Source organism: Caretta caretta, chromosome 11, assembly GCF_965140235.1.
Source record: "Caretta caretta isolate rCarCar2 chromosome 11, rCarCar1.hap1, whole genome shotgun sequence".
Classification (NCBI taxonomy): Eukaryota; Metazoa; Chordata; order Testudines; family Cheloniidae; genus Caretta; species Caretta caretta.
In genome coordinates this window covers 52,783,331-52,885,623 of record NC_134216.1, presented here as the reverse complement: position 1 = coordinate 52,885,623, position 102,293 = coordinate 52,783,331, and the positions used below count along the sequence as shown (strand labels likewise).

The 102,293-nt window shown below is 42.3% G+C and overlaps 2 protein-coding genes across 10 annotated transcripts; one reads left to right on the top strand and one right to left on the bottom strand.

Moving 5' to 3' along the window:
* Nucleotides 1-17,959: 17,959 nt before the first annotated feature.
* NEMP2 (nuclear envelope integral membrane protein 2) lies at nt 17,960-48,698 on the top strand. 7 transcript variants are annotated; one of them, XR_007359068.1, is made up of 11 exons: nt 17,960-18,136; nt 32,856-32,971; nt 34,431-34,659; nt 34,845-34,917; nt 36,361-36,454; nt 37,190-37,304; nt 38,950-39,175; nt 41,531-41,707; nt 44,855-45,253; nt 47,465-47,553; nt 48,133-48,698. XR_007359068.1 is itself a non-coding variant. In XM_048868819.2 (9 exons), the coding sequence occupies exons 1-9, from the start codon at nt 18,058-18,060 to the stop codon at nt 45,084-45,086; spliced, it is 1,341 nt and encodes a 446-aa protein (XP_048724776.1). In that variant the 5' UTR covers nt 17,960-18,057; the 3' UTR covers nt 45,087-48,698. The 7 variants fall into 7 exon arrangements, 2 of the variants coding, with proteins under 2 accessions (XP_048724776.1, XP_048724778.1); XR_007359069.1 differs by lacking the exon at nt 47,465-47,553; XR_007359066.2 differs by having other exon boundaries at nt 47,465-48,698.
* A 1,149-nt stretch (nt 48,699-49,847) lies between these two features.
* On the bottom strand, nt 49,848-91,385 carry MFSD6 (major facilitator superfamily domain containing 6). Of its 3 annotated transcripts, none has more exons than XM_048868818.2 (8): nt 91,143-91,384; nt 75,142-76,716; nt 66,853-66,950; nt 59,589-59,750; nt 58,816-58,914; nt 55,536-55,816; nt 52,372-52,390; nt 52,038-52,176 (listed from the first exon to the last, which is right to left on the bottom strand). In XM_048868818.2, the coding sequence occupies exons 2-8, from the start codon at nt 76,659-76,661 to the stop codon at nt 52,166-52,168; spliced, it is 2,190 nt and encodes a 729-aa protein (XP_048724775.2). In that variant the 5' UTR covers nt 76,662-76,716; nt 91,143-91,384; the 3' UTR covers nt 52,038-52,165. The 3 variants fall into 3 exon arrangements, 2 of the variants coding, with proteins under 2 accessions (XP_048724774.2, XP_048724775.2); XR_007359064.2 differs by having other exon boundaries at nt 52,050-52,176; nt 52,372-55,056; nt 91,143-91,385; XM_048868817.2 differs by lacking the exon at nt 52,372-52,390 and having other exon boundaries at nt 49,848-52,176.
* Nucleotides 91,386-102,293: the final 10,908 nt, after the last annotated feature.

The following is a 102,293-nucleotide window of genomic DNA, read 5'->3' as shown; positions in this document are numbered from 1 at the left end:
AATGATATAATTTTCTCCCCCGCATCTCTCCCACCATCTGCTTGGCTAAATCCAATGGCTGCTTTCTTGGGCAGAGGCCATGGCCCACCCCCTCAAGGAGTGTTCATGTCCATGAAATTCCTCCCAGCACTCCCTTGAATGCAGGGCCTGTGATTATACCCAGTGCTTGACTAGGATGTGCTGGGGGGTACACGATAGCTTCTTGTCTCTCTTCCCCTCCTGAACAACTATGCAAGCACAGGGTACAATCCAGCCCTAAGATTTCTATGAGAATATTTTTAAAAACCTTAGACCTTCAAGCAGGACAGCATAAAACAGGAAAGATCAGTAATTAAGTACCCAGGAGAGAATAAGATGTCCCTAGAACCTTTAACATACAGGCCAGATCCTGGTAGAAATTGTTGTAGTCCTGGGGGTGTGGGGGAGGGTTCACAGAGTCTTGGTTGGATAAAAAGTGCTTTGGTGTCTGCCAAACACATTCATGGCTTTCCAGAACTTTTGCTGTGGTTTCCATGATTTATGACATGGTTACCATTACTCCTTCATGACTTTTCCAAAAATGTATCTTAATCAACCAACACAACCCCAATGATAATTATAATGTATTATTTCAAAATAAGAGATGCTCTTTTCAAGAACCTCTTTACTACAAAACAACCTCCTTTGATCTAAAAATATCTGACAGCCTTCTTTGATAATGCAAAGATTAATCATGAATGTAGTCTAACACACTTGAGCTAAAATATAATCCCAGGAAATAAGGGATATTTGGAAAGACACTACAAATGCTCCCCGGGTTACGCAAGACCTGACTTATGCAAATTCGCACTTACGGAAAAAGTTCCATCAGCCAGAAATAGGATTTTCGAGTTGCGGAAATTTTTGTGTAATGTACAAGTATACGTTTTCAACTTACGCAAAATTTGTGTTACGTAAGGCTTTCCAGAATGGAACAATTGCATAAGTCAGGGGACGTCTGTAATTCTTTTCACATTTTTAAATATTGTTAGCAAATCATTTTTCCAAGCATGTAATGTCAGGCTCCAGAATAATTAATAAAAGCTACTACAGTAGAACTTCAGAGTTACAAACACCAGAGTTATGAACTGACCAGTCAACCACACACCTCATTTGGAACCGGAAATACACAATCACGCAGTAACAGAGACAAGGCAAAAAAAAAGCAAATATCGTACAGTTCTGTGTTAAACGTAAACGACTAAAAAAAATTTAAGGGAAAGTAGCGTTTTTCTTCTGCATAGTAAAGTTTCAAAGCTATATTAAGTCAATTTCAGCTGTAAACTTTTGAAAGAACCATAACATTTTGTTCACAGTTACGAACATTTCAGAGTTATGAACAACCTCCATTCCCAAGGTGTTTGTAACTCTGAGGTTCTACTATATATTGATATTATAATAAGCAAATCAGTTTATATGAATGCAAATCTGAAAATGCAAGGCAGCAAGCCATACAAATACGTCCATAAACAAGACAAACATTGTTCCTATTGTCTCTTAACAAAGCCAGACTATGTGTGATGTGAATTCTAATGGAAGCCAGGGTGGGTTTAGTTTTTCTGTTAGGTCTTTGTTCTTGTTTTAGACAATGTTTAAAAATAAACATCCTGTGAATATAGTGCTCCTGAAAGCTGTTTGATTGACAGGTCTGGAGATGAAATCCTCTGTTTATTCCCAGAACAGACACAGCATGATCAGTGGCCCTGCAAGCCACTGCCTAGCCTTTCTAACTCAATCATAAACAAGAGGGAACACCTCTAAGGGTGAAGGCCTTCAATTCCCATTTCTATTCAAGTGTTGGCCACTCTTCTGAGACTGCCAACAAGGGTGCCAACCAGGGTGGTGGAGTGTGATGTGGTTACTTATCAGCTAAAGCACCAATTCACACAGACCATCGAAAACCATCAGATAGTAACGGATTTTAGTAACTACTGGTTTGGCCTGGATTGAAACCATTAGCCTTGGGGCGAAAGGCTATATAATAGCACACTGACAATTCTCTGAGTCATCTTGTCTCATCTTGTGTCAATTTATAGCATCCCTATGCATTAGCCCAGTTTGTCTCCCATGAAGTTGAGGGTCACTCCATATACGGATCTCTCTTCTCCATTATACTCCTGCATGGAAGGGGGAATCACTCATATCCATGATACAATCTTCTTCTCCTATACCCTGCAGAAACCTCTCCATGGGACAATGCGCACCCCAAGGCAAAAAAGTTGGGATTGGGACACATACACATCCTCCTCCTCTGGGCTTATGAAGCTTAAAGAGAAAAGATAACACAACATACGCTATATTTGAGAAGTACCTATGTGGAATGGATCCATGCAAGGTATATGTATCCAGCACATGAGTGCAATACAATCTGACTATAGCTTCAGTATCAAATGGGTCACTTACCAGGAAATATCCCAGAGGTTCATTCTGGCGGTTGCAGTATGTGACATTAAGGAAGGAGGATATCAATGTGAGGACTTCTTCATTAGCTCTCTGAAGGATCATAGCCTCTGTTGAGATCCAATCCACTTTCTGACCAATACTGCTCTCACTTACACCCTGCTCCTAATTTAACTTATGAAATTATATTCAAAAATGACAAAATATTTGAAATACAAAGGAAGTATTACAGTCTTAAAATCTCTGCTGTAACTGTTCCTGAAAAAAATATGCAGCCCTGCATGCTTGAGGGACCACTTCTCCCACAATGTCCATCCAAAGTAACTGAGGTTTCCAAGTTGTCCTTACTCTTCATCTTGAGGGTTCAGGAACCCTGTCTCTGGAGGAAACTCCCTGGAGTCCTAGTTGTTTTCAAGGCCCAGTGCAAAACTTCTCTATTCAGATAGATTCTTCTGACCATTCTGATCTCCTTGTATTCAGCAGCTCTTCCTTTTTGCACTGTTTCCTTTGCCTTGTTTTATTGGCGGGAATGATTTTTTTTTCTAGGTACTGAGCCAAGTTCTTGTTTAACTCTGTGTAGAGATTGCACAGTGCCTCAGATAAAGTGGATGGGTTGGGCACTTCATAAATCAATCCATTCAAAGTGCAGAGAAAGAAATTAGTTATCTTATGTGCACTCTTGTTAAAAGAGACTTTGAAGGACTTTCAGACATTTTTTCCAAGTGTTTGTTTACCGTTTAAAATGTCCTGTATTAATAGAGCTGACCTATTAATCAACAGGTCAGTGCACTTCCGCCACTTTGTCTTGTGTGGGCACATATTGGAAGTGGATACCAAACTGTGAAAGATATTTTTTCGAGAGGTAATCAATGAATTTCCAGGGTATTATGTCTGAATGATCTGCAACTGCCTTGAGGGCTCTCATGTAAAGTGGCTGATGGACTTTCATGGCTGTCTTGTCTCCTTAGGTAGTATTCTTTGAAGGAGAAACAGGCTCTCTTACCTTTTGATGGGGACCTCAAGAAACTCACTTGAGTCCCGTTAGGGCTTCCCTATAATGACTTTGATAGAATGAAGACTCTGATATTTTCATCAATGAAAGATGCACATGGTAAATAGTAGCATTCTGGGTCAAAACATTCTGCCTCAGATCTACATCTGAAGCAGAGATGGAATCCAGTAAGATTTAGAATACTGCTTGCATGTCACAGAAAAAGCTAAATTTGACGTACTAAGAATAAACTAGATATATTTTAATGGCCCACTACTAATAAGATGCTTTAGAAAACATTGGCCTAATTCTGACCTTAATCATTACTATTTAAATCAGGAATAATTCCAATTAAGTTATAGGAGAATATATAATGAGATCAGAATCAGACTCAGCATGTTCCCAGCATTAGCATGAGCATATCCACCTGCAGAATATTTTTACACCATAGGCCTGATCCTGTATTGCTTATGACCCAAACTTCCCACTGAGGTCAATAAAAAATGTGGGTGTTCTATGAATGTGGGATCAGGTCTCAGGGATCTACAAAAATCAGAAGCCAAGCAAAATAAAAGGGGCCATATTATCCACACCAGCCTACTTAAAGAAACTTCAGATTGCTTCCCCCTTTCACTTGGATACATGCTAAGAGATGACAACCAAACACTCCTCACCTCATACCTATGATATAATTAGAAACCAGACATTTTGACACATCGTTTTTCAAATGTGCAGTTGGCCTGAACATAAGTATTTGGCACGTAGGTTAAATATGCAAAGAGTTAAGAAAAAAACCACAGGGCATAAGAGAGTGCAAAGAACATGATCCATTTGCCTAATCAGTAAAAAGCGACACTTTACTAGCCTTTCAAAAATCATTTCTATTGTTCAGTTCCAAACTGAACCACACCATGCATTATGAAAGATATCTAGAGTACTTACATTTTTGAAGTAGTAAATATTCCTAACAGTGCAGAATCTGGCCCTGTATCTATTAAATGTCAAGCATAGAAATTAGCATAAAACTACTATAACAAGTAGCTCTACCTATTTTCTTGCAGATAATTTTTTCTCCCACAAAAAAACCCACCATTTTTTGTCTGAAAAATATTTCAAACTAATGCACTTCTGAAAAGGCAGTTAGAGATTAACAAAATACTGTGAAATGGCTCTTCTGCCTATTTTCAACTCTGAGAACTCATTTAGATCAAATATAAAAAGACACCATAGTGTACTTGGTTATAAACTGTATTATGTGCAAGGGCACTTACCAAGCGTGAATGATTTGTATTGTCAGAATAAACATTCAACAGAATACACCAAAGCATGTGATGCTGTTTAAAGGGAAATAAAGTAGCTCTCAATTCCAAATTAATAAAGGCAAAGACAAAAGTGTGCTTAAGCACATACAGATACTGTGCTATTTTGATTACATGGGGCAAGCTAAAAGAGAAAGGCTGTCTGTTTTGCCATTTTCTCTTGCTTTTCTACAAAGCCAAATATTAAGTACTTGGGTTACAAATCTCCTCTCACAGTCAATCCCACTTCCTTTGACATTCACCTCCTACGAATGACACACAATCCAACACCCACCTGCCAGCCCTGAGAAAAAAAGAATAGCTGTAGATCTAACAAACCTGCACAACTGGCTCCAGCCAAAAAGATAAAACATTCTGTAAATGCAAACAAATTATATCATTCACTGATGTCAAAAGAGAAAAGGTGGAGGAAAGTGAAAAAAAGAGGAAATGACCAAAGAGCCCTTAGTCATCTTGACTTTGTGTAGAGATTTCAACTGAGTGTTGAGATTAGAATCCTCTACTAGCTTTTAAGAGCTATGCAATAGGCTATATTTTAACAAATCATGGCATCATAGTAGTTGGGAATGGACAGATTTATCAAATCCACCCTGCAAAGGCAGTTTATACTCGTCATCAGCCCCACAACAGAGAATGTTTCAGATTTTAAAATTTTATTAAAGCTTATATTAAAATTATCTAAAACACGGATTAATGAAAAAGTTTCTATTCATCTGGGTATAACGCTTAAATTATCCAAAAGTAGCAAGTTTCGTTTTAAAAGTCATAAAATGCATATAGTTCATAATCTCCAATATCCCAAATTAAGGATCTTAACCGAAAGGTCAAGAAGAGACGCTGGCGGAATGGCTGGGGTCTTTGAGGAAGAGTTAAAAGGGAATTCAGTGTTATACCAAAAATTGTATTAATTTTTCAAACAGGGAGTTTCAATATTGGGTGGTGTAACACAGCATTATGGAAGTTTCAGATGTGAAAAAAAAACCTTATTGTGTCCAGCTGCTGCAGGTCCCTGATAGAGGATGAACCAGACACTAAAACTGATGCTACATTTTATTGGGTACGTGCCCGCTGTTTGTTACTTGAGTTTCCCAACAGGGATTATTGTGGGATCCCCAGTTGCTTCAGAGGATCATATAACAGCAGTGTGTCCAGGGTAACTTAATCTTATCTTCATCTGGTCCAGAGGATTCTGAAAAGCAACAGTGAAAACTAAAAAGAAAAGGAGTACTTGTAGAGACTAACCAATTTATTTGAGCATAAGCTTTCGTGAGCTACAGCTCTCTTCATCGGATGCATAAAGTGGAAAGTACAGTGAGGAGATTTTATATACACACAGACCATGAAAAAATATACATGGTAAGGAGAGTGATCACTTAAGATGAGCTATTACCAGCAGGAGAGTAGGGTGGGGGGAGAGAAAACCTTTTGAAGTGATAATTAAGGTGGGCCATTTCCAGCACATTTCCAGGAGTTAACAAGAACGTCTGAGGAACAGTGGGGGGGAGGAATAAACAAGGTGAATAAACAAGGCTGCTCTCCAACACGAGTTTCTACAAGCCATTACCCTATGATCCCACTGAGAGTTACCAAAAGCAACTACAGCATTTGCTCAAGAAACTTCCTGAAAAAGCACAAGATCAAATCCGCACAGACACACCCCTGGAACCCCGACCTGGGATATTCTATCTACTACCCAAGATCCATAAACCTGGAAATCCTGGGCGCCCCATCATCTCAGGCATTGGCACCCTGACAGCAGGATTGTCTGGCTATGTAGACTCCCTCCTCAGGCCCTACGCTACCAGCACTCCCAGCTACCTTCGAGACACCACTGACTTCCTGAGGAAACTACAATCCATCGGTGATCTTCCTGATAACACCATCCTGGCTACTATGGATGTAGAAGCCCTCTACACCAACATTCCACACAAAGATGGACTACAAGCCGTCAAGAACACTATCCCCGATAATGTCACGGCTAACCTGGTGGCTGAACTTCGTGACTTTGTCCTTACCCATAACTATTTCACATTTGGGGACAATGTATACCTTCAGATCAGCGGCACTGCTATGGGTACCCGCATGGCCCCACAGTATGCCAACATTTTTATGGCTGATTTAGAACAACGCTTCCTCAGCTCTCGTCCCCTAAAGCCCCTACTCTACTTGCGCTATATTGATGACATCTTCATCATCTGGACCCATGGAAAAGAAGCCCTTGAGGAATTCCACCATGATTTCAACAATTTCCATCCCACCACCAACCTCAGCCTGGTCCAGTCCACACAAGAGATCCACTTCCTGGACACTACAGTGCTAATAAACAATGGCCACATAAACACCACCCTATACCGGAAACCTACTGACCGCTATTCCTACCTGCATGCCTCCAGCTTTCACCCTGACCACACCACACGATCCATCGTCTACAGCCAAGCTCTGCGATACAACCGCATTTGCTCCAACCCCTCAGACAGAGACAAACACCTACAAGATCTCTGTCAAGCTTTCTTACAACTACAATACCCACCTGCAGAAGTAAAGAAACAGATTGATAGAGCCAGAAGAGTTCCCAGAAGTTACCTACTACAGGACAGGCCTAACAAAGAAAATAACAGAACGCCACTAGCCGTCACCTTCAGCCCCCAACTAAAACCCCTCCAACGCATTATTAAGGATCTACAACCTATCCTAAAGGATGACCCAACACTCTCACAAGTCTTGGCAGACAGGCCAGTCCTTGCCTACAGACAGCCCCGCAACCTGAAGCAAATACTCACCAACAACCACATACCACACAACAGAACCACTAACCCAGGAACTTATCCTTGCAACAAAGCCCGTTGCCAATTGTGCCCACATATCTATTCAGGGGACACCATCACAGGGCCTAATAACATCAGCCACACTATCAGAGGCTCGTTCACCTGCACATCCACCAATGTGATATATGCCATCATGTGCCAGCAATGCCCCTCTGCCATGTACATTGGTCAAACTGGACAGTCTCTACGTAAAAGAATAAATGGACACAAATCAGATGTCAAGAATTATAACATTCATAAACCAGTCGGAGAACACTTCAATCTCTCTGGTCACGCAATCACAGACATGAAGGTCGCTATCTTAAAACAAAAAAACTTCAAATCCAGACTCCAGCGAGAAATTGCTGAATTGGAATTCATTTGCAAATTGGATACTATTAATTTAGGCTTAAATAGAGACTGGGAGTGGCTAAGTCATTATGCAAGGTAGCCTGTTTCCTCTTGTTTTTTCCTATCCCCCCCCCCCCGAGATGTTCTGGTTTAACTTGGATTTAAACTTGGAGAGTGGTCAGTTTAGATGAGCTATTACCAGCAGGAGAGTGAGTTTGTGTGTGTATGGGGGTGGGGGGGATGTGAGAAAACCTGGATTTATGCAGGAAATAGCCCGACTTGATTATGTAAAGAGTTGTCACTTTGGATGGGCTAGCACCAGCAGGAGAGTGAATTTGTGTGGGGGGGTGGAGGGTGAGAAAACCTGGATTTGTGCTGGAAATGGCCCATCTGTTGATCACTTTAGATAAGCTATTACCAGCAGGACAGTGGGGTGGGAGGAGGTATTGTTTCATATTCTCTGTGTATATATAAAGTCTGCTGCAGTTTCCACGGTATGCATCTGATGAAGTGAGCTGTAGCTCACGAAAGCTCATGCTCAAATAAATTGGTTAGTCTCTAAGGTGCCACAAGTACTCCTTTTCTCTTTTCAAGGTGAAATAGTTTCACTTAGTATAATGACTCAACCACTCCCAGTCTCTATTCAAGCCTAAGTTAATTGTATCCAATTTGCAAATTAATTCCAATTCAGCAGTCTCTCGTTGGAGTCTGTTTTCGAAGTTTTTTTGTTGAACGATAGTCACTTTGAGATCAGAAATCGAGTGACCAGAGAGATTGAAGTGTTCTCCGACTGGTTTATGAATGTTATAATTCTTGACATCTGATTTGTGTCCATTTATTCTTTTACGTAGAGACTGTCTAGTTTGACCAATGTATATGGCAGAGGGGCATTGCTGGCACATGATGGCATCTATCACATAGGTAGATGTGCAGGTGAACGAGCCTCTGATAGTGTGGCTGATGTGATTAGGCCCTATGATGGTGTCCCCTGAATAGATATGTGGGCACAGTTGGCAATGGGCTTTGTTGCAAAGATAGGTTCCTAGGTTAGTGGTTCTGTTGTGTGGTGTGTGATTGCTGGTGAGTATTTGCTTCAGGTTTGGGGGCTGTCTGTAGGCAAGGACTGGCCTGTCTCCCAAGATTTGTGAGAGTGATGGGTCGTCCTTCAGGATAGGTTGTAGATCCTTGATAATGCGTTGGAAAGGTTTTAGTTGGGGGCTGAAGGTGACGGCTAGTGGCGTTCTGTTATTTTCTTTGTTGGGCCTGTCCTGCAGTAGGTGACTTCTGGGCACTCTTCTGGCTCTGTCAATCTGTTTCTTCACTTCAGCAGGTGGGTATTGTAGTTGTAAGAATGCTTGACAGAGATCTTGTAGGTGTTTGTCTCTGTCCGAGGGGTTGGAGCAAATGCGGTTGTATTGTAGAGCTTGGCTGTAGACAATGGATTGTGTGGTTTCTGGGGAGTTTTCACCCTGCTGCAGCTTGGGAAAGCCATGAGAAGCAACCACGACTCAGGAGACATCATGGGACAGCACTGCACTGGTTTATATTTGGTTCCCAGTTGGAAGGTTCTCTTTGTCAACCATAAGAGATAAAACTCACTTTTTTCATAATAAAAGCTTAGATGCTGAAGAAGTTGATGGTTCTCACCTTGGAAATCTTCCAACTCACCATGGCATCTTAGGTTTTTTATGCCACACCTTAGGATCCTCTCTACCCACCACTGAAGGGCAGTCTTCTGCTACTATTTAACAGCACACCACACACAGTTAAGGACTGGAAGTGTATCTAACTAGAATTGTATAGGGAGTGTATTGAATCACAACAGAATGGTCCAAATTGGAATGTGTCCAAGATACCAGTGTTAACAATACTGCAAAATGTACCACAGAAATTTTAGTCACCACAGATAGTCTAACTTTCTAGTTTCTTTTACCATGCCTATCACTGTGGTATCTGAGCTCCTGATGCCACAGCCTTGACTTTGATTTTATATCTCATCAAAAAGAGAGCACAAGGTCTTCCTACACTGATGCAGTATTTGGCTCAGTACTAGCCGAGAGTCTACCGAATCATTAACATCATTGCCTGCAACATATAGATTTTCTCTAGCTGTATCCCAACCAAATACTAATCCTGCTCAGTCCTACTTACCTTATATGGTATGGTGAGGGAACATCTTCAGCTAGTATGGCTGAAACCAGTAAATAATTTCCCCCCTTTTTTTCATATCATATTTGTAAATAAATGAGGGCTGCATATGGGTGGGGAAATTGTATGCAGGGCCATGAATGTAGGGCTGGGGCAGGGGGTTGGGCTGCGGGAGGGAGTGCAGGGTGTGGGAGGGGATGCGGTGTGCAGAAGGGGCTCAGGGCAAGGAGTTGGGGTGCAGGAGGGGTGCGGAGTGCGGGATGGGGCTCAGGGCAGGGGGCTGGGGTGTGAAAGGGGGTGCAAAGCAGGCGGTTAGGGGGCTCAGGGCTGGAGTTCGGGGCACGGGCTCTGGCCTGGTGCTGCTTACCTCGAGCGGCTCCGGGGTGGCAGTGGTGCACAGAGGGGCTAAGGCAGGCTCCCTGCCCTGCTCTGGCCCCATGCTGCTCCCGGAAGCGGCCAGCATGTCCGGTAGTGGCTCCTGTGGGTGGGGTGGGACAGACAGCTCCACCGCGTGCTGTCCTCGCCGGTGGGGACCACCCCAGAAGCTCCCATTGGCCCTGGTTCCCCGTTCCTGGCCAATGGGAGCTGCGGGAGGCGGTGACTGCCAGCGAGGGTAGCGCATGGAGCCCTCTGCCCCCGCTCCCCAAGGGGCCGCAGGGACGTGGTGCCGGGTGCTTCCGGGAGTGGCGCGGGGCCAGATAAGGCAGGGAGCCTGCCTTAGCCCGCTGTGCCATGGGGCTGGCAATCCCGCAGGCCAGACTGAAAGCCCTGATGGGCTGGATCCGGCCCGCAGGCTGTAGTTTGCCCTCCCCTGAGCTACGGCAACATTACAACTGAGGTCAAACACCCTGAAAATAAGAGTTGGAAATAGTGACATCCTTAACTGTAACAACACTAGCAGGCACCACCATAACAACAGAAATTATAACCTCTTTTATCAAGGAATACTTAGTGTGGTAGAACACTGTCTAATAGATATTGTACCTTGCTTGATTGAATATGTTCTCCTTGGAAAGGTTTCTAATAGTTTCAAACAGAGTGTTGTCCCCTAAAGCTACATTCTACTTCCGTTTCATACTGACTGACTGTAACCCTAAGGCAGTTATTGAAAGAGAACTAGCAGTGAAGTGTAAAGAGCTCTAGGAATGAACATGCAAAGGCAGAAAATTGAACACAGATCTGCTCTCTCAGAAAAAAAAAAGTCTAAAAGGTTAACATAGAATATCTCAGATAAAAAATCTGAGAATGATTCCTTTAATAAATGTTGCTATTAACAAACCAGTTCTGTTAATAAATATAACTGAGAGGTGACATATTTATAGGAACTGATTCATTACATGAATAAACATAACTAACATGTCCAACATTTCAGCCATGACTTCAGTTGCAACAGAGAGGCTGGTAAAGGCAATCTTACAAGTATCCAAATTGGATAAAGACCACTGAAGAAACAAAATTGTTGGTGGCTCCTTTCTTTACAGTCTGAAGTTCATGCTTAGTAAATCAAAGATATTGCACATTGTATCTAATGTAAAATATTTTGGGCCATATTCACCACTGCCTTGCAGCTTGCAAGGTATAATCCACATTTATATCTGTGCTAAGTGGGTGTAAAAGGCTACCAAATCAGAATGACAGTGCTTAGCCACCCACTTGGCACAGGTGTAAATGACTAGACAAGGTGCAAGGCAGTGGGCAGGACTTGTACATGTTAAAAAAAGCCAAGATGAAAAACAATATTGTCCATGAAGGAAAAGGGTTCGCTATTCAAGGGTCGGATCCAATTCTCATTGAATGCAATGGACTTCCCACAGTGACTCCACTGGGAATTGGATCAGGTGCTAAATAATCTAGATTTAAAAAAAAAAGATGACCATCTGGCACACATATTAATTGTGCAGTGACAAAAAAAAGTATGAAGCCTGACAAAGCAGAATGTAAAGGACAAATAAAGGATCGGCTATAAAATTAGACATTAGTAATGCCAAAAAGTCTTGACATATTCATACTTATTGATTTTCACAGTATATGATAAAAGAAAACACTTTACAGACACATAAACAAATCCTCAAACATCCTTCTTGTTCTCCAACCACATCCTCACAGCTTGCCCTTATTTGCGGATGACTTGCAAAGCAAGAGAGAAGACTAGCACACTTGTGGTGGAGAACTCAGGCTGCATCTGACCTAGCAAAGGTTTTGATAAGTCAGACTAAACATTTTTTAGAAGTCCCTGGAGTCCAGTCAGGTGAGAGAATGGTCCCCCCTTGTCTCCCAAGACATCCACACACTTCCCTGTTCTAGCACTCTGAACCATCTCTGTTCTCTCTATCTCACTACCCCAATTAAAATCCTATAAGGAGAAACAGTAGACTTTGAACACGGGAAATCTGAGGTAAAGGTGTCTAAGGGGTGTGGGCCAGAAGGGGTAGGCAGGGCTGGGGATAACCCTGGCAACCTAGAAACATGCCAGGCTTTTTTAGTGGTATTTACTAGTTGTATTCAGAGAAGCTCTGTGTTAATTTTGCTTTGTAATTTACCAATCGAGCCTTTAGTATCGTAAGAGTAAATTAACAATGGGGGACAAAACTCTTTTTTTTTTCTTTGCTGTATAATACTTTAAATTGAAGAGAATCCCATATAGGTTAGAAGGAAGTGTGAAGTTTCATTTCTTGGGTACAGATATACATTTATTTTCTTTTTTTCCCCCTTTTCTTTGTTAGTCTTAAAAATGGTAATAGAACATTCAGGGGTGTTTGCAGTATCATAATCCGAGGAGTCCTTTAAGATTATGTAATATGAATATACTGTTATGAAGCTATTCAATTGATCAAGTTATCGTGGGGGCTGGAACAGGCCAATTCCTACAGACTACCTATATAGTTAATTGGTGTTTGGTTCTTGTATCACACCCACGACCATTTGAAGTGCCCTACAAATCTCTTAAAAGGAGCACAAGATCCGTGTCTGTGTGAATTTCTAGGTCACTTTTATTTATTGAGTAAGCTTTTATTTGTCATGGTGCATAGATGTTTTATTTGAATCCTGTCAGGTCAATTTTGCATTGTTGTGATCCCATAGTTTACAATTTGTGAATTCAGAAACTGAGCGACGCCATTGCTGTACAAAAGAGTACATTAAATACAAAAGAAAAGAAAAGCGTATTGGAGGCAAAATCCAAAAGGCTAAGGCACTGAATGAGTAAGGGAAAATAAGGCAAGAAGAGGCTGTATAAATATATTAGGAGGAAAAGGAAAGCCTAGATCCATTTACTTAATGGGGAAGGAGAGGAAATAATGAATGACACACAGAATGCTGAGTTGTTCAGTGTGTTTTTTTGAGGCTTCAGTCTTCACTGAAAATCTTGATTGTGACCAGATACTTAACAATGTGGGAAGGATCTCAGATCAAAATAGGGAAAGAACAAGTTTAAAGAATATTTAGATAAGTTAAATGTATGTAAATTGACAGAGCCAGATGAAATTCACCTTTGAGTACTTAAGAAACTAGCCAAAGCAATCTCTGTACTTTTAGCAATTGTCTTTGGGAGCGAATGGAGGAAGGGTGAGGTACTAGAGGGCCAGAGAACGGCAAACATAGTAGCTAACTTCAAAAAGGGGGAAAACCAGAACTGGGTAATTATAGACACATCAGCTTAACTTTGATACCCAGAAAGATACTGGGACAATCAGTTTATTGTAACCTAAAGGGTAATAAGGAGATGAGTAGTAGTCAACATGGATTTATCAAGAACAAATAATGTCAAACCAAACTTATTTTCTTCTTTGATAAATTAACTGACCTAGTGGATAGAGAGGAAGCAATAAATAGGACAAATACAGTCTTTAGTAAGGCATTTGACCCTGTCCCATATGACAGTCTCATAAACAAATTAGGGAAATGAAATTTAGATGGAAATATAAGATAGGTGCATAACTGGTTCAAAGGCTATTTCCAAAGAGTAGATATCAATGGCTTTCTGTCAAACTGGGGGATATATGTTTCTCTTGGGTCCACACTGTTCAGTATTTTCATTAACGACTTTGATAGAGTGGAGAGTATGCTTATGAATCTGTTGTTGTGATGTTTAAACCATTTCTTTGCCTGAAATGTTACAAATTAGTAATTGGTGTGTAGTTCATGACAAGATGACAGGGTGCTGCTAACCAAACTATTATGTAAGAACACAGGCTATCAGATCTCGGTGTGTTAATCTCTAATAACAAACACGTGTTATCTCATTGCTGTATATGTTGGTACCACTCACCATTCCAGGGGGAATTCTGCACCACTGCGCACGTGCATAATTAATGAGCCAGACATTTTTAATTTTTTGCGTAGAAAAAAAGCTTCTGCCGGAAAGTTGCTTCAGTCCTGCCTTTTGCCCACCAGAGAGTGCTATGGTGCTAGAACAGGGGGAAGGGGGTTTGAGCATTGGCCTGCTAAACCCAGGGTTATGAGTTCAATCCTTGAAGGGGCCATATAGGGATCTGGGGCAAAAATTGGGGATTGGTCCTGCTTTGAGCAGGGGGTTAGACTAGATGACCTCTTGAGGTCCCTTCCAACCCTGATATTCTATGATTCTGCTGTGGCTGTGAAGGAGGCAAAGAAAAGTTTCTTTGTCTACACCATAGCATCTGCGAAATCTCACATAGGAGATTGCTTCTGGGGGACAGAGGGCCTGGTTAATCTGTGCTGCCTCAGTTTGTTTCTTTCCAAAGAGAGTTGTGTGGAACCAGACCAAACTTTTGTGTCTGGAGAGGAAAGGAGAGAGTGTGCAGAGTAACAGATTGAGAAGACAAATACTAAATCCTCTATGCTTGAGTTTTGGCTAGTTTCTCAATCTGAGGTGCTAAAATGGTGGAAGCACCTCATGCCAGCTCCTGTGCTTTGGACCCAAGCCTAATCCTATTTTGGCTCTTGAAGACCAATTGAGAAGAACTGAGTCCACTGTTGGTGAAGATTGTCAACATTTCTTTGGGGAGGACAGAGTGGTGGTGACGTGCCTCCAGGAAGCTTTTGTATTTGACATTGACCATGTGGTCCATTATTACCCAATATGTGATCTGTTTTTAACATGAGTAATGTTAAGAATTTGCAGAATCAGGCTCTAAGAGGACCAAACACAGATGAGGGGAGGGAAATAGAACATAACATACAAGCAAATGACCCAATCCTGTAAATACTTACACACTTTAATGGGAGCTAACACGTGAACTCTTCACAACTTCAATGGGATTACTCATGAGAGTAGTTAAGCATGTGTGCAGGGCCTTACAGTGTAAAACCTTTGGTGCAAATTCTTTGATTCTTTCGTATACGTTTTAAAAGCACCTAATGAAACAGATACCTGAATAGGGCTTTTTGGTACTAATACATTATCAATGATAAATAATGAATACCCCATATTTCTTTTTTTAAAAATGCATTTAACACATAGGGAAACTGAGATACAGAGATAGAACCAAATCCTGTTGATGCCCTGTCCTGTGCTTTAACTGCAGGATCATGTATGCACCTGATTCTGCTCCACTAAAGTAGGGTTGCCAGGTGTCCATTTTTTGACCAGAACACCTGGTCAAAAAGGGACCCTGGCGGCTCCGGTCAGCACTGCTGACCAGGCCATTAAAAGTCCAGTGAGCAGCACTGTAGAGCTAAGGCAGGCTAGTCCCTACCTGTCCTGGCACAGTGATGCGCTCCAGGAAGCGACCAGCAGGTCCGGCTCCTAGGCGGGGGGGGGAGGGGTTGCACGGGGCTCCGCATGCTGCCCGAACCCCCCCAAACCCGAAGCCCGCTCCTCCACCCCAAACCCCTCATCCTCAGCCCCACCCCAGAGCCCGCACCCCCAGCCCAGAGTCGGTACCCCCTCCTGCACCCCAATCCTGTGCCTCAACCTGCAGCCCCCTCCCACACTCTGAATCCCTCGGCCCTACCCCCCAGCTTGGAGCCCCCTCCTGCTTCCTAAACCCCACACCCCCAACCCCATCCCAGAGCCTGCACCCCCAGCAGGAGCCCTCACCCCCTCCAGCACCCCAACTCCCTGCCCCAGCCTGGAACCCCCTCCCACACCCTGAACCCCTCATTTCTGGCCCCACCCCAGATCCCACAGACACAGTTAGAGCCCTCACCCCCTCCTGCACCCTACCCCCTTCCCCAGCCCAGTGAAAGTGAGTGAAGGGGGAAGAGCGAGCCACCGAGGGAGGCGGAATGTACTGAGTCGGGGCCAGGGCAGCAGGGAAGGGGCAGGTCTAGGGTGTTCGGCTTTGTGTGATTAGAAAGTTGGCAACCCTACAGTCAAAACGAGTTTTGCCATTGGCTTCACTGGGAGCAGCATCAGGCCCTATCTGAAGACTAGCCAGCAGGTAGAGAAGACTCCTGAGAAATAGCTATTCTATTTGTTCATGCAAGTGTCGCTATCTTGAAAAAAAAAAGAGGAAGAAATTCAAACTATGACGTAGAAAACAGAATAGCCCCTAAACAGAATGTTTTTCAAAGTTTTCCCTAAAGTATCATCTGCTCTTTAACCTCCTTATTACTACATTGTCTAAAGTTTAAAATACATTTAGCTAGATACTTCTTGCAAATTATTCCAATTCAAATCCAACTGTTTCCCAATGTATCAAAACAAAGTTAAATAACAAAACTAGAGTTAAATAACAAACAGTGGGACAGAAATATTAAAAGATTAAGACAAGAAAAGATATGTAATTGGGTGAGACTGAAGTAAACGGACAGTTGAGGAGACAAAGCCTGTTCCAGACGATAATAGCTGCAAAGAAAGTGGGTCTCATTTCAACAGTGACGAGACTCTCTCAAAAAAGACAAAGAGGAAGCCAGTGCTAAAACTGTGGAAAAAGGGAAGAAGATAGACAAGGTCCATGTGTTGCTATAGCACCATAGCATAGACACTTCCGACATTGATGGAAGGGGTTTGTCCATTGTTGCAGTTAATCGACCGCTCCACGAGGTGGTAACTAGGTTGACCGAAGAATTCTCCCACTGACCTAGCCCAGTCTACACCAGGAGTTAGGTCAACCTAACTATGGCAGACGGGGCACAACATCTTTTACAGCCTGAGCAATGTAACTAGGTCCATCTAATTTCTGAGTGTAGCCCAGGTTTGAGAAAGGCAGGAGCAACTTGTTAGATGATTTTAAACATAAGGAAGGAATTTTAAACTAGATCCTGAAATAAATAGGAAGCTGTGGACTGGAGCAAACCAGGAAATTCAGCAGACACATATAGATCTTCTGTTGAACAAAGTTGAGATGGATCAAACCCAGAACATCACATTCAACCCCTTCCAACTCCAGGGTATTGGGATCTGTTTTGAACACAGATCTAGGGTCGTCAGCCCTTCAGAACTGTCCTGGAGTCTCCAGGAAATAAAGATTAATTTTTAATTAAAGACTGTCATGGGATGAAACCTCCAGGAACACATCCAACCAAAAATGGCAACCCCAGCCAGATCCAAAGCCAACAGGGCCCTATTTTCTCCCTCGGCTGTGACCAAAACCTCAGGTGAGCAGCAGGGGAGAATTCAGCCCGGCCACATGATTCACACCCTAGCCCCAGTCTGCGCCTGCTCTGGAGGGACCTCAAACAGCGTCTGGGCCACTACTGTGAGGCGCAAAGCTTTAAACGTTTCCCACCCACAGCAGCTGCAGACACCTCTCCCCTCAGAGGCGCCCCGGGCACACTGGGTCCCCGCGCGCCGAACAGGGGAGCGCAATCTGCCGCTGAGGCAGCTCCCAGGGGAGGGGGAGTCCCAGCAGCCGCCCTCCTCCAGCCGCGCGACTCCTCGGCCCGCGCCTCCCCCCCCTCGCCCTGCCCCAGAGGCGGGGCCGCGGGGCCGCGGGGCCGCCCCCTCCAGACCCAGCCAGCCGATCGCCTCGGCCCGGCCTTCCGCTGCCGCCATTCTCCGCAGCCAGACGGAGAGTCAGGCCCCGCGGCGCCGGCCCATCCATCGGCCCGGGCTCGTGGCGTCTCGGCTGCCGGCTCCAGTTCCGACGCGGCCCTTCAAACGATGCAGCCCGCGGGCTCCCCACTGCGGCTCCTCTTCCTCCTCTCGCTGGCCAAGGCAAGCGGGGCGGCGGCGGGAACAGGTAACGCCTGGGGCGGCCGCCCCGTGGCCGTGCGGGGTGTCTTCAGGCTTTCCCGCGGAGCCGCCCCTGGGCCGATGTGGCCCCTCTCCCGGGAGCGCGATCCGCCTGGCGCGCGAACCCGGCCGAGGCGGCCAGAAGGCGGCAGCTGGTCGTTTGGCCGCTTTATGTTATTTCCTGATCCGTAGAGCAGGGGTACTGGGCATCCACGGGGTTTGAGCTCAGGGATTCTGCAAAGGTGGCTGGGACGTACCCAAGGACAAAAGCTGCGAGAGAAACTTTTAGTTTCTGTATACAGATGTCCGTGAAGCAGGGTTTTGGTGATTTCCCCCTCTTTTTTTCAGTCCACAAGAGTTTTATGAAACGAAACACAACCCGCGCTCCCTGAGTCACTTAGTCAATATAGGTTTCAGAGTAGCAGCCGTGTTAGTCTGTATTCGCAAAAAGAAAAGGAGGACTTGTGGCACCTTAGAGACTAACCAATTTATTTGAGCATAAGCTTTCCTGAGCTACAGCTCACTTCGTTGGGTAGTCATTCTTCAAAGGTAAAAAGACATGCATTGTTGGAAAGGAAAAATGGGCAGTTCTGTAAATAAAATGTAATAATGGAGTCTCCTCTCCACTCTTAGCTCTTTGAGCATTACACTTTTTTTTAATCTGCCCTTAGATGTACCCTAGCCAACTGATTTCCATTTTCACCACTGAACCAATTACACAGTTTTGACCAAACCAGTCTAACTGTAAAAAGACACACGGACTCAGTTGGGCAGGAGTCCTGGCCTTTGACTCATTAAAGGCCCCAGGAGAATTGTCTGTCTTCTAACTTCTGCAGACTTTCCACTTGTTTGTTCTTGATCTCTCCCACCTATTTTCACAAAGTGACCCAAGATTTATTCAGCCTTTTAGCGACGGATATTGTCATTGTCACAGAGCCTTTTGGTTTACAGGTTTCAGAGTGGTAGCCGTGTTACTCTGTATCGGGGGAAAAAACCAAACAAAAACCCGAGGAGTACTTGTGGCACCTTAGAGGCTAACAAACTTATTTGGGCATAAGCTTTCGTGGGCCAAAACCCACTTCATCAGATGCATGCAGTGGAAAATACAGTAGCAAGATATATATACACAGAGAACATGAAAAAATTGTAAGGAGACTAATCAATTAAGGTGAGCTATTATCAGCAGGAGAAAAAAAAACTTTTGTAGCGATAATCAGGATGGCCCATTTCAAACAGGTTTCAGAGTAGCAGCCATGTTAGTCTGTATCTGCAAAAAGAATAGGAGTACTTGTGGCACCTTAGGGACTAACAAGAAGGTGTGAGTAACAGTAGGGGAAAAACTAGCATGGGGAAATAGTTTTTACTTTGTGTAATGACCCGTCCACTCCCAGTCTTTATTCAAGTCTAATTTAATGGTATCCATTGGCCAAAGCGGACAATCTCTACGCAAAAGAATAAATGGACACAAATCAGACGTCAGGAATTATAACATTCAAAAACCAGTTGGAGAACACTTCAACCTCCCTGGTCACTCAATTTCAGACCTAAAAGTTGCAATTCTCCAACAAAAAAATTTCAAAAACAGACTCCAACGAGAAACTGCAGAATTGGAATTAATTTTCAAACTGGACACCATTAAAGCTGGAAGTTGAAGCTAGACAAATTCAAACTGAAAATAAGGCATACATTTTTGACAATGAAAGTACTTAACCACTGGAACCATTTCCCAAGGGTTGTGGTGGATTCTCCATCATTGGCAATTTTAAAATCAAGATTGGGTGTTTTACTATAAGATCTGCGTAGGAATTATTTGGGGGAAGTTTTCTGGCTTGTGTTGTACAGGAGGTCAGGTTAGATGATCACAGTGGTGCCTTCTGGCCTGGGAATCTATGAATCTATTTGATTCTGCCTAGGTGAGCTCCATGGTACACTGCCACTCTTCATACAATAGCTCCCATAAAATGGGTGCTGATAGTGGCAGCATTTAAAGAAACAGGAAAATGCAGTACTTCCTTACTTGACTCATTCCTGGCTCCTCCTTTCTGAACACTCAGTTTGCTATACACAAGACACTTGTTGCGCTGCATCCGAGAGTGCTAAAGGAGTTGGCAGATGTGATAGCAGAGCCGTTGGCCATTATCTCTGAAAACTCATGGCGATTGGGGGAGGTCCTGGACGACTGGAAAAAGGCTAATGTAGTGCCCATCTTTTAAAAAGGGAAGGAGGAGGATCCGGGGAACTTCAGGCCAGTCAGCCTCACCTCAGTCCCTCGAAAAATCATGGAGCAGGCCCTCAAGGAATCAATTCTGAAGCACTTAGAGGAGAGGAAAGTGATCAGGAACAGTCAGCATGGATTCACCAAGGGCAAGTCATGCCTGACTAATCTATTGCCTTCTATGATGAGATAACTGGCTCTGTGGATGAGGGGAAAGCAGTGGACATGTTGTTCCTTGACTTTAGCAAAGCTGCTGATACGGTCTCCCACAGTATTCTTGCCAGCAAGTTAAAGAAGTATGGGTTGGATGAATGGACTATAAGGTGGATAGAAAGCTGGCTAGATCGTCGGGCTCAGCGGGTAGTGATCAATGGCTCCATGTCTAGTTGGCAGCCGGTATCAAGCGGAGTGCCCCAAGGGTCGATCCTGGGGCCGGTTTTGTTCAATATCTTCATTAATGATCTGGAGAATGGTGTGGACTGCACCCTCAGCAAGTTTGCAGATGACATTAAACTGGGAGGAGTGGTAGATATGCTGGAGGGTAGGGATAGGATACAGAGGGACCTAGACAAATTAGAGGACTGGGCCAAAAGAAATCTGATGAGGTTCAACAAGGACAAGTGCAGAGTCCTGCACTTAGGACGGAAGAATCCCATGCACTGCTACAGGCTAGGGACTGAATGGCTAGGCAGCAGTTCTGCAGCAAAGGACCTAGGGGTTACAGTGGACAAGAAGCTGGATTTGAGTCAACAGTGTGCCCTTGTTGCCAAGAAGGCTAACAGCATTTTGGACTGTATAAGTAGGGGCATTGCCAGTAGATCGAGGGACATTATCGTTCCCCTCTATTCGACATTGGTGAGGCCTCATCTGGAGTACTGTGTCCAGTTTTGGGCCCCACACTACAAGAAGGATGTGAAAAATTGGAAAGCGTCCAGTGGAGGGCAACAAAAATGATTAGTTTCAGAGTAGCAGCCGTGTTAGTTTGTATTTGGAAAAAGAAAAGGAGTACTTGTGGCATCTTAGAGACTAACAAATTTATTTGAACATAAGCTTTTGTGAACTACAGCTCACTTCATTAGATGCATTCAGTCCACTTTTTAAAAATGATTAGGGGACTGGAACACATGACTTATGAGGAGAGGCTGAGGGAACTGGGATTGTTTAGTCTGCGGAAGAGAAGACTGAGGGGGGATTTGATAGCTGCTTTCAACTCCCTGAAAGGGGGTTCCAAAGAGGATGGATCTAGACTGCTCTCAGTGGTAGCAGACGACAGAACAAGGAGTAATGGTCTCAAGTCGCAGTGGAGGCAGTTTAGGTTGGATATTAGGAAAAACTTTTTCACTAGGAGGTGGTGAAGCACTGGAATGTGTTACGTAGGGAGGTGATGGAATCTCCTTCCTTTGAGGTTTTTAAGGTCATGCTTGACAATGGGATGGGATGATTTAGTTGGGGATTGGTCCTGCTTTGAGCAGAAGGTTGGACTAGATGATCTCCTGAGGTCCCTTCCAAACCTGATATTCTATGATTCTATGACACTGGAACTTTTTGGAACCTGTAGTGAATAAATCAAAGAGCCTATTATTCCTGAGACAGGATTTCAAGGGAAACTGTCTACTTGAAATCTAGCCAATTAAAAAAAAGAGTTAAAACAGTTGCAGGTACCACACCTGTCCCAGAGTTCCATGTCTATTTTTGTGATTTTGCAATCACACTTTCCTATATTTAATAATACTTTCGCTCCCTTGTTGCTGTGTGCGCCCACTTAAACGCAAGGGGCAGCTGACTATTAACTGATGGAACAGGGAAAACCATGAAAATTCCTGTAAATAAAGTACTGTCAAATGCACAAGGTAAACACCCTGGAAAAAAGAAAAATATTTGCCCCCTCCTCATCTTTTTACAGTTACAATAATCCAAGGTCTTTCTTGTAATAGTAGATAAAACCAGTTTACACAGAAGTGTGATTTTTAAGGTGATGGTGTCCCTTCCGTTCTCCCTGTAGTCTGGTTCATGATAGCTGAGGCAGAGTGTATCTTTCATCAAAGAGGACTATGATAGTGAGAGGGACTACTGAGATTCCAGTTGCAGCACTGATGTATAGTTCAAGAGGCATTTTACCAGCTTGTTTCCTTATTTCTTGCACTGAAGGTCTCTGCCCTTGGTTCTGTTTTAGGTTTCTACAGTTGATCCTGATTCTCTCCACAGATCATAATCTCTCACATTTGGACAGTTCCCTTCCCTTCCTTGCCTCAGGTTCAGTCCTCTTTCTCCTAATGGTGAAGTCACTTGTTCAAAGGGATCTTCCTCTTGGAACTCAGTTGGTTTATAGTTACCCCAGATGTCACTCTCATGGAGTTGAGGGCATACTCAAAGTGGAAGATGGCTTGGTAAAGTGGTTTTCTTCAGAGAGAACATGGATATTGATATGTTAATGCTTAGGGTGGCACTGATAAGAAAACATCTACTAGCTCTCTGGGAATAACTAGCAGGGAAACCAGTTCTAATCTGAATAGAAAGTTTATTGTAATCACTTAACAAACAGGGCAGCACCCTCAGCTCTTGCTTCTGGAAGGAATCCAAACTACCTTTTGCCTGGGCAGGCAGAAATCTCCCTGCCCTAAGAACCTGTTACCTGGCAGGGAAGATAAATTACCTGCAGACAGTCTAAGGAGAGAATGGAGTTCCCTTACTACTGGGTTCACCTCACTTTTAGCCAGTGGTGGTGCCCATTCATGAATCTGTTTTTGACATCAGCAAGTAACAAATTCCGCAGATAATATAGCAAGTACCAGGATCCTCTGCTGAGCCAGTTGGATTCCTTTGTGATTCCCTTTTCCACTGTTGTCCTTTATTCGTCCATCCCCCCCAGTGCTTCATAAAATAGTTCAAATGTTCTGGCCTGACTAAAGAGCCATATTCACTCTTTAATGATCCAGGAGGGTTTGGTTTACGGGTTTGTATATGGACAGTTAGTGACCATTCTCTCCAGACCCCAAATCTGTTACCAGCTTTTCCCATTACTTTGGGGTATGCTCATTTATTAGGGTTACTCTTCTGGGGTGCGGGAGGGTTCTGTACTTCTATCTATGTACTGCTTGTGTCACTTGTGTTCTCATACAGAGCTCTACTTCTCCCTACTGAAAGTTCCCTCCCAGTGGAGTTATCCTGCAGGACCTAGGTTCCCCAAATGGGTTTTTCCAGCCCCAGAATTAGATAAACACACACACAGCGCATCTGAGAGGACCGGGTTAATCAGTACTTCCAAGCTGCCACCCTCATATGTCCCAGGTTCAGCACATCTGTCATAACCTTACAGCTAAGGGTAGCCTATATTCCCATGCTGCTGGGGGAAGACTTGGCCAACCATGTGAAGCTAGCCAAGAGGGTGGGAATGGTCACCCGCAGCCAGGCTAAGCGAGCTGTCACACCTAGTTCTGTTCCTGAGCCTTCAACAAGGGCCTAGTCTGTGTTACCAGAGACCCAGACTGAGGTGGTGGAACCGGACACCATGCCAACGTCTGCGACAGCAGTAGTGGATCCAGTCGCAGAGACCCAGCCAGAGCCAGTCCCAAAACCGGAAGTGGTGGAGCAACCAGTACCAGAACCATTGCCAGCACTGAGTTCAGCGTTTGCAACCCCGTCTACAGCTCCAATACCAGAGGACACCACTGAGCCTGCACTGGCAGCAGCAGCAGCAGATAACCCTACACAAGAGGCTCAGCCAGAGCCTGAAATACCACATAGTTCACCAGTGGAGAGCGGTTCACAGTCAACGGAAACAGCCCCATCACCTTCATCGCTTCCAGAGGGACCAAGCCCAGGTCCACAATCCAGTGAGGAACTGATGTCTCCAGCATCAAGGGAACAGTTCCAGGCCAAACAGGAAGCAGATGAAAGCCTCCAGGGAGCTTGGACAGTGGCACAAAGCAACCCACCGCCTCTCAGCTCTTCTAATTGATCCCAGTTTGTTGTAGAAAGAGGACTTTTATACAAGGAACCTCTTTTTGGTGGGCACCAGTAAGATCGGCATCCTCAGAGACAGTTGGTAGTTCCAACTAAGTACCGGGGAAAGCTCTTGAGCTTAGCCCACCATCTTCCCTGGGGCCATGCTGGGGTGAACCGGACCAAAGACCGTTTGGGGAGGTCCTTCCACTGGGAGGGAATGGGCAAGGGTGTTTCTACTTATGTCCAGTCTTGTGAGGTGTGCCAAAGAGTGGAAAACCCCAAGACCGGGTCAAAGCCCCTCTCCACCCACTCCCCATAATTGAGGTCCCATTTCAGCTAGTAGCTGTGGATATTCTGGGTCCTTTTCCGAAAAAGACACCCAGAGGAAAGCAGTACATACTGACTTTCATGGATTTTGCCACCCGATGGCTAGAAGCAGTAGCTCTAAGCAACACCAGGGTTAAAAGTGAGTGCCAGGCATTAACAGACATTTTTGCGAGGATAGGTTGGACCTCTGACATCCTTACAGATTCGGGAACTAATTTCCTGGCAGGAACTATGAAAAGCCTTTGGGAAGCTCATGGGGTGAACCATTTGGTTGCCACCCCTTACCATCATCAAACAAATGGCCTGGTGAAGTTTAATGGAACTTTGAGAGCCATGATAGGTAAATTCGTAAACAATTGGGACCTAGTGTTGCAGCAGTTGCTCTTTGCCTACAGGGCTGTACCATATCCCAGTTTAGGGTTTTCACCATTTGAACTTTTGTATGGCCATGAGGTTAAGAGGCCATTACAGTTGGTGAAACAGCAATGGGAGGGATTTACACCTTCTCCAGAAACTAACATTCTGGACTTTGTAAACACCCTCCAAAACACCCTCCGAACCTCTTTATCCCTTGCTAGAGAAAACCTAAAAGATGCTCAGGAAGAGCAAAAGGCCTAGTATTATAAACATGCCAGAGAACGTTCCTTTAAAGTAGGGGTCTTGGTCATGGTCTTGAAGGTGCTCCAGGCCCATAAAATGGAAGTGCCTTGGGAAGGGCCATTTACGGTCCAGGAGCGCCTGGGAGCTGTTAACTATCTCATAGCATCCCCCACCTCAAACCTAAAGTCTGCAGTGTACCATGTTAATTCTCTAAAGCCCTTTTATTCCAGAGAATTAAAGGTTTGTCAGTTTACAGCCCAGGAAACAGATGACACTGAGTGGTCTGAAGGTATCTACTACGAAGGAAAAAGTGACAGTGAACCTCTCAATGACCCTCGGACGTATGCAGCACCAGCAGATCAAGGAGCTGTGCACTAGCTTCGCGCCGATGTTCTCAGCCACCCCAAGATGGACCGAACGGGCATGCCACTCACTCCATTGACACAGGTAATGCTCACCCAATTAGAGCCCAACCGTACTGGGTGTCTCCTCAAGCCAAAACTGCTATAGAACGGGAGATCCAGGACATGCTACAGATGGGTGTAATCCGCCCCTCTAACAGAGCATGGGCATCTCCAGTGGTTCTAGTTCCCAAACCAGATGGGGAGGTACGCTTTTTCGTGGACTACATAAGCTAAATGCTGTAACTCTCCCAGACAACTATCCAATACCACACACAGATGCACTATTGGAGAAACTGGGACGTGCCCAGTTCATCTCTACCTTAGACTTAACCAAGGGGTACTGGCAAGTACCACTGGATGAATCCACTGAGAAAAGGTCGGCCTTCATCACACATGTAGGGCTGTATGAATTTAATGTTCTCCTTTTCGGGCTGCGAAATGCACCCACCACTTTCCAAAAACTTGTAGATAGTCTCCGAGCAGGATTGGCAGAATCTGCAGTCGCCTACCTTGATGATGTGGCCATCTTTTCTGATTCATGGCAGAACACCTGGAGCATCTGCAAAAAGTCTTCGAGCGCATAATGGCAGCAGGGCTAACTTAAGGTTAAAAAGTGTCAAATGGGCCTAAGCAGAGTGACTTACCTTGGACACCAGGTGGGTCAAGGAACTATCAACCTCCTACAGGCCAAAGTGAATGCTATCCAAAAGTGGCCTGTCCCACAGTCAAAGAAGCAGGTCCAATCCTTCTTAGGCTTGGCCGGATATTACAGGCGATTTGTACTGCACTTCAGACAAATTGCCGCCCCACTGACAAACCTAATCAAAAAGAAACAGCCAAATGCAGTTCAGTGGACTGAAGAGTGTCAGAAGGCTTTTAATCAGTTTAAAGCGACACGCTGTCTGACCCTGTGCTAAGTGCCCCAGACTTTGACAAACCGTTCCTAGTAACCACAGATGCGTCTGAGCATGGTGTGGGAGCAGTTTTAATGCAGGAAGGACCGGATCAAGAATTCCATCCTGTAGTGTTTCTCAGCAAGAAGCTGTCTGAGAGGGAAAGCAACTGGTCAGTCAGTGAAAAAGAATGTTACACCATTGTGCACGCTCTGGAAAAGCTACGCCCATACGTTTGGGGATGGTGTTTCCACCTGCAAACAGACCATGCTGCTCTGAAGTAGCTTCATACCATCAAGAACAATAACAAAAATCTTCTTCGGTGGAGTTTAGCTCTCCAAGATTTTGATTTTGAAATACAACACATTTCAGGAGCTTCTAACAAAGTGACTGATGCACTCTCCCGTTAAAGTTTCCCAGAATCAACTGGTTAAAATAGTCCTTGAAATGTGGAAAATATTGTTCATCTTTATATAATCAGTAGTATATCTAGAGGTGCATGTGTCTTATTAACTTTGTTTTCTCCTAGAGCTCCAGGAAGAAATCACATCCAGTGTGGTACAGGCTGTCCAGCACCATCTGTGATTTGGGGAGTGTCAAGGTTCCTTCCCCACTCTGAACTCTAGGGTACAGGCGTGGGGACATGCATGAAAACCTCCTAAGCTTACTTTTACCAGCTTAGGTTAAAATTTCCCCAAGGTACAAACTATTTTACCTTTTGCCCTTGGATTTTTGCTGCCACCACCATAACCGGGTTTATTATTGGGAAAGAGTTGTTTGGAAACGTCTTTCCCCCCAAAATCCTCATCAAAACCTTGCACCCCCCTTCCTGGGGAAGGTTTGATAAAAATCCTCACCAATTTGCATAGGTGACCACAGACCCAAACCCTTGGATCTTAAGAACAATGAAAAAAAAGCGTTCAGTTTCTTACAAGAAGAATTTTAATAGAAGAAAAAGGAAAAAGAATCACCTCTGTAAAATCAGGATGGTAAGTTCCTTACAGGGTAATTAGATTCAAAACATAGAGAATCCCTCTAGGCAAAACCTTAAGTTACAAAAAGACACAAAGACAGGAATATCCATTCTATTCAGCACAGCTTATTTTCTCAGCCATTTAAAGAAATCATAATCTAACGCATATCTAGCTAGATTACTTACTAAGTTCTAAGACTCCATTCCTGTTCTGTCCCCGGCAAAAGCATCACACAGACAGACTGAGACCCTTTGTTTCTCCCTCTCCTCAGCTTTTGAAAGTATCTTGTCGTCTCATTGGTCATTTTGGTCAGGTGCCAGCGAGGTAATCCTAGCTCCTTAACCCTCTACAGGTGAAAGGGTTTTTCCTCTGGCCAGGAGGGATTTTAAAGGTGTTTACCCTTCCCTTTATAGTTATGACAGGGGGCGTGTCATAACCACACAGCTAAGGGTAGCCTGGAATTCCTCCTTACCTGTAAGGGGTTAAGAAGCTCAAATAACCTGGTTGGCATCTGACCAAAAGGACCAATGGGGAAGATACTTTCAAATATTGTGGGGGGGGGGAAGGCTTTGTTTTTGTGTGTTCTCTTGGGAAGCAGAGAAGCATCAGGTCAGAAAACTCCTCCTATAAACCATCCTAAAAGTCTCTCATATTACAAAAATTGTAAGTAAAAGCCATGCAAGGCGTGTTAGATTATCTTTTGTTTTGCTTGTGAATTTTTCCTTTGCTGGAGGGAAGTTTATTCCTGTTTTTTGTAACTTTGAAACTAAGCCTAGAGGAAGTTCTGCTGTGTTTTTGAATCTTTTGTTACCCTGTAAAGTTATTTTCCATCTTGATTTTACAGCGGTGATTTTTACCTTTTTTAAAAATAAAATCCTTCTTTTAAGAACCTGACTGATTTCTCTGTTGTCCTAAGACCCAGGGGTTTGGGTTTGTGATCACTTTGTAACCAACTGGTTAGGATATTATTCTCAAGGCTCCCCAGGAAAGGGGGTGTAAGGGCTTGGGGGCGCTATTTTGGGGAATAGGAACTCCAAGGGGTCCTTTCCCTGATTCTTTGTTAAATCACTTGGTGATGGCAGCCTACCCTCCAGGGGCAAAGAATTTGTGCCTTGGGGAAGTTTTAACCTAAGCTGGTAGAAATAAGCTTAGGGCGTCTTTCATGCGGGTCCCCACATCTGTACCCTAGAGTTCAGAGTGGGGAGGGAACCCTGGCAATGTCTCTATCCACACTTTCACATTACAGTTGTTCTTGTAGTAACCTACTTGATGAGCAAACCCCACAGGATTTTTGGGCGCTGCAGGGATCTTTTAGCTTAGGTACGAGGAGCGTTGCTGCAGAGCGAATGAGGGAACCAAAAAACACCCACAGGGGGGTAGGGGTGGGGGTGGAAGGGAAGAGAGAGAGAGAAGCAACCAGCTTAATCATGAAAGTTAGTTATTGCCAGGTAATAACCATAGGGCAGCTAAACAAACAAAACAGTTATAATATTAAATCTAACTTAAACTTGATTATAGAAGTCAGGTTTAGAAAACTATAACTGATCACACAAGTCAGGGTCAGAAGGCTATACATAGAGACAGAGCTGGGTTCTCACCATTCCATGAAGCTTGAATTGATCAGGGGTCCCAGGTGGTGGTGGTAGCTGAGGGCCTGGAGTGCTGGAGACAAGCAGAGCCCCCAGCATGATCAGTCAGGAGAAGATGAAGTCCCAATGGAACTGATGCAGATTTTGGCTCCAGGCATCAGAACGCTTACTTGAGCATGGACAGGGGTTTTTGAAGAGAAAAAACAATAGTTCAAGGGAGGACACTAGATTTGTTTATGTATAAACAAGGGAGAATACCAAAGTTGTTTTATTCAGGCTAGACATGGGAGCTGATCATTCCTGGCTTTGGGCAGTGTTCCTTGGAGGGAGCTCACAATGCATCTAGGGAGCTTCACTATTTTGCATACCAATAAAGGATTTATTACTAGAATTGGTCTGATAACTACTGAGCTAGGTGTGTGCATGTGTGGGTTCATTAACATCTGGAGCAGAGATCCCCCATTATGCAGTGCTCCCCTGTTTTTCTGGTCCCAGAGTTCTGTGTGGTTCTTGCCTTGGAATCTCTGTTCTCCATTCTGTATGCTAATGGAGATTCCTCCTTGTCCCATCTTCGATGCAAATGAGGCTAGGGGAGTTTCCTTAATTCTGTCTTCCTTATCCCAAGGTATGTCTCCCACTGCCTTTTCATTGCTTTTTGTAAGTCTTTCTTCTGTTGCAGATTTGGTTCAAGCAGAGGCTGGGGTGGAGGGGGTGTCTTTCATGTACTGTGCCCTGGTTCCCCAAGAACACAAAGCTGCTAGATAACAAGTCCCCTCGTTGATGGGATGCTTGCGACAAGCGAGTATCCCCATCACATTCTTTCTCCATGGTACCGGAACTACCCAGTCTGGGGGACCTTGCTGAATCAAGTAATGTCCAGCTAAAGTCCATTTCAGAGGTTCCCAGTTTATGAGGAACTGTCATCTCTGGGTAACGGAGGTGTCTGGGTTCTGATGACGATGACGTCATGAAGGGGCATGGTTGCTACCCAAACAGTGGAGGAAACCGGGACTATCTGCCACCTGGGAGGCTGTTACTGGTTGCATCTGATGGTGTACATCCCTTTTGAGACCACAATGGCTTACAGAAGAATGGGACGGAGTCTGGCGTGGTCTTAGTTTCATAACAAAACTTGAGTGACTCCCCGGGGCACTCTGTGTGCAATTAGCAACGCTTGCCCAGGGGCAACCCGAGGAGTTGCTGACAGCGTAGAACTGGTAGCGATGCTGCAGGGCCAGGGGGTTGCTTGCATTCCCATAGAATCCATGCATGTGGCACAGCAATTTTACTTCCTGGGCTCCAGCTGGCAATCACCTCCAGAAGTTCAGAGGGATCACAGGTTCAGTATAGAGCCTTGACAGCATCAGACTCCAGACACTTATGAACAGCAGAGTGCTGGTGAAAGGGATAGATAATAAGACAGAAAATATCATATTGCCTCTATATAAATCCATGGTACACCCACATCTTGAATACTGCATGCAGATGTGGTCGTCCCATCTCAAAAAAGATATATTGGAATTAGAAAAGGTTCCGAAAAAGGCAACAAAAATGATTAGGGGTATGGAACAGCTTCCATATGAGGAGAGATTAATAAAACTGGAATTTTTCAGCTTGGAAAAGAGATGACCAAGGGTGGATATGATACAGGTCTATAAAATCATGACAGGTGTGGAGAAAGAAAATAAGTGTTATTTACTCCTTCTCGTAACACAAGAACTAGGGTCACCAAATGAAATTAATACGCAGCAGGTTTAAAACAAACAAAAGGAAGTATTTTTTCACACAATGCACAGTCAACCTGTGGAACTCCTTGCCAGATAATGTTGTGCAGGCCAAGACTATAACAGGGTTCAAAAAGAACTAGATAAATTCATGGAGGATAGGTTCATCAATGGCTATTATCCAGGATGGGCAGGGATGATGTTTCTAGCCTCTGTTGGGTCACTTGATGATTACCTGTTCTGTTCCTTCCCTCTGGGCACCTGGCATTGGCTACTGTTGGAAGACAGGATACTGGGCTAGACGGACCTTTGGTCTGACCCAGTATGGCTGTTCTTCTGTTCTGAAGGAGTATATTTCAATCTGTTGGTGCTGATAGCTTGATGAGTGAGGCGTTAAGATGTTGTACTCAAGGATTGGGATTGCCAGTTAATCCACAGACTATATTCAGTCCTGGTCTGAAAGTTTCCTGCTTCTGTTGGCTTCAGTGTGGGTGAGAGTTAACTAGTCAAAGGGCTTGCCTGCAGAAGAAAGTTTCACCAGTTTAATGTAAAGTGTGAATTTAAACCGATTTAGTTAAACCAGTGCAAACCCTTGGGTGGACAGTCTTAGTTAAAAGAAAAGGAGTACTTGTGGCACCTTAGAGACTAACCAATTTATTTGAGCATGAGCTTTCGTGGTTTCCACGGTACACATCTAATGAAGTGAGCTGAAGCTCACGAAAGCTCATGCTCAAATAAATTGGTTAGTCTCTAAGGTGCCACAAGTACTCCTTTTCTTTTTGCGAATACAGACTAACACGGCTGTTACTCTGAAACCAGTCTTAGTTAAGTTTTAGAGTGGCTTATTAAACTGAGATAAGTGTGTCCAGACAGGGATTTGCATCATTTTAACTAAATCAATTTAAAACAGAATTAAAATTAAACTGGTGCAACTTTCTCATATAGAAAAAGATCGATTTTTACCTACAAACAGCATTTCTTTGAGTTGACTAAATCTAGTCTGCACAGGAGCTCCTTTTGCTATCCTCAGTGTTTGACAATATTCTGTCCTGTATTATTCAGATAGTTGTTACATTCACACCTAGTTTTCTCTTCAGTGGACCAAATTCTTTCCTGAGTTAACAGCTGTATAATGTTTCTTTATTCTGCTCTTTAATTATGTTACTGGAATCTTGAGGTGATACACTACTGTAGGGCAGTTTTTGTGTGTGTGCAGGTTTGCATGTACACTCTTGAAAATTCACCCCACAAATCAGTTAGGGATATTTATACTGTGAGATTTGTATCTAATCCTGAAAGCAATAGGGAGTATCTAAAATTTCCATGAAGCAAGACAATGGAAATGATTGATTAGACAAGTTGCCAATGCCATTAGGAGTGCTAGAGATAGCTAATTACCCTCACCAGAAGGTGTTATCACTGAAAATTATGTTAACATTCAGAACAAGTAGGAGAAATAATTTGATTACATATTTTAATATACTACTTACAAATAACAAAATTATACTATTTCTCCACTTCAAATTGGTTCTGATGTTAAAACTTCTTCAATTGGCAGCAATATCATGTGGTAAATGACTATTTCAACATGAAAAGCCCGTTTTCCTCATTAGACGTCTACGGTCAAATTCACCATTGGTTTAAGCACTGGAGTTACACCCACTTATGCCAAGAGTGAATTTGGCCCATGGGCCTTATCCAAATGCTATCAAAATACTAGCACAAAAGTCATTTTTTTCTAAATGTAGTAAAAAGCCAAAACGGGCTAGAGACAGAATGTTCCAAAGTGATGTAGGCACCTAAATCCCATTGAAAATCATTGGGACTTAAGCTTCTAAGTGCCTAGGTCATGTCTGAATTTTCAGCGTGGGCTCCTAAGTCACTTCTGAGCTTCTGAGAATATTAACCTGTAGCAGGGTTTTGTGTCAGACTTTTTGCAAATTGCTTCTGGCCCCCGGAATATCAAACCTACAATTCAACAAAAGCATGAATGGAGGAAGTGCACATGTGCCCACACTTTGAAATCCACTTCATTTAGTGTTCTTCTTTCTTTAGATAAAAACTGTAGCCATTTGAAGGAAATGGACATCATCCAAAAACCAGATGCAGATTGTTACTGTTTTATGCAAAATGGAACAAAGCACTTAAAATATATTTGGTCAGCTCTTCAGGTAAGTCTCTGTGTTTGGAGCTTGCTTCAGATTTTTAATATGTTACATGTTTTCCCAGCAACCAATCTGATCAAGATATGAGATCACAGGTGCATCTCAGTATGAAATCAGTCCAAGGGTTGCGTAGGCGGAGCCTAGAAAGAAGCATCTTTTAGTGTCATGCTGCTTTCACTTCTAGCGTGGCTGACTTGGGAGTTTGATGTCTCTTATTTGTTGCACAGATGCGGGGCCTTATTTCTTTGCTGAGAGGACAAAGAAATGTCAACTCAACTGTGTTGTGTGTACTGGATGTTATATGGTGACTTTTTGACAGCAAAAACAAGAACAAGGCTACATAATATCAGATGTATATTTCCCATGCTGATAGGAGTGGCAAGGGTGCACCTTGTAAGATATGCACCTTGGGCCTGGGCTGCAAAGTACTAAGTCTCAACTACCATTGAAAGCACCAGAAGCTTAGAGCACCTCTTTAACCCCTGTGCTAAGGAGCAAGTTCAGGATCTTCTCCTTGGCTCTTCTTCTGAGGAGTTGACTCCCTGGGTGGGGAAAGAAACTGTTTCACCTCACCTCTGCTGTAGGAAGGGGCTCCCAGGTGTAAGGAACTGGAGATTCCTCTTCATCTCTGCCCAGAACATTTTTCTCCAGGCAGATACAATGTGTATGGTCATCTTTATGAGCGGTGGCAAACTTTAGGCAGTGATCACATCTAGCAACTGGGAAAGTTTCTTGACGTAAATGCTTAAAAGTGGGCAGCTAAGATTTTCCCCAGCAGATCACTCTCTTCTTGCATTTCAATAAAGAAGCCTATCTTATTAGATGAGATAATGCTTCTCCTTGTCATTGGGCATCCATTATTTCAGATGCCCAAGTTCATTAGCTCACAATTTAAGCATCAGGAGGACTTTTCCTGTTCAGAAGGTAGAGAAGATCAGTGTTACAGCTCAGTCCTTCTTGAAGAGAAGAGGGCTGGATTTTTTATTCCGGTTTTTGTTGCGCTCTCTTCTGCTTTCTGACAACTTCCATTTTTGTTCTCCCATAACATCTAATGTGCAGTTAGCATCCTTATTCACAAGAAGATTCAGGAACAGTGGGTTCATAGCCTATGAAGAAAGTGAGCCTGGGTGTCTGCCAAAGAAATTGTGGGCAGTCAATGTTAGTAGTGTGTCAAACATCTGTAGCATCACAGTGCTCATGATGGAATTGTAACCTTAGGATCTGGTTCTTCAAATGGATCCATGCACCCACATGGGGGCCCACTGACTTCAATGAGGCTGTATGTGAATCATTAAGTACAGTAGGACTAGGTACCTGATTTAAGGGACTGCAGTGGGATTATTATTCCCTAGGCTTCTGCTCTGTTATTTCTCCCTATGTTATGTTCAAATACTGGGTGTGTTTTTGAAAGATACCTATTGATCCGAGTTCCTACTATGTATGTTTTGTTTTGCTCTGTTTACAGGTGAAAATTAACAGCACAGAAATGTTCAAGTTTGTGCCTATCTCAGCTGAAAGCAATTGTCATAATTCAGAAACTGTTTTTGCATTTTTCAAGTGTGTTGTTCAAATCATTTGGCAATCAGAGGTATCTAAAGAAATGGTCATAAACATAAACCAATATGGAGAGAATATGTGTTTCAGAGTCCAACCGTACAAGAAGGTACCCTACACTGTGAGTGTACAACGAAACAGTAAGTAGGGTGATGCTTTCCATTCATCCAATGAATGGGCTGGATAATATTGCAAACATTATCTGAATAGTGCATTCTGAGTTGTAAGTTACCTTAATGGAACAGCTGAGACTTGTCTGATAATGTTGGTACAATTAAAACCACCCAGATGAATTAGCCTAAAATCTCATTTTTTGCATTTTCAGTGGTGGATAGGAAACTCGTCCTTTTGTTTATAGCTGGTGTTTTTCTGTTCCATTTTGCAAATGCCTTGAGTAGGTAAGTATTAGCCCCTTTATCTTGGTATTCTTTCCAGAGTCATTGCATTCTTGGTGTGTTCCTATTCATGTATTGTCTTCTCTGTTTATTTGTATAGCTCAATGATCCCAAGCAACTGTTTGTTTTTTAAGAAATGAAATAAGAAAAAATGTATGTAAACTATCATAATAATGTAGCCATGCAGAGGAGAGATGTGATGTAAAGATTTTTCACTTGTGTGGCTGTGGTAGGGCTTCCAAGATCATGGCTTCTAGCACTTGTAGGTGTACAAGGACTGCACCTGGGATTCTCCCCATGAGCAAGTGGGCAAGGAGTATGCAGAGCCATCACCTCCCTTCCAATGAAGCCTGGGGGGTGCTGCATAAAGGGAGGTTGCAAATTTCCCATTCCCAGAGTCTGGGAATCTTAGGGAGGAACTGTGTGTAAAATGAGGTCATCTGGGCCTCACTGCCTCCTCCCTCCACCTCACCCCATACTCATGGCTGCACATTAAAGAGCACAAGCTAGTCCTCATATTTTGTGTAGTGTAGAAGGAAAGATTTTTGCAGTCACTTTGTTTCATGCTGGAGTTTGGTATTGTACAGTGAGTTAATTTGTGACTCATCTCAAAAGTTCTGTTCCACTTCAAAATTTGCAAATCACCAAATTTTAAACAGTATTAGGTCAAATTTTATCAAACCTTTGGATTTTGTAAAAATAAGTTTACAAAAACGAGAGTTTCTAAATTTTATTATTTCCATCAAAACGTTTTTTAAAAAGTAAAATAAAAATATTCTTGCAATCCAAAAATTACAGCATTGTGGACAAGGAAATGAAATTGACTAGAAACATGATAAACAAAAGTGGAACTGAGGAGATGTTTTCGCTGTTGAGATTTTGAGACATGGAAAAGTAAATAAAAGCTGAAATAAGGAAAAGGCAATGAGATTATTTTTAATTCTCACGACTCTAGTAATCTAATGCTCTTTGTTTTTTAAAAAGTACTAGATCCTCAGCTCCCTTGAGTTCACACTCAGCCCAGCATAGGAGCTGGCTGGGGCCTAATGTGACCCTTGTGTAACTTCAGAGCAGCTCTAAGTTCTGCCAGCTCCCCTATCCCACAAGGTCATCTGGGCACCATTCAGGGACCAGCTGGAATGCCATGCACTGCCCCCCACCCAACCTCTTTCCGCCCCAACACAGGGGTTGGAGACGAGCAGGCAACCTACAGCCATCTGTGCCACCCAGAGATTCCTCTCTGTCAGGGAATTTTCAGCTGCCTCTTTATGGGAGTTTTCTGGCTGCCTCGTTCTGCCTCCACAGTGCAAAGCAGATGAAGCCAGAGCTGAAAATCTGTATTCAGTGTCTGATTAAGTACAGCATTACACTTTTTGGTACTTCCAAACCAGTTGCAACTCAGTAAAAGGTTTTTACAGTGTCCCCCACCTTGCTGTTCCCTAACAGGAGTGCTATGTTCTATTACTCTGCTGGAGTGGCACTGGGTGTTCTTGCTACGCTAGTCTTTCTCCTGTTGACACTTAAAAGATTTATTCCAAAGGTAGGTGTACCATGTGGAAAACAAAATAGCAAATGCAAGTCTAGGGCCAGATTCTGATCTCTCATTGGTTTTATGACAGAGTAACTTCATTGACTTTGATGGGGGTTTACTTCAGTGTAAAACTAATGTACCTAAGATCAGAATCAGGCCCTAGATAGACGGCCCTCCAAAGTCTGAAATAAACAGTTACGTTTGCTGATGTACAATGACGAGCATTTATTCTGAAACCATAATTACAGGGGTGTGATTTTAGTCGCTCAACTCAATTTGCTTATGTTGTGAGACAACAAATCAGTCGAAATGAAACAATAATTTTTGTGGCAGTTGTAACCTTGACTTTATTTTTCATATCAAGTAGCAAAATTATCTCACACAGGCAGGGCTGAATCTTATGCCACCCCTTTCCCCCCAAAAATGCTTTGGTCTCTATAAAACATGTCAGAGTTAAGTATTAATTATTATTATTGTAATACCAAGACATGATACAGCTTCAAGAAGTTTGATCAAAAATCCCATGCAGTGGCCCCACTTCATCTCGAGACTTCAGAGCATGATACAGCAGGATTAACGAGTGAATCAGCTCAAAAGTTCTTCAGTACAGATAATGCCTATGTTTGTGAAATCCCTAGCCCACAGTGGCCCAATCCTGATTGGGACCTGCGGATGCTACCATCATATAAATAATAAATCATAACCGAGCTGGTTCACTAACTGTTTTTTTTTTTTTACTCCCAGCACAGCACCTTCGGGATTTTAATGAGTGGTTGCTGGATGTCCTCTCTCTACTTTATTTACTGTTTGAAAGGGGAAATGAAGTGGCTGTGGTCTGAATATAGAAACTACTTACTGGGTAAGAGAATGAGCAGAAATGTACAGCAGACAGGTTTTTGTTAAGAGGTCAGAACGAACAGTTTGTAAGAATTGCATCTGATTAATATTTTTCTCCCATGAATGTGAGGTGTGGGAGGATTCTGAAGGCTCCTAATCCATTCAAATGAGAATTTATTCTCGTTAGATTCTTTAATAGGGAGTTTGATGTTGGTTTGTAGAGGCATGAAGAAGAGGGAACGTTTTGCCCATCTTTGGTTTCCATCATTTCACACCTACCATGGAAGCAAAGAGGGAGGTGGTGGTGGGAGAAGACAGCTACAATCTCTTCTCTGGCTGGAGCTTGGAGTGGGGGTTGTGCTTCCTGGAAAGGGGGAGTGGCCAAGGGGGCTGGGGAACCTATTGCTTCAGCACATTTCCTCGGCATCCTCCTTCGTCAAAACAACTGTGCAGCCTCTATTATCACCTAAAGCCATCCTCCCTGGAGTTAGCCCTATCCGACAGTGGTAATGGTAGAAACAGTGCTATCTTCCCTGAGCAGAGCAAGCATCTCTGGCACCGGGAGGTTCAGCTGGGGTGCACTTACTGTTAAAGCATTTACTAATATAGGAATCATAAGGAATTCCCGTGCCCCCTGCTGGCCTAGGGGGAGAGAGATTGGGGTACGGGCTTGTGACTTGGTTCTCCCCACTTGCTGCAGCAGCACAGAGCGCTGCTCTTAGGCCACTATGCCAGCCCCTTATGCTCTGTGCCTGTTAATAGTCACGAACTGCTTTCGACCCAGTTGAATAAGATATTGGGGTTTTTTTTGTTTGTTTTATGTTCACTCACCTTTGCTTTGGTGGCACCCCAAAGCACACAGAGAAAAGTACAGAGAGAAAACTTGTTCTTGCAGAATTGCCAGGATGGCTGAAACCAAAAAGTACAGTGCTGAATAAGCATGGACTCCTTTGGATGCTTATCCAAACCGAAGCTCCAAACCTTTCAGCATTCACTCTTCACCAGTTAGGAGGGGAAGCATGGCTTGACCATGTGCTTTTAGCATGAGTGAGATTAATGTGATACACATACTGTATCTGCAAGCCTATCAGCTTCATTTACAATATTTTATTTGAAAATAAATTCTGACTTATTGTTAGTACAGAGCCTAATCCATGCATACGTTTACACAAGTATTGAGGTATAATTAGGACCTTTCAACAATGCAGCTGGACACCATTCTTGCAATTGCACATACAGATGAATTAAACTGATCATTTTAATGGCAATTAAATTCTGACATGTAATTGTATTGCTAATGGCATTTTAGAATGCCTACCACCTTGGATAAGCATTTTAAGTTATGATTTAAATCTAAATAAATAAATATACAGGATATTTTGGCACACAGATAGCCAGTTATGCCTTTAACTTGCCATCTGCACATGCAACTACACAGTTTGCATATGCAGTCATCGTAATTACATATGCAAGTCCAGTGTGCCACTGCATGCATTTTTTTGCATACGTATTTTAAATATCAGGCCCTTCATATTCCCAAAATACATGGCAGACAGCATGAGGAGCAGAAGTGGGATTTGCTGCGTGGCAGTTTTAAGCTCTCAGTCTACCATTAAAGTTAATCCTTTGTGTCATTATATATATGGCATTTTTTTCTGCTTTCACAGGCTATCTTCTGACTGTTGGATTTATCAGCTTTGTGGTTTGTTACAAGCATGGACCACTTACCAATGAGCGAAGCATAACCCTCTTAACGTGGACATTACAATTAATAGCCTTTGTCTTGATTTATTTTGGTGTCACCATCCCACAGGTTGCATATGCAGTAATAGCTATCATCCTCTGTTCAAGAGGCCTGTGCTATCCCCTTGGCATGGTCTGTTTCGTGGGCAGGTTGGTATCCATTTTCTGAACATGTAAGTCACTGTATCATAAGGTAATATTAAGAGGTTCATAATAAAACCTATATAAAATGACAATTATCTGTCAGTTACTAATCCTAGTACATATTCTTACCTAATGAATACTTACATTAGAGACAAGGCTTGAAATCCCAAGGCATAAGAATTTAATAATTCTCAATGCAGGAGTTTTAAGCATGGATCTTGCTGTATAGAGAACTGTGACTATAACCTTCATAAATACGAACTGAACAGCTTTTCTGCAGCATCCGGTAACTAATGGCTTTTCATTTGATTGATTGGTTAGACTGCAGTGACTACATCATGGTTTCATAGGCGTGACAGGAATTTGATTTTTAACAAGAGTTACCTGCAGATTCCTATAGGACAAAACACTTACCACAAGATGACGTGAGATATTGACATTAGGATACTCCGATAAAACTAGGTTAGCTGGTCATCACTGTCAAGGGTAGAGTTCAGGGGTGAACTCCTACCCCATTAAAGTCAATGGGAGTTTGCTAGTGACTTCAATAGATCCAGGTTTTCACCCCAGATGTCCTTATTTACTCTTACCAGGCCCCAACACTACACTGACCTCAATAGGGGGAGAAACCTGGACCTGCATGGATCCCACTCTATAGAAGTGTGGCTGTGTGCTGGAGCTGGGGTCCACCCATATGGAGCTGCTTGCAGGATGGAGACAGTAGTTTGGAACACTTTTCAATCCTGATTTTGGCTTTCCTGTATATGGTGTGTAGCCACATGGGAACAAGCTTCTGTTTGCTATCATCGTGTGAATTTAAAATGTGTTTTATCATGTCAGCAGTAACATACAAATGACTTTAAAGGCAGTCCCAACCTGTTACACTGAACTAAGGAGCCTACAGGAAGTCAAAGGCTGAAGCTGGCTTTACAACAAACAGCAGCAACTTTTAAAATTATTACTTATATTTTCTATGCTTTACCACCACTCAGTTTTTAAAAACCATTTTAATATTTCTTTACCTTCCCCTAGATAAGTGCTGGGTTTTGGGGATTTTAGCACAACTTGTCATTTGACAAACACTGATTTTTCCACCCCAGCTGAAAAGAACAAACTACTTTAAACAGCATCATGTAAGAACAACATTTATCTGATGTAAGCAGTGCTCAGCTCCCTCTGAAGTCAATGGGAGAAGCACCAGTTTAAGCCAGTGCTGAATGAAACCAGAATATACCTTACCATAAGTATATACTCTGACATGTCAAAGTGTCTTTGTTTCTGTACTGACCCCGGCATGAATTCAGTTTTTGTTTTGACTGCTCCTGCAGAGCCAAGAGAGTTGTAGGACATACAATATAATATGAAAAATCTCTTTCAGAAAGGAAGTTTTTGATTTTACAAACAGTACATTTTAAAGTTATTTGTTTGTTACTTAATTCTACAGAACAAACCCAAACCTTGAGGGTTTGATAAAAATGATCACAGAGGATGCATAATGCAGTTTAGTAGGCATCTGTAATACTGCTGATAATCTGATCTCCTAGTAAGCTCTAGAACCTGGTCCCATTGAGCCCACTGGGAGCTTTGTCACTGACTTCAGTGGCATCAGGATTTGACCCTTACCACGCAAACAATGACAAACAAGAGCCTCGATCCATTTTCCATTGTCTCGAGGGGAGAGGGAGTAAGTCAAACACAGCTGGCTAATGCAGGTACATTTATATAGAGTTTAACTCTGTTTATGGGCATCCAGCCCTCACTTGTCTTAACTCCAAAGTTACCACACCAACAAAAATTGAAAGCAGTCAATAGACGGGAACATACAGCTACAGATTATAAATATTTTTGTCTCAAACAACTCAACTGTGTAAGGTTAAGGTGCAAGTAAACAATATGAACAATTTGCAACAGATTTTAAGAGCACAGTTTAGCTACAAAGTTCCAAGGGCACACGGGGCCTGATTTTCAGCGCCATCGTCCCGGTGTGCCTATTTTGCATGTGCAAATCCCTGTTGCACCTGCAAATGGCTAGATAAGCGTCCATTTATTAGTTTCCCTCAGGCTTCTCTGTGCATATAAAGGACCTTTTGAAAGTCAGTGGGACTTTGCACTGACTTCAGTGGCTTTGGACCCGAACGAAGCAGGCAAATGCACATGGGCCTTGGGAATGAAAATCAGGCTTATTAGGTTGGACTTCTAAAGTAGCTACTTGCCTCTCCCTCATGCCAAGGCAAGATGCTGTTATGCTGTTCCCTTAATAGTAGATGCCAGAAAGAAAGAAAAGGTCAATGTATTTGTAACGTATGTGAATTCCATGTGCGATAGATTTGGAAATATGAATTGTGTTTCTTTTTGTTTTAGAAAAATCAAGAATTTTTTAAAATCAAAAAAACGAGTGTTTCGGCTCCTTACTGAAGAGGAATACAGGGAGCAGCAGGAAACAGAGACTGTGAAAGCCTTGGAGGAGCTACGCTCATTCTGTAGGAGTCCAGATTTCTCATCATGGTTAGCCGTGTCCAAACTCCAGTCCCCTAAAAAGTAAGAAAGACTCTCATCTCTTAAAATTGAATGTACTTTATAGGCACTGTTACATAGAAGAGCCAAATACTCCTTAAAGCAGCATAATTTATAGGCCTAATCCTGCCAACACTCAATCAAACATGTAACTTTGTTCATGTGAATAGTCCTGGGCACAGATCTTGCAGCTTAAATGGCTAAGGTGGCTTGAAGGGATGCAAGGGTCCTCTCAGCTAACTTAGACAGACCTGGGAGCCTCTCTAAATTATGGCAGCCAGAATCTCTGCAGTGATGCCTGCAGCCCTGTCCCTGATAGTTCCCTCCCATTGCTGGTCCTGGTATGCCTCCTACACTGGGGCTTGCAAAGGGGTCCTCAGAAAGCAGCCAGATGGCTGTCCCCACAGTGCCTGCTTTGGTTGGAATCATCCCCTGGTTGGGTATGGAGCTCTTAGGACCCTTCTACACTGCTTCCCAGTCTTGTACATGGTGTAAAGGGGGCAGGGTGGGAGTGAGGATCTCACCCCAAATGCTGGCAGGATCTGGCCCTATAATCATAAGGTTCTGCATTACCAAACATAAACCCATTGGAGTGTCAGTCCATGTATCTTTTTCCATAGGCTGAGCACTGATCTACGCAACAGTTAGGTCGACATAAGGCAGCTTATGTCGACCTCTGTCAGTGTACACACTACAGCCTTGCTCCTGCCGATGTAAGTGCCCTACTACACCAATATAACAACTCCACCTCCATGAGAGGCATAGGACGGCTTATGTCGGTGTAGTTACGGTGATGCAGTGTCCATGTAGACACTGTGTAACTTGCATTGGCTGTTGGCTGTCATTCTCTGGGCTCCCTGCTCGGAGCTGATCTGCCCCAGGGCTCCTGGCTGGGAGCTTGGCTGTTCCGAGGCTTCCAGCTCCATTCTGGGAACCCGTGCAGCTGCCCTATTCCCAGCGTGGAGCCGAGAGTAGGAGCCCGGGGGGGCCACCAGGCTTCCAGCGAGGAGCAGGTAGCGGGGCTGTGGGGGCAGCTGGGCTCCCAGCAGTGAGCAGGGAATGGAGAGCGGGGAGGGAGCTGGCAGGGAGCAGGAGCCTGTGGGGCAGCTGGGCTCCTGGAGGGGAGCAACAAGTGGAGCTGAGAGACCAGGCTCAGGTCAGTGGAAGCAGTCCTGGTGAGGATGCGCACCACAAACTGAAGGAGGGTTGTATGGACATGAACCACCACAGTAATGACTGCAGTGGCTATAAAGGGGGCAGAGTAGGAGTGAGGATCTAATATAGTATTTAGTGTAGACATGCCCTGAAATAGGACTAGGAGTGCCATGGAAATAGCATGCTCTGCCCCTGGGAATCTGAGTGGATGGAGAGACTGTCTGGAACAGTTCAACAGAGACACCGCTGGCAAAGAAGAAGAATGATGGTGGGCTAGAAAGGAGAGGCCATATAAAATGGGGGCTGGCAGCCAGAAGTGTTAGGGACATAAGAATCATCAGAATTTCAGCATGCTTATCTGAAAACCGAAATAATAACCGTAAAATGTTAGCAGTAGGGCTCCAGCTATTATGCAGCCACAGAACTCACCCTCGCCCCTGAATTGTTCTTGAGAATTTAAAGCGCCCTCACCTTGGAATCTATTATCAAAACTGAGTTCAAGGGAGTTTCGGGAATGGGAACTGCACCTGCACTTGTCCTCCTATGACACTTTCTGTAGTCAGGTATTTGTAGTTTTCAAAAATAATCTGTCTCACTTGTTACCATGGAAAAACTCATACCAAGCAGAGGGAAAACTAACTGGTTATATGCAACATGCTGCCAAATGCACAAAGTAAACAAAGTGAGAAGAGAGATTTTTTTCTCCAATCACTTTTAGTTATTCTCAGGAATTATTTGTAACAATAGTATGTAAAAAAAAGAGTCTGGCAGAAGTCTGATTCTTAAGTTGACCATGTCTCTAAGCTTTCATTAAAGAATAATTATATTTCTTCCCCTTACGATAACAAAGAAAACCTACCAAATGAAACCAAAGCAATGATGTCTGCCTGAGTCTGAAGTACATTTCTAAGAAGAATGAACAGCCCTGTTCAGCTCAGTGAAGTTTTAGCTCAGAAACTAATGACAATAATATGAATATTAACCTTAACTGTTTACTGGTGATCACTGTAACAGAGCTGTTTCTTGAATGTGCTTTTCTTACAACCCCTCACTACCATTCATACCGTTCAGGCACCAAAAGCACCAAATGACCCCCCACGTTCCAAAAAAACTCCAGCCGCCCCTCTAACTTCTGCACTGCAGCTGTCCTTTGTCAAAGTAAGATTGGCAGCATGTCAAAATGCCTGGGCCAGTGTCAAATAAATGGAATATCAGCTCTCAAGTAGTACACAGAATATTACTGTACTATTTGTTTTCATGTTTTATTCAATGAATCCTCCATTTTGGAGTTTACCTGGAGCTGCTGCAGAAATTCCAGCCTGTCACACATGAGCGCCATAGAGAGCAGGGATCCTGCTGCGGAGTTTAGGCCCAGTTGCTGCGGAGTATTCGATGCTGTAGTGCAGGAACTCATGGATGTTGAGCTCTTGCCCTTGTTTCTCTCAGGAATAGAGTATCAGCACTTCTTGACTTCAAATAACGCCTGTAACTTACATAGCCCTTTATCTCTCAAGTTCTCCACAGACATTAATGAATCCTCATAATATTCTTGGGAAAAAGTATTATCATCCCCACTTTGCTAATTGAGAAACTGAAGCTGGGAGAAGGCAAGTGACCTACTTAGGCCTACACCGCGAGCAGTAAGAGATGGAAACACAAGTCAGATGTGCCTGGCTCAGTCACTATGCCCTCCTTGTTCTCTAAGGAACCAAAATTACTTAATTAAAGCATGAAGCAAAGACTGAAAACATTTGAAAGGAGGATGATGAAGGAAAACAGCTAACTGAGGTGACAAAGTTCAGTAGACAAAGTTCAGATACTCCCCTAGATGATTTTCCCTCTTGTGTGTGTGAATCCTTAGCTCAGGCTTAAACTCCAGCTGCCTTTGGGGCATGATTCCTACTCTGAATGCTGTCTATACATGCAGGTCTCTCCTCCAAGTCAGGTTTAATTGGCAGCATTCTGTGCATTTGGTTTTCTTCCTGCTTGATCTTTTCCCTTTTTTAAATCCGGCAGATTTGCAAACTTTATTTTGGGATCTCCCCACGTGTCACCTGCAGAAGTGAATGCATATGATGAGCAATATGGCATTGGAGGCTCCTTCTTGGAACAGCAGCTCTTTAGCCCAGAGCCAGAGCCGAACCTACTAGCTAATTCCATTCAGGAGGATGATTATGATGATGATGAAATGCAGGAACAAAACGAAAGTGAAAATGTTTCACACTCCAACAATATTGGATTATTCTGAACCCTTTGGAAAATCCCCTGTACGGGAAGAAAATTAAATCAAGTTGGAAAGGAAGGCTACCTTGGCTGAGTGCGTGCTGTCTCGGAGAGGCCTACTTCTGACTTGGCTGTAGAGGGCAACCAAGATTCATTGAAGGATTTATTCCTGCTTCACTGTTCAAAACAGTAGTAAGTTGCTGGGTTTCTTAAGTGAATGTTACGTTCATGTAGTTGGTATTTTGTTACCTCACCTGTTTATTTACAGGGCAGGTACCAGGCAGCAGCAGTGCAAACTTGCTCCACCACTGTGCCTCAACTCCCTTGAAGAGACTGCCTCTACAGAGGTGTGATCTCTCTCCATGCCTTCAGTGCTGGGAGTGCCAGATGAAGAGGAAGTCATTTATGATGCACTTTTACTAAGTGCTCTATCTGCTAATAAATTCCTTTGAACTCCTTTCCTAAGGTGCCTTGCTTACCCCTCTGATCCCTCCATGGGATCTGACCTTCCACATCAGTTTTAAGTTCCTCACTCTCTCCCTGAGAGTCCTGCACAACTGTGTGCCTCTGCTTTCATTGCTCTTCCCTTAGCCTTTCTATCCTAGCCAAGCCACACACCTAGCCACCACCATCTTTGTTTCCACTCCCACCCATCTCTGCCCTCTTCACTGTGGCCCCCTGTGCCGAGGGCCCTCCACCTGATCCAGTTCTCCATCTCCTCCTCCAGATGTCTCCTTCTCTGGGAATGTGTTTTCCCCAGTGTATTCTTCTTCTTTTCAGCCTCAATCTTCCCCCACAACTAACAAAACCCCAAACCAAAACAAAAATACAAAACCCCACCATTCCAGCCCCACAAGTGTGCTCAGTAAAGGCCATGTAGCCTGGAACTGTATTAGCTGTTCCAAGGAATCTCTGTTGGTGCGGGTACCTGGTGTAAGGATGGCCAGGGAGAAGCTGAAGCTATCCAGCACAGAGCACCCATAAGTGGCCCTAGTGTCCTGGGAATCCACCGGGTTTGGCACTAGTGGGTCCTGCAGCTCATTTCATGACTGGGAAGAAACCTGGCCTCCAGGACCACAAGCAGGGAGGAAGTGCTGGATGGATCCTCCTGGAGATCTCCTGACAGTGTGGCGTTCTCCAGGGTTTACCTCAGGAGGTGGGGATCTGACCATGGCAAGAAAATAATTACAGTCAGCTGTCAACATCCATACGAGAATAGGAGATTCCTTCTATGGGTATCTATCTTCCTCTTTCCCCTGTACAAATGGGATCTCCCTCTCTGTTGTCCTTCAGACTATGTCCCTTACTCCCCACTTTTCGTACACACTCTGTTTCCCATTAACCCCACTAAGTATCTCCTTGTAGGAGAGCGGAGGCCAGTAATTTCTCCCCCCCAACTGCTACTCCAAACCCTCCAGGAACTGTCCCATTCCAACATTCACCTCTTTCTAAAAGGTGTCGCTCTGAAGAACAGGCTGCACTGTGTTTGAAGCCAGGCTGACTCAGTGGGTGCACTCAAAAGGAAAGTTCCCCTTTGCTGGTGAACATGCTTGGAGATTTCTCAGTTGCTAGTCTCCAGGGGGGAAACCCAAATAGCATAGAACAGTGCTAAAAAGAAACAGCTTACCATATGCACAGCTGCCACCTTACACTGAAAAGTCATCAGAGCTTGCCTTTAAATCAGCACTTCCCAGACAGAATTATAGGGAGACTCCAGGAGGCTCTAGAGTGTAAATTAAATTTTAAAATGAGAATGTTTCTGTTTTTCAATAAAGAGAAGCCTAACACCTAATTAAATACCATTAGGCCATCTTGCTCATTCAGGAAGACAAACTCATCCTATAGAGAGAGAAGATGAGCCATGCCTATTAAACTTATAAACCAAACTGGGACCAAGATTATGTTAGCAGCAAGAGGGCTCTACTGAGCAAGTCTCTAATTGTCACCAATAAAATACAGGGGGAGGATTCTGCTAGATTCCCAGCCACATCTCTCCATCTCAGTCCCAGCCTCATATTGGGCTTGCTTTGGTGCTTTTTGCTACTAGCAAGATAAACCCAACACATTAGTAGATACATTCACAAAACAGTGGTCAGAGCCACGGGAGAGGTGGATAAAGTCCAAGGTCTTTGGCTGCCTTGTAGAGGGGTGGATCTCCCCTTTAGCACAATGGACTTACATGGCTGGAGGAGGTTTATGTTACACCTGCATAGTTGAAGCTAAGTACTTGAAATGTATCGTTGTAAATATCTAGACCATCAAGGAAAGGCAACATAGTATGACACATTTCAGGCTCTCTGCACCATACTGAAGCAAGTAGAGGATTTTCAGCCACAGTGCTCAGGTAGCTGAAGGTTCACAATCTCGCGCTCTCTCTCTCTTTTTTTTTTTTTTTTATTAAAGGGACATATCTTGTCGCAACTTAAACCCATGTAACCCTCTTGGGCTTTATGAAACAAAGCAGCTAATAGATTGGTGATGATGCCCCACACGTGAGTAGATTATCCTTGTGAAGGAATGTACTACTCCTTTAAGGGACAGCCTGGGGTGTAATCAAGGAGACCCTGCTCCACCCTAGGGCTGGGCTATATAAACAGAAAAACTGAGCAAGAGAGAGGGAAGTAGAAACTGTGCAGATGATAGCAGGTGTTTGTTTTCTCCTCTCAGGCAGGTCAGTGTCCTGGAACCTATCTAAAGGCTTTGTTTATGGATTTAAGTTTAGGAGCTGAAGCAGGTTCTGAGGTGAGGACCTTATGGGCAGGTTTTAATTGAATTACTCCCATCCTGAAGCCTTGATAAAAGAACTTTTTTTTGTTAGTGTGTGTTAGCTCCCCTCTGGGTGTTAAAACAAACCTATTGACTCCCCCCCCCCCCATCAGGGGAAATTAAGGGGGGCACTGCTGCAGTGCCAAACTGAGCCACAAGGTGATGTACAGGGACTGCCTGCACCTCCACAATGATATAGTCACATAGCTCACTATGAACATTAATACGTTCACTGGGGGAAAAACATACAATTCAGTACAGTTGAATTTTTCCTGCACTTTACCTGTTTTCTTGATATTTTTCAGTAGATCAAGTAGAGTGGCTGCTTCAAACACCTCCCCCTGCACCCCCAGGAGAGAAGAGCAACAACATCCTGAGATACACATGAATGTTTTAATGACTAGCTCAAAAAGAACATTAAAACAAACCTTTAAAGCCTCCAAATATCGCTAAGATCATGAACTTGAGAATTTATGAATGTTTATCTAGGTACTTATAACCCCCATTAGCCACTTGGTTTCTGAGCACTTTACAAAACACTGGAATTTATCCTCATGGCACTCCTGTGAGATAGGTCAGTACTATCCCCATTTTAGAGGAGCACTGTGACAGAGTTGAAAGGGACATCCCAAGGTCACACACTCAGTCTTTGAGAGAGCTGGGAGTAGAACCCAGATCTCCTAAGCCCCAGGCCTGTGCTTTGCTACTAGAGCATCCTTCCTCCCTTAACAAAGGCTTGTATACTATTTTATCCTCTGTTTCATTTATTTTTTTCAACAATTTCAGGTTTTGGAAATATATGAATTTTGTGTACAGTGCACTCGACATACTATGCTGTGTCAAGCTTTTAAATAAAAATATTTTTCAGCTAGCAACGTTTGTTTGGTTCATTTTAACCACTTTATGAAAACAGTACACGTCACAAAAAAACAGACAGGTGGGTGCACCTGTTCTTCAGGGGGAGGTTGAGGTCCTTTGGTCTAAAGGGTGCAGTTCCCCACTATTATTACCAAGCTGCTTCAAAGAGGTGTTCTTCTATTTCCCCCCAACCTCCAGAGAAGTGTTTGCATAGAGTGAAATCTTCCCAGCCCTCTCCATGCCCACAGAAGAGCCAAACCTCAGCAGAACCACAGTGTGGTGATAGTAAAATAAGTACGGTTGAAGAGGAGGAACATAAGAACGGCCTTACCGGGTCAGACCAATGGTCCATCTAGCCTAATACCCTGACTTCTGACAGCAGCCAATGCCATGTGCTTCAGAGGGAATATACAGAACAGGGTATTCATTGAGTGATCCATCCCGTCATCCACTCCCAGCTTCTGGTTGGGGTTTGCAGGAGGTTTCCCCTTAATGAGTATGGAAGAGCTATAGATTCCCAAGGTCTCCCCCTTCTGCTGCTCCCACATGCCCCAAAAATTAAGCAGTCAGAAGAAAAAAGCGAATTAAATTTGTCCTGCCAAGATAAACTTCACTGTGCCAACACACACTGCTACTGGACACACTGGCTCAAATATATTCATTAGTTAGGAATTTGCAGTTAAAAGGACTAGAACCAGACTTTGAAGATACCCCCAATAAACCCATTTAAGCAGCCAAGATACAAATATTCAGAAAGTTATGAAAATGTGGTTACTAGTGGCAGCTGAGTAACTTTTTACTTTATCTCTTGGCCTGCAGTGAGAAGAACTTGCATAACTCAAACCTCACCCCCTCCATCTATACTGGGCTGTTTGGGATGCACTGACCCCTTATAGATCATCCCACTATTAGCTCTTCATTATTATAAGACTTGGGTGTTTTGCTCCTACATTCTGCTCCCTCTCACAAACAGATTTTGATTTGAGACACTGCTTTCTTTACCTTTCACCTCATATACATTAGGGCAACACAAAATCTTTCATGGGAGAACCTTGCCAAAGCTGTTTAGGATTGATTTTTTTAACTCAGATTATCATCAGGTATGTGGCCAATGTGTGATTACACAAAATGGGAAATTTAATAAAAAATTCAGACAGGTTACTTTAAACACATTATAGATATTTTATATTTTTCTTACTGCACTTTTACAATTTTCACAAATATCAAAACCCATGTGCACAAGTTCATTTTGCAACAGGGAACGAATGTACAGTTCCAAAAGAGCAGGCATTTCAGAAAAACAATTTGGAAGTGTAAACACAATATGTAAGATCTCCACCTCATGATGGAGGTGCTGTTCAGTACAAGTTGAGGTAACACCATATTGCATTAACTCTCCGTATGCATGTTTTCGCTTAGCTGAGAAGATTTAACACCTTTAGCCTGACACCCGTTCAGTTCTCTATTCCCAAAATGTTATACAAACATACAATAAATAGATTTCTGATTTTAAAGGACACTTCAACGAGTCATGAGAATTTACAATACAGTACATTTAAGTTCAAGTGCAAAACGTAACTAGTGGCTAGTTATTAACATTTATTTGTATCTCTTTGTGGTGCTGGTCCCAGGCACCAATGCGTGCGCTCTACCTCAGCCGCATACGCCTTGCTAAGGGATATGCGAGGATAGCAGGGGAGGCCTCAGTTCATCCAACTGGGGATCCAAGGGTCTGGAATTTCCACCCACCGCTTCATTCTAAACCATCATTCTCCTCTTCCTCCCTCACACCCAGCTGTCTCATGCCACAGGCTGTGCACTGAAGTCAAGTGAGGCAGCATGCACCTTCTACAAGGAAGCCTGCTGAGCATGTGTCAGATTCCATGACAGGCTGAACATCGGCAGTTCCTAGTCACGTCAATGGAAGCTACATGGGCTCAGCTCCTCTCAGGATCAGTTCACTGACATGAGACACTGGCCAAACACTGTCCTGACTTATACCCCATGCCAGCCCATTGATTTCAACCTTGAACCCAAGTTTTCCTCTCAGCAGCAATCTGTGTTACGAACCAGCCACTGGGCTGGCTACAGTTAACATTGAAAAGCGTGACTAGACATAACTCAAAATCTTCCAGTGTCTGACACTGCCTGTGTAAAACAAGTCTCTAAAGATATGGTCATTTAATCATGTTTCTTTATTTTGGAGGGTTTTGCTCATTGAGACTCCTGTGAACAGTATCTCCCCCCCTACACCCAATCATTATGATTTATATGCAGTTCCCTCCTCAGGCACTTGAAGCTCTTATCTTCTATACATAACCATAGTAGGAATACTTAGTTCAACAATATTTAATGTGATGAAATTAAAAAAAATAAAAAGATGTTTCCAGTGGACACTCTCAATCAATCTCAAACTGCCCAATCTGGATCGAGGTCTGTGGACTTGGGCATAATATCAAACCTAAAATTACACAAACATGCTCTTAGCAAACACCCTGTTTAGTGAAGGGCTGTAAGCATACTGAGTTGATTTAACCTCACCTCCATTTGCTTCTTTCTAAAATGCCCTTTTCAAAAGTTTATGCCTTGCTAAACTAAACCTACCTCTCAGAAGAGCGTTAATGGCAGCTTCACTATTCAAAGATTCCGCTCTGGGTCAGTTAATCCATCACCACATTATAAAAACATTCTTGCTGAAGCTATTCAAGGTTTTTGAGAAGTCTTTGCAAAAGACTAAGCTGCACCTTTATGTATTTACTTTGTCTAGTGTCTCTTAGTTGTTTAACTTCTTTAGGGAAATGCAATTTTTCTCCTAAAAAGAAAGACAGTAGTGTTTTCTTCTCCAGTTTAGTTTCTCTGTGGTAAAAAATTAAATTTAAACTAATTGATTAAATAGGGGAAATCACATCAAGTGACCCAGTGTTTTTTCTTCGCATTACACAACTATCAGTATAAGCTCCCCTTTCTCTACAGATTGCAAAGAATTTCATAACATTTGACCAAACTTTAGCAAAGCAACTGAGAATTTCTAAGGCAGCGAGATTCAGTCCCATTTCCTCTGCCAAGCCTTCCAGACCTTTAGCTTCCCCTGCAATGTTGCTACTGTATATTGTCATATGAATGGTCTTAAATATTTAAAAGCTTGTGCAGCATCATGTGATGTGCCTGATTTCAAGATGTGCTGAGCGCCTGTAGTTCCTAGTCACTTAAGGTGAAGGGCTCTTTTGAGCTCTTGTTCCACCATTTCCCAGCAGAGCAGCACGATTTCATGCAGTGGATTTGATAAGATGAAGTCATCTTTGTGCCCTGCAGCAGCAGATAGAGCATTACTGACCAAGGGAAGCTGATCCAACACTAGGGGGCTCTGGGTCAGTTTGGGAGTTGAGTGTCGCTGCAGGTATTGAACAATCTCTGGATTCATCAGTGTTTCTCAGATTTGGGGGCTGTTCTGTTGGACTGGCTGCTGGAGCACTCTGATTCTCACTGGCTTTCTAAAGAGAGAGAAAACACATGCAAATGTAAGTGTATACTCTCAATACACTGCCCTAGGGGAAAATGCATTCAGACACATTCAGAAAGTGTTCTTACACTGAATGCATGCAACACAGCAAGTGAACATAAAGCAGGAAAGCAATAAAATAGTAATGTTATCTGCATATGAATGTAACAAGCAGAAAACAACTTACCTTCCATTTCTTTTCCTAACTGCACTTCCACAAGAAGCATGCAAAAAACAAACTTGCTATGTTTTAAGACAAAAACTATCAATAGAATTCTACTGTATACAGACAACAATCATCATCATGACTGCACTGTTTACTAAAACATACTTCATGCTCCCTTCTGCAAATCCACCTATATTTCCTTAACATTTTTTCTAAGTAAGATATTTCTCAGTCCCAATGAGTGGCAGCACTTTTGCAGTAAAAGCACACAAATTTCATCCAATTTACTTAGCAATAGGCTTTTTCTTAGTAATATAGCTAGGTCAGCGATTCAAGCAGGCAATTCTCTGGTTCAAGCAAGAAGAAAATAGTTGAGAACAATTTTCTGAAAGGCTCAGTGCAAATTTTTAAAAGCTGTTTCCCAGATTATGTGATCTTATTTTAAAGACATATGCTAGCTGCATTCCCTGAGGGCCAAAGACAAAACAAGTCTTGTACAATATTAGTACTACAACATCTTCTAACCTCACGATTTATCTTGGAAGATTTGTTTTGTATCAAGTAATTAGAATGGTGAGCATGCTCCTTTCCCTGAAGGATTACTATAAGCAAGCAGTAATGTGAAATGAGGAGGCACCAAAGTTTTTCTGTCGTTAATCCCCTCTTCTATGCTCTTAAAGTTTCTCCTCCAAATGACCAAGTTTCATGTGAATTCTTTTAGGAATGCTATTTAAAATGTTTAACAAGATAGCTAGGCAGCCTTTTCTGGGTTTAGTGTTTTGTTAAATTCAGGCTAAAAGAACAAGGTGAAATAAAGCAACAGCAATGCATAGGGAGTTCGTTTTTTAATTTTTAGAATTAAAATGTGGGTGTGTTCTGCAAAAGCAGGCAATTTCTCCAAGGAGCTGAAATGATTAAATATATCTCTAGCTTCATGGAACTGAGATGCATCATGTGTGCATCTTCAAATGGAGGGTGTGGAATACTGCTTCATTCTGGTTAGTTTAAAAACATTAGTTTTTAAATACCAAATTTTTACATACAAATGCAGTGGGGAAAGAAGCTATGCTTTCTTGTTGTGGTAGGGTTGAATGCTCATTGGTCATATTTTATTCACAAACTGGAAGACAGATCCTTGAAACTGGCCAGTTGCAGAACAGCAGACTGCCTTGATAAAAGTGCAACCAGCCAGGGAGGGAGGAAACATTAAGAGTCATATTTAGCCTAACTTTAAAATCTGGGATTTGGTTGAGCAGAAATAGGGTTTTTGATGTTTGACCCTAAAAACACAGGCCTTAATGAAAGACAGAGGGGCATTGCATGGATGCAAAGATATACCAGTGCAGATCCAACTGCAGGATTGGGGCCTTAATAAAACTATCCCATGGAACCAATTTTCGTTGTTCCCATAAATACTAAGAATCCTATCTACTAAGGAATGGTTCTCAATTCTATCAGTCACGTGTGGAATAGATAATGCAATGCCCAAAATTCAATAGTATTAATAAAAAGGCTCCATGAATGGCTGCATGAAGTTATGAGAAGGGGAAAGAGGTTATTAAGAGAACATGTTTCTGAAGATGGCAGAGAGTTATCGGAGGCAATAAAAGACTTGAGAACACTTCATAATTGCCCAAGTCATTTACTGAGACTATCTCCAACACTATGAACATTTGTTGATTCTCTCTCCTAGAGCTTACCATGAACTATAAACCAGCTTTCTTGCCCTGGGAGGTATGGCAGATTGTGTGTGACTGCCATTCTCCAATTTATGCCAACAACAGGGCTGGGCTTATATTGATAATTGCTTAAGAGAAGACTGATGGAAAACTGCTTGGGAGAGTGGTATGTGTAGAGAGTGTAACACGACACCATTGTGTCAATGAGGATTTCATAGTCATTGAAAAGGAGACATTTGATTTTTCCGAGATGTGTGTGTCTGAAATTCTTCTTGTATAAACAGACATTCAAGAGTCATTTCAATATGGTTGCTCACTCTCCCTGAGGCATGCAAGTTAGTCTCATTAAAGCTAATGGAAACTCAGCATGCATATTGAGAAGGGAACATATGCGTAGGGATATTTACAAGAATATAGACCAATGGGGGAGGAGGGAGACAGCTGGTGAAGTTGGGATTTCTTCGAATGCTGCTTTGCCACATCTGCAAAGTCATGTCCAAAATCATCACCTTCCAGAAGTAGGACTGGTAGAAATGACATTTGGGTGCATATGGTATGGCAAATATGTAAGGGGGAAGCTGCACCACTCCTCCCCGAGGCAGACAGGAGAAACAGGAAGTTTATTACCCACACTGTTTGAAAAACCAGCATTGACCGCAGCAGCCCAAGTTTCCCTACATTGCCTCACCAACCACCACTGGGCTCCAACCTCGTTCTGGAGGGAGCACCCCAAAAGATCGGATGATAGTCCAGTCTCTGAGTTCGTCCAATCCTTGGCCCCTCTGCCAAGATTCCTAATAAGGGTGCTGGGGGATTCTGTAATGTGAACACTGGAAAACAACAACTCATTTCACACAGGCCACAGAACAGCTCTCAAGTCGTAGTCACTTTCAGTCACCACAAGCCCAGGCCAAGCTCCAGGGGGTGAACGGCTTCATATTCCATTATTAATTTGCTGGGGTGCCCATTTCCACCATATTTTGGATGTTTGGCAATTCGCACTCCCCCTACGCCTCCAGGCTAATCTCTAAAAGGAAACATTTAATTAAAACGGAAAAAAAAAAAAGATAGGCACGTTACACCTTAATAATTATGCAACTTTGTTAATGCTCACCCTCAAGCCACAAAAGTTCTGCAAGTACACAAATGTATTCAAACTAATATGAAAACACTGTCAGTTTAGAGGCAATTACAGTAGATCCCAGCTTGTCATGACAAAGCGGAAGAGGAGAAAGTGGAAATTAGACTATAAGAAGCAGAAAGATCTGCTCAAATGATTTACTGAGCACTCCCCCCTGTACCATACACATGCAGCAACTGTATTTGTTACTATCGTTCAACTACTGCTTTACACAACTCCAAGTTTCTGATCACTGATGGAGAATGCTTGCCAGATATTAACAATTTTATGGTGCTGTAGATTACATTTGGTCTTAAAACCTTCAGCAGTACATTTTTAGGTTAACATTAACGGTGATATGAATGTTGCATATTAAAGCGGGTTACCTGCAAAGGCTGGTTTTCAGGCATCAGATTGCTTTTAGACAGCTCTACCATCTCCTTTATTTGATAGACAGCGTAAGCCAGAGTAACCCAGGGAGAAGAACTGATCCCCCACGCGGGCTTGTTCACGTCTTCCTGTTCTTCTTGATGCTTCGTTTTCTTGGGAGGAAGTCTGGGCTCAGTTCGAGGCATGATATCTTCTGACTGTTGGTGTATGAGGTCGATGGTTGCTATAGGAACAGGGCTGGAAGGCACTGGGATCCTTTCTGCCAGCATTGTCTTCTCTAAAGTGTAGGGCAACATAATCATCAATGAAGTCAATGATCATTACAAGGAAATGGAGAATCAAAGCACTGAACATGAACATACACAAACATGCTTTGCAATACACTAAGAATTACTCTGTTCCCTCACTGTGATTCAAGGACCTCTTGATGCCAACTGGCAGTGGGTACAGGGATTCCTCTGGGCTCACCAAAAGAATGTCATGTAAGGTCTCTAATGAAAGCCCAGGTCACACTGGTCATTAAGTAATCATTGTGAGAGGTATGTATGGAAAATATGTGGAGTTATGCATATACACTGAAAATTATGTTCTTTAGGTGTGCGAGTTAAGACAGACCACCAAAAGGTAATCCACATAATCCTGGCAGGCAGGGGGGAAGAGATGCTTATCTCACTCTGGCCTGTCATAGGCAATCGGACTATTGTATCTTTCACAATAAACACCTGTTTGCAGTCTGAGCAAAATGCTAATCAATAGATCACACGGGCTGAAGGAAAAAACAAACAGCAGGAGTTATCCTGTTTAGGGGTAAGACAAGGCAATGCCTTGTTAGTTAAGTTCAATGTCTCCAAGGCATGTTATGATTTTATTTTAGATGTAACCATTTGTTTTCAATATGCTTACTCACTGTCACTTGAATCTCTGTTCTTTGATAACACACGTATTTGTGTGTTCACTATGTAGCTATCACTAAGTGCTGAGGTGTTAAGCAAAGTGGGAATCCTGGGTTGAATTTTACAAGCTGGAGCATATTGTTCCTTTGGGAATAGAGGATCTACAAGTCCAGAGAGTGCTCAGTGGAACAGGGGCTGCACCCTCCACAGGGAGGATTCGGGCATTGGTGGGCACTTATCTCTAACAGGTACAGAGGCAGCGAGGCCTGCGGAGCCTGGAAGCGAGAGCTTGCGTTGCCAGAGGCTGGTGGCTTCAGGGAGCTGAGCCCCAGCCAGCACAGGCAAAGCTCCCTCATGCTAAGGGCAGGTGGTGGTGAGGTGCCTCATAGCCTTGGCAGTAAGAATTGTGCTGTTCCCCCCTTGCACACGCTTCTATTGTATGTACACAGTTAAGACTGTGGCTCTATCACAGTTTTACTTTTGATTTGAAAAGGACTGTTTTCAATCGAGCCGTCAGAAAGACAGAAGAGCCGCACCTGTAACCTCAGTGACAAGTATCAGGTGGCTAGGCGAGCACTGCAAATGCCTAAGTGAGACACCTCTCTTTAGATGGGTTTTTTGAAGCTTATAAAGGCAGGATTAATATCAACGACGAGCGGCTAAACTATCTCAGGTTCCCAGATGATATAGTGCTGATAGCCGAAAATACCGCCCAGCTTGAGAGAATGCTTAAAGAACTGAACGTGAAAAGTAGTCAAGTTGGATTAAAAATGAACCAGTCGAAAATGAAATACATGAGATCAGATGTTCTGCCAAGAACCCAAATAACTCTTGGAGGAGAGCAGATCCAAAAGGTTGATAAATACGTTTATCTGGGCCAAGAAGTCAACATGCGCCACCATCAGAAAGGCGAACTGTCGCACAGAAAAAAAGCTGGATGGTGCGCATTCAATGACATCAAGGACATCCTCCAAGGAAAGATCAGCAGAACAACTCGTGCGAATCTTTTTAACTTGACCGTGCTTCCAGTGATGTTATATGGCAGCGAAACATGGTCGCTGACAAAGATCGAAGAACATGAACTGTCACACAGAGGGCGATGGAACGAACATTTTTGGGCATTTCGCTTGGCGATCACATCCCCAATGAAATAATTACGCAGCAGTCTGGAGTGCGAGACGTTGTTGAAAATAGGCTCAGCAAAATGTGGTGTGTGGGACATGTGGCCCGACTCAGCAACAATAGATGGACCATAGCTTCATCCGAGTGGTATCCATGAGAACAGAAATGACCACGCGGTCGGCCTCCAAAGAGGTGGGATGATTTCTTAACAAGGAGATATGGACAAGCATGGCAAAGGATGGCCAGAGCGAGAGAAGATTGAAAGACGTGTTGTGATCGGCTCAGTCTCAACTGATGAAGGACCGACAGCTTACTCAGAAATATCTGATCAATGCAGTGATTTATTGCCTAACACACTGTGCCCTAAAGATTCTGGATTGCTGCAGGACATTTCTATATATAAACAAGTAATAAAATAAGTGGGCTAGATTTTTTGAGCAATAGCTCTGTGCCATGTAAAACAGTCTAGAGGTAAAATATCCTATTTTTTCCTCAGACATTTTCAAAAGAAAGCTTAAATAAAATACTAACAAGTAAAATACTTCAGGGACTGAAATGGCAAACCATTAAGCACATGCTTAGCTAAACTCATGTGATTACTCATGTGAGTAATCCCATTTAAATCAATGAGACTATTACAATGCTTAAAATTAGGCTTATGTTTAAGTGGATGCAAGATTTATGTTTAAGATTTTCAAACAAGTACACAGATGCAGAAGGAAATACAATAACTGGAATATTAAATTCTAGAGAACTATGGCCCAAGAGAAAAATATGAATCCATTTGGGAGGCTCACACATGTACTCCATATGCAATAGAAACAGCGATTATCCCGTCCAAGTTTCTCTTTTGTGCCATAATTTCTTCCACCTGTGTTCAAGTGATAAAGGAAAAACAAATATTTGAACATTCTTAAACACAGGCAACTCAAGAACTACTAAAGGACAACCCTTGTATTTTTAGGATAAAGAAAAATGAACTTCAGATCTACCTGGGTTTTAGTATGGAATAAAAATAACATTTGGGTAAAAGACACTAAGTGTTTGCTTATTATTTTTCATCTCTATGAAACAGGTTTATTTTTGGTCTGTAAAAATAATAATATATAGGGTTAATGAAAAAAATAATGTCACAGCTCCTGGGGAATGATTCTGGGCTAGTTTGCCTGTATTATGACCACATATCTCAAATGTCACACACTGTCTCGAGTTATCATCAGAACACAGGAACAGTCTTGGTCTCGTTGACCTGACTATTTACCTTCTTTTTCATCAGGAACAGCTAGCCACTGGATTAATGCAAAGAGTAGTAGGATCACTAAACAGGCCATTCCTATCCCCCTGAATGTTGCTGCAGCCCCTGTAATGAGAATTATTTTTAGAGCATTTGTTTAGGTAATACAGGAAAAGACAGATATTTGTGATGACTTCATTCACTGCTTAATATCCCATGTAAACTCTCTTTCTTTTTATATGGCATCTCCATTGCTGGAGGTTTGCAACATGGCAGCCCATTCTCTATGATCTTCTGCCAATCTCTTTGTGGATGAACAGTCCTCTTGATCTACTCAGGATACCACATCAGAGTCCACCCAAGATCAAACTCTCATTAGGTTATTTACTCACTCCACTCACTTTCAGCAGCACTTTCAGCAGCAGGTTATTTTACACAGACTCTAAACAAATTATGCTTTCACTTCTCAATTGAGTGTGCAGAGGTTGCATGACAACCACAGAGTAGTGAACAGTCACTGGTCATCTGATGAAGGATTCATCCTGCTGTCTAGCTGAGGACAGGGCAGTGCTTAGGAGTGGATTTGCTCACATAGTACTAAAAATTCAAGGCATAACATTACAAACACATACACATATAATCAGTGTACAACATCTACATGTGTCTAAATAGATTTTTATGTGATTGAGGGTAACAAATATGGCATCATTAGCAATACATGAAGTGTACATGTGCTTTTAGTCCAGTTTTGCTGCACTACTAAGAAACTGCAATCACACTTAAATAAAATGTTTGCTTACCAAGATAGTTGACCAAAACCCCACCGATCATAGCCCCACAGCCTCTGCCCAGACCTAAGTGGAGACCTTGTAGAATCCCCTGAGCTGAAGTTCTTAATTCTGGAGGCACTGCAGCACTAAGATATGAAATACAAGCTGCCCATATGGCTGCATGGGTTACACCTATGGAGAGGAAACATTTTAGAAAGCACTAAGTATGCTATCATGATCTGTTTTCATTTATTAGTTGACAGCAGCAGTTAAATGTCCTGGGAAGGAAGTGTTTATTAAAGTACTAAAGTCAACCATGTTCCTCTAAAGTATAAATCAGTCTTTCATAAAATAACACAGCTTTCCATTTTTTCTGTGATGCCCAACCTGCCTAGAGATGCAACAACTAGGGCTGTCAATCTCAGTTAACTCACGCGATTAATTCAAAAAAATTAATAGCGTTTTTTAAAAATCATGATTAATCGCACTGTTAAATAATAGAGTACCAATTGAAATTTATTAATTTTTGATGTTTTTCTACATTTTCAAATAGATTGATTTTTATTACAACACAGAATACAAGTGTACAGTGCTCACTTTATATTTTTTATTACAAATATTTGCACTGTAAAAATGATAAAAGAATTTTTCAATTCACCTCATACAATCTCATTATCGTGAAAGTGTAACTTATAAATGTAGATTTTTTTTTTGGTTACATAACTGCACTCAAAACAATGCAAAACTTTAGAGCCTACAAGTCCACTCAGACCTACTTCTTGTTCAGCCAATCGTTCAGACAAACAAATTTGGTTACAATTTGCAGGAGATAATGCTTCTCGCTTCTTGTTCACAATGTCACCTGAAAGTGAGAACAGGCGTTCGTATGGCAGTTTTGTAGCTGGCATTGCAAGGTATTTACATGCCAGATGTGCTAAACATTCATATGTACCTTTATGCTTTGGCCACCATTCTTATACTACTTAAAAAATAATGCGTTAATTAAATTTGTGACTGAACTCCTTGGGGGAGAACTGTATGTCTCTTGTTCTGTTTTATCCGCATTCTGCCATATATTTCACTTCATTTGGGTTCAGGGATTTGGCTGAAAGGAGGTGAGCAAGGTGGGGGAGGGAAGAGCAGAGGGAGACAGTGGGGAGAGGGCAAGGGCTGGGTGGAGTGAGGCGGGGTCTGGGGCAGAACAGTGGTAGAGTATGGTGGGGCCACAGGCAGAAGAGGTGGGCTGGGGAGCTAGCCTGCCCAAGGAGCAGCTTCACCCACCACCCATGACAGCAGATAAGAGCGGGTCGGCTCCCAGTGCGCATTACAGTCTCCTTAGGTAAAGGCCGTCTTCACTGAACCGAATGTGCTGGTACCATGCATTCTGCATGAGGGAGAGGGTAAAGGGGTCTCTGAAGGGAACGGTGACTCTCCATCACCGTGAGGCAGGCTGGGCAGCTCTGTATCCTTTGCTGCCTTGTCCCTCCCCGCCCAGGCCGTGGTCAGGCATAGGGCACCAGTTTAATAATACTGCGTAGGACCCCATAAATCCTAAGGACAGGCTTGCGACACTGGCTATAACAGCGCCGTGCAAATGCCTGTTCTCACTTTCAGGTGACATTGTAAACAAGAAGCGGGCAGCATTATCTCCTGCAAATTGTAACCAAACTTGTTTGTCTGAGTGATTAGCTGAACAAGAAGTAGGACCGAGTGGACTTGTAGACTCTAAAGTTTTGCATAGTTTTGTTTTCAAGTGCAGTTATTTTTTGTACATAATTCCACATTTGTAAGTTCAGCTCTCATGATAAAGGGACTGCAGTACAGTACTTGTATTAGGTGAACTGAAAAATACTATTTATTTTCTTTTTTACAGTGCAAACTTTTGTAATTAAAAAATAAATATAAAGTGAGCACTGTACACTTTGGATTCTATGTTGTAATATCCAAAATATTTAAATAAATGGTATTCTATTATTGTTTAACAGTGCTATTAATCACAATTAATTTTTTCAATCGCTTGACAGTCCTAGCAACAACCCATTTTCTGTCAATAGCTCCTCCTCCTCATGAGAGTAGCTGGGGGCTTCACAAACCCTAAGACTGGCTCATTGTCAATGTTTCTTAGGCTAGGTTTGCAATACTGAGCCTGTGCTGGCCTAGCTATAGCTGCCAGCACAGCCTTGTAGTTTAGGCACAGTGTACGCCTACAGTACAAGGAGTTCTGCTAGGGTCGGAACACCAACTCCCTAAATAACGATAGCTATGCCAGCAGAAGCACTCTTCTGCTGGCACTGCTGCATCTACATCAGTGGTGTTGTCAGTCTGGCCCTTCTCTTAGGGAGTGTGGTTTTTTCACACCTCATGACTGACACAGTTATGGTGATATATGTTTTAAATGTAGAAAGACCTTAACATTACTGCCGCATTGGAAGGAGTTCAAAGGCTAATCCTTACATCTACACAGACATACCACTATGGAAATCAAACTGTTTAAAAAAATAAAATGAAAGCATATTCTAAGAACCACCTCAAAATCAATTCTTTCCAAACTCTTGGCACTACTCACTTTGCATTTGCACTTGGCTTTGGGAGATCTTGGCTGACAGACCACAGAGGTTCCTCAGGGTTTGGCAAGGTACAGTAAGCTTTGCTTATGCTGTTTTGAATTGGACACAACAGGATTTCTTCCACTGTTGTAAGTCTGCTCTCACTAAGTGTGCCATGACAAATCATTTTTTCCCACCAGCAGTCAGACATCACCAGTTTCCATTGCTAACAGTGGTAGAGGTCCTTTCATATCTAAATAATGCATATAATACATTTTGGTTGCCTTTATTATTTTTTTTTCTTACCATGGAAAATCAGAAGATGCAGAGACAATTTTGCCTAAGGCAGAACATAGTGGTCAGATGTCATGGAGCAAAGAAAAAAACAAAAAAAACCCACCAATTATCAGCAGTCAGGGAGAGGGGAAGGTTGCTATCTGCAGCCTCAATTTGAAATCCTGAATTTGGGGCAGGAGGCAAGAATAAAATGGCAATTTTGTAGAGAGTTACATGGTGAACACACCTAAAGCTATTTTAATGTGGTTCTGCTTTAAAAAAAACAAACAACCCTCATGGGTTGGCTGTTGATATTTTTTCAAGGTTGGGTGGATTTAAATATAGTCACAGCCCTCATCCCTTGACTAGCCATTGCTAGCATTTGCCCAATTGCTAGCTTAGAAAAATGGTTTGGACAATGGATGATTTAACCAACAGGGATCAGTCCTATGTACCTGATTTATTAACCAGCATCAGGGAGAGACAGTCTGGTTCTGCAACTGCTGATCAGCATAGACTGAACAGCCACATAAACTAAATTAAATAAGATAAGGGTAATAAATCTGTAGGTGGCATACTGACATACAAGATTACATAGTATTCATTTAATGAATGGCAATATACTGGAACTGATCTTCTGGTTAGGAGCCTATTTGATGGCTAGAAAGTTCTATGTTTATTTTTCTCTCTCTGCAAAAAGTCTGATTTAGATAAGTTACAACAAAAATATGTGGGAGCTTCAGGAAATTTAGTAACAGAGGATTAGTCAGCAGATTACAGAACACACCATGATTAAGTACACATCTAGAAATAATTTTTCAATTGTGAGTCTGTCCTTACTTATAACACATCAAGCTTATTGAAAGACAACTTATGCCAGACATGCTGAATGATTTTCAGACTACTTTTTACAGTATATATGGGTCCAAAAATTTAAAAAGTAATAATTTTGAAAAACCTACTGGGTACATACTGATGAGATTCCCGACTGATTTCATTTTAAGTAGAAAGTAACTATCATCTTCTTGATCCCCAATTTAAAGGCGTAAACAAACAAGGGTGATTCAGTTTTTCAAAAACTATGTCATATGCTGATTAAGGAAATCACTTAAAAGCTTATGTAATGCACTCAGACTGTCAATTACAAAAGAGAATAAAATATTAATCATCAAGTTAAAACGTGGCAAATCCAAAACATTTCTGGTGTACTTTTAATAATTTGAGTACCATGCTCATTTATTTGGTAAGGAAAACAAAGGCTACAATATTAAAAACACCCCCCCCCCCCCAAGTCTAGAACAATAGGGTCCAGAGAAGTGTCTGGAGTTTTTAATTCCCTTCAAAATGAACTTAATCCCTTTAGAGCCAAATAGGAAGAAGTTTGCTTTTTATTTTCTGTGTGTTACTAAGTCATTTGTTTTTTGTGATGGGCATCTATATAGGATTAGAACGAGTTAAATGTTTCAAGAGAGACTGTCCATGTGAAATATAAATCAAAAATCAAATACACTGTCTTGCTTTAGCCACTGGCATCTCTTTGGACACAAGATCTACAGTAACAATTTACATTGAAGTTTTCTACTCATGCTAACCTCTAGCAAACTAAGTTTTAGAGCATGGATATTTTATGGGATGTAATTCATCCAAACAAAAAAGGAAAAATATTTTATTAATTACCCACATACCCCTCTCTCCCTTAGGGATTCAGATACATATACTCTGACTCTCCTACCTAGCTGTTTAAAATAGCCACAAATTGATTCTGGGACCCCATTCCACTGTTACACAATCCTGACATACAAAGGAAGCTCTACAGCAGAAGGCACATAAAGCAGGCAAGAAGAGACCTGTTCTGTCTTGGCTGGTCTTTGTGAGGACTGTACCATTTTATGTCCGTTAACTATTCTATTGGGACAAATCTGGCATTGTTTCTCAGATCGTAACTGTCCATTGCTCCTCCTTGAAGAGTCACAATCAAATTATAACCTTTATATAACCAGATGGTCAGCGCCTATATAAAGAGCTTTCAAACTAATTCTGATAGCGTAAAAGGAAAAGATTTTAGTATCATAGCCTGTCTAATAGAACTGTGGTGAATAAACCATCCCTCCCTCTCCAACATTATTTACTCCACAGAAGTAACCATCTTTGCTAACTTAAACTGGAGCTTCACGTGCAAAAGGAAAGCAAGACTGGTCCTGGTACTCATTTCTGGAGCTTTTTAGCCAGTTGCCACTTTGTAACAGCTCCATATCTTTAAAATTGATATTTTCAGGTCATTAGTCTCATCACCCAGCCGGTCAATTTAGAATGGCTGCTATTAGACAGATGAGGTAATTTTATACTGGGAAAAATTCTTTCCCAGAATAGAGTTCAGCCCATTGTTTTGAAAACGACATGGCCTGAGTATTTTAGTGTTAAAACTACAGTCACTGTATTGAGACAGAAAAGTGATTGATGGGGCTTTTAAGCTTCTTTATATCTATTAAATGCAAAAAGTCAACATGTTTGAAAGACAACAGTTAAGGGGGGGGTGGATTTATGCTTGTTTTAACCTTTTTTTTTTTTAAAATGCTCTAGCCACCAAGGAAAATGTTCTGGAACATCCTTTCTTTGTTATATTTTTCAATGACTTTCTGAACTTATAATTTAAGCTACTGAATGCTCTACTGTAACCTGACAAGAATTGGAGACAGGTTACATTAATTCATGTCTTTGCATGATTGGAGAATGAAAACATGCAGCATTGTATTTACACCCCACAGACACTCATTTGGCAGGCAGCCTTGAAACTTCTAGCAATCCAAGTTAATCCAACCCCTTATTTTCATATAACCATGCATTTGTGAACAAACAAGGCTTATGGTTTCCAAACTCTTTCATTAGGAAATAAGTGTAAAATAAACTCCTCTAATTTTCTGTCTTAAGATGCTGTGCTTGAGCAGCTCTCATGAACTTGAAATACACTGAGAACAACAAAACTGCTGCATGGTTAAAATTACAAATCAATAGATGCAGTTTGCACAGTCTCTTCTAGAAATCTCTCCATGCCCTCCATGCCCTGTGGTGGCCTTGAATTCTTATCTAGAAATTCAATTGTACATTTCTAATTTTATGATAATTAAACATTTAATCTTCTTTAAAATTAACTTATCCACCATTACATACAAGTATTTCATTTACTTTGATTTGACAATCAGAGACCAATAAATGAAACAGTTTTACGTAGAGAACTTCAGGAATCACAAATTCCAAATCCCACCCTAGGTAATAAACAGCACAAGTTTGCCATATTTTACTCTATCAGTTCTGCTAAATATGTAATTCTACAGAAAAGTCATTAGGCACTGGAAACACTGTTAGAGCATATTGTGATAAGACACTTACCAAATCAAAAATTTTGAATTACTACATTAAAATGCACTCATGTGATGTATATAATTAAAAAAAAAACTTTTGGAAACCAGAAGCACTAGATCAAAACAGAAGGCTCATTAATACCACAACTTGTAGTGACTCATCGGATGTTGCTCACTTTGAATGGGAGAGTCAAGTAATCTAGATCTCAGATTAGAACCACCTCAAAAATGGTAATATGGTGAGGTGTGATCTTTTTTTGAACGGTGTTGCATGCTACAGTAAATTAAGAGTATAAATGGTAGAAAGTAAATCTATATAGAAAGTAAATCTGAATTACAGTAATCTAATATGCTTTTAGTAACACAGCTAAGGTCTTTTTAAAAAATATGATTTTTCATCTGACAGCAAGACTCAAAATGATGCTTCTGCACAGACCACATACATCATTAATATCTCTAATTTAAAATAATGGCTCTGTAAGTAATTGATTTGAATAAAAAGTAAAACTAAAAGGCTTGCCTGGTCTTGCAAGCACATACAGGGCTTTGTTGAAACCTAAGTTCCTGTCAGGTTACAATAGCTTAAGCTATAAATCACAGAACACCACTGAAAAACAATTGCAGAAAAATTGAACAGAGAGGATGTTCCAGAACATTTTCTTTGGTGGCTAGGGCATTAAAAAAAAAAAAAAAAAAGGTTAGCACAAACATAAATCCATTCTTTTTAACTGTTGTCTTTCAATCATGTTGATTTTTTGCATGTAATAGATATAAAGAAGCTTAAGGACTCCAGTAACCAAACAGCACATGCAGGTGTGCATTCAGCTCATGCTCCTGTCTCTTTGTTTAGTTATAGGGCGTGTTGATCTCAAACAGATCTGTTTGGATCAACAAACAGAACAGTGTGCAGATCAACCGCAGAACCAACCTCCTGACGTCAAACCTTTTCCATGACGACCACTGTCAAAATTTATGAAACCATAAAGTGTTTTGGGATATTTATAGTCAGAAGCAAAGAGCTACTGGACTTTCTCTTAATCACAGCTCAGATGGCAACATGAATAATTTAAGTGGCTCGCTTTATACTATAAGATCATAACTGCATCATCTTACCTTGAAGTACTTCCATAGGGAGAACAGTCCAGGCATTTTCCAGATAGGAGATATAAATGTAGCGAGCTGTATTACAGGCAAGGCCAATATAGAGCACTCTAAAGGGAGGAAGGAAGAAACACAGTTGTATGCCATGTCATGTCTTATGCAAGGTAGCCTATTTCCTCTTGTTTTTTCCTACCCCCCCCCCCCCCCCAGACGTTCTGGTTTAACTTGGATTTAAACTTGGAGAGTGGTCAGTTTGGATGAGCTATTACCAGCAGGAGAGTGAATTTGTGTGGGGGGGTGGAGGGTGAGAAAACCTGGATTTGTGCTGGAAATGGCCCAACCTGATGATCACTTTAGATAAGCTATTACCAGCAGGACAGTGGGGTGGGAGGAGGTATTGTTTCATATTCTCTGTGTATATATAAAGTCTGCTGCAGTTTCCACGGTATGCATCCGATGAAGTGAGCTGTAGCTCACGAAAGCTCATGCTCAAATAAATTGGTTAGTCTCTAAGGTGCCACAAGTACTCCTTTTCTTCATGTCTTGTATATTACTGGATTGCTTTCTAAATATACTGGATTGCTTTCTAAATCCTAATAAGAATGTGAAATGCAGCACAAGGAAGTGTGTGCTCACATGTAACAATTTCTAACTCAAAAATCTTCCTTTACAAAGATCCCACACCTAAACGCAACCTCCTCCCACTCTGCAGGCCTGCAGTTAACCTTCTTCCAAGTTAAAAATAAAAATGTGATTGATTAAATTTAAACAAAACCCCAGGAGAATTCTTTTCAAACCGCTAATGGAAAACAAATTAATCCTAAGTAGAGGGATGTTTCTGTCTAGGGTTAATAGACCCTCTGAGCTTCTGACTAGGTAATGTCTATTCTCATTTTATGTACTGTCCTACTGCATTATATTTTAGAGAGAATATGGTTTCCATCAAACCTCACACCAGCCTTTTTAAATGCCTCAACGATTCAGACATCATCATGTCCTGTAATTAGTAACAGAGCTGTACAGTTTAAGATGAGTATAGGTCCATATTATTATAGGAATTTATTTAATCCATGCTGATGTAAAGTTAGCATTCCAGAAGTTGCATCCAGTTCACTACTTCTCTGAAATATGTACTCTTCCACAAAAAACAATACATACTCCATGTAGTGACAATGCTACTGTTGTCACTTGTCTAGTTTTCAACAGGACAATCCAGTTTGGAAGCAAGAGGTTACGAGTCAGGTTTTAAAATAACTGGTGACCAGAAAGCTCAAGTCCAGTTTTCCCAGTTCATTTTCTCATCATACTATTTAACCAAACATCCTCTCTCCTTTCCTGACTTCAGGCTTCAACCCAATTGCTTCTTCCTCACCAAGCTAAACTAGCATTCCTAGAAGCAGCCTTTGTTATGCATCGTATCTTTCCTGTGGCTCTAAAAAGGAAACATTCTAGTAGGAGGAGATAAATCATCTCTTTTCCAGGACCAGGGAAAGAGGTAGATTTGGATAACAGACTAAATTAGTTTAAATTAGCGACAAGTCACTTTCCCTTGTTGTCCATTACTGCCAGGAAATGCAAGCTGTAAAATCAGAAAGGAAGAGGAACGTGACTAAACCCCCCTTACCATCCGTCCATACATAGAGGGGCAACGTTAACTTCCTCCCTGGTTTGCATTTGACACGTACCAGGTTCACCTAACTTTACAATAACTTTTCTGATTTTTTTTTTTAAAGGTTATTTCTGGCTCTTTATTTCAACCTCTCTTTTAGCACTCTGCTTATTATACCTCCCTACAGGGCAAAGATGAGACTGCAGTATTTACTGATCTGCACTCAGGTGTTTTGTAAAAGATCTTGTTATTCAACTTGCAGGTTTCTAGTGGACCTGTTCCAAGTGGGAGCAACTGTAGAACGTTCAAGGTGACCCACAGATATTTAAAAAAAACCCTAATCTTAGAATGATGCACTGCATCTCTTAAATAACCAAGGTACGAGGGCTACTCAGGATAGAAACACAGGAAAATTAAAAAGGAAAAGTTGGCCTGGAGGTTAAGGCACAGGCCTGAGTCTCTGAATATCAGGGCTTTATTTTTTCCACAACCTCAAGCTCACTATGCACTCTTAGCAAAGCCATTTAATTGCTTCGTGCCTCAATTTACCATGTGTAAAACTGGGCTAATGATTTCCTATTTCACTCAAGTATTGTGAAGCTTAAATCAATGTTAAGAAACTTTGAAAAATCTAAGATGGAAAGTGCGAATACAAATGCAGTATTTTTAAAATTTTTTTTGAAGAGGTCCCATGATGTTCAGTCTTACTGGCTTCCACTCAGACAAAGGCCACTTTGCTCATGATATCACTACTCAAACGTAACTACACTGGAGTCAGCCTACTGGGATCAGGTAAGCCTGTGCTTTCTGCAATAATGCCCAGATTTGCAAAGTTCTTAATATTTTATACCTTACGATAATTCATGTATTGTTGCAGAAAGTCTTACCAGACACCCCAACAGGCTGGCTCCGGACTCTATGCTTCCACAGGTATGGCATGGCGTTAGAGGGGGTCGATAGCTGATGTGTGTCGCCAGGATAGTAACACTGAAGCATCACTTAGAGCAGAAAATGGGGAGCAATGGCAAGGCCGGACATCAACAGGCAAAGTAGGGTAGGGAGATTAAATCTGTAGGGAACGAGAGCTACAACGAATTTGTTCCTTTCATCCATTCATCTCTACCATCTTTCTGTCCAACAACTTCACCTATTTTTCTTGATTGACTCCAGTGCATACAATTTCTTGCCAACTTCCTCCCAAAGAGAAAAATGGCCCTATGCAGTAAGCACACTTTTCACATCCCTTCTCACCAGTTTCACTTCCTTTCTGCCAGCTTCCATTAGCTCAGAAGCAAAAAATCAAGTAAGGAATACAGACAGAGTTCTCCTGTTTACTTGTCTTTCAGAACGTTCAGCTAGATATTTATAAATTGAACCCAAAATGGCCAAGATGATCACATTTGAGTGTCAAAAGTTTAAGCACCCAATTAAAAGTGGCCTGCTTTTAGAAGGGCTGAGCCATTGAATTCAGGAGCTAGTAAGTACTTGGGGAGCCCTCATCATAATCTCTGAGCAACTGCTTGTTTAATTTTTCTCATCTTTCCATGATCTTTCATATCTTAGGACACAGCTGTTTAGCAGAGCTGGGCGAATAACTGATTTTTCTGTTCATTGACAGTTATGAAAAAATAATCCAAGAAGGTTCAGGTTCACCAAAATTGAGAAATTTCAACAAATTGAAAAAAATCCATTTTGGGCACTTGTAAGGGGCTAGATTTACAAAAAACACATGGAGAAACCACTGCCCTCCTTATAAAACTTTCAGTCCAGTGGTTAGGGCACTCATCTGGAATGTGGGAGATCCACGTTCAATTGCTCTCTCTGCCTGATGTGGAGCAGGGGCTTGATTTGGGTCCTCCCACATCCTAGGTGAGGACCCTAATCACCAGTCTATAGAGTCATTCTCATGCTTTTTCCCTGGCCCAATGACTATTCATTGTCATTCACAGTGACAATTCATAGTACACCACCACCACCACCTCCTCCTGCCATTTTGTGAATGGTATCTAAGGCCTGGAAAACAAAATGGGGATCAAAACTATTTGGCAAATTTGTGTCAAATTTACTAATAGTTTCTGGTCAACTAAAATTTCATTTTTCAATACACTATACACATGAATTTTTTTGCCCAGCTCTAGTCATCACCCAACTGTTCCCCAGGAGAACAATGGGTGCTAAACAATTTTGACAGTCTTTCCACTTAATTTAGGTGCCTAAATGAGAGCTATTTTGAAAATCTGGCCCTGATGCTTTAAACTTCCTACCCTCCATATGACATGCAGACAAAATAGCTAAGTGCCAGCATATAAAAACTAGGAAGCAACTGGAAGAGTAGGCTTATGCCCAGAATAGAGCAGTGGTATTCAGAACTGTCTGAGTTAGCAACCAAAGAAAAGTGCTCACTGCCAGAGAGCAATTATCTCAATTTGAAGAAATTTGGACCCCTTTTCTAGATACATCTGGACATAAAATATTGAGACGGTTCAAAGAATGCCATACCTTCATTCCACCTAACCTCTTTTTCCCTGCCCCTTCCTCTCTCTATTCATGTACATCTTCTCCTAGTTTATTACTGTTAACCCCACCCTGTCAGGCAGGAGGGATAGTGAAGGAACTAGTGCTAAGCTATCAGAAAAATTACAGCAAGAGCTTCTATTCTTTAGAATGGAAGGAAGAATACGAAGACATCAGTGTACTTCTTTGCTGGTAGTAGGGGTTAAAGGAAGATAGAACAACTTCAGCTGTGACCTTTCTACACCATAATAGAAAAGTCATAGGCATCTCCCTCACAACAGACCTAGGAAGTCTTCAGGGCTGGGTGTGTAGTGGGAGGAACCTTTCCCCTCCCACTATTATATGAGACCTTAGAGCACAGTTTCTGAGGACACTTAACCCTCTATGTGCCAAAATTGTTCATATTCTGTTTTGGGCCATTAAAAAAGGGTACAGCTGTACAACATACAACCCTGGTCTCATCTGGTTATCTCTGTTTTCCATAAGATACATTAAACATCCCTAATGCATTAGTGTAGTTTAAAGCTAATGCTACTCATTTTATTAGTAAGTGGAGTAACCTTAAAATAAAGTAAAATAAAATAAAGCAGTCATACCAGTCAATGTGTTTAAAGCAATGCAAAGGGGATCACATACAGCAGTGGTTCTCAAACTTTTGTATTGGTGACCCCTTTCACATAGCAAGCCTCTGAGTGCGACTCCCCCCCTTATAAATTAAAAACACATTTTTATATATTTAACACCATTATAAACGCTGGAGGTGAAGCGGGGTTTGGGGTGGAGGCTGACAGTTTGCAACCCCCCATACAATAACCTCGTGATCCCCTGAGGCATCCCGACCCCCAGTTTGAGAACCCCTGACATACAGGATCATTAACTCCTCACCGTTGCCAGTTAGTTTTCACTTTTTGGGAGGAGGGGCTTTAATGCAGTGGACCAAGAGTCTACGTTATTTTGCAAAGTTCAAAGAGCAAGTGGAGAAAGATAGCATCTGGGGCGGACAGTTTGCAAGTTGCTATGACTAAAATATAAATATCAGATAATACTAAAATATGAAAAGAATAGGACAAACAGTTAATATACATTCATTGTTCTGGCTGTGGTTATAAAGGGACGTGTGTTAAACTGACACTAGCTACTGTTAGTATCTAAGCAATTTAGGTCAAGTGAAGCAATACACTCTGCCCAATATCTATCAAAGTTTAGAAGAGATGGAATTTCTTTTTAAAAAGAAATCCTTAATATGGAAAATGTAGAGAAAAAGCAGCAAGGTCTACACCCCATTCTTGTCTATTTTACTCTCTTACTTCCACAGTCCTGCCATTTCTCTTTCCTACTTAAACCACACATGAAAGAAAACGGGCTAAACCTAAGTTTTTGTACTATAATCAAGTACATTTTGAAAACACCAGGAAATGGAAGTATCTTGATGTAGCCCTATGACTGACTACCCTGACCACTTTGCTTGTATATTTTAACTCCTCCACTCCGTACATGTTTCTAGAGGCTTTATGGTTCTTAGGGCAGGGAATTTCTTCCTATATATGTGTGTACAATATCTAGCACATTGTGGCTTCTACTGCAGTATAAAGAAAAATATTAAGAGGGGAAATTAGGTTTCACATTAAGAGTTGACCTTAACTCCCAAGGTTGAACAGGAGCATTATACTACAAAGCTTTATAATTGGTGTTGTGTAAACTAACTCCTATTGATATCAAGATTAGGAACATCAAAGGTTAATGAAAAAAAGCAGTATTTAAAGGTACTCTAAGCAGCCAGGAGCTATGGAACTGTAGATTCCAAAGAATTTTGCATGTAGGAGATATACTTCAAAACTGGCAGTCTCCTGTTCAGCAAAACATCGATTGCTTCATACCCAGATTTAAAACCATTTTGACTATGATTTGCTAATGACTGTTCTTTCCATGAGTATTATACATTTCTCAATGTCACTGTGCCCTAAAAGAAAATTATGCATTTAACATGAGCAAGTCCCAGGTCCAGATTATCTCCACAATTACATTGCATACAAACAAACAGACAAGATATAATTATTATCTCTTGTTCATTTATACACATGTAAATTCCAGGGCTTCAGCTCCATCAAGGGGTACTTCCTGGCGACATCGGGTGGCACGTACGTATCTCTTACCTGGGCCATGTCATTACCAAAACCTCCAATATATAGAATTTAGCCGTGGACTGTCAAATAAATAATCCTTAAATCTAATCTTTTACTTAAAAAGGAAGCTTTCCCTTCCATGATCACTCCTTCCACTTCCCTTTTCCATCCAAATGCATCTAGATCTAGAGTAATGAAAGTACTACATCCACACATCTGGCATAAGACCTCTTGTCAAAACACAATGCCTCATAACTCCACCAGTTTATTTATGTTTCTTTTTCAACAGACACTTTAAATGTCAGAGGAGAAATACATATCTTTTTAGACTGCAATCCATCTACTGCCTGTCACATAACATAAGGCTAATATTCAATACACTTCATATGAGAGGAGGAAAGCAAATTTAACATGCCAAAACCAAAACATTTTCATGCTACAGGTGTAGAGACCGTCTCAAGGTTTCAGCATGGTCTATGAGCTGAAAATGAAAAGTATCTTTTGCTATTAAATTACACTCTTCTTTTTTCCTTTGCCTGCGAAGTGCCAGTAAATTTTTTTAACTAATTATGTGTAAAATTTAAAGTTATGAAAGCTATTTACCCTTATTATGCAATCCACTTCAATGGACGAAAGATATGAAAAATATGACAACTCCTGCTTCACCAATAAAAACAAGTGAAGGGAAGGGAGAGAACATCTTGTGATCAGCACAGAAAAATGTATACTGGTTTGCTTAAAATAATGGATCTAGGTTAATTAAAAGCCTAAAGACTCTACTTGGTATAAAATTTGATGTCCCAAGTGCCAGGCACAGTAACTTGAGAGATCACTTGAAACATACCTTTGGCTGAGGTCAAGAGAGACAACAGTGGGATCAACTCACTGAAAACAAACAGGACATGCACAAAAAACTGCATGACCCATATGGTTGAAAATGCACTGACATCTAGATAACGGATCCTCAGGTATATTGGGAGAGGGTATGGGAACAAGACTACATATACAGTTTTGTGATAATATGCTTTGCCTCTGTTTAGGGGACCACCATAAGATGTGACAATATTACACACTTCAAGATAAACAAGCCCAGAATAGATTGTTGTTCAAACAAATCATGGAGTTTTGAAGCAAAATCATTGGGGATGCACTTTAAAGTAATCCTTTCAAGGTTACACTGCCAAATATCACTGAAGTGCTGAGAAAACATTTTGGGTGTTATGAGTAAGTTACATCATATACATGTTTAAAATGGACATTTCTTTCATCAGGCAGTCACGTATCTGACTGTACGCAGGTCAGGCAGAGATCTTTAAAACAAGGGGCAAGAGTGGTTTTGGAGAAGTGTTGCCTCACTGTTTAAATCCACAGTAAACAGAGTTCTCCAATTTAGAGACTGTAACCTAGTCCCATTCTCTAGAGAATGTATTCACGGTATTTATATACATTTTTGTAATATAAAGTTATAGCACTGGAATATATTACAAATTCACCGTGCCACATTAGGAATTTGACAGAAATTGGGGGAAAGGATCATATTAAAAATAAGGCTTGCTAGAAAAAAATTCATAATAAACTTTCACCAGTTTCTAGCTTTTTTTTTCTTTTTTAAATATTGGGTAAATGCTACAGGGATCTTTATGTTACCTCTTCTGTTTCTATTGCACTGGACTCCTACCTTGCCTGGTATATCAGAGAGACTACACTATTTCTGGATGTTCAGTGTTCTAGCACCAACACAATATCACTCCCTGAAATACTTCTAGGGATGGTGCTGGCAAATACTGATATCTTCACCGATGGTGCTCTCCAACAATGAAGAGATAAATGAGGTTGTTCATCTCCAGGCAGAACCATTCTTGGTCCAGCTCAGCCAGGAAGAGCATAACTTAAAAGAAGTCACATTTATAAGCAGCACAAATATAGTAAAAAAAAACAGATTCACAGGAGGAGACTATTTAAAACAGAGAAACACGAGGCTAACTCAACTTAATACTCTAGACACGTAGCTCCAATAACAGATGCACAGTTCTTTAGTGATTGTCATTTGCTTACCTGATGTGACCAATCAGTTCAATCAACTTGTGGCTAAAGAAGTAGGCAGTCAGCTCAGACACGTGGCTCAAGACAGAACAGACTCCAAAGAGGGTTGTAGTACCATTCAGGTCTTCCAAGTGCCAGTAGAGAAAGGTGAACACAAACCCATACCCAAACCCCATAAACCAAGCCACGAACAGCACAGACCCATACTGTATGCCGCAAAGGAGCTTCATCAGGTCCCAAAAACTGAATGACTGAGACTGGCTTATGCTGCTGGGGGTGTCATCAGAGGATTCAGTGGAGGCATTTCCATCCACCTGTGGGATCTCTACTTCCTTCCTCTTGTTTTCATCTTCTTTGTAGTGGTTATAATGGAATCTGAACTGGGTGGCCACAATAAGTGCCACTGACATCAGTACACCAAAGACTATGAAAACAATCCTGTAATTCTTGTACTCAGGAGCTTTACACCCCAGACCTTCGATGATCACTTCTATTCGGGTATAGTCTATACCAATTCCCACCGACAGCATGGCCAGTCCCCAGCCCAGAGAGCCCCACATTCGCTGCAAGCCATAGCGGTCCCTGTGTTTGCCAAGATATTGGAGAGTCACGGTGTCCACAATGGTAACAGATGAGGCACTGAAAAACTCTCCTATAATGACAACCAAGAGAATGAGTAGAAAGATAGCTTCTACTTCTTGATGATCATAAACCAGCATGACATGGTCAAAAGATACTGGCTTCGTGGTGACAACAGGTGGTGGCGTAGGGTGGGTCATATTTTCTGGCAGTCCTGGGTTAGTGGTGGTATTCTTTGAAATAAAATTTGTATTGTTGTTATCCAAGGCAAGGTCTCCATTTCTGGTCTGAGCAGAAAATGGAAACAATTCCAAAGTTGGGGGACTGTTAGCTAACAGTCCCCGCTTCCCACGACCCTTCTGTAATGTAGCACTAGCTGTAGTTAGTAGAGAAGAAATCGTGGCATTTTGGGGCAGCGAAGTTAAAAGGTGGCTGGCATTGGAAGGATGTGGTGGTGGAGGGACCTTTGGTACACATCTTAAGGTAGCTGGTCTAACAAATCCAATCCCCAGGTTAAATAAAATCCAACATAAAAGCGAAAAGAGAAGGACAACTTTCCCTTTTTTAAAGCGATCTGCCACCACTCCCCAGAAAGGAGCACTGCAAAACTCAATAAAGTACCTAATGCCCACCAGAAGTCCACTCTGAGTGGGCGACATGCCCAGCTGCTTATAATACACAGGAAGCAATGGGTAAAGGGAGCCATATGCAGAATAAAAGAAAAAATAAAAGACCTTGGAGATCAGAAGATCATTGTTTATTTTGACACAGTGCCTTTCTAACCAGTCTAGCTCCTCATCTGGGACAGTGGTGGTCTCCGTTGAAGGGGTTTCATTTTGGGGCTGGAGATCTTGCTCCTTGGAAATTCCATTGAAAGGATCAGCAAGCACATACTTTCTCTTCTGCTCTTCTTCATCATCAGTTAAAATGGCAACTTTATCATCAGCCGCCATAGCTCACCACAAGCATCCGATACTCAACACACTCTCCACAATGACTGCAGCTATCCTGTAGGGCAAATAAAATAGACTACAGTTAAAGCACAACAGAGAGAAGGAAGGGTGCAATCATGGAAGGTCAGGCACTGAGGAATAAAAGAAAGAGAGCCTCTTTTTATTACTTACATGCCCTGCCCATAAATATCTCAGGAGCTGAGGAAAGAAAAACATTGTATTCAACGGTTAATTCACTTTGATAATGCCAGACAATACTGGCAATCATGAAAAAGTGGATTTAGTGACTGACACTGCCACTACTATAGCAATTTATCTTCCAGCAGCAGTTCTGTAGCTCTTTGCAATAATCATTCTTTACATTTATTACAGGAGAGATTTTCAAAGGCACAAATAGGAGCTAGGCAACTAACTGAAATTTGTGCCTTTGAAATCTCCCCCTACAAGTCATCTACTTTCCTAAGAATCTAACTCCAGTATTTACAGTTTTGCTTAAATAACCGAAGGACAGAAAATGAGGTGACTCAGGGGACAAGTCATGAGATATGAAGCTCTTCTTCACCAGTCATATCCATTACACCTAAAGGCCTATGAAAAATTATTTGATCTCCAACTGGAGTCCAATTTTGAGAAATGCTGAGCATCTGCAACTTCAGTTGAAGTCAGTGGGACTGTGGTTGCTCAGCATCTCTGGGAAAAAGAAAAGTAAGGCCCCCTAGTTCCTAGAGGGCAGGTACCTACATCATAAAAATCATCCTCACAATTAGGTTGGAAGCCTCAGTAGCAGGGGGCAAGGATCGAACAGACATGGGATTAAACTGATCTTTTATCCCTTCCAAGGTTCAGAAATACAAGAGGGACTGAGGAGAAAGCATATTGCCACTGCAGGCCCCGTACTTATTCTGTGGAGAAACAGTGGATTTTAGGAAGGTCAGTCCTGTACCTTTTTACAAATAATAATGAATTTAAAAACCAATTTTAAAAGCCACCAGGATTTAGATTTTGCTTTTAAGAGCATCTTTCATACTTAAGGTGCTCATAAAAGATCTTAATAATAGTGTTAGCCATTAGTATTTTCCTTACGGGGAACAAAACATCGGTCTCCCACACAGAAGTGCAGTCCATTAGTTCTTGGCTACCAGATTGGAGACATATTGCATTAATTTGAGATTTTGTGGCATTAATATTTGTAAACTCAACCTGGAAAAAAAATTAGATTCACAAACTATATAATGTAAATAGGTTTCACTCTAAATAAATATTTCAGTGCATGTTTCTGGATAAGTCAAGAGATGCCACAAAACAATTTAACTTAAATATTTAATAGATACTCTCTTGCCTGAAGCAATATATTTGTGTTTTTTCCTCTGGATCAACTTACGTTCCGAAGCAGAATTTTTTAAGGTCTAAGTTTTAATTATAGTGGTTTCAAACTCTTTTGGATTGCTGATAAACTGTTCCACTTAAATTTATTAATGTCATAATATTTAAATTGTGAAATACAGAACATGTTTCTCCAGTGAGTCCTTTAAGATTCTATAAGGAACTTAACTTCCTAGTCTCAAAAAGCTGAGAAGCCCTCATAAGATTCCAATTTCTAATATTTTAGAATCAGATTGGAAGCTTAGTTTTGCCTTTTTACTAATTCATTGTTGATTGAGATAGGCAGAGATTATCCTTTTAAATAATCTGATTATAGTTCAGAATTTTTTCCCAAACATTAAGGGCAATAACTGACCAGGGATGTAAGTTTAAAAGATTTCTTTCCAACCTAATAGTATTCACAGGTATTATTCTATTTCAGTGATGTTTATTAAGTTCTGTTCCATATTAAACCAATGTGCATTAGGTAGTTGTACTTAATTTAAAAAACAAACAAACAAAAAAAACCATCAGAAGTAGGAAGCCTGCCAAACAAATTAGTGGGGCCACCAGATGATCGAGGTGCTAAAGGAGCACTCAAGGAAGATAAGGCCATTATGGAGAAGCTAAATTAATTCTTTGCATCAGTCTTCATTGAAGAGGACGAAAGGAAGATTTCCATGCCCGAGCCATTCTTTTTAGGTGACAAATCTGAGGAACTATCCCAAATCGAAGTGTCATTAGAGGCGCTTTTGGAACAAATAAATTAAACAGTAATAAGTCACCAGGACCACATGGTATTCACCCAAGAATTCCGAAGGAACTCAAATATGAAATAAGAGAACTACTAAATGTGGTATGTAATCCATCATTTGAATCAGCTTCTGTATCAGGTGACTGGAGGATAGCTAATATGCCGCCAATTTTTTTAAAAGGCTCAAGAGGTGATCCTGGCAATTACAGGCTGGTAAGCCTAACTTTAGTACTAGGCAAATTGGCATTATTTCCCTTTACAAAAGCCATGTTGACTCTTCCCCAATAAATCATGTTCATTTATGTGTCTGATAATTCTGTTCTTTACTATAGTTTCAACCAATCTATTAGAATTCTTTGAGGGGGTCATTAAACATGTGAACAAGGGTGACCCAGCAGATATAATGTACTTGTATTTTCAGAAAGCTTTTGACAAGGAGCCTCACCAAAGGCTTTTAAGCAAAGTAAGCGGTCATAGATAAGAGGGAAGGTCCTCTCATGGATCAGTAACTGGATAAAAAGACAGGAAACAAAGGGTAGAAATAAATGGTCTGTTTTAAGAATGGTGAGAGGTAAACTGCAGTGTCCCCCCAGGGGTCTGTATTGGGACCAGTGTTTTTTCAACACAGCCATAAATCTGGAAAAAGTGTTAAACTGTGAGGTGGCAAAATTTGCAGATGCCACAAAATTACTCAAGATAGTTAAGTCCAAAGCAGACTGTGAAGAGTCACAAAGGGAATCTCACAAAACTGGATGACTGGGCAACAAAATGGGAGATCAAAGTCAATGTTGATAAATGCAAAGTAATACACATTGGAAAACACAATCCCAACTATACATATAAAATGATGGGGTTTAAATTAGCTGCGATCACTCACTAGAGAAATATTTGAGTCATTGTGGATAGTTCTCTGAAAACATCTGCTCAATGTACAGCAGCAGTCAAAAATGCTAAAAGAATGTTAGGCACCATTGGGAAAAGGACAGATAAGACTACAGTAAATATAAAACCACTATCTACATCCACAGTATGCCCATACCTTGAGTATGTATATTAGAAATAGAAATGGTACAGAGAAGGGCAGCAAAAATGATTAAGGGTATGGAACAGCCTCCATATGAAGAGAGATTAAGACAACTGGGACTTTTCAGCTTGGAAAAGAGATGACTAAGGAGGGATATGGTAGAGGTCTGTAAAATATTGACTGGTGTGGAGAAAGTGAATAAGGAAATGTTATTTACTTCTTCACATAACACAAAAACCAGGGGTCACCCAATGAAATTAACAGGCAGCATGTTTAAAACAAAGGAAATACTTCTTCACACAACGTACACTCAATGGAGGGGACTCATTGCCATGGGATGTTGGTGGGAGGGATAGCTCAGTGGTTGGAGCATTGGCCTGCTAAACACAGGGTTGTGAGTTCAATCCTTGAGGGGGCCATTTAGGGCTCTGGGGCAAAATTGGGGATTGGTCCTGCTTTGAGCAGGGGGTTGGACTAGATGACCTCCTGAGGTCCCTTCCAACCCTGATATTCTATGATTCTATGTTGTGAATGCCAAAAGTATAACAGAGTTCAAAAAAGAATTAGGTAAGTTCATGGAGGATAGGGCCATCAACAGCTATTAGCCAAGATGGTCAGGAGTGCAACCCCATGCTCTGGGTGTCCCTAACCCTCTGACTGCCAGATGCTGGGACTGGACAACAGGGGATGGATCACTTGTGAATTGCCCTGCTCATTCCCTCTGAAGCAGGTGGCATTGGCTGCTGTTGGAAGACAGATACTGGGCTAGATGAAGCATTGGTCTGACCCCGTATGCCATTCTTATGTTCTTAATGTTTGTGGAATGAGCTGCAGTGGCCCAGTAATATAATCTAAATTTTAGTCTGGAAAGCTCATCTCCTTCTCTAGACTCCAGCATTGTGATTGATTTTATCTGCAGGCATTTTTTATTACAAAATCGTCTGTGAGAATTTGAAATCTTTAAACAAGTTCAGTGTTGCCAATTCTGGGATTTTACCATGAATGTTGCAATACTTGGTGTTTTTCTCACCAACCCCAGCTGATGAATAATATTACCCGAGAATCTCTTCTTTCATTTCAGAAAAAGGTTCTAGCCCTCATAGTTGAAAAGGTTGAAAACAAGAATCCTAAAGGCTCTAAAACCAGAAGACAAATAAAAAAAAAGTGACTTTTTGTTCTTAAGACTCATGATTTTTAAATCAATGTCACAATTTTGGGGGCCTGAAACTTGATTTTTAAATGTTTGGAGTTGGCAGTACTGCAAATTGCAGAAGCTTTCTAAATAACTGATGCACACTGTTGTCAAATTTGAAAATCATTTTTCTTGCTCTTATTCACTAATATCACAAGATAATCTCTTAAAACCAGTTTTTGAAGTATACATTAGGTCTGGTATGTTAAATACTATTACTAATCAATTTAATTAGACTGGTGGAATCACTGAGACAAGTTCTTTTGCACATTTACAGTGGACTTTTTCTATTATTGTTCATTTTTGGTTGAACAACACACAAAACAAATTCTACTAATTACCACGTTAGATTTGCCCTTGAGTTCTTCAGTTTTTCTTTTAGGCCTGCCTTGGTTCTGCAACTGGTGGGTGGGCAGCCCCCTATACATGGGTGGAACCCTGCTGACTTTAATAGGAGTCAATTGAAGAACCATGGCCTTACTCTCTACCCTCATATTAACCTTATGAACCTATAAAAGTATCTCCACGCTAATTCTAGCTGCTAAGAGTTAATGTGTCAGAGTTTGGTTTCTCTCGATTATAGACAAGTTCTCTCTTACATTGCAAGATCAAGTGGCACAATGTCGTGCAGTTTGACATCAGCTCTTCTTAGGTCAAGAGAAGCCACAATCATCTTGATTAAAAGCAAAAACAAATACACTATATTCCTAATCCTATGCATATGGATTCAAAACTATCTGATTTAGCACCAAAAATACGTGGGTGGCAATGTACAAAGAATTTTTAAACACAACAAACATGATTCTTAATTTGTCTTTTTATTTTCAGTTTCCTTTCCAATTGGAATAGGTTTCAGATTTATGTTTCCTTGAGTATGTTAATTTTATTAGGTTTATTGATAACTAATATTTTACAATTGCTTATTATTGTTGGGGTTTAAAAATATTAAGCTATTGGATCTTTTCCTCATATGTTTTTACATCTGCTCTTGCATCCATTTTCTTCTAAATTTGTTATATATGTGTAATGTGATAGAAACACCTGTATTTTCACTGTATTTTGTCCATAAACTTCTTAGTAAAATGTTATAGAAAAATATTTCATCAAACAAACATTTTAAAGTAAATATTTCACTGAATTCCATTAGTAATACACTATATACCCTTCAGTAATCGGACACAGTAGCAGCATTAGCAGAAATTTCACAGGATTACTTTTCAGATTTTGAGCAGAGTCAATTTTTTATATGTGGTGTTAATTAAAGAAAAGGTGGGGGGAGTAGTGGAAATGAACAAACTAACAAATAGATTCTTTGGAATTTCTTACAATGGTTCCAACGATGGCTTTCCAACTTATAACAAAAAGGCAGCACAGCTTGGACATTAGGCAGCTCTACAGTGAAATCAAACTAAGCAGCAGCAAAAATATTTATAAAGTTATGTATAATTTGAAATGAGAGGAATAGCCTATACCTTCCCCAATCCAAGGTTAGTTTAACTACAACATCACTGCTGAAATTTTATGAACGTTACTGCTTTGTAAAAACATTTTCCATATCTACAAAATTGTAGTCCTAAGGGACAGTGTGTGGACTATAGTTCTAAGGATCAGCTTGGGCAAACTACAAACATTTGTAGCCAGGAACAAACATGTTGAGAGTGTCCAGACTAGATCCCTTACCAATGTATTAACTATCTGGAGTTAACTGGCATTCTACAGGAGCCAAAAAAACCTCTAGTGAAGACAAGGTGATGGAGCGTGGAGTTTTAGCCATGGGCTACTGAACACTGAGTTCTGACCTCATCATAGAAATCACGAACATACGTTCTGAAGGCACTTTTTACCAATTTACCTAAGTGACAAGGTTAAACTGAAGAGTAGCCACTAGCAAATATCATGCATGCTCCGATTTAGTTGCATTGATTAAAGTATTGCCTGTGAGAGATTTTGAACAGCCTAATAAACCATTTGCAAAGAGGTGAGGTGTAGCATGTTGCACAAATCCGCCTGTGTGATACTACCAAGAGGGATCTTGTCCCCCAATATGCAGCGCAAATAAACAAACTTCCCAGAAGTTAAAGTGCCCAAATCACTCACACAGACATAAGGGAGAACTATGTATGTAGGTCCCCAATATCTGAACACCTCCCCGACATGAAGTTCATAACACTTCCTCTCCGTTATGAGGTATTATTCTTCCCGTATTACAGATGCAGAGAGAGGAAGCCACCTGCCCAAAATCACACAGGAAGTCTGTGGCTGTTCCAAGTATAGATGCATAGACTCAGTTTATGAGACCACCCTTCCTCTAAGACTACTTACATAAACTTACACTGGCTTCCTTTTAACTACAAGCCTATCCTTCCTCTCTCTTTTGTGAGTGTGTATTGTTCCTTATCCACAACTAAAAAGAAATCAGCTATATGCAAGAAAAACTCTGAAAAATAAAAGGAGTAATTGTGGCACCTTAGAGACTAACAAATTTATTTGAGCATAAGCTTTCGTGAGCTACAGCTCACTTCATCGGATATATATTACAGATGCAGAGAGAGGAAGCCACCTGCACTGCTGCATCTGATGAAGTGAGCTGTAGCTCACGAAAGCATATGCTCAAATAAATTTGTTAGTCTCTAAGGTGCCACAAGTACTCCTTTTCTTTTTGAGAATACAGACTAACACAGCTGCTGCTCTGAAATCTGAAAAATAAATAATTCCTTCTGTTGTAAGTCAGTGTTCCTGTTCTTTCACCTCTGCTGTATTTAGTTAGGTTTTACTTCAAACATTCAAATCTACACCATTTTACTCATTTTGTGGCTGATTTTTTGCCAAGATATCATCAAAAGGATCATCTAGCTTTAATAATGATCTTCCACAGTAACTGTTAAATGCAGGGAGAAAAGGGAGGCAACCCTTTACTCTGAGAAACGAATACAGCTAAAGTGGGTGTCTCATGCTAGCTTTAATATCTAATATTACCCTCAAGAGAAAACCCCAGTGACTTCTTATAGTCAATTGGCTGGCCGGAGCCAGCTGTCACAATATTTCCCACTATATGTTAACCAGACATCTTATGTAGATTATTTTAATACTTAACATTAAAGAATGAATTTTAGAAAATCAAATGAAGATAAATTTATAAAAATCTTTACAAGAGAAAAAAACAATCTGATTTGTTCCTAAAGCAGGTAGAAAAATCATAGAAATTGTGTGTGTTTTTTGAGGCACCCCACTGTCTTGAGACAATTTAATTTTTCTGTTGCATATAGTGACATACAACATATACAAGCCTGAAACAGGCAGAATCTTTTGGAGAGGCCAAGCAGAGAATAGCAGGCTTTTAAACTCAAAGTAATATAAAGAAGGTTGCACACAAAGTAATTTCTCTTCACATTATTACATTAAAGTATCTCATTAAAACACTTATTTCTATTTATTTTTAATTTCACAAAAGGTACTTATTCACACTGACTCTAGGCATTCTCATAGTTAAAAGAACACAATCATACAAGGAATTGGAAAATACAGAGGCAATCTATTCCAGGCAGCCCAACCTGGCACTACAAATCAATCCCTATAATCAAAGGAAAGGATCGAGTACGTCAAAGCTCAGTTCTCTCCCTGCACTTACCCTTCCCAAAAGTCTGAGAAAATATGTGTACTTTGTAGCTTGCTGTGAAGTCAACAAATCTGATAGGGGAATGAATGCCAGAATGGAGGGGCCCCCCTTCATAGGAAGTGTCCTATCATTAGCCCCATCTCCTTTAAATCAAGGAGTACACAACTCAACTGCCTCCATGCAGCAAGTGCAGCAGTATAGCAGGGACACAGCAGCAGCCTCCCAGGGAGGCAGATCCCAGGCCACTTGGGATATGTCTACACTGCAATTAAATACTTGCAGCTAGCCCACGTCAGCTGGCCCGTGTCAATTGGCTCAGGCTTGTGGCTATAAAATTGCAGCGTAGATGGTTCGGCTCAGGTTGGAGCCCAGGTTCTGGGACCCTTCCCACCTTGCACGGTTCCTAGAGTTCGGGCTCCAGCCCAAGTCCAAGTGTCTACACTGCAATTTTACAGTACTGTGAGCCCGAGTCAGATGATACGGGCCAGCTGACCTGAGCTATTTGCCAGCCATGGGTGCTTAATTGAAGTGTAGACATACACGTAGGGCTTTATAGGCCAAAACCAGCACCTTAAATTCCATCTAGAAACCAACAGGCAATTAGGTTTGATACCCTTAGGGGGAACTGCTAATACTTAAATATATAGCATAAATATTTGATTTTAAACAAGAAATTGAGCATAGTTAAGAATCAAAAAGCAATATAAAGTTAGAGAGCCTCAAAAAATGAGCACATTAAGTGCAAAAGCCATAATTTGTTATACACATAGTGTAGACACTTACAGAAGGACTTTGATGAGTTAAGTATCTTCAACAATATGTGCACAAAATTATATTTACATTTCACAGAAAACAAATACATCAGAGAGCATCCAAAACAGGAAGCATTAACGAAAGCCTTCAAATCCATAGCTGTATCAAAAAAAGCAGATTGGATTGTAGTCTGCATGGCATTGATAAATCAGATGCGAGTTTATCAGTGAGGCCTTCCATGTCAACATACCGATATGGTATCAAGTTCCTGTTTAACCCTCTCAGATTTTCGTTAAACTTGGCCAGTAGAGCAGGTTTGCAATAAACAAGAGAAATTTCACAAGAAAATTTCTATTAGCAGATTTTCAAGTGTTCAGCCACTCATTCCTCTAAAATAATACTTCACAAAATTTACCTGATATCTTGCTAATCACTGTTTAATTTAGAAATACCCCTGTGCTACAGTTGAAGATGTTTCTGTGTCAATGCTTACAAGTTGTGCACTTCTTTTTTAACAGTTACATAACATTCGTTGCTAGCCATCAGAGCCAATAAACAGCGCATGAACTTATGTAAGGCATCGGAAGTGGTGTTTCTGTTTCTAGTGTTGAGCTATAGAGGTAACAGAGCTAACTTTCCTCCACAAACATCCTGACAAGACAATCTGTTTCAAAGAATGGGTGAATAGAAGAATATTAGAAAATGCAGAATTATTGGATAAATGGGGTTTCTACTAAAGCCATTGCATATTTTGCCATTGAAACACCAGCAGAACAGGGCTGAATCTGCAGCAACTAACAAGCAGTCCCATATTGACTACAATGGGACTACCCCCTTTAACAAAATTACATATGCGAGTCTTCATAAGATTGTGCTCTATATCTGTATTATGCTTTGTTGTTTTAACACTACGAACAAAAACAGGATGTGCAGGACCTTTCATATAGCCTTTTAGGAGTATACCCATCAGAACCTGATTGCTTTGGCATCAGTTTTCATTCCAAAAGCACTGCTATAGAGTACAGAGTCAGGCCCACAGAACTGTACTATCAGAACTTCAAAAGTCATCACTTTATCCTCCTTTATATCCATTTTAAAAGGTCCTTTGGTGTGATGCCTACAAATCACTACCATTGGTTACACTGGAACAGCCGTGTTAGTCTGTATTCGCAAAAAGAAAAGGAGTACTTGTGGCACCTTAGAGACTAACCAATTTATTTGAGCATGAGCTTTCGTGAGCTACAGCTCACTTCATCAGATGTTTACCGTGGAAACTGCAGCAGACTTTATATACACACAGAGAATATGAAACAATACCTCCTCCCACCCCACTGTCCTGCTGGTAATAGCTTATCTAAAGTGATCAACAGGTGGGCCATTTCCAGCGGAAATGGCCCACCTGTTGATCACTTTAGATAAGCTATTACCAGCAGGACAGTGGGGTGGGAGGAGGTATTGTTTCATATTCTCTGTGTGTATATAAAGTCTGCTGCAGTTTCCACGGTAAACATCTGATGAAGTGAGCTGTAGCTCACGAAAGCTCATGCTCAAATAAATTGGTTAGTCTCTAAGGTGCCACAAGTACTCCTTTTCTTATTGGTTACACTGGTGACCACCTGAAACTTCCAACACCTCTATGACTACTTACTTATGCAAACACCCAAATCTCTGCTCTTGTCTTATCCTCCCTCTTCTCCATCTCTGTTGATTCACCTGTTTAGTATTTAGAGAATGTGATTGTTAGCCCTCTGGATCAGGGGCTGGCTCTGTTATTTGTTCAAATCCTCTAATCCCTTTGTAGGGATTAAGGCAATACAACAAAGAAATAACAGTAAATTCTCCACTGCCTAGCACTTTGTGTATTTATTTACACCTAAACGAAATGGATGTAAATGCTACCCTTCTGGTTTGGTAACATTTTACACCCACTTTGCCCATGTAAATGACAATACAAGATGCAAGATAGTGGGCAGTCAGACCCTGCATTTATTATATGTATAGACCAGTGGTTCTCAAACTGTGAGTCATGAACCCGTATTAATGGGGTCACCAGAGCTGATGACAGACTTACTGGGGCCCAGGGCCAAAGCCCAAACCCCATCGCCCAGCACTGAAGCCCGAGCCCCACTCCCTGGATGGTGGAGCTCAGGTTACAGGTCCCACCCCCACGTGAGGATGAAGACTTTGTGTTTCGGCTTTCCTCCACTCACCCCTGGGACGGTAGGGCTCGGGTGGGCTCAGGCTTCAGTCCCCCCCTCCTGGGGTCATGTAGTAATTTTTGTTGTCAGAAAGGGGTTGCTGTGCAATGAAGTTTGAGAACCCCTAGTACAGACTAGACTCAGTTCAGGAGAGGCTGGTATTTCCAACAGACACAGCCTTTATCAGCTCCTCTGGAACACGACATTTATTTACACTATCTGCTTAATTAGGAAATATTTATTTATCCTTATTTCAAAGTACTGCAGAAAAATATTTGCCAAACGACATTATAGTTTATTCAGCTATAATATGATTTTTTACTGCTAGAATTTTCTCCACTCACTTACTTAAGAGTATTGTTTTGACACAACTGAGAATGGAAGGGTTTTTACTAAGCAGTTTATATCCAAGATTGAACCAATCTTTAATAGGTTATAATCTGATAGTGAAAATCAGATGGATTTTAAATATGTAGTTTTTATTTTAAAACTATCAGTAGCTACATCTTATGAGATGCTAACACACAACTAAGTCTTCAACTCTATACATGGCAGCAAACACTATTCACAGATAAATATTAAACTTCTGCTGGATTTGTGAGGTAAGCTCATATACTACATATGCCAATAGCTATGCTGATAAACGAAGCATGCAAGAGTATGAACAAAGTAGTAAATAAAAAGTTCCTACTGAGAATGTGGTTAGTTCACTAAGATCTTAATTTTTTTTAAATATACATTGAATATCTGCCCGAGGGAGCGTCATGTGTAGGCACCCCCAGCACAAGATAAAAAGTGACCATGCTCCTGAAGATGTTTTAGAGAAAACTTGGCATTTGGTCAGCGCCTCCAGTGAAATGTGAACTATTAACACAGTATATTCCATCAAAACCTGGATGTTCAACTGGGAAGCACTGGTTAATTTGGAATGGAATGACTCAATTACAGAGAATTAGGCCTCACCCACAACACTGAATACTATGTTGCTACAATTTCTAGAGAACGAGGTTAGCGTCCTATGGAGGTTATAGTCTAACCACAGCACATGCCAAAGATTTGAACTGAAAGGAAAGATTGGATGTGACCAGTTTCCTCAAAAAACAGCATGTGCGCCGATCCACCCAAACACTCATGTTCTTATAAAGGACCTGGGAAAATTGGCTAAACAGAAACCTGTTTGTCAATCAGAAAGGTCACACATATTTGAAGAATAGATCTCAGAGATACTAGGAAAGTGCTATGAGAGAGGATTCAACCTGAGGAGAATACCAACTACAGTGTAAGGCAGTGGTTCCCAAACTGGGGTTTGTGAACCCCTGGGGTTTCACAAAATGTTACAGGGGGTTCTCGGGAAAAAATTCCCTAATGGTGGACAGAGCTGTCCCTAGGGACTCTGGGCAGCACGGAGCCAGCAGCCTGGAGCCCCTGGACTTCCAAGAGCTAAGTAGATCAGAGCAAGCATATCTATCACACTGAGAAGATTTAAACTTCAAGACTCTTTATAATAAATAGAAAGGGAGGTGGATATTTTTTGCTGTTTTTAAAATTAAATAGGCAGCTACTATTGTTTTTAAAATGATTATGAAGACCAAGTTTAAGCTTTGTTGTAACGTGTGTTGTTTGCCTGGACTGCTCAAGACCTGAATTCTTGTGTAGGAGGAACTCTTTGAGTTGACTTTTTAAATACCTTCATGCTGTTTCATATCTGATACTCCTTGATGAAACGGAGGAGCCTTGTCTTATAACAGGCTTATTCAAAGTGATACTACAAAAGCTACAAAAGTGAGATCTTGGAAGAGTGTTGCCGTTTTCATAATATAAAAAAATACTGTAATATAAATAATAATTAGTAATAAATAGCGTGTAATAAGCATGTCATAAAAACAAATTTTATATTTCCACAATCACTGCTTTTATCATTTATACTCAGGTAAAGGAGAAAAATCCCTGGAAATATTAATTTTTAGGAGGGGGTTCGCGAGACTTGACATTTCAGTGAAAGGGGTTCACAGGTTGTTAAGTTTGGGAACCACTGGTGTAAGGGAAGGGAGCAAATACTTGGAGTAACAGGGGTGGCAGATATAGATAGTCTTCAAAGTAGATGGGAGGCACTGCAGGTTATGGGGAGGGGGAGAAGAGAGGGCTGCACTAGCTAGGAGAGAAGCTTGTCTAGTATGATGATTATCACCCTCTTAATACTTTTAGACAGAAAGAAAATCTGACTGGTCCCCACATGCAGGAAGAGCAGGCTGGAAGACTGGTGTGTGTTCAGAAAAAGGAAGCAAAGCAAGTCCCCATTATCACAGTGAGAAACACCCTCAAGGCAATCCCTGTAACTACGAAATCCTCCTGTACAATTAAAAAGAATTTGCACACACACACCGCTGAAAAACACTTCAACTGAACCCCCAAATTACCCAATCCCTATATGGAAATACCCTATCACCCCTCTTAATTTCCAAACCCTGTTCCTTCCATCCAAGAGCCCTGAGCCATCTTCCTGACATCAAAAATCTTTCATCCCACCACTGCGGCCCTCAGAGAAGAGAAATGGAATGGAGTTTAAGAAACTGGACTAGTTCTCAGGAAAGAGGGGTTTGTTCCTAGCTCAGCCACAGACATCCTGAGTGACCTTGGGCAAGACCCTTATTCTCTCTCAAGGCCTTACCTCCCTACCTCACAGGGTGTGAGGATATATATACACACACTAATGTTTGTGATGTACTACTCAGATACTACAGTACCCCAGCACCAAAGAAAAGCCTGCTAACAAAAACATTTAGTCCTAGCAGTTATGCCTGCTCCTCCCCTTCTTCCAGTTTACCCATTTGAAGGGCCACACCTTCATTTCTGGTTATTTGAAAGGCCACCTCCTTGTGATAAAGGCTTTTCACTATACTCCAAAGAGACATGTAAATCTCACTCCATTTTGCTAGGTAATTCATTCAGTTTGGGGTATCGCTCATTCAAACGGACCCAGCTTGGCAGTGGTGCAGAGATGACTTCTGTCGATGTACAAAGACAAGAGCTGGCTGACTGGGCAGGGGGCTTTCATGCCGAGGGGCAGGTGCACGTCGGGGGAACGATGGCTCCTCCGCACGCCGCCCCCGGGCACCCTGCTCCGCAGCGCCTTTGTTTGCAAGGGCAGTTACGTTTGCGGAAGTCCATGCCCGGGCGGTGCGGCAGCTTCCACATTACCAAACAAATACGAACCGGGTTACTCCGTCTCACCTCCCCGAGCTGTGGCACCAATGGTGGACCGGGCAGCACGCAAAGCCCCGTGTCCACCACAGCCAGGGCGGGGAGAGGAAGGGATGGGGTCAAACGCAGGTAAACGAACCATCCTCTGGAATAAGGCAACAGCAGCTGCCGGCACGAGTCTGGGAACCAACCGAGTCACACCAGAAACAAGTCACTGCCAGCCCCCCGGGCACCCCCCGCCAGCCCCTCGGGCACCCCCCGCCAGCCCCCGGGCACCCCACCCAGGGCCTCCAGTTCTCAGCCAGCGGCAGGCGCAGCAAGCCGGGGCAGATTTCCCTGCCTTCCCCCGAGTGCGTGTGAAGGCGACGGGCAATGACTCACCTCGTGCGGGGGGGTCCCTCACAGCCTCTTCCCTCGCGCTGCTGCTGCTGCTGCTGCAGGGGGCCGCGCACCATCCCCCGCCGCCGCCGCCGCCAGCTCCTCTGCGCACGAGCGCTGCGGAGCTCAGCAGCCGACCCGACCTCCAGCGGCTGCTGCTGCACGGTGCCGGCTGGAGCCACAGTGCGGAGGGCAGGGCCCGACCCAGAGTCAGCCGGGACTCCGCCCTCCCGGCGCTCCGCGCCCCGCACGCCAGGGGGCAGGCCTGGCACAGCGTGGAGCGCCCTCCCGCGGCGTGGGCCGGGGCACGGAGCAGCGAGCTGGGCACATCTGCCCTGTAACAGCCTGCCCGGGGGCCGCCTTAACCCTGCCCCGGTCCGGCCAGGCGCGGGGGTATCGGTGAAAGCCTCGGATCTCCGCCTTCATCACCCCCTACCGACACCCCTTGGGGTATCCACCCTCATCACCCCCTACCGACACCTCCTGTGGTGTCTGCCCTCATCATCTGGTACTGACACCCCCTGTGATATCTGTCCCTCCTCATCCCCTACCAGCACCCCCTGTGGTATCCACCCTCATCATCCCCTACCCCCAGCACCCCCAGCACCACCCTCATCTTCTGGTACCGACATCCCTTGTAGTATCCATCCTCATCATTTGGTACTGACAGCCCCTGTGGTGTCCAACCGACACCCCCTGTGGTATCCGTCCTCATCATCTGGTACCGACACCCCCTGTGGTATCCGTCCTCATCATCTGGTACCAACACCCCCTGTGGTATCTGCCCCTCATCACCCCCTACCGACACCCCCTGTGGTATCCACTCTCATCATCTGGTGCCGACAGCCCCTGTGGTGTCTGCCCCTCATCACCTCCTGTCACGGACTCCCTGGGCGATGCTCTGGAACTGCTCCCCATGAAGTCAGTCAGGACTCTGGGGTAGTCGCCTTTCTGTGAGCAGCCTGTCTTCAGGACACACAGCTCACACAGCTTCCACCTTCCTGGGTCTGACCTCGGAGCATTCAGCATCCTCTGCCTCTCCGTGCGCTTCCCACAGCGAGTCCGCTCAGGCGGTGCTCCTGGGGAAGCCAGAGGGTCCTGCACCCCAACTTCGCAGTCAGACGTGACTCTCAGCCAGCCAGTAAAACAGAAGGTTTATTAGACGACAGGAACATGGTCTAAAACAGAGCTTGCAGGTGCAGAGAACGGGACCCCTCAGCTGGGTCCATTCTGGGGGGCAGTGAGCCAGACAACCACGTCTGCACTTCACTCCATGTCCCAGCCAGCCCCAAACTGAAAACCCCTCCAGCCCCTCCTCCTCTGGGCTTTGTTCCTTTCCCGGGCCAGGAGGTCACCTGATTCCTTTGTTCTCCAACCCTTCAGCTCTCACCTTGCAGGGGGGGAAGGGCCCAGGCCATCAGTTGCCAGGAAACAGGGTGTCGGCCATTCTCTGTGTCCAGACTCCTGCACACACATGCCCTCTAGGGCACTGCAATGATCATACACCCTTACTCCACCCCCTAGATACTTAAGAACTGCCTAGGGGAAACTGAGGCACCCCCACACTATTCAGAGGAAACATTAAGAACAGTCCCACTTCGTCACACCTCCTACCAACATACCCTGTGGTTTCTGCCCCTCATCATTGCTACCAACATTCCCTGTGGTATATGCCCTTCATCACTACCTACCAACACCCCCTGTGTATCCACTCTCATCACCCCATATCAACACCCTGAGTGATCTCCACCCCGATCATTCAATACTGACACCCCCATGTGATATCCACCCTTGATCACCCAGAACTGACAGGCACTGTAATATCTGCCCCCATCCCTCAGTACTGACACTCGGGGGAAATCTGCCCATATCAGACAGTGCCAACTCCCTATATGATATCTAACTAGGATTATCCAGTACCAACATACCATGCATGGATCACCCCATACCATTACTCCACGTGATATCTGCCCCAATCACCTAGTACCAATACCCCGCTTGATACCCACCCTTAATCACCTTATACTAATACCCCAGGTGATATCTGCCAGTGTCACTGATCATCCAATGCCAACAATTCATGTAAGGTGACCAGATAAGTGTGAAAAATTGGGACACTTTTTCTGCCTGTGAAAGACATCAGGTCACCCTAAACCAATGTGATATCAGCCATTGACAGGGGTGAAAGTAAGTCAAGTGACTTACCCATACACTGGGGCCAGCTCCGGCCCCTGGAAGGGGCGGGGCCTAGGGCGGAAAGGGTGGGTCTGAGGGGGTCAGAGCCAGCCCCTGCCCACCCTGTAAGGTAAGTGACCCCCGTCCTTTTCCTTCTCTTCCTCCCCCACCGGGGTAGCAGCAGCAGCCTGGGGACCCGGGGGCTATTTAAAGGGCCCGGGGCTCCCCTGCTTCTTCTGCCCCAGTCCTTTAAATAGCCGCCAGAGCCCTGGGAAAGCGACGGGGCTCCAGCAGCTATTTAAAGGACTGGGGCGGCAGTGGCAGCTGGAGCCCCAGGCCCTTTAAATTGCCCCCTGGGGAAGCTGGGCTGCCCCAGTACGGTGCACCGGCTCTTGCTGGTATGCCGTACCGGGGCGTACCAGCTTACTTTCACCTCTGGCCACTGATCATCCAGTACCAACACCCTGTGTGATCTTCTCCACGTATTAACTAGTACTGATGCCTGTGTGATACCCTCCACAGATTAGCCAGTACCAGGACCCCATGCAATCCGTAGTGGTTGAACTAATCAGCTAGTTCCCTGCACATTATGTAATATCTAGGGGTGTCCAGCGATTAAAAAAATTAATCACGCTTAATCACACGATTAATTTTTAATCGTGATTAATCGTGTGATTAATCACACTGTTAATAATAGAATACCATTTATTTAAATATTTTGGATGTTTTCTACATTTTCAAATATATTTATTTTAATTACAAAATAGAATACAAAGTGTACAATGCTCACTTTATATTTATTTTTGATTACAAGTATTTGCACTGTAAAGAAACAAAAGAAATAATATTTTTCAATTCACCTAATACAAGTACCCTAGTGCAATCTCTTTATCATGAAAGTTGAACTTACAAATGTAGAATTATGTACAAAAAAACTGCATTCAAAAATAAAACAATGTAAAATTTTAGAGCCTGCAAGTCCACTCAGTTCTACTTCTTGTTCAGCCAATCGCTCAGACAGACAAGTTTGTTTACATTTACAGGAGATAATGCTGCCCACTTCTTGTTTACAATGTCACCTGAAAGTGAGGACAGGTGTTCTCATGGCACTGTTGTAGCTGGCATTGCAAGATATTTACATGCCAGATACGCTAAACATTCATATGTCCCTTCATGCTTCAACCACCATTCCAGAGGACATGCTTCCACACTGATGACGGATTCTGCTTGATAACAATCCAAAGTGGTATGGACCGATGCATGTTCATTTTCACTATCTGAGTCAGATGCCACCAGCAGAAGATTGATTTTCTTTTTTGGTGGTTTGGGTTCTGTAGTTTCCGCATTGGAGTGTTGCTCTTGTAAGACTTCTGAAAGCATGCTCCACACCTCATCCCTCTCAGATTTTGGAAGGCACTTCAGATTCTTAAACCTTGGGTTGAGTGCTGTAGCTATTTTTAGAAATCTCACATTGGTATCTTCTTTGTGTTTTGTCAAATCTGCAGTGAAAGTGTTCTTAAAACAAACAACATGTACTGGGTCATCATCCAAGACTGCTATAACATGAAATATATGACAGAATGCAGGTAAAACAGAGCAGGGGACATAAAATTCTCCCCTTTGGGAAATATGGTCACCCTATTAAGGAAGGAAGTTGAGAGAAAGCTACACATTTACAGAGTCAAAGTAGACAGAGAGGGTGGAATCATTTAAAGTTTTAACACCATATGTGCACTAGAGTATCCTCACTGTAAAGATGATAACTAGGGTTATCGGTAAAAATAATAAATTGGAGAGAGAACAAAGAGTATGTCTTTACTGCAGTTAGCCAGATGATTGGCACCAGGGGTTAGCTTTGCCCCGTGTGAGCAATCACACTGCAAAATCCTACCCGAGTTATGGTGCACTCACTGACTGCATCCTCAGGGCTTCTGTGGGCACAGCCAAAGGTTCTTAATGTAAGGGGATGGTTGCCCTTTACTAAAACTTAGTGGGAGGTTTTGGTTGGCCATTTCCCAGTACCAAAGAAAGCGGAAGGGTCAATGGGAAACCAGGACCCTGAGACTGACAGTCCCCAGGGGCAATGGGGAGAAGCCAACATTCCAGGTCAGCCTGACTGACAGGGCAGGCAGGCTAATGAGGGAGTCAGGAAGCCAGGGTCCTGTCCTCCCTGTGAGGTGAAGCTGCCTTACCAGAGTGGGGCCGAGCTAAGGAGAGAGCCGGAGCCTGAGCTGCGCCAGGGAGCTGAGCTGCGCTGAACAGAGCCTGAGTGAACCAGAGAAGCAGCCCGAGCTGAGCTGAGCTGAGCAGAGGAGCAGCAGGCAGTGGGGCAGAGAAGCAGCCCAGAGAGCTGTGCTGAGAGCAGAGCTGCAGCAACCAGAACCAGAAGGACCAGAGAAGCAGCCCAGGGAGCTGCGCTGGAGGCTGAGGAGCAGCAGGAGAGCTGAGGCAGAGTTGAACAGGGGCCGGAGCTGTCTGGAACCAGGTGCAGTGAGTGGCTGGGAAGCATGGGGGGAACCCTGGGCAGTGGGCCCAGCACAGGGAGATGCCTCCAGCCAAGAGGCCTTTCAGGCCTGACAGGGAGGGAGATGATGCTGGGAAGAAGAGTCCTGCCACCTAGAGCCTGAAAGCATGTGGCCACTGCCAGAGCAAGTGTCTGACCTGCGGCATCCCTGACTTGGCACATGTGAGGAACAGTCTATGAATGTCCCTTACATTCCAGTGACAGCTATTTATGATGTCCCCATGCCACAGAGCGGGGTTACATGTTTCCCTTTAACCTTTCCCATTTTTTCCTTATTTTTTTTTCAATTGATTGCTGTTTAATAAATTGTATTTGCTTGAACAATATGCAATGATCAGAGGGTCAGGGAAGCGTCCAGAGCAGAGCGAGTACCCCAGAATGGGGACAATGTAGCTCTGTCATAAAGGACCACAACAACATAGGGGATCAAGCCCCCCAAGAATCCTAAGCCCACCCTTTTCAGGGTCATGAGGACTCTGCCACACAGGAGGGTGGAAGGGGAGTCCTCAAGGTCAGGCAGGCCACTGTGTAAAGGGAGTCGGAGTAGGACTTACATCCTTTCACTAGCCCATTCCACCAGGGTAGCGTATAAGCCAGGAAATTCCCAACAATTTCCCCGCTTACATTTGTGCTGCAGTAAGCTGAGCCACTCGATGATTCTTTTCCAGTGAAATGTGGGAGAACCTGTCTATCCTTTCGCACACAGGGTGGAACTGTGTGAACACACTGGAGGACTATCAAAGCTTGAGTGATTTAGTCCAAGTGCTGACTGCAAAGTGGGTGGGTTACCAGCCTGAATGAAAGCAGAACGTGGGCTCTACCCCGCAGCTGGGCCGGCTAGCCTGGGCTGAGTTGCAAGCACTACTAAACTCAAGTGAGAGATTTTTGTGTGTGAACAGGCGGAGTTTAGGGGCAACATCAGGTAAGAGTCCTGGCTACCTCTGCAGTGAAGACATACCCTAAAGAGCAAAGGGCCAAAACCTGAACTCCAGAAAGGAGATGTCTTAACACAGTGAAGGACTCACCTAACATTTGTCAATGGCAGTGATTCTCAACCCGCAGCCCAGTCAGCACACAGCTGCAGCCCATGTGACATCCTCAGGGCCATACAGGTAGCATGTATATATATTGTGTGGATGAGCCCCACATAACACAGAGGGTGCTGCATATGTGGCCCACAATGGTAAATAGGTTGAGAACTGCTCAGTGGCACGGGAACATTTTTAATAGTGGGGGTGCTGAAAGCCAGCCCCCTTGCCCCTGTCCATGCCCCCGCTGAGGCGAGCAGCCGGGATCCCGGGCACAAGCTGACAACCGAGACCATGGGCATGGGGCTGGCAGTTGGGAGCCGGGGGGTGCTGCAGCATCCCCCGCACGCCTTATTCCCACGCCTATGAAACTGCTGGTCTATGTGGAATATTTTCAAATGTCCAAATGGAGTTGGGCACTCCTCTTTTTGCCTTTCAAAATCTCCCTCCCCTGTCCATTTCAACTCCTCAGATACGGACACAGGAATTATATAAGATGAGAGCAGGAGCATGGGACTCCTACGGCCTCACAGGCTTCACAGGACAATTATAAACTCTGACATTAACATTCAACAGCAAAAAAAAGACTGAAAATTATTTTAATAATGGGAACGCCGTACGTTTTAAAACGCTCTGTCTTACAGTCTGCCAGCGCTGGATACATTTGTCAGACTATACTAACATTTTCAGGGCCAGTAAGCATTTGTAGTCAGTGGTCGTGGGTCACAAAGAAAAAATTGATCTTTGCCGTCTCAGACGCCATTGGCTGAAGCTGCCAGACCAAGCGGTCACTGTAGTTCAGTTAGCTCAGTACTGCAAACACAGGAAGCCCCACCGAGGGTGGAAGTAGAGTGCTAACAGGCTGCCCCGCCTTGCAGACCCAGCTCTGTCATTCCTCAGAGCTGCGGCTTTGAATAGATGGATGGAACCATCCCTCTCTTTTATGGCTTTCTTTTGACATCCCTGGAATATTTCTTAAAGGATATATTCTCCACTCTGTGAATGGAGGAACTTTGGCAAACTATATAACTGTATAACATCTGTTAGCCAGAGTGAATATAGAGGTTTGCTACAGCTTGTGATGGGAATGTGGAATTACAGCTGAAGAATACTGAGTGTTGATGTTGATCAGCAGGTAGTAATTTATATTGATTTATTTTCCTGTATATAAAAGAATGTTTCTTAGTAAATCTACATAGCATCCATGAGGACCTGGACCAGTACTGACTGAATTTTGGCAAAGATTTCCATTGACTTCAATGACAGTTAGATCGAGCCCTGATAGAGTCATCCTGTTGACTTCAGCCAGTAAGGACTACTTACATAAGCAAAGGTAGCAGGATTCGGCAATATTACAAGTAAGTATCTGGATCACGGCCCATGTCTGAAAATCCTCACCCTCCTTGAGAGTGCAGATCCCTCCATTCTTTCAGACATGGAACTGAGGATTAGCAATGCCAGGAAAGCTATGTACCTACAGTCAAATAAAAGCTCTAAAAAGAGAGAATATGGTTACAATTATTCCATTTGCAGTATTTTTAAGGAAAACTCTAAGACAATATAAAAGATATTCTCATCACTGTTCCTGAAATGGGTACGGGTTTGATCCAAAGCACATTGAAATCAGTGGCACATTGACTTCAATGGGCTTTGGATCAGGCACTAAATCACTACAAAATTTAGTATCTGAAATATAATAAACAAAAAACAACAACCCAAGAGGAAGACCCTGTTTTGTCAATGAGTATGTGGAGTAAGACTGAGAAGCTCCCACTTGAAGCCAATGGAAATCAGCGCATTTCAAAGTAGCTGTAAAGTTCTTACATATATAAATGTTTGATTAATTTTAGCAGTGCTTGAACGAATTGTGACATTAACCATTTTTTATTTATAAAAATGTCTAGTGCTTAAAACAACTTTGACATTTTTGTAGCATTCATGCAAGGTTCATGCACTTGGCAACATTCAGGGCACACCCGGAGTGTTGTGTAGGAGCAGTGCACACACGGCTCCTCTCAAGGGCATGAATCTTGGAAACTCGCCCAGATGACATGAACCGTGGGAAGCCTCCCAGGCCTAGGCTCAAGGCCCAAGAGCAAGGAATGCGGTAGATAGAAATTGGTAAATAAGAATATTAAACAAAGCCAGTGTATTCCTTTTATCTGTTGGAGTATGTAATGTGCAGGAGGAGGGAGAGAAATAAAAGAGAGGGTGGAAAGCTGACAGGCAGACCAGCCCGTTGGCAGACCAGCCTACTTGCTTGCTTAAAGCCTTGTTCTGTCTTGTATTTGAACCGCAACACATTTTCATTGCTATAAATTGGGAACTGAATACTTTCAGTCCTGCTGCACATCAAGGGCTGGACATCCTGCTGAGAAATACAATGCCGTATTATTATAATTGTAGTGTTAGTCTTCACGGATGGTGGACTTATTAATCAGAATTTTAGGGAACGGCAATACTACATTTTGAGTGATTGCTGGAGATATGCCCATCTTGACTTACAGAGATTTAAATTATCCTACTATTTTCCCAGCTATATCACTAAGTAAAATATTGTAGAAAGAACATTAGCTGTGTTCAACATCTTTAAGTTACCCAGTAGCCTATAAATAGCTACATATCCCTCACTGTTTAAAAATCCTCAATACACTGTAACCAAATGCAGATATTAAAATAGTGATAGGTATTTGAAAAAACTGTTATTGCTCTGGCAGTATGTGCCTGCCTAGAACACCCCACTGTGCTAAAAGATGTGGCTCCTGCTGGGAAAGAGCTCAGTGGAGTCTGCTGCCCCATCTAGCTAGAATAGAAGTTGGAGAAAAATTTGAACATAAACCATAAATCATTTAGTGGAATACGAACAACATTTGCTCTGGAAAGAAATATTGGGCATTATATACATGATATGCACTTTTTATACTTTGCCTTTGCGATTATTTTTCAAGAGAGCTGAGAGACACCTAGTGGCAGGATTCTTAGTTAAACAGTTTAATTTCCCTTACATCCACCTTATCTGACAGTGCTTCCACATTGTAAGATTGTACTTTGAAGGCAAAAATTCTCAGCTGATACAATATAGTCTATTTTCATATAGTGGCTTCAGTACTCTGAGTCACCAAAGCCCTTACTACATCAGTCAAATAGGAAAGAAAAGTTCAAGGAGAGATTTGTGCCATTATGGCCTGCTCCAAAAAATACGGTCATCAAAGGAAAGACTCCTGTTTCAGTCCGGCCCTGAGTATGTTCCACAGAAAACTTAGATAACTGTATCACTAGTTTGAGTAACTCCTATGTGACTTGTTCTGATTATATACATAAAGGATTCTGCAAACTGACAATATCAAGAAGGCTGAGGAGTTTACTGCATATTGTGTTTGTCTTCATTAAGAAACTTAATAGTGACCAGATCCTCAACACAATTAATATTATCAACAAGGGGGAAGAAGAGCAAAGCAAAACAGGGAAAGAACAGATTAAAGAATATTGAGATAAGTTAGATGTATTCAAATCAGCAGAGTCCAGTGAAATTCATCCTAGGGTACTTAGGGAACTAGCTGAAAGAATCTCAGAACTGTTGCAATTATCTTTGAGAACTCATGGAGGATGGATGAGGTCCCAGAGGACTACAGAAGGGCAAACATAGTACCTATATTTAAAAAGGGGAACAAAGAGAACCTGAGGAATTATACACCAGTCACACTAATTTTGATACCTTGAAAGATACTGGAATAAATGATTAAACTATCAATTTGTAAGGACTTAGAAGATAATAGGGTTTTAAAGAATAGCCAGCATGGATTTATCATGAATAAATCATGCCAAACCAACCTAATTTTCTTCTTTGACAGAGTTACTGGCCTAGTAAGTTGGGGGGGGGGGGGAGCAGCAGATGTGATATTTTGATTTTAGTAAGGCTTTTGACAGTCCCACATGATATTCTTATAAACAAACCAGGGCAATGTGGTCTAGATGAAATGACTTCGAAGTGGGGCACAACAGGTTGAAGGATAGCAGGTGTAGTTCAAAGAGTGGTTGTCAATGGTTCATTGTTAAATTAAAAGGGACTTATGTAGTGGGATTCCACAGGGTCAGTCCTGTGTCCGGTTCTATTCAGTATTTTTATTAATGACTTGGATAATGTAGTGGAGAATATACTTATACAATTTGCAGGTGACACCAACATAGGAGGAATTGCAAGCACTTTAGAGGACAGGCTTTAAATTCAAAAGAACCTTGACAAATCCGAAAATTGGTCTGAAATTGACAAGATGAAATTGAATATAGACAAGTGCAAAGTACTTCACTTAGGAAGGAAAAATTAAATGCACAACTACAAATTGGGGGGAAATGGCTAGGTGGTAGTACTGCTGAAGAGGATTTGGCTGTGAGAGTGAACAACAAATTAAATATGAGTCAACAATGTAATGCAGCTGCGAAAAATCACCCCCAGAATTATATTGGATTGACAGAAGTGTTGAATGTAAGATATGGGAGATAATTGTCCTGGTCTACTCATCACTGGTAAGACTTCAGCTGGAGTACTGTGTCCAGTTCTGGATGTCAGACTTTAGGAAAGAGGGGAACAAATTGGAGAGAGTCTAGAGGAGAGCAACAACATTGATAAAAGGTTTAGAAAACCTGATTTATGAAAAAAGATTTTAAAAATTTGAGCATATTTAGTCTTGAGAAAAGAAGACTGAGGAGAGACATGTTAACACAGTTTTCAAATATGTTAAGGGCTGTTATAAAGAGAGAAGAGTGTGTACAATTGTTATCCATGTCCACTAGAGGTAGGACAAGAAGCAATGGGCTTAATCTGCTGCAAAGGAGATTAAAGTTAAATATTAGAAAAAAAAATGCTAAAATCCTCATCACTGGAGGTTTAAAGAACAAGTTGGACAAATGTCTGCCAGGGATAGTCTAGGTCAATGGTTTTCAACCTGCGGTCTGTGGGCCCCTGGGGATCCACAGACTATGTCTAAGATGTCCAAAGGGATCTGCACCTCCATTCAAAATTTTTTAGGGGTTTGCAAATGAAAAAAGGTTGAAAAGCACTGGTCTAGGTTTATTTGGTCCTGCCTCAGCACAGGGGTCTTGATGACTTCCTGAGGTTCCTTCCAGCTCTACATTTTTATGATTCTATGAAACATGGCTTATCTCTTGATGTATGAAGCAGCATAAACAGGGCTCTCATACCTCATGTTCAAAGAGTGTTCTACACAGCACACAAAACTTGCATAGTTTCCAGTGTTAATCTGGAGGGCATTCAAGACATTGAAAGAAATAAGGAAAAAATGGCTGTCAGGAACTGGAAGAGAGTTTCTTATTAATATAGCAACATAAATGAAAAAAACAACCCCTAATTAGGTGAAGAGGAGAAGGGTATGAAGTCAGAGGATAGGAGTGCAAGGGCTGATGCTTATT

Excerpts from the sequence above, each read along its gene's own strand:
- NEMP2 (XM_048868819.2), top strand. The coding sequence starts at position 18,058 with ATGCAGCCCGCGGGCTCCCCACTGCGGCTCCTCTTCCTCCTCTCGCTG. Across the intron at positions 36,455-37,189 it reads TTAAAAGATTTATTCCAAAG|CACAGCACCTTCGGGATTTT; the intron begins GTAGGTGTACCA and ends TTTTACTCCCAG. Across the intron at positions 39,176-41,530 it reads ATGGTCTGTTTCGTGGGCAG|AAAAATCAAGAATTTTTTAA; the intron begins GTTGGTATCCAT and ends TTTTTGTTTTAG.
- MFSD6 (XM_048868817.2), bottom strand. The coding sequence starts at position 76,661 with ATGGCGGCTGATGATAAAGTTGCCATTTTAACTGATGATGAAGAAGAG. Across the intron at positions 58,915-59,588 it reads GGTTTTGGTCAACTATCTTG|GGGCTGCAGCAACATTCAGG; the intron begins GTAAGCAAACAT and ends TTCTCATTACAG. Across the intron at positions 55,817-58,815 it reads TGTTCCTGATGAAAAAGAAG|AGAAGACAATGCTGGCAGAA; the intron begins GTAAATAGTCAG and ends CCTACACTTTAG.